Genomic DNA, 118,125 nt, shown 5'->3' with positions numbered 1-118,125 from the left:
ATTTTACTTGGGTGTTTTGAGGAAAGTCTCTCCTAGATTTACACATACAATTTACTCTCCTGGAAAAAAAGAACAGATATTTAAAAAAAATCTGCCGGCGGCTGCTCTTGTATTACCGTCTATCAAGAAATATTGATTTGATTCTTATAAAGTAAATGCTTATAAGAAAAATAAATATGCTCATATTGTGCGCCGTTCCTTGTTTACTTTGGAACAACTAATTACCGAAAGGTGTATTACCGTCTATCAAGAAATATTGATTTGATTCTTATAAAGTAAATGCTTATAAGAAAAATAAATATGCTCATATTGTGCGCCGTTCCTTGTTTACTTTGGAACAACTAATTACCGAAAACTATATCACCGTCTATCAAGAGTTATTTATTTGATTCTTATAAAGTAAATGCTTATAAGAAAAATAAATATGCTCATATTGTGCGCCATACTTTGTTTACTTCGTAAGAACTAATTACCGAAAGGTATATCACCGTCTATCAAGAGTTATTGATTTGATTCTTATAAAGTATATGCTTATAAGAAAAATAAATATGCTCATATTGTGCGCCATACTTTGTTTACTTTGTAAGAACTAATTACCGAAAGGTATATCACCGTCTATCAAGAGTTATTGATTTGATTCTTATAAAGTATATGCTTATAAGAAAAATAAATATGCTCATATTGTGGCGCCATACTTTGTTTACTTTGTAAGAACTAATTACCGAAAGGTATATTACCGTCTATCAAGAGTTATTGATTTGATTCTTATAAAGTATATGCTTATAAGAAAATAAAGAAAAAATCAAAACTGTGGAGCTAAAGACAGAAAGATATATGACGTAATCCAAAGAAAACCCGCGAAAATCGTCCGTACGAGCGTGTAATTTGTAAGTTAAATTTAGTGAGTTCGTCCACCGTATCAAGCACTTTCGTTTTCTAATTTTTTTTCCGATGACACCGCCGCCGCCGCGAAAGGCTATTGTAATACTTTCGCTAAGCGAAATTAATAAAATTAAATACGCAATAATGGTAATAGCATATAACGTAATATGAAAATATGTATAACATTTACCGCTGTATAATTTACCGCCATATTTTTGCGGAACACTTATTTGGCCGGAAAGCCGATTACGGCGCAAAAACAATTCGCAAAAAATCGAGATTCCAGTCCAATATATTGCGTGAAGCTATGAATGCCTCCTCAGTCGCTGCGCTCCTTGCGGGGGCAAAAATAGCAAAAAATTCGCGAAAACACAAAATTTAAACTCGCGAAACTTTATATCCGATTGAAGGACTTTCGACTCTATTTATTGTGTAAACATTATCTCTCCCCTCTACTCTGTGGTTGCATTTAATAAAGAGCTCGGTTTACAACAGAAGCATATTGCGAAACCCACATGACCCCAAACCGATAAAAGTGAATGTCCTTACATCTCGACAAGAAAGTTTTGGCACTTGGTATAAAAAAAGCAAGAATGTTTATTTGTAATTCAAATTTCTTTTTTAGTTCATCAGCAACAATTGTATTATAAAGTTTTGGCAAATAAATTGGTTGTTATAAAGCAGCCATTGTATTTTTATATAAAGATAATGAAGAAAGAATCATACCGCACCATAAAATATGTTTACCTCTCCTTATGATACACATCAAAAAAATAAAACACTAATTAATAAAAATTTCCTTTCATTCTAACTAATCAGTATAATATAACCTAAGCGAGTTCTTGAAGAGAAATAGACTGTCAGTTCATTATATCCGCAAGTCGAGATATTTTGATATTATTCCGAAAGCTTCAAGATTCCCAGACGGAAATGGTCATACAGTTGACGCTCTCTAATTCGACGTTCTACAATTCGATAAATCCAATCCCCCTTGAAGATCGAATTAGAGAGCGTATTTACATTTTAATTTCAAGATTCCAGAAGACTAGGACTAAAAATCAATCACCTTTCAAAGGGTCAAATCATGGACCACTAAAATCACACAAAGACACACTAATATAATGTGTAATAAAATCCAATAAAAAATGAAATCAGTATGAAAAAAATGTTAACTGTGATAAAATATACATTATGATATAATTATAACTAAGTAATATACAATCATTTCATGGTTATATCCCTTCCAAAAAATATTCGCATATAATATTCTTAAGTGTTTTGATTTGTTTTGCTTTGAAACTCAATATCAGTATATCAGTATAAAAGAAACTCAAAAAAAATTAACGGAAATTTATGATTCTTGTGCTACCTCTACAGGCATAGCCGGAGTGTCTTGAGAACTTTTTAGAACTGTCACATTGTCAGTTTTAGTTTGTCCTTCGACACATATTTTCTCCTCGACGCTTATCTCGTTTTTATTATCATCTTTCAAAACGCTAGGGTTAGACTTACAGTCTCCACACCCTTCTTCCTTCACGGGCGGTTTTTCGTCTGTGGTGTTATTTGATGTTTCTTCGACGCCATTAGTAAGGGGCATTTCATTTTGCTTTTGATGTTTGGTTTGTTGAACATGTTGTTTATTAGGGTTGTTTGCGGTGTTTGAAGCGTTGTTGTTGTTGCGCAAGATCTTGCGATGTTCTCTTGGTTGTCCTGTTCGCAACTGTTGTTGTTGTTGGTTGTTATGGTGATGGTTACCATGGTGCTTTTGTTGCTTTTGTGATGCAGCATTGTTGTTATGTTGTTGAGTAGCCTTACCAGGAGCATGCTTTTGATTGGCTTTTTGGTGGTCGTTTTTGTGCCCATTTTTGCTGTTGGTATTTTTAGTGTTTGACTGAGAAGCGGTTGCGTTAGTGGCTGCTCGTTTCTTGATGAGAACTTTGGGTTCGACAAGAGGTTCTCCTTCGCTCTTCGTTCTTCTGCGTTGTTGTTGTTGGAAATGTTCGGCTGTCACTTGGTCTTCTTCTTCGGGTCGATGGTTTCGCCAATTCAAATCTTCATTCGCTTAAGAGAAAAAGATATCACATTACCAAATATATATTCTTAAATGTAAAACCGCCATTTGACTATCACCATAATAACTTTACGACATGCGAAATAGAAAGAACCCTACACACCTGTCATTCTTTCAGATTCACTGTTCACGCGCGTTCGCCCGTGGCCATTGTTCGTGCTTTGACTCTTATTGCCGTGGAAAGAGCCTCGTCTACTCCCTTTGCCTCGATTACTAGTGGTAGTGTGATGAGTGTTAGTTGTGTTGGATGAGTTGTCATGGGAAAGGTCTTGTGTGTATTCGGCATCAGCTTCTGGGATAGTTTGCGGAATGTTTTCGCTTTTACCGTGTGGTGACGAACGACCCTATAAAGTGAATGAGAACGGTATGAATATTTTGAACAAGACAATTTATGACCCCATCAAGCACATGTGATAACCTGTATAAATTAATAATACTCTACAAGAATCACGAAACACAAAGACCCGAAGGGGCTAGAGTTGAAACTCTGAGAAGGGAAATGAAGCTTCTTATTTTAAATCCTGGATTCAATCCATCATTCCGATAGAAGCGCAAATGTCAAGGCAGTCCAAGAAAGGTTAAAGGTTAATCTCTATCTAGCCTTTGACTTTGAAATCGATGAATTCGCTACCTTTTCTTCTTTTTTCAAGACTTCAGTTTCACTGTGCGTTCTGACTCGAATGTTCCAAGAAGAATTCGATTTGTTAGAAGTGTTACTCGTGTAGACTGGAAGCTCTGCTAAATCTCCCGCATAACTGTCAATCGTTTGCGTTCGGTCGCGCACCATGTCACTTTGCGAACATAGACTGAGAGCGTGTTGACGTCGCATTTCTGCTGGCGGCGGAAAGAAAGGTCCAGTTGGAGGGTTGACACCATAAGTTCGAAGTTCGGAATCGATGTTTTCTTTTTGATCGCGTAATCTTTCGACGTCTTTGAGATGAGCGAGATGGTATTCCAGCATCATTTGAGCGTTGGAGATGTTCTCTTGTGTTCCGATGAACAAGAAGGGAACGTCTTTCTGAAATATCGAAAAGATGCAAGTGATAGATATAGAAAAATGCATTTGACTCCTTTTAAAAGGTATTTCTACAAGGCAATAGTCTACGGGAAAGCCACAATGTTCGCGTGTAACAGCTTGTGCCTGTGAACTCTTTGTTTATAAGAAAAGAAGCAGTAAGTTTTACAAACAGTTATAAACGAACCTGTTTTTCTTCTTCGGATTTGTTCTGTTCCGGTTCGGGATCAATCTTCACTCGAACAACGCCCGATTTATCGACGATGTCTTGCACGATACGACCGTTTTTACCGATCACCTTGCCAACATACACCCGTGGAACGTGAACTTGTTTCTCACCGAAATCTAACAACTTCTTCGCCTCCGCTACGCATTCACGATTCTGGAAAGCAAAAAAAAAGGTGCAAGGAGATATGAATATTTCTATTAAAGAATACAGCAGGTAAGTATCAAGACCGTGACAGTAAATAAATCTTAAATTAAATAATTTCAACCTTCATCATGCTTTTGAAAATCGAAAAAAAAGTAAGTACCTCTCCGAGGATATTGAAAGTACAAAGTGCTTCGTCCACCTCTACAGACAAAATACCAGGAATTCGTCGCGCGGCTTGAATGTTGGCTCCTTGTGCACCGATAGCTAGACCCACCAAGTCCTCGGGTAAGGTGAGTTGTTCATAGACAGGAGATTGTAAGGATTGCTTCTTCGCTGAACCCAGTTGTTTTTCAGCTTCTTCGTTACGTGAAATTAAGAGAAGCTTCGTTCGTAGACTCCGGAAATGCATCTCGCTCAAGATGGCAGCTTTCTTGATTGATTCCTCGCGAAGAGACAAGACGACAAGCACGTTCAAATCTGCATGATAAAACACTGACGACGCTTTGGTTTGATCACAAAACGCTTGATGCACGTCTGTTCCGCATCTAAAGAGAAAAAATCAGTTTCCCCGATGAGAATCCATGGTCACTACGATGGTTACTGCATAACGATGTTTCAGCTGTATATCGAAGATTGTAATTAAGATTGCAAATTTAAAAAATGATGGTAAATGATAGGGCCATTCCATTTTATATCCATACAGGGGGGGGGGGGCTGGACGAACATTTCCAGAGGGTAACATGAGAAATTTCCAGGGGGTATATTTTCATTTTTCCAAGGGGGTAAAAAGTTATTCTTAAATTTCCAGGGGGTAAAAGATTGATTTTAGTTCGTCCACCCTCACTTCAAGGTATAAAAATAGGAAATTTTTGCAAATTTTGTCATTTTCCAGGGGGTATCCACACATTTTCAATAATTTTTCTTTACTTGAAAAGGTTCGGTCCCCTCTGTATGGTTTTTTAATGGAACAGCCCATTGAACTGGGCTTCACTTTAACCATTCTCAGCTATTTTGACGCACGTTTTAGCTTTCGTGGAAACGGAACTGTTACCAAGGCCTGATTTGAGCATTGAAATTTTCAGCATTAAAGTAACAAATTAACAAATTATAATTCAGATATTTTCAGGTGTTCCATAGGACAAAAAAAACCATATCTTATGCCAAGAATTGTCTTACATTTCTTTTAAATCTTGAGGAACGTCAATCATACATTTGAAGTACATGGAGCGTGTCACTGGATAGCTAGAAAGATTAGGAGAGAAAATTCAAAGTTCATGAAGCATCTGAGTAAACTAGAAATTTTTTCAAAGAAGGATGTGCAGCATTATCCAGCATTTCAAAATCATTGATAATTCTGGATATTCAGAACGTAATCTTTTACAGAAACACAAGAAAAACACCCCGGCGTTTGCCACCAGTTTCATTGTTTAAATTTAAAACTATCGGCAAACGACCGGTGTTTTTGGTTGTTTCAGTATAAAAAATTACGTCATGAATATCAAGAATAAGTTTAAAAAGAAAAACTAAAGGATGAATATGAAGAAATTTGACAATTTGAAATTTGGTTTAAAGCTCTTACCAGTATCCTATTGGCCTAATTTGTTCCAAAGGGCGTATCTCTTTATATGCTTCATCAAGTCCTTTGAACTGGACCACAAAAAAGCCTCCTCTCCGTTGAAAGATCTTCCCCAGCCACCATCCCATGGGTTCCCCTGTGTCTTCCTGTGAGAAGATCTCCACTTCCTCTCCTTCATAATATTGGTAGGCTTCTTTCAGCGGATTTCCGGATGGCTTCCGAACATCTGTTAGTGGTACGCGTATCCATTTATCTGGGCTGAAAGAACCAAAATATTTCTGGATTTCTTTATACTGGTTGAGAATTTTTCAATTTTATCAAAGCTTCCAAAAAAAAAAAGCAACAGAAAGATTGGAGGTTACCTATGTTCAAAGGCGATAGTTGCTTCTTCACTGTGGATATTTTTTATCTCAGCCTAGAAAAAGAAAAAGAAAATCTAAAATAATTTTAATGATAGTGTCAATAGAGCCGTAGCAGAAAATTGTTGAGTTAGAGTAAAAGTATGATAGCTCTAAATTCAACCGAGTCTTTTCTTATTTAAATGGTAAAAAGTTTGGATTTATAACATTTTCTAGTTTTCTCACAAACTAACTTCAAACTTGTAGAACATGTTCAAAAATCTGAGGCAATGCATTGGACATCTCAAAATTCACTAAAATCAAATTTTTGCTATAAAATTGACATTTCTCAACATTGGGATCTGAAATTTTCAGAAAAGACCCGCTGCAATATTTAAAATGATATGGCTTTGTCAAAATGTCAAAATTTGCATTCAGTACAGAGAAATGATAAAAAATAACATTGTTACTAATTTTATCTCATGTGTGTAGTAATAAGTTAGTTCATCGCTAATAACTCACTTAAATTGGTTAGAATGACCTATTTAGGTAGTCCCAATGTCTTCAGGCCAGTGCGTAACATAGGTAGAATTCAAGATATTGATAAAAATGTAACATTGCATAAATAATCTGAAATAATGACAATTTCCTTCAACCTTTTCATTGTAACAGTGATTTGCCAATGTTTGTAAGTTATTATGATGTATGTTTTGAATTAAAAGAGTTATAGTGAATTTGAATTTAGTTCAATTACACAAAAAATGATAAAATTGTAACAACCCGTCAGTTTTCTTCCGAAGATTTTTCTATTTCTGCCATATCTAATTTCTTTTTATCAAACCATTTAGCTTGGTCAATTTTTTAGCTGTTTATGTATCATAGGAAAAGGATTCAAAAAAATCATAAGCAAAGGTTTCAATTTTTCACTGGGATCTGTTCTTTCCCTTCGTCCATTCTTTGTGGCTTATCCAACTGAAAAGGAATCGTCTCTTTGTCTTTGTCAGCTATGTTTGAATAGTAGGCTATTGTTTGAACCGGTACAAAAACAAGCCAAAAAAGATGGTGACCAAATCACAGGGTCAGTGACCAGCTATTTTATGTCTGCCTCTGCGTTGTTACTAAAAGTGTTATTGAGGTGGTAACGATGTGGTAACGATGTGGTAACGAATGTTATGGTGGAGTTGATGGTTCTGGTGAATGTGATGGTGGAGTTGATGGTTCTGGTGAATGTGATGGCAAAGTTGGTTGTAGTGTACATACACTTTTTTCTAAAACACCCGGTATATAAAGTTTTAATTTTATTTTATTTTCTCATTATATCATCTTTTGGGACTACAAAACAAGTTTTTGCCAAGCTGGTAAAGTTGGAGAAAAGTCTCCATTCCATGGAGCCTTGAAAGGGGTAAGGTCATTTTTGCCTAGAGACGCTTGGAAAGTCAATTTTAGAAGTTCCTTATCATAGTGGCCACCCATATTTTGTCTGCCAACTAAAAACATTTCTATGGGGTCACTGGCAAGGAAAAATATCTCAAATTGGACCCCTGGTTTCTACTCTCCTTTTCTAAATTTTTCAACTTTAATTGCAAGAATTAATTTTTAGCAGTTTTGCCCTATTTTGGATACATTTCTTTCATTTTCCTAGGGATTTTTCTGATTAAAGGGATAACCAGATAAAAAGTAAACTTGGCTAAAGATTCAACCCACCCTTGGTCTATAGTAAGACAACCAAATATTTTTAAGAATAGACATCCGAGATATGAAGATTTAAAATTATCCCTGTTTAAAAATGTGCAAATTTCTAATTAGCATGTTCTAATTTTTGCGGTTTTGTAAATACTTTGAAAAAGCGAAAAATTTAAGATAGGACATGAAAAGTAACATAAAAACCAGAATATGATTCTTCTTTAATGGGAATATCAAAGCTATAAAGTGCACTCACAAACAGCAATTTATTAGATCTAACAAAATTAATAACCGCACTGTCATCATTTGACAATCTAACAAAAGATTTTCTGTCAAGAACCTTGTAAACATTTTCAACAACTTCCTTCAAAATGAACTCTTGCAGCTAAAGCTCTACCATTTTGCTCGGTTTGAAAATTGAGCAGAGTTGAAAAAAGCCATCCCTGCAGTCCACTATGGAACTTCCTCACAAGTGAAAACTTTTTAATCTGTCAATCATTTTCGCAGGTGAAGAGTACACAAAGCGATTCTAAGCTTTTCAATATGATGGATAGTATTCAATTAACATTAATCCATTATTTCTATTTCTGGAACTTTTGCCAAAAAAAGAGGAAAAATGCAATTAAGTTGTATTTTTTACTGCTTTATTCACATACTTGCTTCTTCACATAATTTGAAAGATCTTCTATGTGGCATTTTTTTGCAAACTTTAAAAACTGATTTTGGTCCTGCTTGTCAGTTGGGTGTTTAGAATAAAAACGGCAATTTTTTCAACGATAACACGCTGAATAAGCAGAAAAGTAAAAAAAGTTTATTTATAAATGAAAATTGCAGTTTTCGGCTCGACAATTTTTGCTATCTTTGGAAAGCAAAGTTGATTGAGAATGCGACAGCCTATTAAATAACAAATTACTCCACATGCATTACTTTCCCTCAGCCAATAAAAACGTGATAAATTATCTTGTCTCTCAGGGCTCGAAATAATGGTCGACATTGGACATTGTTCGACCCAAATAGCCTCATTGCCGACCGAATAATGATAATTTTCAAGCTAAAGCAACCCTGATCGGATATTTTGTCCGACCCACTTGAAATCATTATTTCGAGCCTTGGTCTCTCAGTAACTGTTGTGGAGTAACTAGTTATCAGCGGTTGAAATAAGGTTTTTCCTTCTGATCGGTTAAATTTGAGTGCATCAGTCATGTTAAAAGTGTCAAATACATATTAAAATTTTATATTTTTTTATGGCTTTAAAAGATTGAAAACCCGTATTTTCATGTGAATTAGTATATATAAATCACTCAACTTAAAAGTGGAAAACATAAGACAAACTGGCATCAGTAATGTTAAGTTTTAAGTTCAGATAAAAAACAGGGTGTCTACGGATTTTTTTTTCAGGATTTTCAAGGTTTTTTTGGTCATTTTTAAGTGGTTTTTCAAAGTTATTTGGCAAAAATGTTGGTACTTTTCAAGGTTTTTTTATAATCAGTTGGCACGGCTCTCAAATAAAATTTAGATACTAGTAGACATCGTTAAAAACAAATATTCGAAAACAAATAGATATCAGAAATAACTTATACATGTTTTAACTGAACCAGTTTGCTATTGGTCAAGCCCAGAGGAAGGGCACTAGACTTAAAAACGACAGTATGTGCAGCCTGAAATAAGGTCTTTAAAGTCAAACACATACAGTGCAGAAAAAATTTAGCTAAATTTTAGAAAATTTTTTTTTGTATTTTCTTGAGAATTGTTAATAATCATTTCAAGACAAATTATGGTCAAATTTCCAAATTTTACACCTTTTGAGTGCACTTTTTCTCGTCTTTGTTCATTTTGACCCTTACAATGCACCCTGGGAAGCTTGGAAAAAGAACCCTTAAGGGTGAGTGTCCCCCCCCTGGGTTGTAGAGCAATTAGTGCCATAGAAAGTGCTATTTCTCTTTTGTTTGTTGCGCTGCAAACCTCATGTATCCTAAATTTGATACATTTTGATAGACATCACATCAGTTTCTAGAGGGGTCAAGACCACCCCTCCTTAGGCAGGAAGGGGGGGTCTAAGGGACTAAGGTAGGAAGACCACTCCCTCAATTGATATTCTCCCTTAGGAAATACATTTTTCTACCTTAATCCAAAAGGGGCCTAAGTCCTGTAACCTTAATTCAAAAGGGGCCTTAGTCCATTTTGGTCATTTTGAGAAAATTGCGATTTTAAAGTTTTTCCTTTATTCTGAAACTATTTTTGATTGTAAACATGGCTCCGACTAGGGTTCTAGGTCCCCCCGCTAAATTTAGGTCCCCCCTAAGAACAAGGTCCCCCCAGCCTGATAAAACTTTAGGTCCCAGTATATTAGGGGAAAAATTTTTGCTAGATAATTTTTTTTCAATGTGAGTTTTTACCATTTAGTCAATGAAAACACAAGTAAATAAACAGTAAAGTAAACTAGTAGTAACTTAACATTATACAACTTATGCACCCTTGAGTTCTTAAAATTGCCCTCTGAAATAGTGGCAAGAGGCAGTTTCCAAGATTAATTTTCCCTGACTTTTGGTAAAAAATCCACCCTTTTCCCCTGACAATTATCATGATTATTTGGAGGACCCACCATGGTTGGGTCCGACAAGAAAAATTTTGAAAAGAGGAGATTCCTAGATTGGCTAAAAATCATCAAATTCAAGGCATTCTGGAAACAAATTCCCTGACTTTTCCAGGTTTTGCCTGACTTTTTCTAAAAGCAGTCCTTTTTCCAGGTTTTCCAGGTTTTCCCTGACCGCTGGGAACCCTGCAAGGATTTCCAAAGCTCTATTTACATGGGTGTGCACTTCTAAGGATCAGATCACACTTCGCATGAAGACATAAAGGTTTTTTAGAGAAATTAAAAACAGTAAAGAAAAATACTTAGGAAGTGTTATTTAGCCCCCAGAGTTACATAAAATTATGCAGGTCCCCCCCAAGATAGAGCTCCCCCCGCCTGTCAGGAAAAACAAACAGCTCCCACCTCTTATATGGCAAATTTGAGGTGTAGCTCCCCCCGCTCAGGCGGGGGGGGGGGGGGTGCGAGCCATGGTAAAGCTTTGAAGTAAATGGTTTATGAAAGCCATAGCTTGAACTTGTTTTTTCAATAAAAAGGCATTCTTTTGGAAAGTTGATATTTTTATACGTACCAGGTGCAACTTAGTAAATCTTGCAGATTGGACTTAAGCCTTTTTTGAATCAAACATGAATTTTGAAAAATGTATGAGGGTTAATTTCTGCCTTTAAAATTTCAAAACCTGCACATATGACACTCCAAAATAAAGCCACTTACACCTAGATTCAAGACAAAGAGAAAAGACTCAGTAAGATAAAGCAAAACTCAATTAAACTTTTTAGGATGCATGGACTTAGGCCCATTTGCAATTCAATTGGACTTAAGCCTCTTTAAAACTTAACAAACTTATTTTGGTGGACTTAGGCCCTATATTGTAAAAAGATGATGACTTAGGCCCTTCTATTGTAAAAAGTTGATGGACTTAGGCCTCTTTTGAAATAAACATCACTTTTATTAGAGCTTCAGTATAAAGTTATGAGCCTTTTTAACTTTAAAAACTACTTGTTATGTACATCAAAAGAGAGCAAATGAGCCAGAGATTGAGAAAAATCAAAGATCTCAAATTTCATAAAATGGACTTAGGATGCTAATCAAAAATTAACCCCTGTTTTGTGACATTTTTGATGTCATCCACTATTTTGCTCATAGAATGAGACCATCATGTGGCTTACATGTCAAAATACATCCATGGTTAAGCTGAATAATTCATCTACCTGTTGCAAAAAGAACGAAATTTTGTGGCTTACTCAACTTAAATATATTAAAGCATGAAGTGTGAGTAAAATGTGTGGCTGACAAAAAAAGCCACAAAAAAGTACATTTAACAACGCAAAAGTATGTACATTTAACACTTTTTGGAAAATTCAGCCTTTCTTCTTTCAAGTCTAGAAGGTCCCATTCAGAGATCGCTTTTCAACATCGTGTGGCTTACACTTAAAAAAAAACTAGAATTTTTGAACTGTAGCCACAATTTTGACTCAAATAACAATTTTCTTTTTAATCATATCTCCACGTTGAGGTCTATCACCCTGTGAAATCTCTATGGCTGACTCAAAAAATATGAAGAGTTATTCCAAAAAGTTGATTTTGAGCATTTTTTACAATGTCACACTATTTTTGATTAGCATCTTAGACCCTTTTGAACTGGGGGGTACCTGGACTTGGGCCCCTTTTGAATTATTAAGGTAGCGATTCGGAGATTCAGACCCCCCTTAGGAAATTTTAAAGAAGTTTTAATCTGATCCCCCTTAATGCAATGACTTTGACCCAACATTGTAAAGGCAACTTTATAGCGCCGCAGGCAAATTTTTTCAAAAAGAGGTACCTTTAGGTAGGAAGACTCCTAAGAAAATTGATAGTTTTCAAGGTTTTCAAGGTTGGGTGGTTCATTTTCAAAGTTTTCAAGGTCCCGTAGACACCCTGAAAAAGAACTGTCAACTGCTCTAACTTGGGACGGCAATTTGGCCACAATTTCACCGAACCGAAAAAACTTTCCCTTGATATAATTTTGCATTTTTCAAACACCTCTGACATCTTTGCCCTCATAAGGAATAAGGACAGCACATTTCTGCTGACTCAACATTTCATCATTAAAAATTTGACGTTTTTGGCAATACTTTAGGCGTACAAACTTTCGCGAGCAGAAACTTTGGCGATTTTCGCGAATTTTGGCCCTTTTTGCGAAAGTAAATGTCTTTAAAAATTCTAGGACAGTAAAGACTTAACTCTTCATACAAAAATTACGGGAAATGCATGTTTGGACTTTGTACCCTATGCTGCACTCAAGCACTTAAGCGAAAGTCCCGCAAAGGCAGGACAAAAATCAGTTTTTTGAAGTTTGTAAAAAAACGCCACATAGAAGATCTTTCAAATTCAGTTAGCCTGGATATCCAGACCGTAAACTATTTCACCGTCTAGTTTTTTTAAATATTTTGTCTCTGGTTTACGATCTGGTCCAAGTAACTCGTCTGCAGGGATATCTGTCCCTGCATATGCGAGTGTCTCTAATTGGTCAGTACGCGCCCAGTCACTGAGCAGAATTTTCGCGAGGTTTTTGATATTTTTCGATGCGCACGCATAATTTATGGAAAAAGCTAACCTTGCAAAAAAAGATAAACAAATGAAAATGAAAACACAGGTTCATTTCTAAACAAAATGGCTGCTGGAAAAGAGCCTTTATAAATGTGGCTGATGTTTTGACATAGCTTAAAGTAGTTTTGAAAGTTTTTTGAGTTTGTAAAAGAGGTTTTACAGTAAGTTAATTATGTGTGTCTGCCTGGGTTTACAAAGTTTTGATAGTCTGTCAACAAGGGTTCACTCACAGGCTGTATCAAACAAACTGTACCCAACTTTTTTAGTTGCACCAGACTCTATATTTTAGAAACTTTGTATGTTGAGGTAAGACGTTTTTTTCTGAAATTTGAGTCTGGATACCCAGACTAAAATTCAGTATGTGAATAGAGCAGTAAAAAATACAACTTTTCAATTTTTCCTTTTTTTTGCAAAAGTTCAAGGAATGAAAATAAAGGGATAATGATAATTGAATACTATCCATTGATGATCTGCGGCACTATCGTAAAGCTAGAATCACTTCGCGTACTCTTCGCTTGAGAAAATGATTGACAGATTGAAGTTTTTCACCCGCACAGTAGCTGGAGGAGCGTTCTCGGCTCAATCCTTGGACCGCTCAAAATGGTAGACTGAGCTGTGATAGATTATTTCGGTGGAAGTTGTTGGAATGTTTACAAGGCTCTTGACAGAAAATCGTTTGTTTTATTGTCAATGATGACAGTGCGGTTCTTAATTTTGTTAGATCTGACAAATTGATGTTTGTAAGTGCACTTTATAGTTTTGATTCCCATTGAAGAATCATATTCTGGTTTTCATGTTATTAGATGCTGTTTAGGAGCTTTAGTTTAGAGCTAGCCTGTAGGAAGGGCCATTCGCGAAAGTTTATGCTCGCGAAAAATATTTTTCCATTAAATTCACGAAAGTAAATGTCGTGAATTTCGCGATTTTTCGTCCTCGCAAAAGTTTCAGCTCGCAAAAGTTTGTACGCCTAAAGTAGTTGCTGAAAAGAGCAATATTTTTTTTCATCTTATCCAGACCCCCGCGCTCGATAGGATTGATCATTGGAACGGCTCGATGACGGATCGATATGTGATCGATGGATTACTTATCGATCCGGATAAGAGATCGATAGAGGATCGATACTCAAGATTTTTTTAAGCTTATGATTAGTTATCGATCTATCATCGATCTATCATCGATCTTTCATCGATCTTTTATTGATCTATCATCGATCTTTTATCGATCTTATCGACCCTATCGACTCTTTCTAAAAGTCGAGCTCTAATATTAATCGATCTTTCTCGCTATCGATTATCTATCGACACCTATTGATTACCTATCGACACCTATCGATTACCTATCGACACCTCTATCGATCCAATCAAAATATCGACCGTTTTTTTATATTGATTAATCGATCCATATCGATCTAATGGCGTCAAACCGGATTTACTTATCGGTACTTATCTGGCACCTGATGTAGAAATTTTCTTTCGACACGCTAAAAAAGCTCTGGGAAAAGGTCGGGGAAACTTTCAACATCTGCTGGAAGGTTTAGATTACGGAATTTCGCCTGAGCCCTAGCTCCGAACTTAAAAAAGCGGAGGGGGCCGGCTTAAAATGGCCGATATGGTACTCTCGGGTACCTAATATAATAAGCATCCCGAACCCGCTAATTAATTGATTTACGGGTTCGATGTATGATCGATACATGATCGATACATGATAGATGCATAATCGATTTATAATCGATGCATAATCGATTTATAATCGATGCATAATCGATTTATAATCGATGCATAATCGATAAACGATCGATGACGAATCGTTTAACGATCGATGACGAATCGATTAACAATCGATGACGAATCGATTAACGATCGATGACGAATCGATGACGAATCGATGACGAATCGATGACGAATCGATGACGAATCGATTAAGGTATGTGTTCACCTTCCTTGACACATTCTCTTTAATTGATCATATCTTTAGAACAACAAATTTTTATACATCAAAAGTATATATTTTCTGAAAGCCAATAATATTCTCTTTCTAATGGTAAAAGTTTCAGCTGAATTTAAAAAACTGGGCAGGATATAATTAAAATCTTAAGAATTTTAACCTTACCTACTTCAAAGAAGTCAAAGTCACCCATAGCTTTTGAAATTTGAAAAAATAATTTCGATACTATGTTCCCAATAGATTGAACCAAAAAAATGTCTTAGGATTTTTTTTTGGATCGACTTTAACTCGAGAAAACTTAAAAATTGTTAAAATTTGGAAAAAAATCATTCATCTCTCGATTTTTTTCCACTTAACCTGAAATTGTGAAGCTTTAACTCGATTAGAAAAAAAATCCTAAGACATTTTTTTAGTTCAATTCCTTGCCGAAAATATAAAAAAAAAATTAAGTTCGTAGCTAAATGCTATGGGTGACTTTAACCTCGTTAAAAGTAGTATGGTATGGTAAAATTTCATTTTTTTCTACATCAATTTGAAATTTTTGACGAGATAATTACTGTTTAATTAAGTAATCAGAGAAATGTGTCAAAAATGTTACTATTCAATAGATGTGAGAATAAACATCAGCTGAATTCTCTCTTTTGTCTTTGTTGTTTCCGAAAGAGACAATTATTTGAGTAAATAATCCATCATAAGACGAACTCTGCTTTAAAATTTAAATGGTTATAACTCTGGATCAAAAAAAGATTTTAAGATCGCGATTTTACCAAAATGAAATCCAGTAACTTTTCTTCCACTTTGACTGAAGAAAAATTTTTTGACAAAAAATCGGAAAAAAGGTGTACACATACCTTAACGATCGATGATGAATCGATATACTCGATTGAAATACTAGCTCGATAATGGATCAACGAAGGATCGATACTCAAGACTTTTTAATGGCTGAATCTTTCATCGATCTCCTATCCGGATCGATAAGTAATCCATCGATCACATATCGATCCGTCATCGAGCTGTTCCGATGATCGATCCTATCGAGCGCGGGGGTCTGGTCTTATATATAAACACCCAACGGTTTATGGGTGCCTACAGCACTACAGCATTGGGTACAAAGTACAAATATGCGTTTTTTGTAAATTTTATATGAAGAGTTAGGGCTATACTTTCAGGCTACAGCAATACATCAAAAGGAAGCTACCTCCTCAGCAATTGTTTTGCAAAATGGTTGCAATCTGAAGAGATTTTGCTAACAACATAAAATCTTTAAACAGGTTTTTGGGTCAGATTTTTTGAAACCTGTAGGTTGAGTAAGAAACAATAAACAAAATGTTTGTTTTGGAAGGGATAAGAATACATTGTAAATTGCTTACTGGCATAAAAGATCCATTTTGTTGATTCCGAACTTCAACTTTTATCTCGTCCATGTTTACTTCTTGCACGCTTGTTTGTAGTGAAATTTTTATTCCAGTTGCAAATCATGCCTAAATAAAACTGGAAGAAGATTTTAGAAGGGAAAAACTTCACGCTTTCGGGCCAACTTGGATACTCTAAGTTGAACACGTGATAAAAATATTATGTTCCCGATTTGTTTATTTTCCGACTTTAATTTTTCGAACCGGGTGATGAATCAACCGGACACTTCCATCAATACAAAACAAATGACGAAACTTAGAGGGAAGGAAGTCACCGAAGTCATTAAATTTAAGTTTTTTTCCAATGCATTTTGATTGGCTTTGTAAACATAGGTCAATACAAATAACCTAGTACAACAATGTCGCATTTTATTCGCTCCTCGCCAGCCAATCCGCACTTTTGCATTGGGCCCTTTCCGTTAAAAAGGTTTTTTTTTAACGACAATCAATTCTTGGAATTTTGAAATAACAAAAGAAGAGGGGCAAAACAGAGAATTTGAAAATTGATCAAGATGGACAGTATATGATCAAAATGTTAACTCTCCTTACTGGACAAAAATAAACATTTGATTTTCGCGGGCATGTCTGAAAAAGATTGAATCTGCCTTTTTTGTGAGCATCTGTCTGAGCAAAGAAATAGTCTGAGTGTTGTAAGGAAGGAACAAGTTTTGTACAAGCATTTTAATCTGAAAGATTCAAGCTCGGATTTAAGATGAATGTATCATTAACAAAACTCAAGATAAATCATAAAGACAAAACCGAGCTGCAAGATAAAATCACCACAAATGTTAAGGATGATAAAAAGGAACATTTTAAGAAGACTGTTTATGAATATCTTTCCACAAGGTTTAAAGATTTGAAAGAGGAAGTCAGTGTAGAAGAAGAAACGGAAGAAGCCGGAAATGAAGAAATCGAATTTCGTGAAGAGGGAAATATTAACGATGATGAGATTAAATTTGAGGAAGGAGACACACGACAGCCTAAAAAATCAAACTTGCAAGTCGCATCTGGCAGAGTATTAGAGTTTGATACACTGGAGAATGTTCGAAGTATGGGAACAGGGGATGAAAATGTTTATTACTGTTTCAACGTGAAAGTTATGTCAACAACTCCTTCCGTCGGTGAAACTAAAGATAAGACTTTTGGAGAAATGGCTTTCGTCTTTTGGCGATCTGCTGACGATGACGTCATCATTTATGTTTTCTTGCAGAATCGAAAGTCGTACACGTGGACAGTGTTGACAGGACATAGAGATTGTGAATTCCCAATGAAGTTTGCCAGAACTTTTCTTGACCCAAACTCTATTGACAACATTTCTATGAACAGTTTAGTTGGAGCAGAAACAGGCAAGCAGAGATTTTCATTCAACAAAAACAATCCTTTCCAACCCTCTTTCGTCATGGACAGATTCGCCGTTGTCGAAGGATTCAAGGCCAGCCTTGGTAGTAATGAAAACTGCCAGGAACTTACCAACAAACTACAAAAAGCAACCAAAGATTTGAAAACAACGAAAGCTATCATTCAAACCGGTCAAGTTAAGTTTGCATTAGATCTAGAGGGTAGGAGTTTGGATCCAGGAAGATATATAGACTTTCTAGCATTCATCCATGGAACCATGAAACAAGAAGCCGGAAGAATTGCCAACGATCTTCAATGGAGGTTCCTGGATTTCATTGAAAAAGCTCCTCTGAATGATTGCAAGAAGGCGAACAAACTTTTTCATAAGCAACTTCAAAGCTTCTTCCAAAAGAGCGCTCAACCAGAAAATATCGATTTGACAGGAATCCTTTCCACGCCTCGCCAAGATACATACGAGTCAGTAAAAATTTATTTGCATTATGATAATCAAAATATCGAATGGGCGGAGGGCGGAGATTTACGGGGCGATGAAGTCACTTTAGAGAAAATTCGTGAAGCTCTCTCACAAGCTGATCTCAAGTCGACCGACCCCGATAAGGTTGTTTTGAAGTTTAACGCTGGAAGTTGGATGGAGGAAAAACTGATCAACATGATCAACGGAGTCAGCATTTTCGAGGGACTGGATGACGGTGAAAATAAACAACGTAAATTGATTCGATGTGGAGGTCTCTCTTTTCTAATCCATATCGATAAATATTATCAAGAGCTGTACCTTTTCATCAATGCCGTCCGAAAGACGCTCGTTCAAAAAGAATCGCTACCGGAAATTCTGCCATGGAGTTTACCGCAGCACGAGAATAGCTTCACTATGAAGCAATTGTACGAGTTTTGCACCACGATCAAAGGAAGCGATGAAGACCTTAAAGAACTTCAAGATATTTTACGTAAAGATGTTCAACTTTTTGTGAATGGTCAGAACAATCTACTAAGAACACTTGAAGACAAGAATCATGCCGTCTGGTTGATTAGTTTAAATCAGTCGCCCATCATCGGATCAAAAATATGCGAAGAAATCGCTAAAGCTATTAAGATAACTGAAAAGAAAGCCAAATCGGAGATTGAAAAGATTTTCAGTGAACCAACAGTCAATGCAAAGGATCAAGATCTCGTCAAAGTTTTGAACGAAAAAGAGAAGAACATCGAATTGGTCAAAGGAGAGACCGATCGATTTCGCGTGAAACTTCAACACCTTACCAAAGATAGCTGGGAAGCTATCAGTAGAAGTTACCCACGAATTTGTCCAGTGCGTTTGATCCAATTCTTAAGAACATTTGGTGATTTGAAAGGTGAGGGCGATTACAATGAACTTTATCATCTGTCAAATTGTCATTGTCAGAAGAGTGACTGGAAATATGTTGTCGGTGATCGCATTTTGGCGGATGCGAATCACAACATTGAGTTGTTTGACGTGATGGCGATCAAAGAGAACGAGGCGTTTCTTCTGCACGTTAAGAAGAATTTTGATGCATCAGCTGTCCGCGCTTTAGCCAGTCAAGTTAGAGTCAGTCTTGAATGTTTTTGGAATGCTTCTTTCGATAACTCCACCAGTCAGAACATGTTAGAGAAATTCTACGACGTCGCGCGGCCGGATAAAAAAGACGAGGAGTTATCTATCCACAGACGTCTGACCAAATGGGAGATGGGAGAAATTGGATCAACGAAGAAGGAGTTCCTTAAGAAAACCATCCACCAGAAGATGAACATTGAAATCTGTCTTGTTCCATGCATGGAGAAAATCGGGAACCATTTCCACGAGATTGCGGAATGTGACTTGAACCGAACCTTCAAACCAAAAGATTTTGCACAGAAAGGGCAACGAAATAATCCTTTTTCCGCTTTGAAGAATATCAACATTCTTCATCCGAACGGTAAAATCTCCCCATCGTTTTTTAACTTCAACAAGAATCAATTCACAAATGCACTCTTAAACGAAATCCGCAACAAGGCACAATGTAAAGACACCTTTGACGAAATCGGAAAGCTTTTGACCAAATCGCCTAAGAATCCGCTCTTCGACCCTGCATCTTTCGTTTCCAAAGCTGAATTCGTCAGTCTCTACAACTATCACTTCAAATGCCATGTTTCTCCAGGTTTCAAACCGCTCAAACTCGGTGTCATCCCGATCAACGAAGTTTGTCAGATCCTCAACCCGAACGTCCCCGATCACACCGACAAGGAGAATGTGACACCCGCAACCACCGCCAAACCTAAAGAACGCAAAAGCGACGAGAATCAAAACCAAGCCACACCACGGAAAAAATCACCCCTCCTTGTCAATTCAACTCCACAGAGAACACCAAAATCCTCAAACGGGAAAAAACTGAAGCAAACGACGATTAATTTTACATCTAAAACGCCAAAAAACAATACTCCGAATTAAATCTGATTACAGATTTTTTAACTTGAATGATAGAGCGTCAAAATATCGTTTGAAAGATGTCAATAAACATTTTTATATTCTAAACTTTTTTTGTAATTTTAATTTCTAATTTTTAAAGGATTCCTCCTCCTACTCAACGCCTTAACTAGAAATTTGTGCACGTGTTAAAAAATTATGAGGCTACAGTAATGGTCATCACAAATATGTGGTGCTCCTAGATTTAATGAATTCGAAAATATTTTAAACATCCATACATTCGACAGATTTAGAAATGTAAACAAAGTAAAGTTCGTACTTTATTTTCATTGTTTTAATAGTGGAAGGTTTTCAATTGTATCGCCAATGGACTATATACATTATGGTGGTTGAGGTATTGCTGATAGTATTTAAAATCATTGTGGAGATAGAAAATTTTATATATTCAATGGTATAACTGAATATGTCACGATCATATGATTAAAATTTCTTTGACCTTTATTTATTCCCATTTTCACCTTGTCCAGGAAAATCCTTCCGCATTCAAGCAAAAATTCAATTTTTACACCTCAACGATTTAAGCACCAACGACGACTTCTATCTCAATGGGGGTTTACCGTATATCCACAGCAAAGTTTAATATTTACACTTAAAATTCCATGAAGGACAATGAGAAACATACCCTTAATTATTTCCTAAAAATTACCCAAAAAAGATTTTACTTCAAAAATAGGAAAATTGACTTTGAGCATGAACATCCCTGTCTCAATGACCCGGTGGCGCTTTAAAAGTTTTATTTTTGCATAGGTAAGTGTTTCCGTTTCATATCAGACACATTTCATAGGACCTTTCTGACCAATATTGCTCCACATCCGTATCAATCCAATGTGAAAAAGCTTTTTAATTAAAATTGATAAATAAGCAAACGATATCACTCATATTAAAAAACAAAACTTTTAAAACCCATCGGGATGACTATTAAAATAGTAAATTTTCACCGGCGAATCTGATTTAAGGGTCTCAAAATATCACTGAGGTGAACATTTTGGACCTCGATTTTCACCAAGGCATGAACAGAAAGATTTTTCAATCCAAAATAATGGTGAGCGCCGCAGGTTAAAATCTTTGATAACTTTGGTACGGATAAAAAATCTAAGGTGGATTAACTCATTATCCTGCTTGAGCTCAAAATTAGGTCATCTTTTTCGCCGGATCTGAACAGGTCCCTGATACAGGGGTGTGCATGAGGTAGACAATTGATTAGTGGTCCACTAAACTTCTTCTGTAGAGCAATCAACTATCTCTTGTTCGAATCTCTATAAAACATCAGTCCCCGGGGGGGGGGTACTAGGGTTGCTAAAAAGGAGAAAACAAAGGCAAATTTTGGGAATTTTACGATCCTTCGCGGGACTTATTTGACCAATTTTGACCCAATTTCGATCTTTCAGGGGGTAAAAAGTTGAAATTTTCCTATTTTTCCGACCCTTACTGGGACTGAAAGTTGATTTTCTGATTTTTCCGACCCTTAGCGGGACTTTGAAAGTCCAAAAAAGGTACCCTTAAGGGCGGCACATACCGTACCCTCCATTTGCCTAAGTACCCCCCCCGGGCATCAGTCCCTTCACCTGCAAAGTGGTATAAGTAAAGCAAGATAGTTCCAAGTAATATTGAGTCTTTCTCTAATTCGAAGGACATTCTCTTTCCTTTTGAGAATCGACTGCAATGGAATTAGTCAAATGCAGTTAAATAGAAAACCAAAGTATTGAAAATGAAACTTGACTGCCAAGAATTGACCCTGGTCTTTTCACCAAGAATATATTTTTATTAAAGACTTATCCAGAGATTTTGACTTTTCGCAAAATTTGCTTAAAAATCGCGCAATTTTCTTGCGGTAAAAGTGAGATAATTGTTAATAGAAGTAGAAGTTGATCTACCTTTGAAAAAAGGAAATAATTGTCCATAAATAAACTTGCTATTAATATAATCAAATTAGAAGTTTACTTCCGCCATCTTGGTCAGTAAACAGCTCACATAGTAAGAACACGTGATCAAAATACAACATTGTTTGTAACAAAACATCAACTTAATGAGAGAATGAAATACTATTTAATAATGCTAATCACATCCGGCAAACGGACGACATTTTTTGCATCTATTGATGACAGTCGGAAGTCGTTATCTAAGCTTCTTCAATACAACACCAAATGCTTCATGAAAATTCTAAATAACAGAATCGATGAACTCTGAGGTAAACAGAGAGAAATGTGACTTCTTCATTTAGGGTTTAGAAAGAACATCAGTCAAGAAAGCACTTTTACCAAAGATGAACATTTTCCAATTTTTGACAATCGCATCAATTCTTATAGGAGGTAAGATCGAGTTCTCAACTCTCCTGTTGAATTTCAACTCGAGGAATTTTTCGAAGCTTTGGATGAACTTTCGATGAAAATAGCGTTGTGATGATTCATCAAGCTTCTCGAATGACCTCTTTTGACCTTTGTGTGGTCGATGATGTCAATTAATGATTTTTAAGATTCATTTTTCAATTTGTGTTTTCGTGTTGTCAAGGTCGTTTGTTTCAGTTTAACAGCGTGACAAAATATACTCACGAGCGTGTATTGTGTAGGAGGATTGTTTTTTGCTATGATGCTAAGATATTATGATATTGCATACAATAGCAAAGTAATGCACGACTTTTTACCAAGAACAGGCAAGATGGAAAAGTTTAGATCAGGTCAACTTTCTCTTACAGAAGAAAATGTTAAGGCACAGATCAAAATATTTTCACTTAAAATGGACATACTATAACTTTGTCCGAGACAGAAATCCATCAGAGGGGAAACTTAGAATACTAAAATAAGATATTTCACTTACATTGACTTTGTTTTCATTTCCATAGCAACACTTTGCATCAGTCCGTCATGGCAGCGTATCTCGCAAGACGACGGTAAAATGTTGAGTGTCTCATGGGACTTCAACGCAAACGAAACCCTCCTCAACGCTCGTATTAAACACAATGACGGACGTATAGTGGCCGGAATGAACAAAACCCAGGTTTTGACCTTCGATCCTGATTTTACCATGGTATACGGGACTTCAATCAGTATGTTTATCAAGCCATTCAACCTCTCTCTACATTTCGGTTCTTACAACCTAAACATCAAGACAACGAACGGTGTCAAAGACTTTGCTTACAATGCAGCGTTTGAGTTGGCCAAGAAAACTATCAAAGACGTTGAAGAAGGTACACTTCGTCACCAGTTCCCTAGATAGCAAACTTTTTCTTGTTCCCAGTCCTTTTAAATGGCCGATACCTTAGTTCTAATTGGGAAAGCCCAAATCGAGTAATTATTATGACAATGGAGTGAGTAAACCCCAAAAAAAAACAGGCTGGCGGGGGGGGGGGGGCTGCCGCCCGACTTTCGACCCTCAGACCCTTACCTAAAAAGGAGAAAACAAAGGAAAATTTCGTGAATTTTACGACCCTTACCGGGACAAATTTGACCAATTTTGACCAAATTTCGATCTTTCTTGGGGTAAAAAGTTGAAACTTTCCTATTTTTCCTACCCAAAGTGGGACTGAATTTTGATTTTCTGATTTTTGAGGGCGGCACATACCGTACCCTCCATTTGCCTAAGCCCCCCCCCGGGCTCAGAAGTAACCAATATTTTGTACAGTATGCAAGATTACAGTTACCTACTTTTTAACTCTACAGTGATGTTTCGTTTGAAAAGGGCTGTTATGGGTACACAATCTTGTATATTTCTATTCATACAGTGTTGATCGAGGAGATCGAAAGTGGCGAAGGAGGGCTGGAGACGAACGTCATTCTGATCATCGTTGCAGCCAGTGTGTTCCTTTGTGTGGTTGTCATGGTGATTCTTATTTGCTACAAGAAACACTGTAAGTACATCTTCTTAAAACGAACATATCTCCTTCACAAAAAGGTGCAAGATGAGAATACATGAAGTGGATTTAATTTGGCGATTAACCAAAATGAGATTTTTATAAATGATTTTTTAAATATAATCCTAGTCTAAAATAAATTCACTAAACCCTTTTCGGCCTAGGGGGGGGGGCTCTTTCTGTTCGGGGGTCAAACTATTGCTAGCTCCTGAAATAATAGAGCTTTTGCCGTGAAATTTTCTGTAAATTCCTAACTTTTATTTAGCTTCAAAATGAAAAAAAAATTGACACCTAAATATTTTCACACCTTGAGCATGATGACATTTCTGACAGCAAGGTGTCAAAAAAATTGACACTTTTCCAATACAAATTTATTTTCATTGTCAAATATATTGTTTAAACCGTAATTTATTGAATATTTAGGATAAAATAAGCATTTTACACTCAGGCAACTTTTTGCTAAAGCTTTTGTTAGAATACAATAGCTATTTATAAGAACAAAGGAAATTTTCGGTTTTTGCTCACTTTGGGCATGATGAGTGACGTCATCAAAAAATTTTTTTTTTGTCAAAAGTTACCTTACGTCACAAGGATCTTGTGTGCCAAACTTCATCCAAAAAGACCCACTAGATCAAACGTTAAGGGGTGGTACAGGAAAGCCCCCCCCCCTAGTTCTGAACCGCCCCTAAAAGCCTAGGTTGAATAGGGTTAAGGTAGTCTCTTTCACATACCCCTTTTTCGTTTTTTTTGTTAAAAGATGAAAAAACCTAGAAGGAACCACCATTGATCGAACTTCTTCTTTCTCTAAGAGTGAAACATCATGAGTAATCTTACGCCCAAAGAAACCAGACGCAATCCACGCCCTTTGTCATGCGTACAAAAATTCAGCGTATTATCCAAACCTAAAATCATCTTGAATATTTTTCCCTTTTAGACATGAAGGAAGCAAGCATGGAAAATCCTAAAAAGGTTGCTCCTGGAATTTGATCATAACAAAGTTCACAATGTTCAGACCATATCGATATAAACAATCCAAGTAAGACAAAACGCAGGACGGTGATGTTACCAAAGCAATTATAAAAACAACCTTTCGAACCCACTTTGCTTAAAGAAGATGAGACTTTTCGAGTTATTTTATATATACAAAGTAAAAGACTAATAAAAACCAAGAAATATTATGACAATAATTCCCTAATCGTGAAATCAATTTGTTTTTTTCTCCGTTTTTCGAAGTTCAATATTATCTCTGTTCTGAGCAATTGGAACAAATTCTGGTTTCAAGAGTTGTACAGAAGATTTAGGCTTCATGACTACACCGTTCGGCGTTTTATACAAGTCTATGTGTTGTTGACGACCATTCGAAAGTGTTTTTAAAGTCCCTGACACACTCTCCTTGGGAATCTGATCTTTCACGTGGAGGTCAAAGTCCACTTGAAAACCGTTGGCAGTTTTCTGGAGGTGTGTCGGTGGAAGCGCTCTGTTGCTGGAGATATCGTTCGGAGATTCTTTGATCAGATTCTTCAACAAGTCACTTGTTGAAACAGGTGATTTCCCTGTCAGTCCAACGTGAGTGAAATTCGATAACAAATTATTACAATCATATTTTATACTAAATCCGCGTTTCGACAGTAAATTATTGAGAATATGGCGCTTCATCATTTTATTACACATTGTTTTGTTGATATTGTTGTTAGTTGCAACATCTTGACGTGTAGATGTAGTCTTAGCGGTTAAAGCTTTCTGAAGCAGAGACATAATTTGTTGTGGGTTAGATTGATCGGTTTCGGACGGTGTTTTCAACAAATTGACGTTTGATGGATGCGAATTATCAACTGCATCAGGAGTGCTATCGACAGCATCTTTGTGTTCCATCAGTTTTTGCACCAGGGCGGAGGGTGATATAGAAATACTTTGTTTTGAATCATCGCCTCCCTTCTTCGCTTTTGCAAGGTACCCTCCCTCGTTGATGATTTTACCATGTAGACATTTAGGATCATCGGAGGATCGAACACAAGTTTCGAGCAATTTTGTGAACTTGGAGCCATCTTCCCCGAAAGTTGTCATGTTGATTTTTTCGTCTCCCATTTTTTTCGTATCTGTCATTCCGAGAAGTTTCTTCAACCCGTTATTTATGTCTTCGTTTGTGAGATCTTGTGTTGGTTGTGTCGCTGTTGCTAAAGTGTTGTTGGCTTGTTGTTGTTGTTGAGCATCTGTTGCGTATGTGTTATTCTTTGGCAGGTTTAAGTAATCGAACGAAGGTTTATTCAGCTCTGGCGTTGTAGCAGCTGTTTCAGCACCTTTCGGCGTTTGTTGTTGTTGGTTTGATAGAACGCCTTTCAAGACTCCAAGGAGTTCATCTTTGGAGAGTTTCGATGCCTGATCCATAAGCTTAGTGTTTGGGTTTTGACTTTCTGGGTTGACTAAGGCATCACTGAGAAGGGTGGTTTTTGGTGGTTCTTTAGAGGGTGTTTCTGTTGAAGTGATTTCATTGGATGGTGTATCTGGTGGCTTAGTTGGTGTTTCTGGCAGTGGAGCTGGATTTACTAGGTTGAATCCATTGCTGGACACTGTATTGTGTGGAATGTCTGGCGTTGAAGTATTCTTGGTGTCAACGCTTGGTGAAAGATTTGAAATGTTATTTGGTAGAAGGTTAGCAGTGGTTTGAGAGATGTTGTTTGAAGTAGTAGGGTGTGTGTTGGTGAGGGTTGAGAGAAGAGGAGTTAAAGCTGATAGTGGAAGCATTGTTGTTTGTTTTTCATCGGATGGTATGTTGGTTGGTTTACTATCTGTGATTGCTTGGTTTGTGTTGGATTCTTTCATATTCGGTGCAGTGTTTACACCCGGTTTTTTGTCTTGTTCGAAGATACTGACGTTGTTTTGCAAGAGGCTTTGAATGGTGTTGACCAGAGCTGTCTTATCCACCATCGCTGTCGAAGAATTGGTGTGCTCGTTGGTTTGTGGAGACGTGTTTTCTAAAGAAGCACCCATAGGTGGTTTGGAAGGTTGCTTCTCTGGTGTGTTCGCTACAGTCAGCAGTTTGGGTAAATCGTTATGGTTTAATTGTTGGTGAGGAGCTTGTTGCGGTGAAGGTAGACGAAGGTCAGGGTTACCAGCAGCCATTTGACTATCTGAAGGGTTGGTTGCATTCTCGACTGATGGTTGAGAGGCTGTGGAGAGGTTGACAGCACCTCCATCATATTGTTGCTTGATTTCTGGGTAATTCTTCAGCAGGTCTTTGAGAGCACCAGGAGGAACGTTGAAGGATAATGTGGCTTTATCGTCATCAGCTTTAGTGATGGAGGAACGTTCGTGTCCACCTTCCAACTTCTCGTGCTCTCCAAGAAGGCTCTGAAGTAAAATAAGATCAACACAGTTTTCAACAGTTTTACATTCCAGGAAAATGTATACAACTATTCCATTCAACTACCTGTTTAGTTTGTTCCAGTAGACCTTACCAAACTTTCAGGGAAGAATTATTGCATTATCCTTTTCTTTTACTTTATCCTCATACAATGATCAAGGAAATAAAGGTGTCACTACTTACCCTTTTTGCAGTGGGCCAATGCAAAGGGTAGCCCACATTCTTCCGCTCTTTCTTCAACCAATTGTTGAGAGGGTCGAAGTACTTCAAAATGGCATCCGCTTTTAATGTCTGCTCTCCAGAAAACATTTTCAATAATTTAGGCCATGGTTGACTGCGTCCTGCTGATAACAATTTCCTATTGAAAAGAGTGAAAGCATAATGTTAGCCGCTCTTTCTCCAATAGAATATTTTTCAATTTTGGAGCTCTGAGCTCAAAGTTCACAGGCCATCAAAAGTAGCCCTGCTCATCAACGCGTAAGAATTTTTGGTGTGATAGCGTGAAAGGGAGCTTTTTCTTTTGGATTACGTGATTTGGAAATTTCTTCGTGATTGCGTGATCAAGTGTCAAAGCGTGATCGTGATTTGAAAGATTTTCGAGCCGTGATACGTGATTTGGACTTTTCAACGGAATGCGTGATTATCCAAATTTTTTTCTGATTTTCGTGATCGTGATTGACACCGTGATCAGACTTACCACTGGGGGCCTCATTGCCTGAAGTAAAAATGTATTTTTTCAGGAATTTCAATCCAGATTATTATTGATAATTCAGACCCTAAAAAATGCAAAAGATTTCCCACTCACTTGAATTCAGCTCCAGCAGTTGTTGAATTATAAATGGAGCATAGATAAAGTGGTCCCTTGTGTTTAGCCAGCTGACATAATTTGTTGTGGAGTTGAAATTGCAAGATGTAGCTGATGAAATATCTGTAAAGTAAAGTAAGAAAGAAAATTTCATTAGACATTCAAATCTGGCCGCTCCCTTTGAAAAGTATGTTTACTGGTCATCAGCTACACTAAAAACCTATCAAAGCTATTCAAAGTCTTTCGCCCAAGGGCTTTCGCCTTGTACTTGACCCATTTCATATCATGGATGACACTGTTTAATTGCTTGTGGTTTCCAGAGATGTGTTTGTTTGGAAATCCCCCCCCCCCAGATTTTTGAGACAGGGGCATACATATTTGAGTGTTTTGAAAGACACCTACTATGGCAAGGATAGCACTTTTCAAGGCATTTTATATCGAAAATGGGTCCTAAGTGTTTTATTTCGCCAATTTTTTTCCCCAAGGGCCTCAACGTGAGGCTCTGAGTATGTTAAACTTCGTAAAATTCCGCTTCCAACGATACCAAGAAAGTTTACGCGGAATTTATTTCGAGGTCAACTTTTATTTCTGCCAGACTATATAGCTTAAAAGTAAATAGCATGTCAAGTTTTGAATACGGGAGATTGGTCAGACCACAAAGAAGCACTCGCAATCAGACGGACATTTAAGAGTACAATACATTGAAACTGCTTAAAATGCAACCAAAGACAAGACTAGTCAATATCACCAAATTATTGGAATTGCATTCAAAAATAGCCCATTTCTTATCATTCCTGGAAAAATACCCCAGGAGGGGGGTAGTCAGTAAAATTAATAGAAGATGGGTGTGTGCGGTGGTTAAGGGTATGTTTTCAAGATAGCAGAATTGCACTTTAAGGGTGGACTTTTGATAAATGCACTGTAAGGGTGGAAATATCAGCAAATCCAGGAAAAATTGCAAATTTTTACCCGAAAATTACGATTTTTAGCTCTAAAAGAGTTTAAAATTTAAGAAAAATGCACTGTAAAGGTATGAATTTCACTGGTTCTTTGCTTCACTGTAAAGGTGCGATTCTAAAAGCCATTTCTTTTGCCGCACATACCGTCATTAGGTAAACCCACTGCCCCCGGAAAAATGATTCACATTAGGCATTTAGGAAGACAGAGTGAGGTTTACTACTGGACTCTTTCATTTAAAACTGGTCCATTCTTGAAATTGAGAGAAAAAAACTACTGGTCGACGGAAAGGGAGAAATGTTAAATAAATCATCATCATCATCATCATTATGACAGCACAAAGGAAAGACCATAATTATTTGGCGTCATTCCAAAAAATTATCGATTTCAAAAGCGAATATATTTCATTCGTGCAGGAAAGGTAGGTGTGCCATACTTGTAGTTTACGAAACATGAAGGGGACTTTGGAGTTGTCTAATGGGAGGAAGTATTATAAAGAAGTAAAGGGAAGAATGTATGGGGGCCATTCATTTGGCAGAATGTTTGACATTATGTAAAATATTGAAGGATTGGTGAACTGATACCATGGCATCAGCACCTCGATATTTCAATAGCCATGCACTGCAACGACTTTGTTTTTTCTACCCGATACTTTATTAGTAATCAGATGCTGAAAAAGTGACATTGAAAGACGTCAAAAAGTGGCGCATAACCAGATGTGACACACAGCTTCCCCACAGCTTGCAACGCAAAGGAAATGTTAGGTAAAGTCATTGAAAAATGAAAAACTAAACTCACGGTACATAAGGGACATTAGCACCAATGTGGTATTTACTTGCAGGATCAAACGCATGCGCAGAACGTGGAACGGGAGGTTCAACACCTTGATACTTCTTTCTCAAACTCCACCATGCTTCATTGTAAGTCTCTTCTGTAACAACTCCTTCGTAGATCTTCCATCTCCATTTGTCGACCACCAAGTTGTAAGGAATGGGTGCGATCCTTCGCAATGCTTGGTTCAACAAGAAACTAATCTCGTCGTCTGAAAAATGTAAAGGCTTTTTCATAAGAGCATCCAAAAATTTTGAAACCTTCGAATATTCTTAAAGTGTTGAATTTTAAGCATAAAAATGTTCTTAACATGTTCTTATTTTCACAATTTTGTGAGTAATTTTGTTCATTTTCCAAAGAAATCGGGTGTTTTAGAGTTAGCAAAGCCTTAACATGTTCTTAACTTGTTCTTAGTATTTTGGCCATCGAAGAACTATGTTCTTATAATTATAGTTTGTTCTCGTAAAAAACGTGTACGAAGAAAATTTGTCGATTGTTAGGGTTTTGATGATAAAAGAGTAAAAGTGAACGGTGTTAAAGTTCCCAAATCTAGTTTTTGCTCAAATAATTTTTAACACAGCGTAGGCCACCTACCGAATTCGTCTCATGAAACAAGAGCTGCGAAGACCGCTATTATAGAATTCTCACTGAGTAACTCCTATAAATAACGTTTCGAAAATATTTAGGCGTGTTACGCCCAAGCGTGGCGTGGCGATCTTTCTTCAAGTATGAATAATAAAGTATTTCGAAAGTAAAAGATTCATAAAAAGTTACCTTTGCTGATATCGGTTTCGTTTAACAGACCAACTTGGTTTAAATAAGAAGGTGTTTCCACTGACAACGAGATGGTGTCACCGATCGCTTCGTGGAAACCAGGGTTAGCTCCTGCGCGGAAAACTGTAGGTTGGTTTCTATATGCGAGGAAGTATTCGACATGACCCATCTCGTGGTGTATAGTGGTCAAATCTTTCTGGTTGACACGTGTGCACATTTTGATCCTGTGGTGAGAAAAGGTATTTGTTTTGAATAAAATATTTTTCATGATAGGGGAAAAAGAATTTACAGGACTTTTTTAATGAATAATAATCTAGCATGCTAGACGACTAATTCAGAAATAAGCAGAACAAGCAAAAAATAATGGAAGGGACAAATTTTAATGGAACTTTTACATACTGATATTATGCTATTGTCAGCGCGCGCTACATTTTAATGACGTAATCTTTTTTCCAAGCAAAAAGGATTGAAGCCAAAAAGTGCGATCGCAGCGCGCGCAAGTAGAGACCGGCCTTAACAGCTCTATTTAATTGATCTTACCTTACGTCACTATTGCTCACATCCCAAGCCGAAGCATGGCAAACCATTTCTTTATTATCAGGTTTGACCAACACTGAATTGTTCCAAAAGCTTTCTGGCATCGCATCCAACCCGATCGAGGTGAAGAAAGATTCAGCCAATCGAAACATCTTATTCACTGTGTAATTCTGTTGATGTAGTTGCTTAGTAACATCGAAAGTTCGTGAATTGTTACTTGGCTTAACGAGATCGAAAATATTCTCCCAGTTTTGTGCGAAAGTGTCTCCAAGGAGGCTAGCAGGAAGACAGCTTGTGCTATTGAGCTCGTAGACAGCTGACAGCTTATGGCGTACATACGCATGAAGCTCTCGATATAAAGGTTCGATCTGCTCCCAAACTTCGTCGAGATTTTCTTCAAGGTCCGACATTTCATAATCTGACCTCAAAAAACTTCCATAATCGATCCACGAATGTTCCCTGGCACCGATGTTCAAAAAATCAATCAAAGAAGTGAAATCTTGCTTCATGGGCGGACCCACCACCTCACGCCACTCTTTCCACGCCCAATCTAACAAAGTACGATTTCTGCTTTTGACAAAAATTTCTGACAAATCTCCATTGGTTAGCTTAACAACGGTACCGTTGGTTAGAGTTTGCTTGACAGTGGCTGCACCGTATAGCTTTGTCATATTCCCGACCAAAGTTGATATTTCAACACGAAGTGATTTCTCACTCGGACTCGCCGTCCGCGCGATGAGACCAACTTGACGTGATAAGTTAGCAGGGAGATCTAAACTTTTGATGGACCTTGCTTTGGTACTTGCGTTCAAATAAAAAGCAGAGGCTCGCTCACCGACTGCAACGACTTCTTTCAAATGTTCGTCAGTAAGATCTGTCTCATAATTCCAATTCGCTTCACCTGATTCCACTTGCAGCTTGTTGGCCTGTTGATCGAACTTTCGCAGAAACTCGTTTGCTTTGTTCATTGCTTTCTCGATATTGTTTTTGGTGATGACATTTCGAAGTTCAGAATCGATCTCCTGGAGGTGAAGCGTGGTTGGAGTTGAGGAATATCCTCGGAGCAAAACAATTATGACAAAAATTGCCAACAAAATACTACAAGAATGTTTGACCATCATTATTGACAAATTTCTAACCTCAACATTTTAAATATCTGGACTTTGGCTCATTCAATCAAGCCCATTGAAAGATAAATATCTTCAAAGTAGTATTTGTAATCAATTTTACATTCTAATGTTAGAAATCCAAGGCAAATCAAAGAGATACGAGACAACCAGGGTAAAAAATCATGCTCAATAACTCGAAGAATAATTCATTTTTTTTAATTTCATTGTTCGAAAACAAAACATTGTTTGAAAATAATCTAATTGTGTTTTCATGGCTACGAATTGAAAGACATTCGAATAATTTCGATAAGAGCTGTCAAATTTGAATATTTTAACCATGTACAGAGTCCACGATGCCAAGGAGGAACTGTCATGGATAATAGGATAGTCGATGGATATGCAATGGAAAAACTTTGATACACAAAAAAGGCTGCGAATAAATCTTCCATCAAAGTTACCAAAGATTCCAGCTAAATATAATTAACAGTTTAGCATTCAAAGATGAATCCTGGTAAGAACGACACAATGTCATCAAAATGGAAAGTCCTGGTGCTAGTTGTGGTTGGTAAGTAATGAGTAAGGGATGTTGACACACCCAACAACATTGTTCTACACACATAATTGAAACAACAAATCGTGAGAGATACATTGAGAACACATTTGTTTACGTTTGTTTTCGTTCGAATTGCTTACCGAAGATGAGCTACATTAGTATAAAAAGATTTCTTTCAATGAAAAAGAACATTTGAAAAATGAAAGTACTAAAATGTGAAAGTGGAGATGATTTGTCAATTGGTGGACGATCCTTTGTGATTGGAGAGAATGTGGCGAATGTTCATTTGGGTTGTTGTGATGGAAATCATCCAACATTCAGCAGGTAGAAACCTACATTCGAAACATAGATTCTTTTATTACCAACCGAATGGTATTGAGTACAGCGGAGTCTCTTCAGCTCGAATATCTCCTTAATTGAAACAAGTTTTATGTAATAGTTATCGGACAGTTGCGAGTACAATATGAGAAATATTTTACGAGTTCCGAGATTTTTCCGGAAAATATTTTACGAGCCTTTAGGCGAGGAAAATATACGGAAAATCCGGAACCAGTGAAATATTTCCATATTGTACGAGCAAATGTCTGATAACTGGTTTATCGGTGACCCAAAAAATGCACTTTTTGTGTTGAAGGACACTTTTGTAGCAAAGTGACGTTAGATTGCTTCTACCGCTACAATGCAACAACATCTTTTCATCAATTTATATTTTTACATGTAAAATACAAGATATATTGTACTCTTTTTAACCAATCAGATTGCAGATATTTTTTGGATCGCCGATAAAGTCCCTTAAGTTAACAATGTCTTATAAACCTTACCTTACCGTGACTCGAAATTTCATTGATTCGAACAAATTTGCGCTCCCCGTTTCTGTTTGAGTTATGTAGTTATTGGTGAAGGGTGAAAATGAAATAAATCTCCATTCTATTTTCTTAGGTTGGACGTTGCCATATTCGGTGGCAAGTTGCAGAACACAATGTGAAGGAACGAATGTTCATCAAAGATCGTGCATCCAGAAATGCATTCAATGTATACATTGCCAATCTGCCATTGGTAAGCAAAAGAAAATTTCCTCAAGAAGGTTTTATCTCTATTGCAAATTGGTTGCCAAAAACCGCTTCTCACAATCCTTTTTTCAGCCATGACTTCCTTTACTCTACTCCAGAGACGCTCTCATGTTTGTCAATCGGCAATGAATTTTTACGGGATACCAGATCTGAACAGGCAAGACTTCCCATTGGATAATAAAACAATTATAGAGCTGTTTACACTATGAAACTTCTCTATTCTTCTTACTTTTTCATACCATATTTTTCATACATTTTCAGTTCAACCCTACTTTGTGTATCCACAAATTCCACAATATCAAATGATCCAACAACAACAACACCAACAACAACAACAATTTTGCCAGGGTTGTCCGAACAGTATGTCAGCACAAACACAACCAAAGACAACACCACTTTCATCCAATCAAATTAATCTTCAACAACAAGCTCAACCTGCTTTCTTGATGAATGCGCAACAATTTCTTGACCAACCGAATGGTGCCACTCTTCCACAAGGCAGCGTTTTCCCGCCACACACAGTGCAAACGCCGCCCCTGATCATGCCAACAAAGTCGATGTCTCAATCATCATGTGTGAACAGTCCGCCCACGCCTTCCGCCATCAATTCGGATCTCGACATTGACACTTCAAAAATGATTACAGAGTTAGAAAAGAAACAACGCCAACGAAAAGAGAAATTGCGCGCGAAGAACAAATTGAGAGAACGGAAAAAGAAACTGATGGATGAAAAGAAAAGGAGAAAGAACAAACAGCAAAACAAGAACACCCCTAACAACAAATGGAAAAGTAGAATGAATAATTCCAAAAAGAAACTGAGTGAAAAATTAAAAATGAAAGGAAAGAAGCTTCCCAAGCAAGAGACATTGAGACAGCAAAAGGAAAAACAATTTGGAGATAGGAATATCGAGTGGAACGCAAAGCATAAGAAAACGAAGAAAGTTTGGAATCAGAGGATTGAGAAAACGAAGAAAAAGATTAAAAAGCACGAAAAATCGAAAAATAACAAAGTGGCAAAAACACCAAATTTATTTCCCCTGAAAAGACCTTCAACGACTGCTGGTTTATCAGCTTCTCAGATGTTGGGTAATTGTCCGTGTAACCCATACCTAACTGCTACTCAAACATTTGGGAGTTGTCCGTGTAGCTCATACCTAGCTCCTCAGATCCAAGGAGGTTGCCCGTGCAATATGTATATGGCAACACAGGTGCTGGCAAACTGTCCATGTAAATCTTATCCCAGTATTCAAACGCTGAGAACTTGTCCTTGTATTGTTGTATGTCCTTGTGGTGGATGAAATAAATTGTTGAGCAAATAGGAAGGGGTAGTTAATGAGAACGTATCTGAGGTTTTTGGACATGCATTGCTGTAGAGGAAATATTGATCGACTAGATAAATAAAAACAATAGCGGCATTGTTGGAAAATGGCATTCTGCTGACGCCTGGCAAACTTGCAAAGAAATTGATCTAAATAAAAGCATGGTTATTTTCTAAATCTCCAAATCATAGATAAACTATGGAAAGAGTTGACCATTGGAATGAAGTGTCAATTCAAAAGCGAAGGAAAATCAAGAATATAAGATTAGCAATTCAGGTTATGGATACTACGACTATGGTGTAAGCGGATGATTTAGAATCATATGAAAATTCTTGAAATAAATAATTTTGAGATGAAAATTTGTATATAATAATTACAGAATCAATTAAAAAATAAATTATTTTTTATGTTGTGGCTCACTCACTATTTTCCAACAGCCCAAGAAAATTAGATAAATGAGCACTTACCTTCTAGGATCATGGAAAAGACTTTCACAGTATCAGTCATCAACGATTTTGATGTATAATCTCATATTTTAAGTCTCTCTCCTTCTAAAATATCATTCTAAAGAAGCACTTTTAGTAGCAGCAACTACATTTTGACTTCGTTTCCCCAGACATCAATTATCGTTTGGAAAGCTCTCTCATTTGTCGATCGGTGCAATAATCAGCAAGACTTTTTGGTCCTTGATAAATTTCGCATTGGCTTCATCAAAGTCAACTTTTAGTGGGAAAGTAAAATCCAGTTTGTATTTCAGTGGCACTTCTAACATCACACAATTCTGAAAAAAAAAGGAAAAAATAAAGGTTGCCACCAAACAGCCGTGGGCAGTCAAAATAAATCATAATGGTCGAAAGATTAGAATATGAAGCTTGAATTCATTCTCAAACAGTCTGACTAATGATAGAATGGTCGCCCAAATCTAACGCATTACCAACGTTTTGCACAAGATTCCCATTCCAGCACAAAGATCACTAGATTAGTCAAAGGTCCTCAGAACTCCTTCAATAAATAAATACAATTATCACTTTTAGTTCCCATGAAAGTAAAGCTCACCTCGGTAATTTCCAGATCACATTCAGCAACAGTGTCAACTTTCGGTAACTCGATTCTCAATTCGATATTTCCACCATCTTTATTCACCATCATCTCAACCTTCGGTGCCGGTAATCTCGTCTTGTTGCCATGGTGACTTCCTAACGTCTTCGTTTTCAATTCTTTCATAGAATCTACAGACTCACCAGACGATGTTTTGATGGTTTCAACAGATGCCGGAGTTGGTTGTGACTTCTTTGACATTCCTGACTTCGTTTGGTTACCTGTCACTATTTTATTGTTCTCTTTTCCTTTGGATAGGTTACGGATTTGATCTAACGTCAGGTTATTTTCAGTACCATTCAGAGCATTGTTCAATTTATTTTTGACAGCACTAGGACAAATAAAGTCAAGCAAGCTGTCTCTATTTCCAATGTATTTTTCTTCACAAAATTCAAACTTTCGTGAAAATTGCAAAGAGTGTTTTGACTCGATGTGTCGAAAAACGAGTTCAACAAGAGCGCGTCTTTGTAGTTGGTTGGGCGAGGTATCACTTGGATACACCTCAGGATTCAGAGTGACGTCGATGATGTAAGCCCATTCTTTCTCGATGATCTCTTTTCGAATGTTTGAAGTTGTCATAGCAACAGGACTAGTCTCATTTTCAGGTTTCGGAAGCTGATGCCATTTAGTGAAATTAATGAAATATTTTCGTATTGGAATCACTTGAGGAACCTGTGAATGTGAAAGAAGCATCAAAACATACCTATCAATCCGAAATGCTTCAAAGGGATTGGGTCCAGTCTACCAGGAAAGAATGAAGCCAAAATGACGTGTCTATGAAATAAAAACATTGACTTCAGACATTTTGAAGACGTCACTCTTTCCCTTTAAACTCGAACCCAGTCCCCATCAGCTTTGAGAGTTGATAGGTTTATCCCTGGTCAATATTTGACAGGAATATGAACAGTGCGAATATCAGAGCTACCTTTTGTTGAGACCCCTTCGGTGAAATACAGTGGACTCAGGCTTATTCGAACTTCTTATTCAAATCTTTCAATAATTCGAACGTATTGTCAGTTTCCGTCAGTGAGAAACCCTCTTGAAAATACTCTCTATAATTCGAATCTCTTTGTTATTCGAACAAGTTTGAGTTCGAATGAGCGAGAGTCAACTGTATACTAATACAATTAGATTTCACCTAAGCTCAAAAATATTTTTTCGATTATTGGAAGTTCGCAATAAAGGATAAGATAATCCTGAGACAAACCTTTTCTGTTTGGACTACAAATGAAGGGACAGGGGGTCCCATATTTTCATTCTCTCCATCTTTTAACACCTTCTGAATGAATGTTTCGTATTCTTTTGGATCCTTCAATGACATTTCGTCCAAGAATCGCCAGATCTGTTCTGTTTGTTCCAAGACTTGCTCATCTTTCTGCTGTAATGACATCTTATTTTATTGTTTTTTGTTGAATTTTTTTGTACTTTCACTGAAATCATTAGGGAAGATTAATGTTATAGTAATGAAAACTCAATATAAGAAAATAACCTTAGGAGAACTACAAAACATATACTTGTGTGATTCACTGACCTTTATATATTCCTGGACCAAGCTATATCCACCATCTTTGAGCTACATCATCAAAAGTTTTTGAGCGAAAGTAGATCCAGCGCTCTCGATGCATTTACACCGCTATTGAGTAGTGTCGCCATTAGGATTAGGGTACCACTTTTCAAAACAACTCCGATCAAAGATTTAGGCAGGCCGGGATTGATAAACTTGGTCCAGGGTAAATAAAGGTCAGTGGAGTGATTTGATTTTTTGGGGATTTTTCTGGTCATCATAAAATCAGAAGAAAACGCACCTATCACTCGTCCATGCAAATGAATCAATGACAGAGGCACAAAGAGCCCAACAAATCCTACTTTTTTACAATCACATCATATCAGACTGGCAGTTATTATATCATTATTACAAAATATATCTTATTTACAAGAAAAATAAAGAAATTTCGATCACTAATTAAAAACCACCTGCACGAGCAAGGATGCTTCTAAAAAAGTAAACTCACAAGAATTTTTTACTTCAAAATCGGGCTTTATTAGTTTAGCTTGAGCGCTGAATTCAATATTTGAAAGTCAACAGGCTGATAAAAATTTCACAGAAATATAGAAGTATTAATAAAAAATAAATTACAAAATAAAAATTTGAAAGCTATTCCATCATTCTTATTCTAAAAATAAATTGAGATATATACATATAAGTTTTTTTAAGAAGAACTAAAACATGTTTGACAATGTTGGGGGTTGTGCTTCGATTCGTCGCGCTACTTCAGTTACATATTTATTAGGTACTCCAGCTTCCTCTAACTCCTTCAACTTTCGGCGCTTGATTTCGTCCAACTTTTGACGCCTTTCTTTAGCTTCTTGATCAAGTTTGATTCCTTCATGAAAGAAGGATTGTCGTGCATGAACGCGTTCTTTTTCTTTCTCTTTGATCTGCGTACGTACATCCTCCGCGTAAACTGCACGCCGTTGTTGGAAGTCATCTTCCACGACTTTCTCACGTTCGACTTGTTCGAATTGTGCGCTAGGGAGAGGTAAAGAAAAACAGGTTTAAAAAACAATCGCCAGTTTTCCGTGAAAAACGCATTGACAACATAACGTCATTGTTAAAAGAAAAACTGCAAATGCCATGTCAGCGGTATTGGTATCTTAGATATCTTATCAAAAAATCATCATAGAATGTACCCCCCCCCCTGAGCTTAGGGGGGGGCTAAACCATTTTTGCTTGATTGGGGGCTGTATTTTTCAAAAAATACTGGGGGCTAGCTTGCTAGGGGGGGGGCTGAGTGTTGTGTAATAGAACTGGGGGCAGAGCTGATAGGTTGAAGATATTTCAAATTATGTTAAAAATCTATGCTGTAGGGAAGGTTTTATCCCTCTTGAAAATTTTTTTTTGCCTGTGGCGCAATCAATTTAGTGGGGGGCTATTTTCCTTAGCCCCCCCCCCCTGAGAAATGCTGGAGGCTGGACCTCTCTGCACACTATGAAATCCAAAGCTCAGAAGTGAATACTTACTTTAAAACTCTTTCGAATTCAGCTCGGTCTCTCGCAGCTTGCACTGCAAAGAAATGTTCTTTATTTTGAATTTGTTCTTTGCGTGCTTCACGAAGGTGGCACTCCATCGAAGCCCTGAAAATCAACATAAATTCATGAGTTGAATTTAAAAGAATCTAACATTGAATCGAACTTTCTCAGAAACAATGAACTAAGAAGCGTTCTTGGTATCATCCAGAAGATATTAAAACTCATCCCTATCTAGAAAGTGGGTCATGCTACATACCTAGCTGTCAACATTGGTAAAAAATAGCCCATGTTTAATAACCAAGGATTATGATATAGAATGATCGATTATCTTCAAGAATCAGGGAAGTGATCCAAATATAATTTATCGTTGAATAAAAACACACTTGAATGTCTTCAAAAACGTGAATTGACGTCAAACAGACATATACGAGAAACGGTTGAAAGTACAAAAAAGGTCGGCCAATGAAAACCCAGTTCTCACGTGGAACAGACAACAAACTATTCAATGCCTGGGAACCCTGGAACGAGCAGATCAAGGGTATACATAGCAAAACTCTTCAACGCAAGACGTCTTACTTTTTGGTGGCCTCCTCTTTGACTTTCTTCCTCCATTCACGTTCGGCTTCTTCTTGGTTTCGTCGAGCGCGCAATGCATCCTGGGATTGGAATGAGAAAATAAAATGTCGTCATTACCGGAATGTCAAGATCATTTTAAGGCCATGTAATAATAAAACCTGATAGTTTCAAAAACAAATAAGACAGAAAGTATTGTAAGTATATTAGGGTTGAACCCAAGCGATTTGGAATAACCCGCAGTTTTGAGCCGCAAAATCGAGGCCGGTAAAAGTGCTGATTTACCGTCGTCCTCGGTCAGTCAGGATGTAGACAAATTAGAACCTTACCGTCTTCGTCTTCGGAAAAACACAAACAACTCGGTATTATTTTCAAAAGTTATTACCTTTTCAGCTTGTTTATCTTTGGCTCGTTCCTGTTGAGCTCGTAATCGAGCAATTTCTTTCTCCTTCTCCAATCTTGCTTGCTCTTTCTCCTTTTCGTACGCTTCTTCTCTGGCTTGTTTGTCTTTCAAATATTCCATCACTTTTTGATCTTCCATCTTCTCTCGCTCTTTCTGGAAATCCTTCATTTTTTGAATTTCCTAAAAAAGCAAAGAAACTTTTGTTTTAGGATATAAGTAGGTAATAAGTCTTGAGCTGACTATCAAATCAAACTATGCATGAAACCTCGAAATAATGACATCAACAGAGTGTAAAAAATTATCCCGCATCATTAAGATTCTCTAGCAATCTCATTGTTCAAAAGAAAGACATCACGCGCGTACATGTCTTCCTCACGTTCGATTGAGAAAAATAGAAGACATTGCATATTGACGAATGCGTTTTCGAATGTTTTGTTCGAGAACTGTATTCCATTCTACTATCAAAAGTTGGTATTAAATTTACTTTATTTGAAAACTTCAGGAAGCACTTTGGGATGGAAACAATCAAACTTACATCGTTAGCTCTAGCGACATCTTTGAGGATGGTCTTTTGGTTGTCACGTTTTTTGATCAAAGCATCCATATCTTCATGTTTCAACTTTTCCAAATATTGAAGCATCGCCTGCGCAGTGAAAAGAATTTTAAAGTTATATCTTGTCACTAATCAAGATACGATAAAGAGACTTCTTTGTCTCTGTTCGCAAGCTTCTAAAGATACAATGGTATCATTTTGTAAGTGATTCTGGCCTTTCTCGTGTTTCGGTATTCCATTCTATTCTTAGTATGCTACGTTTGAGAAACAGCTTACTAAAAAGATCTCAAGGCAGCACACTTAGCATCAAACAGGTTTAGTATCACAAACCTTAGTTTCTTGGTCTTTCTTTTCTTGTTCCAACAATCTTGATTGTTCATTTTCTTCGATTTGTTGATGAAGCACTTGAGCACCTTTAAATCTTTCCATTCGTTTGGACGAATCACGGTCTTCGTACGCCGCAAGCACTCGAAGGCGGTCGCTCTCCATCATCTGGTCCAAACTGAAGTAAAAGTGAAAAAAGTTGATAAGTGTTTGAAAGGCAAAACTACAAAGAAGTTACCTCCTTCAAAAGGACAGGTACTAAAACTGATTATACAGCTGTGCAACATTCACGAAGACAGTAGCTCTTGACCAGCGAAATGTTAGAGATAAAATCTGAAAGGTTTAAAGGGGTCTGTACTCAACATTGGCCTGCCCTTATTGTGATTGTTTAAGTGGACAAAAGAGAACTGAAAAATTGCAAACAAAATCTTTGTCTGTAAAGGCCTCCACTTGCGCGCGTTTCGATCGCACTTTTTCGAGCAAAGCTTCCACGCTATTGGTCAAAAGAAAAATGGAGCAACTCCATTGGCGCCATCTCACGTAACGGTTGAAAAAAGTTGAAATGTCTTCAACTTTTCTTTCGAGCGCCCGCTAGATTTTTATGACGTAATCTTTTTTCCAAGCAAAAAGGATTGAAACCAAAAGGTGCGATCGCAGCGCGCGCAAGTAGAGACCGGCCTTAAAAGAAGTCATTATAGTATTGACGTAAAAGATGTCGTTGCAGTATTAAATGAAGAATGAAGAATCTTCCATACCGTTTATCTTCTTCCAGTATTTCTTTTTTAATTTCCATTTTCTCGATCAGTTGGTTATCCCTGATAGCATGACATTTTGCATTGAGGATGAGTTCGTTCAACTTCTTTATTTCATCTTCTTGTTCTTCCATTTGTTCGTGAGCTTTCTGAAGAAGGTATTGACTCTTCTCCTTTGCTTCTTGCTCAAGGTCTGACAACTTCTCATTCTTCAATCGTTTCTGTTCCATGTTTTGCATGAAATGTTTTCGATCTTCCGATTCATCTTGCAATTTCTTCTTCTCACTTTTCATATACTCCATCACTTCTTCACGCTCCTTCTTCGTCAAAACACGAGCTGAATTCTGGTCAAGTTAAAGATGGAAAAACTACAATGTTACCCATAATACATATTTGACACAAAGGAAATTTCCAAGCAAAATTGTAAAAACCGCAAGTAGTTTTTAAGTGCCATAACTTAGGGTTGGAAAGTATAGTTTTAACTCTGAGTTTAAACATGAGACGTAAGACAAAAGAAGCTTAGAATGAGAATGTAGCCTGGAAGCCATTATTCCCGTCCCATTAATCAAAATGCTGAAAGATTGATTGCTATCACATTTTATGAACCGAAGAACGTATTTTCAAGGAAATCAACAAAAACTTACTCTGATTCTGAAAAAATGATTGGATTGAAGAACCAAAGATTGACCTGATGGATCTTCACGTGGAACTCTGAAAGAAAGCAATGAAAAACATCAATTGTATTCACACTGTCACGAAAATATGTTGGGAAGAAAAATTTTTAGAAAATTAAATTGAATCAAATCAAATCAGATCAAAACTTATGCCTGAAAATTTACATAATTAATTTTCTATAAATAAGGGGAAGAGGTGCAGGCCAGGAGTCCATCCAATAGACATGTCCATCAATATCTAATATATAAGTTCTAAGGGCATGAATTAAAATCTTAACTTACCGTAATTTTCTGATCATATCTTTGGTAATAACTTGGATAACTTCTTGTTTTTTTGGTGCACCTAAAAATATGTGAAAAAGACAATGTAGGTTAGACAGTTTTTGTCATTGCTTCATGACAGACATCTCCAAACGCTCCAATTCCTTGTTCAGTTATTTCCCTCGTCACTTAAACAAAAAAAAATTCAGCCAGAATTTCCTGGTTAATTGCAAATCTTCATGGTACAGATAAGCAATTAGCAAACAAAGCGTTTACACTTACAGTTGATTCAAGGGAGTTCTCAAGGATGGCTCAACAATTGTGAGCAAAATAAAGGCTACACAATAGAATACAATATCATGGTATCATGTCACCCTGTGGCCTAGTAACCTTAAACATAGCTTCAGCCCCCCTTACTTTTTTTGGGGGGGGGGCTAAGAAATATTTTGGCCTTTAAAGAGGCTGGGGGCTAAAGTTACCAAAATATTTGGGGGGACCTAGATTGTTGGGGGGCCTAGATGATCTGACTGAGACTCAAAAGATCTCTTATCTTACTATTAAATCAAATATAAAAAGGAAAAGATTTGTAAACATAAAATATTAATACAAGTAAAATTTAGTTTTCATTTATCAGTACTGTACTCGCATATATTTTATATTGACTTCTCTCTACGGGGGCGGGAGAACAGTGTTAGGGGACCTAGCACAAGGCAATTTTTTGGGGGGAGCTAAATTGTTGGGGGACCTTACTCTGTTGGGGGGAGCTAGAAACCTGGCTGAAGCTATGTTAAAATTGTCAGCCAAGGAGTTTTACAAGCAATATGCTTTCTTTTTTGGGTCTAGTTAGTAATAAATAATAATCATTACTGGTTGTGCGTGTTTTAGTTTTGGCAGCCGGTTCATTGTTGTTTCTTTCATTTGGTGCAGAAGTGGAACGTGTTCCAAATAATGACTCATCCTAAAACAAAAAGAAAAGCAAAAATTATCATTAAGCTCCGATCTTTATTTTAATCATCAAAACTGATGAGTAAGCGCAAGTGAAATAACCTTCAACACAGATAAAACACTTTTTCACAGGAGAACAGGGTAGTGTCCAAATTAACCGCATACCACTTGTGAAGTGTGGGAAGTTACACGATATCTTCTTGATTTGATTCGTGATCCATTACTTCGTGTAGAGGCTTGGGAGCCAGCAGAGATCACTGACATTGACGACTAAAATCAGAAAAAGGTAAAAGTTGGGTTTCACAGTTGCTTGCCCATCATAGATTTCTATAATTGAAAAACCTTGTACGACCCAAAATGTTTTAAAATAGAAAGAAAGAATCAACCTTTGGTTTTCCATTTTTGAAATATCACTGATCCTGTGGATTGACCTCCACAATACATAAAATCTGTATAAGGCCAAATTCATTTGAATGGAAAACTTATTTTGATGTAAATGGTAAATATTGAGGTTTAAATTAGCGATAGTGAGTCCTGTTCTGTCAAAATAATTCGGATGGTGATGGATGTATGAAGTTCAACACAGATCAAGGGGGTCCAATACTTAATTTTGAGTAACAACTACTAACAACTTTGACCAACAATTTTTGAGTAATGACTACCTAACAAAAAGAATAACAACTACTTATGTCACCCATTCACTTGCCAGAGGACAGATCAGGTGGCTGGGCAAAAATAATTTTTTTGAAAATATTCAAAAACTAATACATTATTATATACCATTACAGTAGAAAGATCAAGAAATTCGGATGAAAATTTAGGTACAAAGCATGCCTTGAAAATGTTTCTATCGAATGTTATATGAAGGTTGAAAGTTTTTTAAAATGACATCATCTTGGGCAAGCGCCTTCACTTAAAGGTATGTGCTGCCCTCAAGAGTGCCTTTTAAAAACCTGGTAGTCCCTGGTAGTAACTGTAAGGGTTCGAAAATCAGAAAATTAAATCTTACTCCCATTAAGCATTGAAAACATAGGAAAATTTCACAAATTTTGCCCCTAAAAACATTGAAATTCGGTTAAATTAGTCCCAAAGCTTTGTAAAATTCATCCTCTTTTTTAGTTATGCTAAGGATCTGAGAGTCAAAAGCTGGGCTGTACCCCTGTCATCCTGTAAACTTTGTTACCCCCGGTTAGGCCACAATAAAAGATATGAGCTTGTTTTTATGTACATAATATTAATCCATTTTTTTTAAGTTTAACCATTAATCTAAATAATAAAAAATTATGATCATCAATGCCAAAAAAACTTCTTTAGTGTAAAAATAATCTGTGATGCTTTTACACTTCCCCCAAAGTGCATCGGTTGTTTGAAAGCAAAAATTAACATGCATTATATGAAAACATACTTAAATACTGGGTGCTTCAAAAAATAGGGTACAAAGTCTGTACAAGTTTGAAGTGAGGTTGTGAGAAAGAAAGGTTATAAATCCAAACTTTTTGCCATCAGAAAAAGGAAAGGTTTTTTTTTAAGCTATCACACTTTAAACTCGCTTTACATGTTTAAAAGCTTTGAAGAAAATCGGAAAAGATTCTCTTTCGAAAAAGGATCATTTTTGAGAAAAAAGGAGGATCTAATCCTCTGATATATATAGGAGTTTTAGTATAGACTGATGATGGGAAATCAAAAAAACAACTTTGGTAAGGATCTTCAACTTTTAAAATAGCAAAAAATCTAAGAAAAAGGAAACGGAATCTTATGCAAAACAAGGCATCGTCTTATTGTGTCATCGACTTTTTGGTTGAGAATAGACCGATTCAGCAAAATCCTGCTAGGGTGTATCTTCAACCAAATCTCAAGCAAGCTACCTGTTCCTAGCTGAAATAAGTTCACTCATGAAATAAAAACTATGTGCAGGAAAATATTTAAAGACTTTGAGCAACATTTCTTACAAAAATAGCCGATTGTAGGCAAAAATGACGTCACACGGTACGGAATCATACGGGGCGCCCTTGTGGACAATATTCGAAGCTCGAATTATATATGCTAAACTCCATTTCCGTGGTCATTTTTTACATATATATATTCTAAACTCTCAAATGTTTATTCTAAGTTTGAACTAAACATGCCCAACTTTTTAATATTTATCTAACTTATATTTTGGTAGATATCTTTGTTTGAATGGGTAATTGTTTTACAAAAATATATATTACTGTACATAATGCATTGCGCGAAAAAAATTCCTCGATTTTCCCGATTTATTATAAAAATTTCTCCTCCTCAACATCCACCTCTGCTTCCAATAGGTTTTCATTGATGAAGTTCAATACATTGAAGTAATCTTCACACTTGGATAGAGAATTTTCAAGCAAATCAATATTATCATCTGGTCCAAGGTTTATGATTTCTTGAGTAAAAGGGGAAATCGGGAAAACTCAGCGCAATGCATTATGTAATGAATATTTTGAAACTGAACAAAGATGAACAAATCATGGCATTATCACATTTGAGAGTTTATAGGTATTAGAGTGTAAGGTTTTGGAGCACATAGTTCACAGCCATGTAATAAACCACTTGGAAAGTGAGAAAGTTCTCATTGAATCACAGCATGGCTTTAGAAAGCGCAGATCCTGTGAGACACAACTTCTGCAAACTGTACATAAAATTGCAAAAAGTATGAATGATAAAGAACAGCTTTTTAAGTGTTTTTATTACCTTTTATCGCATGTAATTTTGTAGACTTTTGTATAAATAAGACACTCTGTAAGCTTTTTATTTGCTAGGCTGACGATGATTCAATAAAGTAATCTGCGTCTCTATTCTAAGCCTTATTCTCTTAGTCATAAATGTTAATCCTCTGATTTTGAGAACAAAGTTTTTACTAATACCAAGTTGTATTGAAAGATATTTCCTTGGGCTAATAATTTCGGGAAAACTCCTGCAATACGTAAAGTCGAAGAAAAGTTAAACCAACCAGCCGAACCACCAGCTAATGATGATACCATTGACCCAGAGAAAACTAAGAAACTTTATTTACCGTACCAAGGGAAGAAAGGAGAAACCTTGGTAAGATCCTTGAACAAAACATTAAAATCGGTAATAGTAAATGATCAAATCAAAACTCAAATAATATTTAAAAGTCAAAGGTTATCTTCAATGTTCAACGTCAAAGATAAAACAAAGAAATAACACGAAAACAACGTAGTCTACAAGATCAACTGTCCCGACGAAAATTGTACAGAAACCTACATCGGCGAAACAGAGAGAAGGGTGTTTGAACGTGTTCTAGATCACAGTGGAAGAGATAAAAACTCCACTGTTTTCAAACATTCTATGCTGTCCGGTCATAAACAAATCACAATAGACGATGTTGAGTTAATTGCAAAAGGATTTAAAAGAAATGACACAAGAGAAATTACTGAATCATTTCTCATTATAGAACAAAAACCTACATTAAATATTCAAAATCTATTTAAAACAATACAACTGTTCACGACGTAGTCTTTTTATTATACCAGTCATTTACATCTTCGGTCCCATTTTATGCCATTATTACGATTTTACAACTCATACATAATAGTCTCTAGGTATTTATTTTTAACTGTTTTTAGCTTTTCGTTTTGTCTTTTTCAAAACTGTTTTTATTGTAATTTTATTAGCCAATTATAGATTTGTTCTTCAAATGTTTTTTAAATTTTTTTCTTGTTGATAGATTTTTACACTCTGAAGATGACCTCTTGTTGTGTAGGTCGAATATACAGTTTTTAAATAAAAAACATGACGCTTCTGGTTATTCTTTTTACCAAGTTGTATATTTTTTATAAATATATATTTTTATTTTATACCTTTTCATATAATCTATACTTATTATAGTATGTCTATAGCAATTCATAGTTCAATCTCGAGAAATCACATTCAGCTTCAATATACTACTAGACTTCTCAAATCTGCTTAAAATCTAGCTCATTTTGATCTTAGTCTTTTGATTTTAGACTTTTAATTATTGAATAAAGCATATTTTTTATTATTTTTTATTAAATTTATTATTATTTTTTTATTGAATTGTACACTATAGTTGTTTTATAATCTGTAAATTACTTAATATTTTTTCATTTATTTATTTTTTGTTCCATTAGCGAAAATAACTTGTAAAAAGTTCATGCTAATAAAGAAATAGAAATAGAAATAGAAATCAGAGAAATAAGTTTTCACCAACGTCTAAACTTTTGACTATATCTAAAGAATTAGTAAACCTTTTTAAGATCTGTAAAAAGCTCTCTACTCCCAAATAGTTCTAGAATAAACCCTGAAAATCCCAATATAATTGATGAAATATTAAATCTTTAAAGAAAGATTGAAAATGAAAATTCACAAAGAAAAAACAAGCCTAAAGCAAAGAAATTGCCTTTATGGCTCATTTTTCCATGAAAAATAGAAAAACTTTTGGATATTTGAGTTCCCCAAACATTGTAGAATCGTTTAGTACACATGGCAAAAGAAAAAGAAATAATTAAAACCTTAAAATCAACTGAATTCTTTCAATAATCATATACATAAAAAAACGTCCTTTTGCCATTTTGTTTTTTAAAAATGTGAAGTCGGAACTTCTTGTCACATGAAAAATAAATTTTCAACATCCAATGAAAATGCGCGATTCGTATCACGCGGTAGAAGAAAGTCACGTGACAGCAATTTTTGTAGAATGGCAGTTCCGTTATATTTATAGGACAAGAATACAAAGATATAACCAGGGGGTTATATTATTAGCTGGGGTTTCGTGAGGCTAAGCTTTTAGGGCAATGTTTTTGGTTTTTCTGAAGCACATAAGATAGAGGAAGACCTATTGAAAAGGGGAAATTAGGGGAACAATTCTATCAAAAGTTATTGGCAAAGAAAGTTTTTCGGTTGTGCTTCATTTAAAAAAAACGAAGATGAAAAGTTACCATCAATCCCGCGAGTAAAAGAAAGTTTTCCGACTAGTCTACAAAAAAAGGGTTGCGGCGCGAATAGAATATCTCGCAAATTAATATATGCATAAACCTGACGGAATCCTTTCTTTTTTATGCTTAGGTGACGTCACCATCGATCCTGTCTTGACAATGGAGAACCAAATTTGGCAATGCATAATTATTATGAGCGGCCGAGAAAGTTTGTGTGACGCAAAAATTGCGCGATAAACGAAGCCTTAGAAAAACGCCCACTGAAAATTGAAACTAGGAATTTATTGAATATTTCACTAATGAAGTGAAAACAAACTTTTTGTTTTTTGTAATTATTATAAATTCATAATTTTTTTAAAAATACTATTTTTTGAAAGTCAAAGGACAATTAAAGTGAATTTAAGCTGAGTAGGTAGATATTGGGCGGACGGGCGTTTTTCACGTTCCGAGATCGTAATTAGACCAGAGTAAAAGACGGGGGCGTCTTAGTATGTAATATTATTATTATTTTCTTTTTTCGCGAATGAATGCAAAATGAATTTACGATTTTTGAATTAAAGGAAATATAATGTAATATATTATATTTGATTGTCAATGCCAAAAGATATTTCTTTACTTTACGATTAATCTGCTGTGTTGCCTCTCCATTTACCCTGGATTGTTTTAGTAGGCACTTCGGTCACGTGAATAAAAACACGCGTTTATGTTGAACCCGACTGTGGACTATGACCGAAATTGCAATTACATAAATTATTGTGAAAGTGAACGCTTACGACGAAATTTGGGAAATCAAAAAGACAACCTTTGTGAGAATGTTGAGTTTTGTTGTTTATAGGGGGGGGGGTACCCAGTGCACGAACGGCAAACTTATTTTTCTCTTTTCTGACTTACTTTTGGTTTTTACATAAATCCTTTTTGACCATCTCGTAAACAAGCTTGAAGTCCTTCTTTCAGTTTGTTTTCACTTTATTTGAAGGCTTCTTCTTGGAATAATAAGTCGTTAAAGCGAGCGCTATTTGGATCCAGTCCGCGAACGAGGAACCAGTGCGCGAACGATCTTTTGAAAGAAAAAATTAGAGCTCCGCTCGCAGGTAATACTTTAACTCTCTCCCGAGATGATACAGGGGTATTTGAACTTTTCAAAACCACGCGCTTTTTCACCAAAATAGCGTCTTTTTTATAAGAACTTTAGCGTTTTACTAACCTGTTTATTTTTGTAAATATTTTCTTGTCGTCCATTTTTTGTTTTCTTTTTCAAGTTTTGCTCATTGAAAAGCGCGGCAATGTTGTGTCTTCTTTTTTATGAGATCGCCAGCGCTTTCGAATGTTTTGACGTTGCAATGTCTTCATTTTGAATATGGTGTTCGGATCGTTCGCGGACTGGAACCTTTTTTATATCAACTACTGGTGATATGTTTCTATTGATTTTGAATTAATGAGCTAACATGTTTCAATGAAATTTTGTGTGATGGAAGATAACAGGTTTTTAAAAGAGGAAAGTCATTTTCAGAACTTTTCTTGCGCAAATTTTCGTATAAAAAACATTTTCTCTCGCGATCAGCCATATTTACAAAAAATCCCGAATTTTGTGATTTTTTTACTTGGCCTCGTTCAAAATCGGTTTGGTGTTGTTCTAGTGCTCCGTTTATTTTAAATTTTGGAGAGATTGCAAGGAATAGTTTGAGGATTCTGGCTGCACAAAGGAAGTTCTATAGAAGTTTGTTTTTGGTTGTTTTTTTCAAGTTTAAAGACTGTGGTTCGTGCACTGGGGCCGTTCGTGCACTGGTGATATGACTCTATGGCAGTTTGAGAACAATTGTCAGGTTTGTGAACAGAAAAAACTCAGAAAAATGTTTAAAAAACAAAAAGAAACTTGGAAATGTCAACTTTAATGAACTTGAACTACCGGACTTGCCAATCTACATCAGTGAAAATCTCAACGACCACTTTAGAGAACTTTCTTGGATGTGTCGTTCGTTAAAAAGAGAAAACCTTATCTTTTCCTACAAGTTTCAAAATGAATCCTTGGTTGTCACAGCCAAGGAAAACAGCAATGCCAAAATCAAAGTTTCGCATAAGGACCATCTACTAAAATATTACAACAATTTCTTCAACCCAGATAATAACATTGAAACTACTGAGTAGCTTATTTCATATTTTTTGCATGTCTTCGGGTCTTCGAACAATTTTCTTACTTCTCCGCCATATTAGTTTACAATTTTTTTCATAACAAATCAGTTGCTAAGCACTTTTGTCCAATACGATTTTTCAAGATAATGTGCTAGCTATGGTCTGTACACTAGTGTTGTTTTTCTCATTCAAAGACAGTGGTGCTTTTTCAAATTCCGTGGTTTTTTGCTTTCCTGTCAGAGGTTTGTTCTTTTTTCTTCTTTAAAAATCTAGATTATTTTATTTTACACCTATTTGTGTCAGTTTTGTTTGTATAAGTTTCTTCCATCCCTTTTATTCTCTGCCTGACCTGTGCTGTGTGTCCCGAGTGTGTCTGTTTTTTAGAATCTATGCCTGAAATATTCCCTTGCTCAGTTTGTACTAAGAATGTCAGTGAAAAATGTAACTCAATCCAATGTGATATTTGTGACCATTGGATCCACCAAAGAAATGCTCTGGTCTCACGTTAAAACAATTTGAAGTCCTTTCCCTTTCTGGGACCTGGTTTTGTCCGAATTGCATCAATTACTCCCTTCCTTTTCCTGTTGAATTAAACATTAATAATTCTAATGGTGATGCTCCTGGTGACATGAGTGATAAACTTCGATCCTTAATATCTGATCTCAACAAGGTCGTCACTAGCCTTAGTGACGAAATTGATGATGAGCTTGAATTTTCAGTTTCAAGCTCATAGCTGTAGTTATGTTGACTGCGATGAATTCAAATCGCTTGCAGCCAACACTCATCTAAATTCTCTGCCTTTCACCTGAACATTGCTTCACTTTCAAAACATTTTGACGACCTTGAAGATTGCTTGCCCTCCTCAATTCTAAATTTTTAGGTGTCATAGGGATTTCAGAAACCAAAAGCCTTGTTGACACCGAAACAGAAAGTCCTCTCGAAAAAAAAGAGGACTTTGCTATACCAGGTTACGAAAAGTTTTTTACACCAACTGAATCTTCTAAAGGTGGAGTAGCCTTATATATTTCACACTCTTTCTCTTACAAACCTAGGACAGACCTAGACCAAGTTTGCTATTCTTCATGTAGTCTTGAATCATGCTTTGCTGAAATTATCCTACCAAACAGTACCAATATCATTGTTGGTACTATATATCGCCATCCAAAAATGGTTGGCTTCAATCAAGATTTTCTAAAACCTCTGCTTAGTAAAATTTCTTCTGAGAAAAAGCAACTCCTCCTTCTTGGAGACTTCAATCTTAATCTTTTAAAATGCGAGGATGATCAGAAATAATGTCCTTCATGGATATCCTCGATTCTAATCTTATACTTCCACAGATCCTTTTACCAACAAGAATAACTGAGGACTCAAGGACTCTCATTGATAATATTATTTCTAGCCCATCTGATAATGGAACTGTATCTGGCAACATATGCTTTTCCATATCAGATCATCTCCCCCAGTTTTGTCTCTTTCCATCATTTGAAGGTAAGTTTCCCGGTGAAGATAATACTTTTTTTCAGCAAGACTGGTCTCGTTTTCAACCGAGAAGAATTTATTCTGGATTTTCTTGAAGTTGATTGGGACACCCTTTTTTGAGATTTGGTCATAAATCCAGACTCCTGTTTCAATATTTTTAATGACAGAATGAAAGTACTTGTAGAGAGACATCTACCCACAGTCAAAACTTACCAAACGTCAAGTTAGATCAAAAACAAAACCATGGATAACGCCAGGAATTTTGAAGTCAATAAAAAAACGTGACCACTACCAAACAAAACCGCTAAGGCTAAAACTAAGGAGTCCAAAGATCGACTCTATGAATTATATCGTAGGTATCGAAATATGATAGTCACTTTGACTAGACGTAGTAAAAAAAACCACTACATCAGATATTTTGATTTCCATTCTAAAAACTCTAGAAAAGTCTGGTCTGGTGTTCGCGATATAATCTCAACAAGGGCTAACTCAGAATCACCCATTTCAATCATCACAGGTGACTCTTTGACATCAGATCCTGAGAAAGTAGCCAATTCCTTCAATGATTTCTTCACTACTATAGCTTGATTCTATTCGTGAAAAAAATGCCGCCTTCTTACAATCACTTCAGCAGTTTCATGAAAGATCCAAATCTGCATTCCATCCTCTTAGCACCAACCACTAATCAAGAAATTGCAAAGGTGATTGGCTCTTTCTCATTAAATAAAGCAAGTGGTCCTCATAGTATTCCTATAAAAATCCTTAAACTTTAAGACTTGATATTTCTGTGCCAATATCGGCGCTGATAAACTACTCCTTTCTCAGTGGTATTTTTCCTACTCTCAAAATATCCAAAGTTGTGCCTGTCTTCAAACACAAAGGTTCTCCCCTTGAAGTCTCCTAATTATCGGCCAATTTCACTCTTATCTAACATTGAAAAAATTTTTGAGAAAGTGATGTACTCACGTCTTTCTGATTTTCTTGAAAACCATAATCAAATCTACTCTCGACAATTTGGTTTTCGTAAGGCTCACTCTACTGAGCATACACTCATTAATATTGTCGAACGTATCCGAAACTATCTTGACAATGTGGGTTTGCCGTGGTGTATTTGTCGATCTACAAAAGGCTTTCGACACAGTTGATCACGAAATCTTACTTGAAAAACTTGATCACTACGGAGTCAGAGGCATTGTTAATGACTGGTTCCGATCTTACCTCACTAACCGCTCCAGTGTTTCTCTTTCAGGCTCAAATTCCCTTTTAAAATCTATTAATCATGGAGTTCCTCAGGGTTCAGTCTTGGGTCCTCTGCTGTTCTTGTTGTATATAAACGATCTTCACCGCTGTATAAGAACCTCTGAAACATATCATTTTTGCTGATGATACTCATTTACTAAATTTTTCAAAAACTGTATGGAGTCTTTGTGGGAGGGTTAATGCTGATCTCAGAGTTTTAGTCAGCTGGCTAAAATGCCAACAAAATTTCTTTGAATGCTAGCAAAACTGAGTTGTTATTTTTCGTTCCCCTTGGAGGACAGATGGACTGTATTCCAAGAATTAAGCTTTGTGGGAAAATTCTATCACCAAGTAAGAGTGTGAAGTATTTGGTGTTCACCTTGACAATCATCTAAACTGGAAGGTTCATACTTCTTTCGTTGCTGCTACATTGAGAAGGGCAAATGGCAAGGGGCAATATCCAAACTTCGTCACTATGTTCCAATTTCACATCCTCTAAAACATTTATCATGCAATTTTTGCTTCTCATGTTCGCTATGCTAGTCAATCTTGGGGACTGTGTGACAATACTGTCACACATAGAATTCTTACTCTTCAAAAACACTGCACTAAGACTATGACCTTTAGTGAACCAAGAACTTCTGCCACTCCTCGTTTGCTGAACTTAAATTACTCAAAATCTTTGATCAGGTGAAAGTAATGAATATCTTATTTATTCAAAAATACCTCCAGGGTAATCTTCCATCTGATGTCCTATCAACACTTAATTGATTGAAATTGATCCAAAACTGGCACCAGGGCAAAGCTATTAAACTACTAAACTTTTCAACGGTCAAAACCACAAATTTTGGACTTAACTCTTCTCTCGTCTTTCTCAAAAAAATGAATGAGTTACTAATAAATCATCCTGACACTGATTTTCACAACTTGATACTGCTGAACTAAATCTTTAGCTACAAATTTATTTAACAAAATACAAAATGGAAACGAATAATCTTTGTGTTGTGTGTGTTGTGTGTGTGTGTGGTGTGAATGGTGTGTGCATGAGTTAGGTGTTTTCCAGGGTGGGGGGGTGTCGTGTACAGGACGAAATTTATAGATAAAATACTCAAAGAATTTCATAAAATAAAATTAAAATATTTCTATATTCATTATTTTGTGTCACTATAATATTTATGCAATGTTTATTATTGTTCTTTAGTTCTTATAATTTTCAGTTTCTTCGAGTCCCATTGTATTAGAAATCTATTTTTTTTTTAAGGGTTATCCTCTGTTGCAGCGAAATATATTCAATTCAATTAATTCATTTTGTATGAATGATTATTTTTACAACTCACACTTTTTAATTACAATGACATCTTGAATTACAGCTATCTTGTTAGATGTTTTGTTTCGAGAGTTCTAGCAATAGTTTATCGTTCAACTTGGAGAGGGAATGTTTGTAAACATAGAATTTTTTTTTCATAACAGTTATTTGGGGCGTCGGAATTAGGCAGTCCCAGTGGTGTCGGATTTAGGACCTCTCACGGTACTCCAGCATAAAAACAATGATACAGCCATGCATAATTACTGTATCATGCATATTTTAAGAATTATGCATGGCTGTATCATTGTTTTTATGCTGGAGTAGATAATTATTCAACATGCATGGCTGCCTCTTTAAAAAAAGGTCTATTTGTTTGATGCGATTGACACACTGTCTGGACACAAAACTTTTACTATCACTGAATTTAACAAGATTATGACAGATAAAAAAAATTCAAAGGATAAAGACTTACCATTCCAACAGTCAGGGAGAGAGAGAGTCGTTTATGACCTTTTTCAAAATGATCAATTGGTCAAAATTTGAAATTTTTGAGTCAATTTTACACTTTTCCAGCCATGATTTGTTTGTTATTCTTGCGTGGTCAGGCGTTGAATAGTGCTTTACATACTATTTGTCGAAGAATTGCTTTGTAAGTTTGACCACGGTGCTGCCGAAGCGTCTATAGCAACTGTATTTCGTGAGAGTCAAATTGGATCCATGTGAAAAGGAACAAAATAATCGCTAGACTAGAATCTTAGCAAAGAAAGATTTCTTCTTGGCTAGAATAAAATCAATGCGCATGCGCGCTAGAGCAACAAAAACAAGTCGCCTCGCAGTTTGTAATCGAAAAATCAAGAAAAATTAAAAAACCAGCATACACAACTGCTCAAAATACATTACAAAGGGCTTACAACAATTTATTTCTTAACCGTAGAACCAATCTAAATATACTATAAAATGGCTGCAGAAAACCAAGATGACTCACTTTACCCCATAGCTGTTTTGATTGATGAACTTCGCAATGAAGACTTGCAGGTTATTTTTATATTTTTTTGTTTTTTTCTCTTTTTATTCTGATAATTTCTCATCAGGAAATTGAGTTGCAACAGTCAATACTCTGCCAACTTGCGCACACTGATGTCCGTCGTCCAGTGTTTGGCCGTAGTGTCAAAAAGAATTTATCCAGGCGGTGTCAACCAGACCCTATCGAACTGATTTTCGTATTCGAACCATTCTTCAGACCGTTTTCAAATTTACACTGTAATTATAATTTAGTATTCTCTTTTGAATTTCAATGGCTGTGTGTTTGAAAGTTTCATTTGTCAAGTTTGAAAATCCCTGCCCAGTTGGCGACCGGTCTAGTTGGCGACCGAACGTCGTTGAACCCAGAAAAGTCATATAAAAACGAACCTGTGGAGAATTTCTTTTGGTAGTTATCTGCCTTGATCTATTTCCCGTACTGTGTAAAAAAAGTTCCAGAAAAGAACAAGTAGAATCCGAAAGATTCAACTTTGCACGGAAGCACACGAAAACCGGACTTTTCGAAAAAAAAGCTTTGTAAGAAAAAACGCTTCAACTGCCACTCCAAAAAATACTTGTCCAAAACGATGAGTATGTTAGAAAGCATTTCTATAAAAATCAGCTCAATACAGTTTCCTTCGTCTGTAATATTGATAAAAAAGTTGATGCCAATTCGAAATTAGAGGTCCAGTCTGCGACCGACAAAATCGAAAGTAAGAAAAAGAAGACTCTACATTGCGATCAAAACATTCCAGACGCAGAGAGAAAAAAAGAAGACTTTACATTGCGATCAAAACATTCAAGGGGCATGCCCGCGGTCTTCAACTTGACAGCTCCAATACGAAGTTTCTAGCTCCGGATTGAAACAACAAAGGAAACCGGTATATTGAATCTCTGGGTAGACATAGAAAATTCCCGCGTTTTTATCAAATGAAGACTCTCCATAGACCGCCACTTTCAAAACAAAACAAAAACAAACTTTAGAAAAAAATGGCGACTTGAAGAAAAATTCTGAAAAAACATGCGGAAGGGAAATGTAAGTGAGCTATTTTAAAACAAAAGAAGAGTGCAAATAAATTTAATACCCAAAAGGTTAGGAGTTTTTTTATCACCCTGATCAATTAATATGACCTTACCTGCAAGTAGAGCACTGATTTTCTCTTTTTAGCGATCGGTCGCAGACAGGTACGTCGGTCGGGAACCGGGCACTAGTACCGCTCGCTCGGTACTAGTGAGTTTACTCAAAAGTTTTTTATTCTAAGAAGATCGCCTCAAATAAAAAATCAAAACAAACACGAAGAACATGTTAAAAGTTGTCTAACCGTTGGTTAAAAAGGATTTTCAAAAAAGTAAAAAGTAAGTGAAAAGTAAGTGCCAACTGGGCAGGGTATATACTCTATATCATCATGAAAAATGACAAAGTCCAAAATGTGATCAGGCCAAAAAAAAAAGTAGTTTTGTTTCCGGAAATGCGGGTGACGAAAAAAAATCTCACCCGGGCGGCCAGAAAATATTTTTTTTTTACAATTTTCCTAGAAAAACTCTAATTGTCGTGTACGAAAAAATAATCCAGGTTCGATGTCTCTTTACTTGAAAAAACGAAATTTTAAGAAGAAGCTGTACTCTAAGGTAATTCTATTCACAACAACACAAAACAGGAAAGTAGAAAACATTTGTGACAGAAGATTTTCTTTTTCAAAACACAAGTGACATACGTAAATCTTTGAATACAATCGTTAAATGGATCGTAAAATCGTAAAATGGAAAATAAACTCTTTATGTATCTTTTTTATTGCGACGAGCTCGCTGTTTTTTCTATTTGCGGCCGGGTGAGATATATTTTTTCCAAAAAAAGTTCACCCGGCCTATTTCCGGAAACAAGACTACTTTTTTTTTTGGCCTCATTTTTACAGCATAAAATCATGAGAAATGCACCAATCTTACTCAGATTTACACACAAGTAGTATACTGAATTCAAATATACTAATAGTTTGCTCTCAAAAAGTTTCCATCAATCTCGAAAAAACAGAGTTTTTTGGTTTTGTGCATCTAGAAGAGAAGTTAGCCATAGTTATATGCATTAAACACTCGATCAGCTGACGATTCATGGCCCAAATTTCTCCAAAGTCTTTCCACATTGTTAGAGAGCCAGTATGCATCAAACTTCTCATAAATCATGTCCAAAACAACATGAATAATGATGAAAATGATAAATTTTTCACTGAGCTTTGCCAGTATTGTATTTGCTACCGTGAGATCAGATAACTTGCGTCAGTGGAGGCTAACATGCATAGCCCTCAAATGAATGACCTGGCTGGTCATTAAAATACAATTACGCAGCTCCGCTCGCAGCTCTACTCTACCATTTTTGTTTTGATTTAACTTTGTATTTTAATGACCAGCCAGGTCATTTATTTGAGGGCTATGCATGTTAGCTCCACTGATGCAAGTTACCCGATCTCACGGTACACAGTCAGCTAGTCCACTTTCGGCAGCCATCTTTTTCTAAATACTTTCGGCCAATCAAATCACAGTATTATCGGAATCAGATAATCCGTTTTTATTAAATCGGAATAGATCATCGGATTAGATAAACAAACAAAAAATGACATGGCTCCGCTGCACTAAAGCTCTGGGGGCTAATTACAATAATTAAGAAATTGTAAAAATATTTTTTTGTTTGGTTTAATGTTCTGTTTTTAAATATTCTACCGTTTTATTTTTATCTGCGTCCGAGAGGGGGTGGTACACACACCAGAAAAAGAAGACATTCCATTGTTGCGAAGTACTTTTTGCAGGGACCTAAACCTTTAGATTTCAACTGGGACCTGAACACACAAGTGACATACGTAAATCTTTGAATACAATCGTTAAATGGATCGTAAAAATCGTAAAATGGAAAAAATAAACTCTTTATGTATCTTTTTTATTGCGACGAGCTCGCTGTTTTTTTCTATTTGCGGCCGGGTGAGATATATTTTTTTCCAAAAAAAGTTCACCCGGCCTATTTCCGGAAACAAGACTACTTTTTTTTTTGGCCTCATTTTTTTACAGCATAAAATCATGAGAAATGCACCAATCTTACTCAGATTTACACACACAAGTAGTATACTGAATTCAAATATACTAATAGTTTGCTCTCAAAAAGTTTCCATCAATCTCGAAAAAACAGAGTTTTTTGGTTTTGTGCATCTAGAAGAGAAGTTAGCCATAGTTATATGCATTAAACACTCGATCAGCTGACGATTCATGGCCCAAATTTCTCCAAAGTCTTTCCACATTGTTAGAGAGCCAGTATGCATCAAACTTCTCATAAATCATGTCCAAAACAACATGAATAATGATGAAAATGATAAATTTTTCACTGAGCTTTGCCAGTATTGTATTTGCTACCGTGAGATCAGATAACTTGCGTCAGTGGAGGCTAACATGCATAGCCCTCAAATGAATGACCTGGCTGGTCATTAAAATACAATTACGCAGCTCCGCTCGCAGCTCGACTCTCTACCATTTTTGTTTTGATTTAACTTTGTATTTTAATGACCAGCCAGGTCATTTATTTGAGGGCTATGCATGTTAGCTCCACTGATGCAAGTTACCCGATCTCACGGTACACAGTCAGCTAGTCCACTTTCGGCAGCCATCTTTTTCTAAATACTTTCGGCCAATCAAATCACAGTATTATCGGAATCAGATAATCCGTTTTTATTAAATCGGAATAGATCATCGGATTAGATAAACAAACAAAAAATGACATGGCTCCGCTGCACTAAAGCTCTGGGGGCTAATTACAATAATTAAGAAATTGTAAAAATATTTTTTTGTTTGGTTTTAATGTTCTGTTTTTAAATATTCTACCGTTTTATTTTTATCTGCGTCCGAGAGGGGGTGGTACACACACCAGAAAAAGAAGACATTCCATTGTTGCGAAGTACTTTTTGCAGGGACCTAAACCTTTAGATTTCAACTGGGACCTGAACCTTACTGAAAAGGGAGGGGACCTAAAACTTAGGGGGGACCTAAATTTGTTGGGGGGACCTAGAACCCCATTCGAAGCAATGAAATGTCTTGACCGTTGTTGTTGTGTGTGTGTGTGTGTGTATTGGCTGTGTCATTCGTCACGCACCCCGAGGAGTGTTCTCCTCGCCAGGGTGATTGACTGCTCTGGTCGTTTCGTCAGCAAGCCGAGTCCTTCTTCAGCTTCCTCACCAAAAATTTCCAGACGTGCGACTCGTGTTGCTGGACATTCCAGGAACCAGTGCTCCAGGTCGTGTTGAGCATGGTCGCATCGAGGGCATTTAGGGTCTACTTCTTCATGAATTTGATGGTCGTATGCGGCGAATGCTAGGTGCTTGCCACACCTAATTCTGGCCAGGTCAACCTGGTCACGTCTTGTCTTCACCGATTTTTCCTTTGTGTTGGAGTATTTAGAATATACTTCTTTCAGCCGTGGGCGTTCAGGGTCACCGTCTTTGATTGTTGTTTTGACAACTGCGTGAGCAATTCATACTGGTAGGACGATGCGCACCTTCGATTTTGGTTGCTTCTTTTGCTGCTTTGTCAGCTGCCTCGTTGCCGGGGATGTTGCAGTGGCCCGGTAACCATTGGATGATCGTCTCAGCCTTCGATTGGCTAAGTTTATGGCGGATGTGGTCCACTTCCCGGTTGCGTTGGGCTAGTGCTTGACACAGGGACTGGCTATCAGTGCCAATCACAATGACGTCCTCTTCTTTGGCATTCTCAGCGATCCATTCTGCAGCTCTCTCCATGGCGCTGACTTCGGCGTTGTTGTTGTTGTCGGAAGAGAGAATTAAAGGCTCCTAGGCCGGAGCAACAACTAAAGCTAAAAGGGGCTGCAATAAGAAATAGTTAATACAGAGCCAAAAGTAGCGAGATATGACTGGAGTTGAAAGACCACCACAAGGATATAGTAATAGTGTATAGTAAATGAGAGGCTAAGGTGATAATATAGACCTGAAAGACTTGCGATTTGATAAAACATAAAAATATACATTAAAATTTTTAGATAATACTGTATATAAATAATTATGATTACTTAAAATTAAATATTGTAATTCAGTATTTTAAATATAAGCTAAAAAATAGTGAATAAAAAGATTTGGCTTTGATTACACGACCTGAGCTTAAAATAGAAAATAGAATTAGTGAGAGTTTGTGAGATTAGAGGATGATGCGTTGATTAAGACTTACTAGAGACCAAGGAGGCACAGCAGGAATAGAGCTTATAAAATCAGGAGGAGTTATGAACTTAAGTGAGGCTGGACTTAAAAAATTGTTGGTTTGCCGTCACCCCTCCGACCCTACCTTAAAACCTGCCGACCTGAAAAATTGTATTGCCATTTTAAAGAAGACATTTTTTTTCTTCAAAAACTTTAAACAATCAAATCAAAACTCGTATCTTGTCTGTCTCAAGCATAAGAATTGTGAACTTCCTGCTAGCGCTCTTCTGCTTTCCATTCAAAATTACCTAAATGTAAACAAACTGTTTTAACCCTTCCATGTACGAAAATTTCATGAATCGTCAAAATAAAATAAATTTCCGACCGACCGACCCACCTCCAAAATCTAGGGTCAGGTGACGGCAAACTAACAATTTTTTAAGTCCAGCCTCACTTAAGTTCATAACTCCTCCTGATTTTATTAGTTCAGTCTGAAGGCAAAGTGTAATCAATTTTATCATCAATTTTATAAAATTGTGGAAATAAGATTGTATAATTCTAGACAGTAAGAAAAAGCTGTATCTCTTTTAACCTCATAAAAAAATGAGACATGAGATCTGAAAGATATCGAATCAAAGATATAAAATCAAAATAAAATAAGGATGATAGCTTTGAGTCATGGAGTCATGGAGTCATTTAAAGGCCTAATCTTCATAAAATTTGGTGTGTGTTGTAAAATAATGAATAATGACAACTCGCCCGCATTGAATTCGGAAAATGGATCTTAAGGTAAACTTAAATTCCAATTCCATCAGCCTTAGAGATAGGAATGATAGGAAGGTCAAAATCACTGATAGACAAAAGGTATTTTCCTCTCTGATTGCTAAGGCAAAGAAAATACCTTAAGGGAACTTTTTTTGGTGAGAACTAATTTTGACAAACAGTTTATTCAAAAGATTTTTTTAATTTTGGCGAGAACTGATTTTGGAAAAACTCTTTTTCCGGTCGAAAGTGCGGGAAATATGCCAGAAATTGTTGATTTTCCAGATTTTCCTTGGTCTTAATTGTGTTATTATTTGTTTTGTTTTCATATAAAATTTTGTTGATAGCAATTGCCAATATTTTCTAAAATTGCAGACATAGCCAATTATCGTGCTGGAAAAACGGGTTTTCTTCAATTTCTCCAGTCTTATTATTCAATATTCCATTCATGAATTTTTGCTATATCTGTTCCCTCATTTTTCAGGATCTTTTCTATATCTATATGTTCTCTCATTTGGCTAACTTTCATTATCAGGTAGGTCCAATAAGCATCCAGCTTGTCTGCCATCTTGGAATAGTTACATATGAAAAAAGGACATGTTGTCTGAGTTCACCTGATGAACCAGAAAACACCTAAAATACAAAAGGCCTTGAAAATAGACCACTGAGGGTTTTTCAGAACTGTTCAGAATTATAATTTCTCATGGATGGCTATCACTTGTGATAATTTGAAGAACATCTGAGAGGTCATTGTGTCTAGCCTCTGTATGCCTTTATCATCCACACTCAGGGGAATTATTAAAAACAATATAAAACTTGTAAAGCAGTCATAATCAAGCTGAAAAATTTATTTTGATTTGATAAGCAAAGTTTAGTCTGTAGATCAGGGGGGAGTCAGGCAAATTAGACAACGGTATGCTGCAGTTAAGCTTACTGTATGTTTTTCAAGATAGCAGAAATGCACTGTAAGAGAGAGAGAGAGAGAGAGACTAAACCAACCCAAAAATAAGGGCATAGGCCACATGCCTAAAGCATGAGGATCACAGCGCATAAAATAAATTTCAAAAACTAATAAAACACTATGCTATTCGGAAAATAAAATAGTATTGTCTTAGTAAAAAGAAATACACTAGTCAAGTAATTATCATCAAGGATCAATTTTCACAGAGTGAATCAAATTTCTCCATTCTAATTTATTCAAAGCCAAATCATGCCAAACATTAGTATCAATGCCAGATTTTTTCAAACATTTAAATAGAGATCGACCATATGTGTATCTCGGAGCACCACGAGGACGTTTAGAACGGACCCAGCACGACAACATTTTCCGTGGAAGGCGATTCCAAGGCATGCGCATTACATGCCCAGCCCATCTGAGCTGTTGACGACAAATGTAGGTGTCTATCGATTCCATAGAAAGTTTATCGAGAAGATCAGATGTACGTTTACGATCGAGTAAAGTAAAACGACAAATACTTCTTACACACCGATGGTGAAATGCTCTCAATTTATAAAGAAGCTTTTCCGTCAAGCTCCAACACTCAACACCATACAATAAGATGGTTAGAATAAATGCTTGATAAACTTTTGCTTTGACACTAAGCTTTATCTTAGTGCGGGAAAATAATGAACTTTTCATCATACCGAATGCATTACACGCTTTCTGTATTCTACGATCAACATCAAGATCATCTGAGGAATCGGAACTTATGACGCTACCAAGATAAATAAACTCTCGCTCAACAGGAATAAATCTGTCACCAAAAACTATATTCGATAGGTCAGCTTGATCAAAGGTTGCAGGATCGTCATACATACATGGTGGTTTCGAGCAGAAAAGAACAACAGATTTCGAATCAGGTGGCCCCGAATGGATCTCCATTCCAAAACAGTCGAAATGGGTCATACAGAGCAGTATACCAACACTAGCGTCTTCTCTTGAGTCGAAAACGAGGGCTGTGTCGTCGGCATACTCAGAGTCCTGAAATTCATACTCCTCGCCGTATGCACGGTAGCTCCGACCGGTCATTTTGGCATCCTGTTTTGATCTAAAAATGCACAATGGTAGGCTGGTGGTTGCTCTCCAGGTGATCATTACAGCTGCAAGAAAAAACGTGAACAGTATGGGGCCGAGAATATCCCCTTGCTTCACGCCAATGGTACATGACATTACATGCGTGACTTCGTCTACGGTGAATTTAACGGTGAAGTTTTCATGTAAGGATTTAAGAAGACTGGTTAATTTAGGTGGAACTCCAAATTTCTCTAAGATAAGCCATAGTAACTGCCTGGGTACGCGATCGAAAGCCTTGACTAGGTCAAGAAAAAATACCCAGGATTCTTTTCCGTGTTCTCGTCGTTTGCGAAGGGCTGTTTTAACTGTAAAAATGGCATCAATGCAGCCTCGATCAGGTCTAAACCCACATTGCGGTTCTTGGTCAAGATTTTTCTTCGATTGGTAATAGCGAGGAAGAGAATGTGAATGTAAAATGATGCAATTATCTTGTAAGCAGTCTCAAGTAACATGATCCCACGATAATTCCTTTGGTAAACCAAGATCGCCTTTCTTTGGTAGAATCGTCAAACGTCCTACATTCCAGTCATTAGGTATATTTTCAGTTTGCCAAATTGAAAGTATGATGTTGGTAAGAGCTTGACTTGTTTCTGGATGATCAATCAAACATTTCCATATTTGTGCTTGTATACCAGAGTCTCCTGGAGAAGTGTTCTTTAATTTTTGTATAGCTTTTCTGATTTCATCCTCAGTTGGATCATGATCGCATCCTTGAACGATGTCGTGATGAGGGATGGGGTCGAGAACGGATACATTAAAGTTTTCTTCTCTATTGTAGAGATTGTTGAAATGTTCATAAAAGACAGTTGCATTTTCTTGAGGAGTGGAACATAAGGCACCATTTGGTTTTTTCATTTGTCGAGAAACTGAATGTTTTGGTTTTGAGAGTCCGTGATTAAGAGCTTTGAGGGACTCCCAAGCTGTTTTCGTACCATGATGACGGTTGAGTCTTGAACAGTGATTTAAAATCCAATCGTTTTTCGATTTGGTTATTAGAGCTTTCAGTTTCTTTCTTGCTGAACGGAGACGGTTCAAAGAGGAACGTGTAGTAGAGCGTTGGAAGTAACTTTTCATAGCTTGGTTTCGTGATTGAATTAAAGGTAATAAATTAGCTGAGTTTGCTTGAAACCATCCTGGTTGATTTTTAGTTTTATTTGGAAGGGATTGCTGGCATATCGTTCTGATTGATTAAGAAAGTGTTTTGTACGAATCATTTGAGTCAGAATCGTTGAATTTTCGAGCAACATTTTCGCAGAAATTATTACGTTTCGTCACATCTGAAAGAGCAGAGATATCGAGGTTTGTCATTTTACTACGCAGATCAGTCTTCTTTTTCAGTCGTTTCATAATTTTAAGTTTAATAAATATAGCTCGGTGTGTCACTATCTAGAAGGCATGCAGTGACTCCAGCATCTCGAACTCGATGTGTCATTTGTTGATTCACAATAAAATGATCAATTTGGTGTGGTTTTTTGCTACGTGGATGAATCCAAGTACGTACTCGTTCTTTTTGAAGCAACTTGTCATTGCTGAGAGATTGTTAATAGAGAGATAAGATCGATAGCGTCTGCCTGAGTTATTGATATGAGAAATTCCGAAATTACCGACAGGGTCCTCGTTTTTCTGATGAAGTACCCATACTGGAGTTCGTGTCTGATCCGATCAAGAGAATGTCATTGTGATGTTTCTTTGCGATGCATGAGCTGAGCTGATCGAAATATAAATCCCATTCGTCCTCAGGTGCCTTTCCGACGGGGGCATATGTTGAAATCAAAAATACTCCAATATCTCTGTTTTCATGATCTCTCAAAACGAGGCGCACTGCCATTACTCTAGCACCAAAATTAGTATACATCTCATAACCTCCTGCCTTCCAGGCAGCTTCTCCGTCAGAGTTCAAAACAATTGCTACGCCTTGTGATCCTCTATTCCCCTGTTGGACATTTTTATCGAGACCAACAGAAATAATTTTAAAAGAGTCGTTCTCTAACAGTTCGATTCCGTTCCGCCATGTTTCTTGTATGCACATTGCAATGGCATTTCGTCTTTTTTTCATAATGTTTAACAAGATTTCAATTCGAGTGTCATTTTTCATACCTCGTACATTTTGCGATAATACTTTGACCGTCCTGATCTTATGTCTTTTCTTTCCTTTTGCCATTACTGTTTTCCAAACTTGCGAGGCCTGGAAGACCAGCGGAGAAAAAAGTCCAGTTCTGCTTGAGTGGTAACCAGTGTGATTCGCGTTACTCAATGCCAAATGAATAGGACATCTCCTTCTGCTTTACGAGTTGTTCATCATCATCATGTTGTTGTTCTTTTGGGTGTGGTGGCTAACGGACCTAGTGATGCCGATTCAGGTGGCCACCACACCCTATTTTTAGGTTTAAGTCTGAAAGAACAACTTTTACTCAAATTTGGAGTTATGGTGTTTCTTTTTATTTTGAAATGCACTGTAAAGGTTTCAGCAAATCCAGGAAAAATTGCAAACTTTACTCAGAAATTCTGATTCTTTTGCTCAAAAAGAGGTGAAAATTTGAGAGCAATGGGTGAGAATTTCACCAATTTTTTGCTGCACTGAAAGGGTGCAACTCAAAAAGCCGATTTTTTTTGTTGCACATCGTCAGTTGTTAAATCCACCGCCTTTTGGGTCTGTAGAACATTGGAGCTCCTTTTTCTTTAAATCAATTTTGAATATTTATAAAAGCTCTTTAAAAATCTTTTTGTTCCTTTAAATAAGGACAAAGTTTTTTTCCTCTAAGGAAATAGTGAAAGGCTAACAAAACTGGTTTAATATGTTGTCACATTTTTTTCAGCTTTTGACTGTTGTTTATATTACATTATTATAACATATTGGAAACTCTTGTATTATAATAAAAACTTTAATTTATAACATAAAATCGATAACTATTTCAAAACGATTTTAAGCAGTTTTAAGAACATGCTTTGACAAAAAGTAAACATCACACTTTCGTCTGATAGGTTTACGAGGTGGTCTTAGTGAATTTTACCTTTGGAATCACTGTCAAATGGTGGCGACGATGCGGATTTTTTTTCCGTCAACGAACGAAGACCTAAGCTATCGGCCAAATACCTTTAAAACTTTAATGCGTGGTTTTCCAGCGGCCGAAGACCTACGCTAACAGCCGAAGACCTACAAATTTAATGTGCGATCAGTTTTCAGCGGCCGAAGACCTACAAAAACGGCCGAAGACCTGCAAAACTTAGAAATTTGAGAATCTAAATCTGAGCCAGCGGACGAATACCTTTCTTTGCCGCGCATGAAAGTTTTTCGCACCAAACTGCCATATTTCGTGAAATAAATTATTTTCGTGATAAGTCACATAAAAACATAATGGTACTCGGTAGCACATTTCCTACGAAATTCACCTAGAAACTCAGCATATGCTTGTGATGGAGTCATACTAGATTCAAATAGCTTTTTGATATAATTTTGCGTTTCCTCTGAAATCGATTTAAAGCTTAAAGCATGAAGAGAATTCACGGGGTGATTGTGTTTATGCTCTATATATCTATGGTGCATCTAAATGGAGTTAGTTGTTCATTAGAATCACAACAATGTCGTACTTTGATTCAATTTCCTCAAAAATATCAGCAATCAAATCCCTCTTCATCCATGTTTACAAGTGTACCATTATGTTTTCATGTGACTTATCACGAAAAGAATTTATTCGTTCGTTGACGGAAAAAACATCCGCGGCGACGATGTGGCCCCTTTTTTCTAATGAATCACATAGTAGAGATCATGTATTGTAGTAACTGCTTGACCCCCTCCTTCTGTATTGAAAATGCAAAAAAAATCATATATAAGAAATTTGAGAAAAGAGGAGGTTGGCAAAAATGTTGGGAAGCTGTTGGGAATCTGTAAAACTCAAAATAAAGTTTGCTTGTTTCATTAGCTACTATTTATGCTCTTATATTTATTTTTGTGAATGTGTTTATGTTTCAACTAAAGTGATCATTTATTGTTGAAGCTATTTAGAATGGAAAGGGAGAACAAGGTAAGCCTAACCTAATTGGCAGCTGCCAAGGGGGTTATATTGAACCATCAACTATGAACGATTTCATATCATACATTTTGAGCTTTTTCTTAGAGTCAGTTCGCTTAACTCCTTTTAGTTTCTCCAATTTACAATTTTGATGATGTCACTCATCATGCCCAAAGTGAGCAAAAACAGAAATTTTCCTTTGTTCTTTCAAAATTGTATTCTAACAAAAGCTTTAGGAAAAAGTTTCCTGTTGCTTATTTCATCCTAAATATTCATAAATTATGGTTTGAGCAATATATATTTAACATACCAGAAATGGCATCCAAATTTCAATCCTGGGTCATTGTCTTTAAAATTTCCAATGCAAAAGTCAATGTTCAAAATCAAATGCTCAAAATCCAATGCTCAAAATCCAATGCTCAAAATCCAACATTCGTAAAACCAAAATTGTAGCAATTTTTGAGTGTTATTGTCCAAAATGAGGGATTAAAATCACCGTTCTACATCAAATAACTCCCGTTCAGTACAGACATTGGTCATACTCTCTTAAAAGTCTTCTATATAGTTTTTTGAGAGCTTTCAGATTATATAATCGGTTTTGACCTAAAGTGAATTTGAAATTTCTGAAAAAAATTAGATCTTTTAAAAAAGGGTTGTAATCCAGGTTTTCACTAAGTGGGTCCAGGAATAAGGGCTCCTTTTTGGACCTACCTAAGGTAGTCCTTTAAATTAACCCTTGTCCGTTCGTCCGTTCGTTCGTCTGTTGCCAGCTTTTCTCGGGATTGGCTCATTAGTTTTTTCTAATTTTTTGCACAATGATGCAAAATGGCAATGCCCAAAATGTGACGGAGCCCGATTTTCGAAAAAAAAATTTTTCCGGCCGAAAATGGCGGAAATATGCCGGAAAAACTGGTTTTTCGGCATTTTCTCGAGATTTCATCATTTGTTTTTTCTGATTTTTTGCTCAAAGATGCGTATTAACAATGCTCAAAACATGGCCTAGTCCGATTTTTGAGAAAAAATTTTTTCCGGCGGAAAATGCCTGAAATATGCCGGAAATCGCGGTTTTTCTAGATTTTCATTGGACTTTTCCATATAATTTGTTGCTTTTTCATTCAGAAAGATTATTAATAGCAATACCCACCATCAAGCATGTTTCAATATTCATTAAAATTGATTTTTGAAGCCGGAACTTTCTAAAAATTGCCGGAACAGCCGATTTTCGCCGGAAAAACGGTATTTCTTGAATTTCTTGAGCTGTACTTTATATTTTTTCATGAAATTTTGCACACTGATGCAAAATGTCAATACCTAAATTGTGACGGATCCTGATTTTCGAAAAAATTCATTTCCGGCTGAAAATGCCGGAAATATGCCGGAAAGACTGGTTTTTTGGCATTTTCTCGAGATTTTATCATTAGTTTTTTCTGATTTTTTGCTCAAAGATGCGTATTAAGAATGCTCAAAACATGGCTTAGTCCGATTTTTAAGAAAAATTTTTTTCCGGCGGAAAATGCCTGAAATATGCCGGAAATCGCGGTTTTTCTAGATTTTCATTGGACTTTTCCATATAATTTGTTGTTTTTTCATTCAGAAAGATTATTAATATAATAGCAATACCCACCATCAAGCATGTTTCAATATTCATTAAAATTGATTTTTGAAGCCGGAACTTTCTAAAAATCGCCGGAACAGCCGATTTTCGCCGGAAAGACAGTATTTCTTGAATTTCTCGAGCTGTACTTTATATATTTTTATGAAATTTTGCACACTGATGCAATATGACAATACCTAAAATGTGACGGAGCCCGATTTTCGAAAAACATTTTTTTCCGGCCGAAAATGCCGGAAATATGCCGGAAATATGCCGGAAAAAGCGTTTTTTTTGACTTTTTCTCGAATTTTCATTTTTAGTTTTTTCTGATTTTTTGCAGAAAAAAAAATTTTCCGGTTGCCGGAAATCGCCGTTTTTGCAGATTTTCATTGGATTTTTTCCTTGTATTTCTATGTTTTTCACACATAAACATTATTGATAACATTGCTCACCATCAAGCATGATTCAATTGTCAATAAAACTGATTTTTGCGACAAGAACTTCCTATTTATTTTTTCCCTAGCATTTTATTGTGTTGTGTATTTTCGCTAAATGCTATATTTTCTGACTGATTTTTTTCATTTTTCTTTTCGCATTGCTATCAATGCTAACTAACTTTCATCATCAGGTAGGTCCATTCAGCCGATTCAGCATGTTGCTTGTTTTTCTTAGCAGCCCTCCTTATATCAATTCATATGGTATTAAGGCATGTCTGGTCCAAATTTGGAGCTTTGTTCTAAATTTGCATGATTTTTATGAAATTTGTTCCCAGTCGGGCCTACTAAGGCCTACTAAAATTTTGAAGTGTCAACTTTTCCATTGATTTAAAGCCTTGAAAGCTTTGGTAAAATAAGCTTTAAAACGTTGTAAATCTTTTACCATGACATTTTGTCATACTTAACACCTTTTGAAAATGGTTGATCTTGATAATTGGAGACTATTTTCAAAATTTTAGTTCAGCCTGTCTGGTGGTATTTTACAGACTAGAATGTAAGATTGGCTAATTTAGCCAACGGGTCTGTAAAATACACTATACCGGAAGGTGGTGGCAAAAGTTTTCCAATGCTCCCTGAAAAAATTTGTTTCAAGCGGAGAATTGACTTCACATTTAGCTTGACAAAAGCATTTTAAAAGAATGATGACGTCATCAGGTGAGGTGGTATGACGTCATTAATGATGCTGAAATCTTCACCAAATATAACCATTCATATTCTGTACACTCTGGTTCGACCCCTAGCAGTGTCATACCAAAGAGCTCAAAATGGTACTTGATCCCCATTGCTTGAAAAGGCTTTTGAAAAAACATATTACCCCCCCCCCCACACACACGTTTTTGAATGCCACTAAAAGCGAAAAACTTCAATTTCTTGAACATTGAATTTCTTGTCAAGCGATGAAAAAGACATCACCCCCTGGTAAGCTAATCAAGCAGTGTTGTGATTAATAATTCATTGTTTCTGTTATAGTTACGTCTCAACTCGATAAAGAAACTATCCACAATTGCATTGGCACTTGGAGTGACACGAACAAGAACAGAATTAGTTCCATTCCTCACAGACACTATATATGATGAAGATGAAGTCTTGTTAGCCCTTGCTGAGCAACTGGCTACATTCACGCCACTCATTGGAGGACCAGAATACGTCAATATCTTGATCCCACCATTAGAAAGTCTTGCAACAGTTGAGGAAACAGTCGTTCGTGATAAAGCTGTCGAATCTCTTCGACAAATCGCTGCTGATCACTCCAATGCTGACTTAGAAAATTATTTTGTTCCACTTGTAAAACGACTTGCACAAGGTTTGCTTTCTTTTCATTTGTAATAGCCTGAAATGAAAATAAAAGGCATTCTTATTTGTATCAATTTCCTCAAATCCCTCTTAGGCGAGGCCAATTTAATTTGTTGTTTTACAGGCCAAGCTACCCAAAAAAGAGGGTCGGTTGGTCGGCGAAAAAATAAAAATAAAAGTAGAATTTCACCTATAAAATCTCCTAAAAAGACAAAAAAAACTACATCTTGACAAATATGCAAAAAAGAAGAAAAAAGACACAAAAAGCTCGAATTCATAGATAAAATGAAAAATTGAACATAAAACCTTGGAAAAACTACCAAAATTTTGATAATTTGGCAGACTGTAAAGCAATAAAAATAAAAATACAATACAAAAAATTATTTTGTTTTTATTTCGAGTTTTGAAATTTCAGGGTCGGTCGGGCCCGTAAAACACCTAATCAAATTGGTCTCGCCTTACAATGTCTTGATCAATTAACATTTTTGTCCTCTCACTGTTCATTTACTCCAAGGAAATATTAAGTTCATTTGACAAACTTGTGACTAATGGCTAATACATTTTATTAGGTGACTGGTTCACGACGAAGACTTCAGCATGCGGTCTCTTTGCAAGTTGTTATGCACGAGTAAATAACACAATCAAGGCAGATTTAAGAAGGTAAAGTATTTAAACCTTCTTCATCCTAATCACGAATCTTTGCTGGAAAATTTCTTTTTTGGCAAAAACTCCAGTCAAAAAGAAATTTATGTTAGAAATTTTGATCACTAATTTTGTTTATTACTTGACCATCTATGTTTATGAAATAAGAATGTATAATGAGAATTTTATATTCGTTTTATTTTTTATTGTCAGTGCCTTCAAAACGTTATGTTGTGATGAGACTCCGATGGTCAGAAGAGCTGCCACTGGAAAACTTGGGGTATGTAAGGAATCTAGAACCAGGGTTCAAACAGACCTGAAAAGAGGTTTTCCCTAAAGAATGTCAGGGGGACCAAAATATGTCTAAAATGTGTTTTACGATAATTTGGGAAAAGTCGGGAGAAAGCTGGAAAAATGCTGCTCCAATTTAGTAGGATTATGTCTGAATTATATTAAAAATTACAGGGAAGACTCAGTTGTCTTTTACAACAAATAAGTTTGGAAAATTTGTTCTATTGACACTAAAGTTGAGGATTACCTTTTGTATTAAAGATAGATACGAGCTTGCTTTGCTTTATTTTTTCAACAGGAATTCGCAAAAACAGTAGAAATCGATAACCTAAAAGCAGATATCATCCCATCGTTTCAAAGTCTGGCGGTTGACGACCACGATTCTGTCCGTCTACTGGCAGTTGAAGCGTGTGTCAGTATAGCTGGTATTCTTCCCGACAGTGATAAAGAAGCCCTTATAATGCCCACACTCCGAAACGTTGCTCAAGATAAGTCATGGAGGGTTCGATACATGGTGGCCGATAAAATTGTTGATTTACAAAAAGCATTGGGACCAGAATTGAGTAAAGTAGACTTAGTACCAGCGTATTTCCAACTCCTCAAAGATGTTGAATCAGAAGTAAAGACAGCTGCTGCCCACAAAGTCAAAGGTGAATATATGTTCACTGGTTTACATAAAGATTAAGAAACGGTGTATTTCTTCTCAATACTTAAAGTTTGTTGCTTACGCATTCATCAGTTGATTAGAAATAACTATCAAAACAAAATTCTACGTTTATTTAAAAAAATTGACGTCAATCATTAGAATCGAAGTTTTCGAGTTCACTGGTTTAAATATTTCAGAGAATAATTGGATTGCAAAACATGGAAGTCATTAGAGTGTTATATCGGGAATCAAAAATGAGTAGGGTACTAATCGCACTCTTGAAGACAAAAAGGTCAAATTTCTGTGAATATATTTACTCATATCGAAACTATTCTTTTTCTAGAAATTTAATTTTTTAAATTTCAGGGGCCAAAAATAGGACTTTTCTTAGGAGGACTGAAATCTCTCCAGTTACCCTGATATGTCAACTACTCTTGAAGTAGACAACTTTAACTGTATTGATGAGTTGTATATGTAATTTATATTTCATTCAGTCATTCGCTCATTCATTTTTTACTCTTCAGAATTCTGCGAAGGACTCCCTGACGATATCAAAGAACAAGCAATTATGTCGAATATTCTTCCATGTGTAAAGGTAAGACTTAAGTACTCTCACATTCCAATTTGACAAAGAATGGTACATCATTTTCTGAATTATCCTTATTGCTAAGGGTCGTTTTATGCCGACTTATTGACTCGTTCAACGTGTAATGTTTCAGTCGTCGTACTGTTTTGTGTTCAGATTTTTACAGTCAATATATTTTTTTCTTTTTCTTTCAGGATTTGGTTATTGACCCAAACATGCACGTCAAATCAGCCTTAGCTGGTGTTATCATGGGATTGGCTCCTATGCTGGGTAAAGATAAGTAAGTCTTTGTGTCTATTATGTCGATCTCAATTATACTGTCTTTAGTTTTCACCCAAAATGGAAGAAAAGTCTTGAAAGCTAGGCTCCAGCAGCAATCTAGTGATGCATTCTGTTTACTTAAGACCGATCTCCACTTGTGCGCGCTGCGATTGCATCTTTTGGCTTCAATCCTTTTTGCTTGGAAAAAAGATTACGTCATAAAAATGTAGCGCGCGCTCGAAAAAAAAGTGGAACACATTTCAACTTTTTTCAACCGTTACCTTAAAGGCCAGTCTCCACTAGCGCACGCTTCGATCAAATGAAAAAAGAAGCAATTCCATTGGCGCGATCTGACGTAACGGTTGAAAAAAGTTGAAATGTGTTTAACTTTTTGGACCTACCCCGGTGGGGTGGAGGTCCTATAAATTAACCCATGTTCGTTCGTTCGTTAGTTAGTGTGTTAGTTACCAGCTTTTCTCGAGATTGGCTCATTAGTTTTTTCTGATTTTTGGCACAAAGGTGCATGACCATAAACCCTCGAATGTGACGGAGCCCGATTTTCTAAAAAAATTTTTTTTAGGCAAATTTGGGCCAAAAAACGGCTTAAAAACGGGTTTTTTGGACTTTGTGAAAAATTGGATCATTAATTTTTTCTGATTTTTAGCATGAAAGTAGGGTACAATCATAATTAAAGGATGGCTCAAGCAGATTTTTGCAAAAAAATTTTTTTGGCTCAAAAATCGTATTTTTATCTATAAGAACCACTTTTAATAAGAATACATCAATGTTCTTAGCCCATATTATTATTATTATTTTTATTAATTTTTTTACGATGAAAAATGTCACGGTGGAGGCTAATGATTTGAGTTTTCTGTAAACACTTATTATTTTTTTGGCTGAAAAACGAATCTTTATCTATAAGAATCACTATTTATGAGTATATATCAATGTTATTAGCCAAATTGTTTTTTTATTATTATTTTTTCTAACAGAAGAAAATGTCACGGTAGAGTTCGACGGTTTGAGTTTTCTGGAAACCTTATTTATTAAGCTGTGCATTTTTCTGATAGTGGTTTTTATAAAGAAAAGCGCTTAATAGCTTTTTTATTTCTTTTTCAAAAATCTTTTTCAATAGTGTTGATAGTTTCTCTCAATAGATATGCTTTCATTTTCTTTATTTTTTTGTATTTTGACCAGTTATGTCTTATGTGTTTCATTGTTTCAATGTTCACTGATTAGTTTGATAACCAGGTAGGTCCATAAAAGTATCGCTTGTTTTTTTCAAGCGCGCACTACATTTTTATGACGTAATCTTTTTTCCAAGTAAAAAAGATTACAGCTTAAAAGTGCGATCGCAGCGCGCGCAAGTGGAGATCGGCCTTTACGCCTCAATTAAAGTGCAGTGAGTCTTGCTAGGGAAGTCTCTTGCTCACCTTTCGTTTCACAACAATCGAAGGTTCGCCATTCAAGTAATTTTGCTTTCTTTTTCCATATCTTTAGTACAATCGAACATTTGTTACCATTATTTCTAACCATGCTTAAAGACGAGGTAAGGTTTCTTGTTATGTGTACGACTAGTTTATTGTTTAAATCTGCGTTGCTACATTTAAGTGTGTAGTTCCAAATTTAAATCTGTTCCAAAAGCTTCTTAAACCTTTAAAATGAGCCGTTTCCAGTTTTTTCTGCCATTTTGGCTTTATCAAACCCCAACTAATATTAACTTGGTTCCTGTCTAGGATAATAGCGAGTTTATGTATTCGAGATAAAGTGAGGGGGTGGTATAAAGCAAAGTTGATATGTCTCTAAAATCACCGTCCACTTTGCTCGACGACGGTAAAAACACCAAAATACCGTCGTCTGTTTAGGTGATATAGAGCCGTACATCAACTATCGACTTTGTTTTGTGTCGATCTCACTTACCGTCGCCTTCGATATCCTCCGATATGTAAACTCGGTAATGTCTTTAATTGCTGGGGTTACTGAATGAAGGAATAGCCAGGCATAGTCAAGTTTTTAAGCAGACAGTCCAATTTCAACATCAACTGTGCATTTTTCTTCAGTTCCCAGATGTCAGACTGAATATCATTTCCAATATTGATAGTGTAAATAAAGGTGAGATTCGTCTATTTGTCATCATGTGTTATTATTGTTTGGTCTTTCATGTATGAGCCTCAAAGAATTGTTCTCTTGACTCCTAGATTAACTTAGGTGTCTCGTTTCCCCTGGCCCATCCTTGAGTCTTTAAAGTGATAACCAGATGGCTTGGGATTTTTGGCATTACGAAACCATCTGTGTTCATTAGTAAACCCTATGTTGTTCTTTTTCTTGCTAAAAGTCGAATGATTTTCTGCTTCGGAAAAAGGTTTGGTAAAGAGATACAACCTAGAACTCTCAAACTTTCTGATTTTGAGGTCAACCAATCATCGAATGTTTTCAAGAAGCACTGGACAGAGTTGACTATACAGCCCACATACATGTGTTTTTTTATAAGCATAACGCTTATAAGCATATGAACGCTCAGATTTGCAGAATTCCTAAGCATAGCATAAGCATATATGTCAGCCTTCAATATTTTTCAAGTGGTCATTTTTTATCTGTTTGAATAGGTTTGGTAGAGGTCAAGTAGAAAAAGACATTCCACGGGCTAGCTGCATATTCCATTGCTCCCAAAATCTGAACAAATTTTTACAAAATTTCTGACATTTCACTAAAAATTTGGCTCGGGTGAATCATAAGCATGATTCATAAGCATATAATAAGCATAAGCTATGCCTGGATGCTTTGAGAACTTAAGCATACACGAGCCTGACCAAGGGGCATACTCTTGCTTATAAAAAAAAACAAAGGAAAATATCTAGGTAACTACTTGGAAGTCTCTTTTTGCTGATGAGATTATTTACAACCACAAAATGTGACCACTTTCATCTTATTTCAGTAATTGGCATCCATCAATTATCACAATCTTTGTTACCTGCCATTATGGAATTGGCCGAAGATCCAAAATGGCGCGTCCGACTCGCTATCATCGAATATATGCCTCTCCTTGCCGGACAACTGGTGGGTCTTCTTTTCTGCTTCTTTTCTGCTTGATTTTCCCCCAATTTACAATGAACGCTAGGACAACAATCAGAACTGGATCATACTTGATTTGCCGAATTAGATTCCAAAGCAATTATGAGCCAATCTTAAACCTAACCTGACCATCTAACAAGAATCTTGATATGCCCTTTATTCTTTAGGGTGTCCAATTTTTCGATGAGAAGTTGAATCAATTGTGTATGAGCTGGTTGGTTGATCACGGTAAGTCCTTTCCAAAGTCAATTCCTCTGTCTATTTGTGAACCTCAAAACGATTAAAGGCTCTTCTTGACGCTTTCCATTTCCCTTTCATATTTAATGCTTTGTAATCTCTTCAACCAGACCGTTCTTGATATGATTGTAGCTGGATGGATGGTTTATTAATAGAGATTTGCATATGGTACGTTAGTATTCGGGGAATTTTTATAATGCAATTATTAATTCTCACTGAACGACTGAATCGCTGAAAAAACTTAACCTCTTATAATCGTTTTTCAAATCTCTTCACTCAATCCTATCTACATGTTTTTGTTATCGTATAGTTTATGCAATCCGTGAAGCAGCTGCAATCAACTTGAAAAAACTGATCGAGAAATTCGGTTTGGAATGGGCTCAAGTAAGAATCGTAATATCATTTTTAATTTTTTTATAACTGGCGACCTCTTGTCATTTAGTATGAGAAGCAACCAAGTTAAGATTTGTCCTATGACTCAAGCTTGCCTGAACAAGTATTACAAAAGTAACAAAAGACGATGACGCTGTTTTGAAGTGCAAGTTAAAAGGTCATTAAGAGAGGATATTATGAAGATTACATTTCCTCAAAACAAAAGTCAAATTAATGAATTCTTAAGCAATATCATTAAGGAGTTAATGACTTTTATCGTTAATTGCTTCTGTTTGTTGTACTTCTCGTTACTTCCCTTACTCCTTCACAACATTCTGTGTTTTCGTCATACGTCAAATTGCTTTCTCTACCTGTTTCCGCTCGCTCGTCCAACCACTTAGACAATGTTTGGACAAGACTATTGCATATGCCAAAACATATTGCTTATTTTATAAGCATTCAAATTGAAATTGAGATCAATAGCAAACAAAGCAATAAATAACTTTCCCTTTCACCTAAAATAACCTTCCTTCTGACACCCCTCTCATAAAAATGTAATGTCAGAATTGATGGAAAATTCCTTCCCTCTCGTTTCAGAACACAGTCATTCCTAAAGTACTTGCCATGGCAAAAGACACTAACTACCTTCACCGCATGACCACCCTCTTCACCATCAACACCATGTTAGATGTGGCGGGACCTGAAATCACCGCCCAATTCATCCTCCCAACCGTTGTCGGTCTCGCCAAAGATAATGTCGCTAACGTCCGCTTCAATGTGGCCAAAACTCTACAAAAGATCGCCACTATACTCGACCCAAAGTACGAATCTACTGCTACTTTGACATTTTCTTAAACGAGGTTTTGTAAATGTAAACCTTGTGTGCTGAAAATTTAGGCCTTCATATTTAAAGTGCTAGAGCATGGTATAATTTTTTTTGCTTTAATCAAGTCATCGAATGTTTGTTAATTCCACTGCATTATTTCTTTTAGTTCGATCCAGGGGACAATCAAACCATGCTTAAACCAATTGAATACTGATATTGATGTCGACGTCAAATATTTCGCCGGTGAAGCTTTATTAGGTAAGACAGGCCCATAGTATTGTGTTTGTTTGAACCAACTTGGTTTAAAGCTTATTTGGGAGATTTCGCTCTATACTGTGTTTGTCTGCACTTCTTTTGGAAAAATTAACGTCAACGATTTTGAGCCATGACAGTCACGAGCTTTGCGAATAAAATTGGTCTACACGTTTTATTCTTGTAAGAATATCAAAAATTTTTGAAGCATTTGGATGTTCTTAACTTTTTGAGTTTTAAGTCTAAAAATATTCTCAACATGTTCTTATTTTCACTATTTTTTGAGAATTTTTGTCCATTTTCCTAAGAAATCAGGTGTTTTAGGGTCCGCAAAGCCTTAAAATGTTCTTAACTTGTTCTTAACATTTTGGCCATCGAAGCCTTATGTTCTTATATAGTTTGTTCTTATAATAAACGTGTATTATACGTTTTTTTGTCAGCATCCGTTCTGCTCGCAATAGAAACTATTTGAAGATTTTTTGTGACAATTTTTCACTTCTTTGAATCATTTTGAATCATTTTGCTTCAGTGTGTGAAAGTGAAACTAGCTAAAAGTTGCAGAATTTTGTTTTGGATTTTCCTGTTGCTACCTGACCCCTCTCTCCTCTCAGTGAAGAGGCTTTTTTAATTATAAGATATTTTGTTTTCTTTTGTAGTTTGTTGATTCACAAGAATGGTGCTTCAATTCAATCCAGTGCAAATATTTGCAAGGCTCTATTCACATCTCGACGAAAGATAATAATTTATGAACTGAATACACGAACGAAACCAGACGCCTCTTTTCTTTTCGAGGAAATGTTTTATTCAATTCAAATTCAAATGGAATGAAAGATGTTTTAAAAATTCACGAATCAAAAAATATGGCTTAGCTTAGCTTGTTGGTGAATCGTTTTTCATATCGTAAAAAATAAAAAACTTTCATCTTTTTTATGTTGCTCTGCTCCAAACTTACAGACAGGCAGACAGACAAAATTATTTGTAAATTATAGAAAATTCTCTTCAACGATTATGAACTTATTGTAAATGGCGTTTTTGTTGTTTTTTTCGGATCGGAAAAGGAAAATTAACTAATTCTTCTTTCTACTACTAATTTTTCTTTTAAAAATATAACTTCATGTGATCAAAATGACATATTCTACATAAATGTAAAATAGGATGTTTTCAGCTCCAAGAGATTGTGGTGAGAATAATCGAGTACACACTTCACGAAATGATCTCTTTTGTTGTTTATGTCCCTTAAAGTTGCCATTGGTTACGATGATGCATTATCAATTTGGTTTGTCGAGTTTCAAATTCATCCTTGTTTACTTTTCAAAATTCTAGAGTTTGTATCAAATTTCTTTAGATAGCAATCAGTGGGTAATAATTTGCTGAAAGTTGTATTATATGTGTTCCCCCGAAAACTGTTTGATTTCAAACCAATTTTCTTTTTTTTAAGAGCATATCGTCAAAAATGTTTTACGACCTTTCAATTGAACTGATTACATCACAGATCAACAGATTTAATCTGCTTTGTATTATAGACATTATAAGCACACGAAACGTTTTGACATCAGAAAACTGTTTGTATTGCCAAATGTCTTAATGTGTCACGTCTCAAATTTCGTAGGACATTTTTGTCTTTCATTGCTTTGAAGTGAAATATCAGTTCTTATTTCGTGTTGAAGAGTTTTGTTATGAGAGTCAAATAATGGCGGGGGAGTTGAAAGTTCGATGTTTGGAAATAGTTATTTTTGTATTTGCCTTAATTTTCCTTGTTTTCAAACCAACGTTATATTATCAAAGTGGTTTAGTTTTATTGGAGTGTTGGCTTGGGAAATTAGTATCTGGGATGTTTCACCTATCGAGATTAAAGAGTCATCTTCGCTAATACGATTGAAATATTCGTATTGTAATATTGTTGAAATTTCGTTTCAAACTTTTTCAGCAGTGTTCATCTTTTCTTAGAAAGTCTCTGCCAGAAAAGTTAATGAACTTTCACTTTCTCTGTCTAATGAGAAACGAACGAATAGTTTGATGAACAACAAAGGGTGAACAGTGTAATGCGTTGTGACGTTTCGACGATTGTATTATTCTCGTTTTTTTATTAATCACATTTAACGACTTCCATCAAATCAACTTTTTGTGTGTTTGTTCTGTTTTGTTATTTGTGGATGAGATAGATCATGAAGGAGAGGATCAAAGTTTATAATGGAAATTATATGTTTATGTTTGTGCAAAATAACAGAAAGTTTCGAATTAAAGTCACTTAAAGGCCCGGGGGGTGGTACTTGGGCAAAAAGAGGTACGGGGGTGTGCTTCTTGTCAAGGTAATTTCACCTCCACGAGTCCCAGGCGCGGGAGGGGCACTCGATTTTGAAAACAACCGTACGTTCGGCCAAAAATCAGGTCTCTAAAATCGGACCCTTACAGTGCAGGAAAAATTTGACTGAAAATCGACCCTGATGGTGAAATTTTTCGACCGTCAGTCAGCAAGGGTAGTAACTCGAGATCATAACCAGACGGTGTCAATCGAACAACTTTGAACAAAAAATCGCAATCGAACCAATTAGCCTCCGTCTCGGAAGAGGACTGGGCCCGAATTTGCGGACGTTTTCACAGTTTCACTTTCGTTTTCGGCTATACGACAGCGTTTTCAAGCAGAAAACAGAGGAAATCTGTGAAATTATGGCAGGGAATGCTTACCTATTTTTCCAGTGTTTCTCATGATTGGAGCAAGATTATTGTTCTAGAAAGTTCATAAAGGCCTAATAGTTTCAGATTAGTATAATTTCATCAGAAGAAACATTTACACCAAAGCTCCTTATTGATATGTGAAAGCTACCAAAAATAGCAATGTCCTCCATCAGAACAACTTTAACATAAGGGACAAGGACAGTCAAGAAGTCTACTTTGTTAAAAATTTGCACAAAATACTTAGAGAAAATGGTACTATGGAAGCCCATTCTATACTCCTAAATGATAGTTGGAAGATCAGCAGTCGAGAGGGTTGATTAAAAAAGAACTCCAAGCACACAATAAAGTATACATGTATATTTGTCCAGAAAGAACTGGCATGTTGTTTGCTTTGTTTTGGTGTTTAAAAATATGTACTTATCAGTCCTAAAAAAATATAAATTCGAATATAATGAGGGCAATGAGTCTGGTTAAATGTTACTATATTTACAAGAAAGGATTACTGAAAAATACTACTGTATGTAATGTACTACTGATGAACTAAACTCAAAAAATAAAACTTTACCATAAATTTACATTACGACAATTTAAAAATCTATCTTTAATAGCAACAAAGAAAAAAACATGGCTCAAAGTTTTAAAAACAGAGCTAGTCAGAGCTTCAATTCAGTAGGTATAATAGAGCTTTCAAAATGTGAAAACAGACATTGCATTGGTTACTACAAAACATACTATCCACGTCTATCCACACGGTTTTTTCGATTCATGAAAAAAATAAAGTATTTATCAAAAAAAGGTTCTCTTTTTTTTTGGTAATCAATTCCAACAAACAACAATCAATATAACAGTTTTTTGAAAACCATCCCACAGTGTAAACATTATCAACCAACTAAACCCACACCGCCAAAATTGTAAAAATAAGTCAATATAATTTCTATCAACAATTTCTCGTAAAATGTTTTTTTTCCAACATTCTGATACCAATCATGGCTGGAGGCATCATTTGTAGAGTGATTGTGTGGCATTTCATTGCCATACCAAACATCAACCAAACAAAACTGCCGCTAAGCCAAATCTGTCGATTAAAAATTTCCATGAAAATTATAATTGAAACTTATCTTGTAAAATGCTTTTTTCAACATTCTGGAGGTGTTCAAAGTTAGAGGTATCATATGTAGAGCCAAGAGATACATGAAAAGTCATTTCCTATCCCATTTACCATGAGATATATGAGTCAACAAATCAAACAAAAACCAAAAAATCATGTCTCTTCACTTTCATGTCACATCGTGTTTATATGGGGTATCAGAAAGTCAATCCACAAGAAGAGCCATCTTCCTTTATTATGGAGTGTTCCAAAACTATTGGTAGGTTGTTTGGAAGTAAAGAAACCCACACAGTTTGTTTTATTTTGAAGATTTAACTTGAAAACAAACTGCATCTTTCCAGCAGAAACTCGTGTTCCAACCTGCTACATAACATTGGTCAGTCGGGTCTGCTACTAACATGTAATAGTTTTATTATAGCTGAGATTGAGAATCCCTAGGCCGTACTTGTAACATGTATTACGTGTATTATTATGTCAGTCGACTTGAATCATGATACATTACTCACATTTCACTGGATGCATTTTCGCTGTGACATTATCCGCAAAATTTTCTGACCGCGTTCTGAGACGGAGGCTAATCGAATGCCAGGCTCCCAGAGGGCTAAAATATCATTAACGGCCCGGGTGTAGGGCAATAACGTCATTTGCGGCCCGCTCGGAATTGGATTGAAGTCGTTGCATTGAAGCGAAGAGACTAAACTAACGTCAGAAAAAAACACTTTTTGGTCATTTGCAGCCCGCTCGCAAGGTGCTAAAGATTTGTTGAAGACATTGCATTGAAGCGAAAAAAATTGGTTGACGCTAGAAAAAATCGTTGTTTGAATGTCCGATATGGATAATAATGTTATATTGACGATCAATCTTAAGATCATACCGAGATCATGAAGACCGTAATGACCACCGGCCTTTTATTTAACAAACAAATTGTAGGACATGCGTTACATACTCTTAGGTGCCAAATAAACGGCCCCCCCCCCCGCTTGTTAATTTTTCGAAAATTTTCCAACCCCCCCGGACCTTATTAGGACCCCCCCGTTTGTTAATTTTAAAGAATATTTTCAGTTGGCTAAAAGAAGTCCCCTTATTTTGCTCCAAAAAGCCTGATTTTAGCCTATATTTACCTTATTTTGGGGTTTTCATAAGTACAATTTCCAACCCCCTCGGCAATTGAGTCCCCCCCGTTTATTGAAATTTCAAAAATTTTCCAACACCCCCGTTTATTCGAACCCCCCCGTTTATTTGGCACCTAAGAGTACTGTAAATGTCTTTTAATGCCAATTGAAGTCAGTATTTACTTCTACTTACTGTCTGTTCTGTTTGGCGATTTTGGAAGGCCTTTTTACAGCCTCCTGAGAATCGACGTAAGTCAAAATCGGGTAGTGGCGGTAAGGGGCCAGCGTAAAAAAGACCGGCGTTAACTAGGGCCAGCATATTACCGTCGACTTTTTGGCACGAAATAAAACGAAACAGAGACAAGAGAAGACTCTTTATTTTTGCTGCGGTTTCTAGTTTCTATCTTTCAACCTAAAGCGTAAAGTTCAACTCTTTCAACTTTTGCCTTCATTTGGTGTTCTACTTGATATGTTATTATTTATACAGATCACGAAACACATGCTATTGATTGTCTCAACTGTTTGAAATTTGGTTCTCTACCATGTGTTTCTTTCCAGTCTTTCCGTCTTTTTATATATTTGTTTGAAATTTTGCATATTTGACACTGTATATTTCTACGACCCTGCTTATGCCCCGGACAGTCCGGGGTTTTTTTGATGCGTGCCCGGGGTCCGTATTATTTGTTTTTGAGAGACTACCCCGGACGCCCCAGACAGCCCGCGCGGTCGCTTTTTATAGAATCGCTGACCGCGCGGGCTTTTTTCTAATTCATTGAAATATACGTCCGGGGTAAATTTATGGCGCAAAAATTGGAGCCCCGGACGTAGGTCCGGGGAAAAAGTTATTTTTTTTCAGACCCCAGACATTTGCCCCGGAGTGTCCGGGGCATAGGCAGGGTCGTATATTTCTAGTATTTCATAAGCAAAAAGGTTTGGTGTTTTAAAAATTGATCCTGTATGACCACGTTCTGGTAGTTCTTCATTCACAGATTTCAACAAGAACAATAAAAACTTTGTAAAAAAATCTGTAAAAAGGTGAATTTCAAAATAAAAGACATAAATTCATAAAAGGGGGATGAGTATATACACACCGCCATTGTTTTGTATAAGCTTCCGCACTAAGATTCCTTTTCCACTTTTCTAGCGGAAAAAGACCGCTAGTTAAGTTAAAAAAATAAGCTTCGGAAAGTTTAAGCAGTTTCATGAGTAAACAAACACAAAATTTTTATTGAGGGTTTAGGGGGGGGGGGAGGCAACAAAAGTTGGACCCCTGAAATGGACCCCCAAATGGACCCCAAAATGGAACCCTTTGAAAAACGATTTTCAAAGTGTAGAACGTTGTGGTTTAGTGTTCTAATCGTATGATAAATATAATTAAATTGAAAATGTAATACGTTCGAAGCTTTACTTTTGAGCCCAGTAGGCATTAGTCCTTGCTGTGTTCTGCACCTGCGTGTTGATTTTTTGTTGCCAACACCTTCTTTTGAAGAATGATGCGATTTCATTGGTTTGGCTTGACGTCATTTGAAAGTGCTAAAGAATTATGGGAACATATCTTAAAGTCCTATCTAAGCTCGCGGTCCCGGAAATACAAAATAGCTCATGAAAGCAAACCGGAATGTTTTAATATTCTATTTGTATACTGTCAAACAAACTTTAATGTCGTTTTTTTTTCCAATGTTCAATGCCGTGCAAGGACCTCATTTTCTCCGGTCGGTAGAGATTCACCATGGTGAATTTGAGCGCCAGAGAACGCCGTGGGGCCCGGCAATTGTCATTACAGGAAGGTCTTGCGCTGTACCAATTCTTAAAAAAAGTCTTATATAAGTCCAGACGGACTTAAGGCAAAATCTAATCGGGCTATGTGTCTTCAATTTTGGTGCTACGTCTTAGATATTTTGCAGGCTTGTTCTCTATTCGGTAGAGATGCCTCACTGACACTGAAAGTTTGACCAGCTAAGAACACCGTACGGCCCGGCAATCATCCTTACGGGAAAGTCCTGCAGCGCACCTTTCACGGCCCATAGCCCGGGGACTGGTGACGGTGGAGCAATGAAATTTTGCATGCTTTCCCCCTCTGATGTGCTTGACGTCTCCAGAAAGTTTCAAGTCGTGAGACCCACCCCATTTTATGGTCCCGTAGCGCCCTTCCGTCAACTTTTCAGGACTTTGGACCTATTTTTTCGGAATCTACACCCAAAAAACGTGAAATACCAAAACCTGGATGAAAATTTTAAAAAGTGACCCTGACCCGATTCAAACTAGGGATCCCTCGAGCGGGAACCCAACGCCTTATACCACTGGGCCAACTGAAGATAAATGGCTTACAGCCTGAAACAGGCCTAATTTCATTTTTCAAAGGGTTCCATTTTGGGGTCTATTTGGGGATCCATTTGATAGTCCATTTTGGGGGTCCATTTGGGTGGTCCAACTTTTGTCGTCGCCCTTTAGAGGGGGGGTTAGTTCTAAAATATTCTCGATGGAAAAGGGGGGATGCAAAATATTTTATGGCAGCTGAAGAGATAACTCAGGAGGTCAAATTTCATGACTTCATATTTTGAAGATTTGAAATTCTTTTACATTGCTCATATTTTGTATTTATTGTTAATTTCTGTATTCATGAAATATCACCGTGATAGCCTCACCATTTTGTTTCCTATAGGTCTTAACATTGTGTAAAAATTGATTTAGTGGTCTAAGAGAGAATATGCCAGCATAGTCTAGCCCAGTCTAGCCTTTTTGAAAAGAGCTGAAAATATGTGCTTATATAGCAAACAAAACCATGGTTGTGCCTCCTTAATCTCTGATAATGTATTAACGGTTAAGCTATGCTTCAAGAGTGCTCTACAAGGTGAAGGACCATGATTTTCTTTCTGAAAATTGTACTGTAATCTCTGATAGCATTTAATACCATTATAAAAACCCAATTCTCTCAAAATATTACTCCTGTTATTAGGATATTGTATATGCAAAGAAAAGTTTTGCTTTTAAAATTCCATATGATTCAGACATTGAAAGCCTCATTTTTAGGCATGGAAATCATTCCGAAAAAGAGCCATGTTTGAGGCATATCAGGAGTCCAAAATCAAAATTTTCTCCTGTCGGTGCAAACCATGGTTCTACTCCTTAAAAATCTCTGATAACATTATTACCTTTAAAAAACACAACTCCAAATATTACTCCTGTGATATTAAGATACTGCATATGCAAAGAAAAACTATACTTTTAAATTCCATATGATTCAGACATTTAAAGCCTCATTTCTTCTGTCAGCACAAACCATTGTTGCACATCCTTCATCACTAAATTCTTTGCCCCTGCATGTTTGAAATCAAGCCACTTGCTGCCTTCTAATATAATAATGAAGTCTTCCCCACATGAGTGCACAACATTTTGGTATTGAGGCTTATAGGATCACTCACAATCTGGAAATTTACTGTAGTTAAACCTGATTTATATGTGGCGAGTCACCCTTATCCAAAAGTAAGTATAATCCTCACCTTAATGATCAGTCAGTTAGAATGTAGGGGAAAAAAATTTAGCTTGAAAAAATTTCCAGGTTAGGGGAAGGGGTGCGAATTTTTTTTAAATTTTTTGAAATATCCTCCACTCCCTCCCCCCCCAGTAGATACTTTCTGAGCACTCCCTCAGTTTTTTCAGGAAACTGGCTCATCTTGCTCAATAATGCTCCATAAAGTACCACCTTTTTTGTAGTTTAGTACCCTTGGTACTAAAAGAATTGTAGATTTTTTTGGGTACACGCCACTAAACATCATGATGTTGAGATTTTAGGACTGACCCCCCTGATTGATTTTATTAAGTTGAAAGAAAAATCGTCAAATCTGTTATACTCTAGTGAGTGTTTTGGTATACAATGGAATCATCAAAGGCTTTTATATTTTTCTGGAACTCTGGAAACACACCGTCATGTATGGGACATTTTCACAAATGGAAGATTCGATGAGCCCCAAAGATTTTATGTTTGTGGTTTTCATGTTTAACCTTGGCAGTTTTAAAGTTTTTTCATACTTCAGACGGGTAGTTCAACTCCTCTTACAGCTAAAAAGATTGATGTTTTTAAGCAACTTAAAAAAGTAAAACGTCACGTATATGGAACATAAACCTTTGACCACAGAGATTTTGCCTCAGCCTAACCTCTGAGTTGAAGTAGGTTCAAACTTTATTTTATCTGGAGTTAGCCTAACACTAGACTTGATTGAGTCAAAAGGCTAGATACCCATACTCACTGAAATCAATCCAAAAATCCGAAAATCAACAAAAATGTCCCATACATTACATCCTGTAGCCATAACAGTAAATGCTATGGGATTTAGGTTTTGCACCCACTTAGGCAGCCTTACAAGGAGTATTTTAAAGCTTTTTTGATTCGTTTTGACAAATTTGAACAGTTTCTAGAGGGTCAAAACCATGGTTTGTCACCACTTTTTTGCAAATATACCAGATATTGAACATGAAAAGGGATAGGAGCTAAATATCCCTACCCCATAAACCTGGGATAGCTAAGAATGGTACTTTTTTATTGGGCCAAATTTTTAATGCCCAACTAAAATGGTTTTACATGAGTTTAACAACTTTTCCTGTCGAATATTGACCAATGACACTTATTTTCAGCCCCTGTTGCAGGTTTAAAAATTTCAGTCTTTTTTCAAATGGTCATAAAATTTTTTGGGTTGGAGGGTGTTCAGTAAGGTTGTTCAACCAACCGCAAACCAACAATGACGTTTTGTATGTCATATGGTAGACTGTTGAAGAGTTTTGAGCATTGTTCAGCTAAGCTCTCCCAAATAAATTTGCAAAAGCTTTACTGTAGATTGCTCGGAGCTGACATTTTCGCCCACGATGTCGTTTCTTTTGAAGACGTGTTGACTATGTATCAACTCACCTGTACAGAACCAGCAGTCTCTCACCGCATTCTTCCTTGAAATTGGAGGAATACCTAACTTTGTAGAAGTACAATATATTCCCAATCACTTATAATGCAAAGAATTTTTCAATTTATTTAGATAAAGTATTGGAAAATCCAATTTATTTATATACAGAAGATGAAACTCTACAAAAAGATAACGTTCTTATTATTATTGCTGACCTTCATTGGTAAGATGTTTCATTCATTCATTCTTTTTTATTTGTTTATGATTATTTTGTATCTCTCGTGTAATCTATTGGAGTTCTATGTTTTTCTGATCTTGCATAGTGTCCTCATCCCTCCTCCCCTATGTCTTGTAAAGTCTATTCTATAGATATTGGCAGTTTATAAATTTTGAAACATCACTTTTAAGGGAAGAAAGATTCAATGAAAGAATACCTTATCAGAATACCATTTTTAAAGAAAATAGAGACTTTTTTTAAATTTCGTTTTTACTTCTCTGTAACTTTCTTGCTGATTTCAAAAAAATCTTAAAAAATTTAATCCATCTTGCGATCCAGTTTCTGGTTCAGAATTTTCATAGAAACATAATTTCTCCTTTTGAGATAAATTAATTAAAAATTAATTCTTTACTTATTTTATTGCTAAAATTTATTTTCAGAAACAATCATAAGGTAACAAACTTCAGCTTTTATAACTCGATAGTCAATATTTGATCAAGTAAAATAGTCTCATTTGGTCACAAAGAACAAAAATTAAAATTGGTTATCATTTTAAGATATATACAACTCCTTGCCTAAAAATATATTTTCGGCAAGCAATTTTTAGCAAATCAAATTTTAGCAATTTATCCAAAAGGTTAGTTTCTTTTCATGAATTTGGTGAACATTGATATTCATTGATTAGAAGTTCTTTCTGTTTTCCAGAATGTGCAGTTGTTACAAGAGATGGAGATGACACACAAATCTTTGAACTAAACACAACAGCAACTTTAAGATGGAATTTGAATGGTGTGGTAGATAAGACACTTGCAACTACGTATAATGTGCACTATAATGATGGTGAAAAAACTTTATTGCTAACATCTGACACATCAAATACATTCACCAGGCCCCTGACTGTTATAAATGACGCTTTCAATGGTCGAGTATCAGGCGCCATAACTCTAAACAACGGAACTGGAGTTTTATCAGTTGAATTACAAAATGTTGAATATGAAGACAGCGGAAATTTCACTTTGAAGTTTTATTCAGCCGTCATTGGCTTACAAACTATAGAAAATGTTGACCTCACTCTTGATGTTCAAGGTTTGTGATTTCTTTCGATAATTTGATTACGTGGAGTTGGACCTCTTTTTCGTGAATTAAGAATCTAAATTTTTCGTTTGATGAAATTTTGTAAATCGGCCTCTTTGTCACCCATTTTCTTCAATTTTCCTGTGAGTTTTTTTGGCCGAATTTCTCATATTTAATTTCCGTGAAAGTGGCAAAAACTCGCGAAAGTTAGTCCACACAAAATTTGCTCTACTCGCCTTTTTCACTTTGAAGTTTTATTCAGCCGGATTAGAAGGCTTACTTATTATAGAAAATGTTGACCTCACTCTTGATGTTCAAGGTTTGTCATTTCTTTGATCTATGTATTCTGTTATAATTCTTGCTTTTGAATAGAAAGGTTACATGTAAAGATAGAGAATAAAATAATGTACTCAAGGATGGCGACCTTGCAATTATATGGCAACTATAGCGCCCTATCATGAAAAATCAAAAATAAAAGGAAGTGAGGTCTCATTTCTGGCAGTGCTTCATTATGGTACAGGGTAATTTTTTGCAAATACCTGATATACTAGATACACGCTTTTTTATTTATAAGAATATAAAATTATAAGATGAAATTTGCCAAAAAATTAAGAATTTGCTAAGAATGTCACCATCGTAGAATTTGGCGAACGGAATTTAAGAATGCTATTTTCGAGCATCTTAAACCTAAGAATGCAGCTTTTTAAATGCATTTTTAACTTTAAATGCTCAATACTTTCACGAAAATGCCATTTCATGCTTCAGGTGTGTATTACTTAAATTAATGTTAAATTTATGTTGAATTTCGTTCCTAACTTAATTATTTTTGGATGATTTTCCCAAAAAACCACAACATTCTTATTGAAAAAGCGTGTATTTAATACGAAGTCTCTCAAAATGCTCAAAACTTAAAACAATGTTGTTCAATAACGTGGTTTTGACGTATGATTTCTCTTTCGTTTCATTTTCTTGTTCAAAGTTGTGTAAACGTTTTTTATAAGCAACCAGTTTGCTAAAGCTCTAGGGCTAAAATTTGCCAATTTTGTTCACTAGTAAAATTTTACTCTCGTAAAGTAAAAGCTTTAAGAAAAATCTAACCATGGCAAACGACTATGGTAAACAATAGCCCTTGACCCAAAAAGTATAAATATGGTATAATATCCTGTCAAGTGAAAACCAATTTTCTCCGTCTATGTGAGAGTATATAAAATTCAACGTTGACAAGCATGAAAAACACATCATCTTTCTATGATATGGTATGGTATAATATCAGGGGTGGTCGAAGCAACTTTTTAGGAAATGAGCTAGATTGCTAAGCTAAGCTAAAGTCTTATCCCAAAATTGGAGTTGCTTATAAAAAGAGTAAAATTTTTGAATAAGTGGCCCTTCGTAAATTTAAAGGGATAATCAGATGGTTTGAGATATTTGGCATGTGGGATCCTTCTATTGTTCTGAGCAAAATCTCATTATACTTTTACCTTTAACTATTTTCAAAAGTCGATATATTTAAGTTACAAGTGTTTGGCTTTTAGGATGAAAACAATAGAATTTTAACGTAAGAACCGTGTAAGAACCCATTTTCAAAAATTTTAAACTTTTGGTAAATTGTTACACAAAAATACTTTGAAGGTTTCTGTAATTTAAATATATCAAACCATCTGATTATCCCTTTACAAAATCACCCAAAAGGTAAACTGAAGCCACCTCTTCCTTTTTTTCCTAAATCTGAAACTTCAAAATGCCGAAATTTACTGTTCTAGCCTTTTGACGTTCTAAGAGTCGATGCTAAACGATTTTAAAGTAATGGGATTTGGGTGTTCTTCCAAACAGCTCCGTGCGTACTGACATTTCGCTCAATTTGCTGTGTAGGATCTCTTTCGTAAGTCTCGCTGATGAAAAGTTGACTGGCATTGCGACAATACAATATCCATGTTTTGAAATAAAACCTATTGATGGTGTACAGTATAACCATGCAATTTACAATGAAATTACAAAGTCGATAATTTCAAAATCCAAGATGCTACATAGATGACTGTGATTCTAGCAGTTTTTTGTGGTCAAGGCCATACATAAAGACAGGTTTTTTTTTTTTTTTTTTTTTTTTTTTTTTTTTTTTTTTTTATATATATGATTTGAGAAGCTACATTACACTTACGAACATATACTACTTACAAAAACAAACACAGAAAAAATAACACAAATATTAAAAAATATTAGAGCTGTGTAAGAAGATCATTAAACTAAAATAAGGCACCACTAAACCTTTCAGAGTCGAGAATAAATTCAATGACAAGATTAATTATTATGTTATTTATGTTGAAAGGTAATTCTGGATCACCGTACAACAAAAGGTTGAAGAGTTTAGGAGGGCTTAGTGGATAAATATTTATGTCTTGGTTCAGAAGTTTGTTGAACAAAAGATGTCTTGCCTGAGAGTAAATAGAGCAGTGCAAAAGAAAGTGTTGAGAGTTTTCGATGGAATTTGTTCTGCACGCACAAAATGGATCTAAGGTGTCACGAAAACCGTGTCTAAATTTATGTTCGTTGAGGTGACTAAATCCTACTCGAAGACGATTGAGAAGGATCACACCCTGGTTGTCACGAGCTCCAAAAACAGGAGAAGATTTGGGCCTTAGAAACTCAAGGATTGCTTTTTTGAAGGTAGATACTGAAGGCATATCTCTTATACGACCAGCCAGAATATTCCACTGTGTTATGCAGTATGGATAAAAAGAATTCCGGAAACGCTCAGTTCGAATATTAAGTTGATAAATAGGATTTCTTGTTCTTAGATTACCCGGTGCCGCAAGTCTTGCTGGTAAGTAGTTACGTAAATAAGAGGGGGCTAAATTGTTTACAATTTTGTAGAAGAAGATCATTCTTCTACTAAATCGACGATCAGCAAGACTCTCGAGACCAAGTTCAGAATAGAGTTTTTCTTGAGACGTTCCACGAAAGCAGCCAGTTATAGCAAGGCAGGCATTATATTGGATGGATTCAAGCTTACGAACAAAAGTCGAATTTCCAGGATGGTCGTATATAATATCCCCATAGTCTAAATGTGGTCTAATGTAAGATTTGTATAAAGTAAGCAGAGATTTTCTTGGTACATGTTTGCGAAGTCTGTTAATGAGGCCAATACCTTTGTTGGCCTTTTTTATTTTTTCGTCTAAATGGTGACTGAATAGACAGGTTTAGGCGTGATTAATTAGTGGCGATTGGAATTGTTATTCCACTCAATTATTTATTGTCCCAAGAGAGCTAAAATGCCAAAAGTTAGCCAATCATCATAAAAAATTCAATCAACAATATTATTGAAGTCATGTAATTTTATTTTCTTCATATCGGTAAAGGGTGGATGGGTTGGACAGAAAAGTCAACCTCTCCAAGAAAGAAAACGTAGCAAAAAAGATTTTTAAGATACATTGAATGCTAATTGAATAAGAAATTTTAATAAGAATAAGCCATAACAAATAGAAAGCCCTCTGTTTTCATCGGGAATCACCAGGATCATGTGTTGTTAAACCACCATCCCTGGTCGTGTTCAGACCAAGGTTTAAAGCAATTAGGTCTACATGTTTCTTTTATATTCCTTTTGTATTTAACGGCACGCTTCTCATTAGTTAAACCAAAGTTTAAAAAGGAATCACCCTCTGGTTTAAAAAAAAAGTTTTTACGATTTCGTTTCAGTTTTCTGAATAGACGAAATCAGAATTTGCGAGTGAAAAGCATGCTCCTTTTGTAAATGAAGAAAAAAGAACGTGACATTTATGACTTAGAGACGCTCGGAGCATCTCTAGCAGTAATGGCTTCAACGAACACGAATTAGTGTTTTGCAGAGGGATTCCCTGAAATCTTTTTTGTTTCAAAGTATCTCAAGAGGAAAGATGACATGATTTCAAGTTAGGAAAGGAGATTCCTCGAGATCGCCAATCGATGCTGACAAAAGAAAAGTGATTATAATTGAATTTCCATATCAACAAAGTACTACTCAAACCTTAAACTTTAACTTTCAGGTCTGAACACGACCTCTATGTTTCGCACGCTCGTTATGGTAACAACAATAACAACAACACTGAAGCGAACATCTAGCATTTGATTGGATGTTCAAACGCCATAAAATTTTAGTTAATTTTTACTTTTTTTTGAAAAACCTGTATCTACTTTATATGAAAACGACAGAAACAATACAAAACTTTTACTAAAAGTAATTTCCAATAAAATTTATCAGATCAGTGCTGATTTTGATTGCTCTCACAGCTTTTTCAATGAAGAGCAAAGTTAACTTTTTAAACCGAATCGGCGGCATTTTTCAAACCCACAAACATTATTATTATTCACAAGAATATATACACTTATCATTTTCGTCTTGTGACGCGGATCTTCGCAAAAGATGCGGGAGGACGTGTCCCCAATCGCATTTTCCTCAACAATGTGAGAATATTAAAGTGTCTTAACTTCGATTCTGATTTCTACATTAGTCATGAATATTTTTGTTACAATATAGATAAAAGTTTAACTCTGTCAGGAAGTTAACATGAAAGTATCTTTGTGCAGAGATACCCTATTCGGCTGAAACTCATTAAGAATTTTCCAAACTTCCAGGTGGACCTTCAAAGTGTGGGGACAAAGATCTTCCAAAGAATTTCACGTGCAGCAAAGGAGATGAAATAAGTGGTAGTGTTACATTATGTGGTAAACCTCGACCAAATCTTTCTTGGATGATTGGTGATCAATCAATTAATGGTACCATCGATTCAACGAAGGCTGATCAACATCAATATACTTATTCATTTAAACACAATGCGACGTCAGAGATGTGTGGAAAAAGCGTTTCTTATCAAGCGACCGGATTTCAGAATAATGAAGTTAGTGGGAGTGCATTGATTATAAAGGATAAATGTAAGTTTTGTTTGTTTTTTTAAATTTCATTTATACCTCAAATGAAATTATATTTGTCGGAAAGTTAAGTCGGTGATTTGATGATGTTACATTTGACAAATAATATACTAGTAAAAGAACAGTCAGAAACTTCCTGAAAACTACATATTCGATCTTGACGATAATGACCTCTTTTTGTGAAGGCTGTTGATAAACATAAAGCTTCTGATTGGTTGTTTTGATCGGTCACCTGTTTCTTGGTAATCATTATACTATTAGTTACACGGTCTTCTCGAGGTGGGATACGGGATAAACAGGGTCAGTGAAAACCGTATTGGTGGCGAGGCTTGTCGAGTCCCAATACGGTTTTTACTGATCCCTGTAGTATATCCCGTATCCCACCTCGAGACGACCGTGCAACGGATTTATCCCGTGGAAGTCCCTTTGCAAAATTTTCTCTCCAACCAGTTACTTACAATAAAGAGCAAACTGTAAAAGCGGGATTATGTGAAATAAACAGAAATAAACAATTTATAGCATCGCAATTGAAAGTCTTGCTCAATCCATATCAACCAAAGAAAAGTAAAAATCAAAATAACTTAAATTAAAGATTTTCTGCATCATTTTGACACAAACATTCTCAATCACTGTTTTCCCCTTGTTTTATTTTTCTTTCAAAACAAAACATTCGAATCTTGATCAAAACATTCGAAAGCGCATTCGTCAATATGCAATGTCTTCTTCTTTTTCTCAAATGAATGTGAGGAAGGCAGATACGGTTTATATCCCACCTCCACGTGATGTCTTTCGACCAATGGAATCGCGAGAATCTTACTGATGCGGGATAAAAAAACAATATTACGCTAAAATTACGTATAAATTGGGTTTTACGTTATTCTGTTACTGAAGGCTAATTTGTCAAACAATGAAAAGTGACCAATAAAAGATTTCTTCCAAAGTAATTTCGTACTTTACTGACCAGTCTGTAAAATTCAATGGAATACTGAAGCTTTTATCTTTATTTGTGATTCAGTCCTCAAGGTAGTAAACAAGTGTGCGCATTCGAGCGAATGAACTTTGAGCGTGGAATTTCCACACCGCCTTAGATTTTTGCTAGATATTTAGTAAGCCCGACTTGTGACGAATTTCATAAGAATTTGTGAAAAATTGGAACAAACCGCCAAATTTGAACCAATAAAGCCTAATACCCTATGGATTGATATTAAAAGAGTTGTAAAGAAAAAAGAATAATGTTAACGGCTACATTTCTGTACTGAACGGGAGCTATTTGATTTTGGAAGTGGTGATTTCTCCTTTATTTATGTCATAAGTTGACCCGGGGGTTGACCCTTTTAAAGTCTCTCTAAGGGTCGGAAAAATTATAAAGTTTCAAATTAGTCTCTCTAAGGGGCGGAAAATTCACGATTTTTAGGAAATCTGGAAGAAAATGAAAGAAAATTATAAAAAAAAGTCTCTAAGGGTCACTTTTCAGCAAAGATCAGTCTCTCTAAGGGTCGGTTTTCGGAAGTGCCGTCCGCACATACCCCTCATCCGCCAACCCTAGTACCCCCCCCCCCCAGGAAATTGACATATATTATCGTTCACACGACTAATAGTTCAGTAGTAGTATTGTAATAGGGTATTAAAGTCTGTTCACGATAAGTGTCCACTCTTTTTTCTTTTACATATAACTTTTGAAGGAATTCTTCAATCTTTATAAATTTGGTATTGTTGGAGAGATATTTGTGAGTGGAACAATTTGAAATAAAAAAGTTTTTAAGAAGATTCTAAAAACGAAGATGAAAACGAAGAAGAAAAAAATGAAGATCTTGTAGAAAAGTGCTATAACTTTCATTTTCACTGGAGAGATTTTTTGATCTTAGGAGGTCATCACTGTGAAAAAATTTCACTAAAATATTTATTCAATATAAAGTTATGATACAAAGTTGATAAGTGATTGACCCCAAAAAAACAGCAGAAAACAGCAAAAAAACAGCGTTTTTAGACGTCAATAACTTTGTTTGATATCTTTTGACTGAATGATTATTTTTGAGAAATCTTTTCATAGTGATGACGTTCGATGATCAAGGATTCACTTCAGTGAAAATGATAGTTTTAGCAATTTTCTACAAGATCTTCATTTTTAGAATTTTTTTAAAGATTTTTTTATTTCAAATTGTTCCATGCACTAATATCTTTCCAATGATACCAAATTTATAATAGACTTTAGTTATGTTTGGTCAAAATTTGGTGCTTCGTTCCAAAATTTGCACGATAATTATACCAATCGGGCCAATTAATCAGACTGGTCTGTAAAAAGTGCCAAAGCGACAAATCTTTGCACGCAGGTTATTTTTTTTGACAAGTCAGCCTTCTTGGTGGAGTTTTTAGTCAAGTTGTTCGAGCCAATTTTCTAATACGTGATTTTACTTATTTACATTCCGGTCTTACAACAACCAAACAGTTTGCCTAGCTGTAAAATGTATTTATTCTGCGGGAAACTTGAAAAGATCGATAGCTTTCAGAGCAATCGATCAATCTACTAAATCACTTTACTTTTTTCAATACGTATTTTAGCTTATTAGTAATTAATAGGAAATATCTTATAGTGTTATTGGTATTTTAAGATATTTTTTTCTCAACTAGTCAATATTTCGAATGTAATATTCACTCAAGACGACCCATGTCCAATTTTGACATGGAATGCTGATGACCATGGATTATGTGAAGTGGATTTGTTTCTGTCTTTTCCACAAAACGATAACACAACAAAGAATGCCAAAGTTCCAGTCGCGCAGAAATCCTTTCAAAACTGCAATATTACGACTAATGCAACTAACGTTAGCTACAAAACAATTGTGTACTTATTAATCGATGGAAAAAGGATTCAGACAAGCTCCAGTAATATAACTTTGGTAAATGTTGGACTTATGACAACAACAACAACAACGACAACAACAACGACGACAACAACGACCACTACGACAACAACACCGACCACTAGTAAGTCTATGTTAATTGCCATCGAGATTTTACATTCTTCTGTGACACGGAATGTGATATAATCTTCAACCAATGAGATGTTTTATTTTGAGGGTAAAACAAACAATAAAGTGGTTTGATTGTACAAGCAAGGCTTGGGTCTCGAAACCCGCTAAAAGGTGCTGAGAGGATCTCACAACATGAAAAGTAAAATGTCAATCAAGATTTTTGTAATGATTTTTTCCGTTACGTTTCTGTACTGTTTTTACAAAGCACCCTTCTTTCCTCTCTTGCGTCCTCAGCTACCACTACGAGCACCACGCCAATCACCTCTGCTATCTCTACCACTACTACCTCTACCACTACTACCTCTAATTATACAAAGCCGCCCAACCAAAATCATAAAAGTGGAGGTACTAAAAACACTTTTTCTTTAAATTGCACGACCTTCAAAAGCACGCATTCTGGAAGTCAATTACGAAAATTATGTTTCCTTAGAATTATCTGAATATAGCATATTACGAAAAATATATATATATAGCTGAATTATATTATTTGATATCTTTATCTTAGAGAACGACCCAAACACGATGCTGATCGTGGGTGTGGTTGTCGGGGTGGCTGTATTGATCATCTTGGTCATTGTACTCGTGTGTTGTCTCAAGAAAATGAAAAGTGAGATTTTTTTTGTTAGCTTTTTGTTTTGATTTTCTCAATTTTTTTATAGTAGGGGGGAATTTGTTCGTTTTTTGAGATCGCTCGACTTTTTTAGTTAAAGCACTTGTTATACATTTTTGGAAAGCTAAGGGGTAGGTGAATCAAAATAACTTGGGTGCCAATACCTAGAGACATTAACCCTTAAAAACAGTGTTTTCAGCCAGAAACAGTTGTTTTGTCCAATTTTTGCGCTTTTGGAAGCTCATTATCTCGAGTTAGGTACTGAAATCACCTATACTCGCAATATATCACTAATCTTAATTTTTTGAGAGCTTTCCGAATATATACAACAGTTCTGTATTTTCATTAATTTTTGACCCTATAATTTTTGCCTGAGACTGTCATATTTGTCCGAAAATCACACCAAAGTGTCCGAAAAAAAATTGGCACCGAAGTTATTTTGATTCCCCTACCCCTTAGCTTTCCAATGTATAAAAATGTATAACAAGTGCTTTGACTAAAAAAATCAAGCGATTTTACAAATTTCCCCCTACTATTAGTAGAATATGGAAACAAGTGTTCAAATGTAACCATTTTTTTTTATTTCGATTCCAGGAGAAGACAAAGCATCTAATGTGCCAATGAAAGGTAAATTTTTAGTGAATTTATTTTCCTCCTTTTGGAGGCACACAAGTTTTTAAAAATTTAGATATGTTAATTTTCTATTCTGTTTTTGTTTTGACCGACGTTTTTCTTTCTTACATTCAGAACTGAGAGGAAGTGACAGCCTTGATGGTAAAGATGTCGAGGTATGATTAATTTGAATCGTTTTTGTTAAAAAATTATTCGACTTTTTCTAACATATCTGAATCAACATCAATGTTTTTTAATCAGATACCTAATTTTGACATTCGATCAACTTTTTTAGGGAATGTATGCAAAAGTTGACAAATCTGCCAAACGAGACAAGTATGGACTTTTTCTATTTGCTTCACTCTGTTTAAGTAGGGTAACGATGGATGTTAATGAGCAAACCTATTTAGCAGTAAAATCGCGCTATTTTTGTTGATTACGAATGTATTTAAAAACAAAATTAGAGCGCAAGCGGTGCATATTTGAGCAAATACTATATTCAGATCTTAAAACCATTTATTTTCTTTATTATTTAGGCCATCACCCGATGATCTGGTAAGAACTTTTCATTTCTTTTTTTTAGCTCTATTAAATAATACTGTTGCTGATTGACTTTTTGGACCTACCTCCGGGTACCCCGGTGGAGGTTCTATAAATTAACCCATGTCCGTCCGTTCGTCCGTCCGTCCGTCTGTCTGTTACCAGCTTTTCTCAAGATTGGCTCATTAGTTTTTTCTGATTTTTTGCACAATGATGCAAAATGGCAATGCCCAGAACGTGACGGAGCCCGATTTTTGAGAAAAAATTTATTTGGGCAAATTTGGGCCAAAAACTACCTAAAAATAGGGTTTTTTGGACTTTGTGCAAAATCCTGTCATTACTTTTTTCTGATTTTTTGTACAAAGATGGAGGGCAAGATTCTCTAAAGAATGGCTGAAGTGGTTTTTCCCGGAAAATTTTTATTCGCCTTAAAAACGGATTTTTTTTGGGGGGGGATTCCCTTTAACCAAATAAGAAAATATAGCTTTTCTCAATGTTGACTCATTATTTTTTTCTGATTTTTTGCACCATGATGCAAAATGGCAATGCCTAAAATGTGTTGGAGCCCGATTTTCGAAAAAAAATATATTTGGGCAAATTTGGGCCAAAAACTGCCTAAAAATAGAGTTTTTTTGGACTCTGTGTAAAATCCTGTCATTACTTTTTTCTGATTTTTTGTACAAAGATGGAGGGCAAGATTCTCTGAAGAATGGCTGAAGTGGTTTTTCCTGGAAAATTCTTATTCGCCTTAAAAGATGGATTTTCGTATTTTGTGGAAATTCCCTTTAACCTAATAAGAAAATATAGCTTTTCTCAATGTTGACTCAATGGCAATGCCCAAAATGTGACGGAGCCTGATCTCTAAGGAATTTTTTTTTGGGCAAATTTGGGCCAAAAACAACTTAAAAGGTTTTTTGGGCCTGAATGGTTTAAGTGATTTTCGTATTTGGGGAAATTCCTTTTTACCATTTTACATTATTCAACACACAAGCTTTATTTTTCCATTCTGAATTTTTGTACAATTATTGTCACTTTTTTCTTATTTTCATCTGATGTTAATCATTAGGTAGGTCCATTCAGCATGTTGCTTGTTATTTATTAATATTATTTAAATAAGCTTGTCGATTAAATATCCTATTTTCCACAGGACAAAATGTATGCGAAAGTGAACAAAAACAACACACCAAACAAGTAAGTCCGAACCAATTGCTTTCTTTTTTTTCTGGTTCATCTAATTGAAAGTATAATAATTTGTTCATGGTTTTGTAATAATAAATATAATCAAATTTTAAGTTTTCCATTTTTTCTTAATTTTTCAGCCAAGCTCCGAAAAACAATGTAAGTTTTGATTTTTAATCAACTTAGTTTTTCCCATTATACTTTCTATGAAACTGCGTTGCAAAATCTGGAAAATTATATTTCCAAACTGACGGGATTTACAACTGTCCTCCGACACAGCTGATAATATGAATCGTTTTAACCCTTTAGCGACTGCGACCGTTATTTATCCGTGGCTTTTTCAACTGACTCTTCTTAATATTGAAATACCTCGGTTTTTCACAAGCCGTGCCAAAAAGACTGAAGACGAATTATCTCCTCATCAGTCGTTAAAGGGTCAACCCTTTTACCTAGGTACATCTTTTCGATGGAACTTTTGTTATTTTATTTTAGGACTATGATGAGTTGGCAGCCTACCAAGACACTGCTTCAAATGGGTAATTCAATGATTTGTGATTGTATCTGTGTGTTTTATCTTCCATTGGGAAAATCGAACCATTTGGTCCTTTTGATATTTTTATATGACTTTCTGTAGAAATCTAACGAATGAATTCATTTTTTCAATTTTCAGGGCAACCGCGAAATCTCCTGAAGAATTATCGGTATACATTTTCCCTTTTTGTATTCGTTTATTGATTTGAAGCACAAAAAGTAATAGGATCGACAGCCAACAGTTGATTTTTATTTCGATTAAAGACTTCTTTATTACTTTATTACTTTATGACTTCTTGAATATGAAAGAATATTTCAAGAGCATGAAATTTTGGTTTCTAAACGTTTTTTTTAATAAGAAACAAACGACTAATTTTAGTAGATCGTCACTATTTGTGTTCTGAATGATTTTTAATGGTCATGCTCACATAGATATCATTTATATATGTGTTAAATGCATAACCAGGTAGGTTCATAAAAGTATCACTTGTTTCTCAACAAATATTTGATTCCCTTTCAGTCAATGTATGCTCTTTTTCTCAACAAATATTTGATTCCCTTTCAGTCAATGTATGCTCAAGTTCAAAAGAACACAAAACCAGAACCCTCCATCTATTCAGAGTTGGGCCCTGGAGGTCGAGTTGGGCCTAAGCCTGTGGTCGCTCCTTCAAATTATGCAGAGGCTAAAGACGTTTACAATGACTATGATAAAATAGTGAATGAGAATGGAGGAGGGGCTAGTTCAAGTAAACAGAATGATGAGTCAGCATACGCCGCCATACCTGCGAGGGAGGACGCCAATACATATGACATTTAAATCCCAGAAGAAAACGAAGAGCATATTTCTCTATATCTTGGTTCTTGACAAAGATAAAAACGAAAATTTCAGACAACTACTCCCATGATTTTGACCATCAGTTGGATGTCAACTAGGAAAAGGATATTAGCAATAACGTGGTTTTTCAAATTTAACGCGTACCTGAAATTCTAAGTAATTACTTTTCTCCTGATTGTTGCATGTAGTTAAACCTTGGACATGAAAAGTTAGACTGGGAGCAAGATTTTCCTAGAAAATGATGGTATTATCCTTGTCAAAATGAATGGAACGTAGATATTAACCTTTTAGGTAAACAGCCATCTCGTCTCGTGTATTCCAGGCTTTATTTACATTTCTGATGAGCGCCAGGGAATCTAGCCAATAATACAGGGAGCGCAGTTGGTACGCAGAAGCTTGGTCAAAGTCAATAAAGATCTCCAATTTAGCACTGTCAATTTATTTTCACAATCATTCTCTAACCTTTCACGGCAAGTGTCGAAAATAATTTCTTGAAACCACGAGCTTGAAATTTTAACTGGAGCTAACTAAAGCTATTGGTTTCAGCCAAAGAATATCTTAATTTATAAACTGTTATTTTATTTTTTACTAAATTGGGAAGATAATCTTAAATTTATTTTTTTACCGCCAATCTTTCTAAATCATTTTATTTTTTGTACATAAAAACCATTGATTAGTTTTTCGTATTTTTGTATATTTTCGTAAACGCCAGACAATACTTTTTTAAGAAACATATTTCATAAACGTTCAAAATAACCTAATTTGTAAAGCAAAGAAATCATCAAATCAAATGCATGTGAGATTGATTTCCTCACTTGTGGTCCTGCACATAATCACACGGATGTCAAAAGATTACATGCCATGTTTTTTCACTTGCAGAATATAGTATGTATACAATTTGTCTCAATAAACACACCATTTCACTTTATATAATAATTTTCCGTTTTTTTTGGGACACACTGTATTACATGTCATCTCTAAAACCACAAACAGAATGATTTCTTTTTCTTCATAACAAAAATATTTCACCTCAATTCAGCAGGAGATTGTCTTTTCACATCCGTGTGATTTTGTGCAGGATCACAAATTGTGAAAATCACTTTTTACATGCATGTAGTCCCATGTGATTCCATAGTTTTTTCCTGTTAATGATGGCTGGTTTTGCTTCCACTCGTTCTGATCTTTTTTTCATCACCTTCTACCAATGTCCAGCCTCTTTTTGGTTTTATTCATCTGAGGTAAGTCATTTTTATTTGATATCATTTACTTGACATTAAATAACCAAGCTACACTTCAATCAATCTAACCATTCTTTTCCTTTCTGTTTTAGAGCTGGCTCCTGTTCCTGACTTAATTTTTCTTAGTTTTTTAGACTTAATCTTGTGAGTGGTCGTGCATAGAATGAAACACAAACAAAAGCTTTACTAATTCTGGTACGTCAATTCACTTTCTCGCATGCACTTGTTTTTATTTATTTTATGCACAATCACACTATTATATTTTTTGCATGATTTTTGTATTATTTTTTCTCGTGAAATGCATTTTTTTATTGTTTATTTTATTGATTACACTTTTATAAATTTATGCCAAAGAATTTCAAAACTTGTACTCTTCTCATATAATTTTAGTCCCTAAGTGTAACAATGCAGAGGAATTAGATGCAATAAGAATTTAAGTACATATACATCAAACGTTCACAGAGATTGAATTAATCTTATTTTGTTGTTATCCATGATACTTTTTCATTTCAGCGGAAGGCGGTGGAGATGGAGGATCTGAAGGTTTATCAGGAGGAGCGATTGCAGGGATAATCATCGGTATCCTCGTTCTGGTGGTACTCGTAGCTCTGGTGGTCTTATATCGCCTTGGAAAGATCGGTGGAGGTAGTGGTAGGTTGTGCTCTGTTCTTTATTGTTTGGTAGCTAAACAAACCAGAAACGATTCTTCGTTCGTGTTTAAAAGTATTTCAAATTAAGAATCCTGTGCTTCATTCCAGGTCATGTCTTTGGACTTCGGTGTTCCGTATTGAATAGTGCTCCCAGTGAAAGCCAAATTTCTAAACTACCTCCCCATTATTTTATAGTCAAGTCGAAGTCTCACTGCTTGAAGCATGCAATTTTCATCCAACCAATACACCTTTGCCTTCAATGTGCTTCCCTTTTTCATTTCAGTTGCAGCGACTTCAGAAAAATCTCCCAATGAACAAACAGCGATGAAAAATGAAAATCAAAAAGTTTGAGACTTCGTACCCTAGAAATTTTGTGATTTGTTTCGATTGGAATGGAAGTGATGAATTGCTAACGTTAAAATTTTCACGAATTTATGGATTTCTATTGCATGAATATGATAAATGAAATTGACAATTGATTCGTGAAATTCTTAAGCTTATCCTGGACATTTGATCTCATATATGGTGAACTCATGGAAACTTACATTGATTTAATTCAGAACGTCATTACGGAATGAACATTCATTTTTAAATGCATCAAACCAGAAAGGAGATTGTTAAAATCTCCACTGTAAAGGACTCGCTCCCTACCAGAAACTCCCAATCTCGGAGTTTTATAAATACATAATAGTGTTGTGTTTTATGCTGAGTTATTGTAATATAGTAAATTTTTTGATTTTATCTAGACCATCTTTGAAGATGTTTTTAAATTGAGCATTAGCTAGAGAAAGTGAGAGTGTATTAAACAAGATGCACGCTTTTTTTTATAAGAATAGTATACTTTGGATGAGGGTCAAATATTCTTAAGAAATTGCCAAAATTGAGGGTGAAATATTCTTAACGTATTCTTACTTTTTTAGACTTGACTTTTTTACAAACATGAGAAATGATCAATTTGAGACTCCTCAAAGCTTAAATTTATCTCTAACAAAGGAAGTAGTTTTTCCTGTTAACCAAATACAAAATGACTGCATTCTTGTCAAATTCTGTGAAATTCACCCTAGAGGGTATTTTTAGGGTATTTTTACGATTTGGTCAATTTTCACCCTGATATTCTTATAGAACATATTCTTATGAAAAAAAGCGTGTATTCTTTTTGGACTAGAAGACCTATTTCGAGAACTTCGATTGTCAAAGATCACATTTGTCCACAAATTTAACTTTAAAAAAAAGAATGTTTTCTGATACGCCGGTAGTGTATTTGCGGCTGCCTATCCTAAAGCTATTATTAAGATTTGTTCAATTTTTAAAGCAAATTTCCACATATGGCCTTAAACATTATGAATCTAACACTTAATCTACAATCATGGTCGTAATATTTGAGAAAAAAGGGAAATTCCTACGAAATCTTATCTTATAACCACAAACGATTTGGAAGCGCTCTAAATTCAGTTGGAAGGGTAGAGTTTTAACTCCGAGTTTTAACGCTAGACTTGAGACCCCTCCCGAATTGAAATACTCGAATAAATTTATCAATTAACCCAAAAGTGACTTTCTCGCCCGAACTTCGAAATTTCAAAAAACGAGGAAATAAGCTAAATTCTCAATATATTTCGACCATGGATGTAGAAGTGACTAAAATATTATATCAAAATTTGATTTTTTTTACACTTACCTTAGATGTATGTCATCTGTTATTTTCTAAATTTCTTTATGTTAAAATAAATCTATCTTAAGTCATTCGCGTTCTCGAAAATTAAATTCGTTTTTTCTTATTGCCACTCTGAGGACTTGTTGGTCGAAAAATCGAATTATATTTCACAGGTCTATTGACCTCTACGAAATAATTTTACTTTACGATAAGATAGGAATATTCTAAAAATGTAAATTGCCGATTTCCCCTCTAGCAATGCTAAATGCTTTGAAAAAATGCCTAATTTTCTGAGGTATGTATCATGCTAGATTTGGGCTGGGTTTGGATCCTAACCCAAGAAAACCGTAAAAAATATTTTAGGATAATTTTCCCTAAAAAGTTCAAAATGTCAACACCATTCTTATAATAGCGTACTCGGGACAGAAAGGGACTTATGGGACAGAAAATATGTCACACGTCACAACGCTGTTAACATAGAGATCGACGGTTCGAATTCAAAGTATCAGCAAAATCAACAAACCTTCAAGCACTTCACTTCAAGCATTCAATTCTCATGTTACATCTTCTTGTTGTTTTATGCCTTCAAATTTACTTTAAAGAAAATTAAATTATAGGAAATTTTAAGGCTTATACATAATTGATCTTAAGAGCGTGGATGACCCAGCCGGGTCACTGATGAATCCGATTGTTGTTCAGGTTTGATTTCGGGCCCAAAATAAGAATTTAAAATGATATTTTGAAATGGGCCCTGGTTGCGCCAGTGTCTAAAGCAATGACTTAAGTTTAAATATTATTCTAAGGCTCGTGTTACATAGTTGTTGATTTTATATTACATTTCAAATTTACTTAGGATGTGCAAAAAGGAAAGATGAGCGAGACAGAAAATAAATTTTGAGAATAGAAGCATGCTAATGATTGTATATGGTTTAAATTCGTAACTGGTTGGAAAGACGGTTTTGATTGAACTTTGCCAATGAAAATAAAGATGAAAGATAAAGGAGGAGAGAATTAGGACTTAATTCTTGGCTAAAAATTTGTCTCAGATTTTTTCGTGCTTTGAACCTCTCTGATATAAAGAAGTGTGGACATATTTTCGGAACAAAACTCAACAACACAAGACAACATTTATACAACATTGGTTTAACGTATTTTTTCAAGAAAATGGGTTATTTAACACTACTTTTTGGTCTTTTGCTATTCTTGTATCTTTCAGGTAAATTAATTAAATTCGAGTTATAAATCTTCACTCCTCGGATACAATGTGAAAATGCTCTTGCCGAGCCTTTATCAAAAATCGAAAGTTCTACCTATTGGAATTTTATCGAAAGTTTGACTTTAAGAGGCTCCTCAGGCCTCAAGTTTGCTTTGGATGCCTTCAATCGCATTAATTGTATACAAGACAACGCATTTCATGTAGAATCCAAAATTGCAATACAAAATAGCAGGCAAAACTTTTTGTATGAAAACTTATTGCCCTTTAAAGTACTGCCAGTATTTGCACCCATCCACTACAGGTATACTCGTTATTGGCGGCGGACGTGTTTATGGTCAAAATGTTCTTTCTTCCTAAAGCTTTATCTTTACTTTTTGGTTTCAGAATGTGCAGTTGTTACAAGAGATGGAGATGACACACAAATCTTTGAACTAAACACAACAGCAACTTTGAAATGGAACTTGAATGGTGTGATAGATGACTCACTTGCAACTACGTATAATGTGCACTTTAATGATGGTGAAAAAACTTTATTGCAAACATCTGACACTTCAAATACATTCACTGGAACCATGTTTCTAGCAAATGACCCTTTCAATGGTCGAGTATCAGGCACCGTAACTCTAAACAACGGAAATGGAGTTGTATCAGTTGAATTACAAAATGTTGAATATGAAGACAGCGGAAATTTCACTTTTGAGTTTTTTTCAGCCGTCATTGGCTTACAAACTATAGAAAATGTTGACGTCACTCTTGATGTTCAAGGTTTGTGATTTCTTTCGATAATTTGATTACCTGGAGTTGGATCTCTTTTTCGTGAATTGAGAATCTAAATTTTTCGTTTGATGATATTTTGTAAATCGACCTCCTTTTCACCTATTTTCTTCATTTTTCCAGTGAGTTTTTTTGACCGAATTTCTAATTTTAATTTCCGTGAAAGTGGCAAAAACTTGCAAAAGTTAGTCCGCACAAAATTTGCTCTACTCGCCTTTTGCTTAGCCTTAAAAATTACAGTAACCGTTTCCCAATTTGCTCCTTTTGAAGAAGAAAATATCGTTGATATTTCTTTTTCATTCTTAGGTGGACCTTCAAAGTGTGGAGATCAAGACCTTCCAAAGAATTTCACATGCAGCAAAGGAGATGAAATAAGTGGTAGTATTACATTATGTGGTAAACCTCGTCCAAATCTTTCTTGGATGATTGGTGATCAATCAATTAATGGTACCATCGATTGCACAAAGTCTGGTCAAAATCAATATACATATTCATTCAAGCACAGTGTAACGTTAGAGATGTGTGGAAAAAGCGTTTCTTATCGAGCAACTGGATTCAAAGATAATGAAGTTACTAGTGAGGCATTGATTCTAATGGGCAAATGTATGTATGTGTTGAATCATGTTTCTATGACATTTTTTGCTTCATCCCAAGTGTTTTTCTAAACTTATGACTGAAACTGAAAATTTTAATAAAATAAGCAACCAAGAAACCAACCAAAAAGATTGCTAATTAATATTATTATCCATATAGCGGTCATTAAGTAGGCCATTAAAGATTCGAACGGCGGGCGGTATTGAAAGGTTCTATGACTCAATAGTCATACCCGCGCTGAGAAAACTAAGGCGTCGTGCTTCAGAGGGCTGAAATATCATTAACCGCCCTGGTTATAGGGCGATAACGTCATTTGCGGCCCGCTCGGAACTTTATTGAAGTCGTTGCATTGAAGCGGTGAGACTAAACCGACGTCAGAAAAAAACACTTTTTGGTCATTTGCGGCCCGCTCGCAAGGGTACTCAAAACTTGTTGAAGTCATTGCATTGAAGCGAAAAGACTTGGCTGACGCTAGAAATTAATTCTGCCCTTGCAGTTTGATTATTAGCCCTCTAGTGCCATTTGCGCCCTCCGCTTCGCGTCGGGCCCAAATGACACTCTCGGGCTAATAATCAAACTGTGCAGGCAGAAAATAACAACAACGACCTCAAACTGAACGCTATTGTTATATCAGCGACGTTATAAGTTGATTTCTATTCTTTTCATTCCAATTAGATGATATAACAGCACCAGTTTTCATTCGAGCCCATCCATGTCCAGTTTTGACATGGGATGCAGAAGACCATGGATTATGCGAAGTAGATTTGCTTCTTTCTTTTCCACAAAATGATAACAACTTTAGAAATCTCACCACAAATGCGAGTGCTGGAAGCTTTAGAGATTGCTGTTTTACCGCGTACGCAACAAGTGTCGAATATAAAACAATGGTTTATCTAAAGACGAAGGATGGAAATAAATTTGAAATAAGTGACATCAGTAGATCGTTGACAACTGTTGGACTTACGGAAACCACAACAACCACCACTACAACCACTACCACGACAACAAGTATCAATTTCTTTTTCTTATTTCATTATCTTCAAATTTTCTATGTTTGCAATAAATTACATGGCACTACTTAGGAGCACTACGGGATATTTTGAAATCTTTCATCGATGACCTTTACTCTTTCAGCCACGACAGCTCAACCCTCCACCGACTCATCACCTGTTCAACTTGATAAAGAAGGTGAGTTAAAATTAAATTTTTATTTAGTAGGAGACCCAGGGTGTGCATTCGATTTTTAAACGACGGCATGTGCGGCCAAAAAAATCGCTTGAATATTTATTAACTAGGCAAGAATTTTCCAAAATAGTCAGGAAGGCATTCGAGGCACTTGGTTTACTTTAAGTTTCTAACGCTTTGACATTATGCTGGTTCTAATACTTTTAAACCAAGAGTCTTTATTTTACTTTTGTCTTATGAATACGTGAACTGTCAAGAGATTTGTATTTTGTATTTGTATTGTATTGTATTTGTATTGAGCAAAATTACGTCTTACGAAGGGGCTTGTTAACCCTATTCAACCTAGGCTTTTAGGGACGGTTCAGATCTAGGGGGGGGGGGGTTTCCTGTACCACCCCTTTACTTTTGATCTAGTGGGTCTTTTTAGATGAAATTTAGCACACAAGTTCCTTGTGACGTAAGGTAACTTTTGACAAAAATATTTTTTGATGACGTCACTCATCATGCCCAAAGTGAGCAAAAACCGAAAATTTCCTTTGTTCTTATAAATAGCTATTGTATTCTAACAAAGGCCTTAGAAAAAAGTTGCCTAAGTTTAAAATGCTTATTTTATCCTAAATATTCAATAAAATACGGTTTCAACGATAGATTTGACATTGACAATAAATTTGTATTGGAAAAGTGTCAATTTTTGTGACACCTTACTGTCAGAAATGTCATCATGCTCAAGGTGTGAAAATATTTAGGTGTCAAATTTTTTTTTATTTTGAAACTAAATAAAAGTTAGGAATTTACAGAAAATTTCACGGCAAAAGCTCTATTATTTCAGGAGCCATTACCAATAGTTTGACCTCCGAACAGAAAGAGCCCCCCCCCTAGGCCGAATAGGGTTAAAAGTGAAATTAAATTGACAATGGAAACTGTCACCGAACCATAGAAAAGTTTGTTCTCACGAAATATAGATTGAACAAACAGAAATCCAGCTCTACTCATTTCAGCTGCGGATACTATGCCCTTACAATGCATTTCGAGGATCTTGAAAAACCTACTCTTAAGACCATATGGGTGCCCAGGGGGGTGTATGAGACCAAGCCTGAAGTCCCGTGACATCTTTTACAGGACTAAACCAACCTGATTCCATTCGACAGTACATTAAAGTTCAAAACTTTGAGTAGGAAGACCCGAGTTAGACCTGTGAAAACCTTTATCATCAGAAATACGACAGTGAAGTGGTTTCTAAGTTGAAAACGTTAATGGGTGTCCTCTGTAAATTTGACGTTGAATAGCTTTCTTCTAAAACATCAAAAAACTTCCTCAGGTCTTATCTATTACAGCAAAGGTTTATTTACTTACTCGGTTTGGGGAATGGTGTATTTTTGGTGAAATCCAGAGACTTGTAAAAATTGCTCACTTTTTTCATAGAAAATCTGCAGACAATATCAATTCTTGGAGCTTATTTCGGTGGAATTGGAACAGTTCTTTTGATTGAGTTCATCATCTTCATGGTGTACCGTTATTCAAAACAAAGAAACAAAGATGCGAACCAAGGTAAATGATTGATTTGACTTCAAATTGTTCCCAGTAGAAAGATAGCTTGACTTTTTACCCACATTGAAAATCATTGCTTCTTGAAGAGTAGATGAAAGTTTGCCGCCTGGATAAAGCTGTAATAAATAAAAGTGGAAATTATTAGAATTCTTCCGATTCGCATTTACATTTTTGTGATTGCTATTTCATTTTGTCTTCACTTGCTAAAAAAATTCCCGAGATATTATTTCTTCCAAATTAACATATGATCTCGGTAACTGGATGGTTACCGTGAAAAGCACAGGCAAAAATCATTTATTGACCTGTGTATGGTGGCCGAGGAAGGCAGTAACGAATTTTTCAAAATGTCAGCGAAAATATCAATGCTATCAGAAAAATAAAAAATAAATTGAAAAAAAAAATAAAAAAAAATAAGAAAAATAAAAAAAAATAAAAAAAAATAGAAAAATAAAAAAATAAAAAAAAAAAAAAAAAAAAAAAGAAAAAAATAAAAGAAAAAAAAAATAAATAAAAAAAAAATAAAAAAAAATGAAAAAAAAAGAACAAAAAAAATGAAGAAATGTTAAAAAATAAAAAAAAATAAAAAAAATAAAAAAAATAAAAACAGATAAAAAAATAAAAAATAAATAAATAAATAAATAAAAAAAAAAAAAAAAAATAAGAAAAAAAAAATCGTTTTTCGATGTAGCCGAGCGAGGCAGTAGCTATACAAAGACCTTAAGCATGGCCGACAAGGGCAATAATTGTAACTGCGTAACTGTGTAACCTTGTAGCCTTGTAACCGTGTAACCTTGTAACCATGTAACTGTGTAACCTTGTAACTGTGTAACTTTGTAACTGTGTAGCCTTGTAACTGTGTAACCTTGTAACTGTGTAACCAGGTAACCCTGTAACCCTGTAACTGCGTAACCTTGTAACTGTGTATCTGTGTATCTGTGTAACTCTGTAACCATGTAACTGTGTATCTGTGTAACCCTGTAACCCTGTAACCTTGTAACCTTGCAACTGTGTAACCATGTAACCTTGTAACTGTGTAACCTTGTAACTGTGTAACCTTGTAACTGTGTAACCTTGTATAAGTGTAACCTTGTAACTTTGTAACTGTGTAACCTTGTAACTGTGTAACCTTGTAACCTTGTAACTGTGTAACCTTGTATAAGTGTAACTGTGTAACCTTGTAACTTTGTAACCTTGTAACTGTTAAACTTGTAAACGTGTATCTGTGTAACCCTGTAACCATGTAACCTTGTAACCTTGTAACTGTGTTACCTCATAACAAGTTAACCCTGTAACTGTGTCAACTTGTAACTGTGTAACCTTGTAACTTTGTGCCAAAATGCAGTATTTTTACTTAAAATTCGTCAACAACTACAATCAGGGACAAAATACTTGGCACAAAAGGGAAATTCACCGGGGTGTTTTGAAACCACAATCGATTTGTAAGTGCTCTAAAGTAGGTTCGAAGGGTAGAGTTTTAACTCTGAGTTTTAACGCTAGACTTAAGTTTAAAAATGGTCCAGTAGGGCTTGAAATATAGCCTAGAAACCAATAAATCCCTCCCAGATCGAAATAATCGATGAAATCAAGTTGAGGGCCTGAAATTGACATTCTCGCTCGAACTTCAATTTTCGAAAAATGGTAAATTAGCCAAAAGTGCAAATATATTATGGCACGGATTGTAGTCTATAAACCACTGAAATTGTGTCAAAAAAAGTTCAAAAATATTTTCCTGCTAAAAATACTATAAAAGAATAAGAAAGTATAACAAAATAAAGAAAAATCGGCTCAAAACGCTCTATTGCGCTCTCCTGTTGGTATTTTATATTGAAAAAACGAGATTTTTGGTGTTTCTAAAACAGGTGAAATTGAAAAAATACCCCACGGCGGAGTGCAAACTCCTGCCTCGTTTGCAATTTTGTCCAGGATAGTCTTTTTAAGACCCGGGTTTCCATAATCAGCATAAAATTTCCGTTCCAACGATGTATACAGTTACACTGTTACATAGTGACAGGGTTACACAGTTACAGGGTTACAAGGTTACACAGTTACAGGGTTACATAGTTACAGGGTTACACAGTTACAAGGTTACACAGTTACAAGGTTACACAGTTACAAGGTTACACAGTTACAGGGTTACATAGTTACAAGGTTACACAGTTACAAAACAGGGTTACATATAGTTACATGGTTACAAGATTACACAGTTATAGGGTTACATGGTTACACAGTTACAGGGTTACCATAGGCGCTTATAGACCACGTCGAAGAAATACAATGGATTTGCTTTTAATTGATTTACATTATCTTTTTACGAGGATTGCACTTCTTTGTATTTTCTCGACGTAGTAGCTCTATTGTCTTGGATCCGGTTACATGGTTACAGGGTTACAAGGTTACATGGTTACACAGTTACAGGATTACATGGTTACTCAGTTACAAGGTTACACGGTTACAAGGTTACAAGGTTACACAGTTACACAGTTACAAGGTTACACAGTTACAAGGTTACATGGTTGCAAGGTTACACAGTTACAAGGTTACATAGTTACAAGGTTAGATGGTTACAGGATTACACAGTTACAAGGTTACACAGTTACAAAGTTACAAGGTTACACAGTTACAAGGTTACACAGTTACAAGGTTACACGTTTACAAGGTTACACAGTTACAAGGTTACATAGTTACAAGGTTAGATGGTTACAGGATTACACAGTTACAAGGTTACACAGTTACAAAGTTACAAGGCTACACAGTTACAAGGTTACACAGTTACAAGGTTACACGTTTACAAGGTTACACAGTTACAAGGTTACATGGTTACAAGGTTAGATGGTTGCAAGGTTAGATGGTTACAGGATTACACAGTTACAAGGTTACACAGTTACAAAGTTACAAGGCTACACAGTTACAAGGTTACACAGTTACAAGGTTACACGTTTACAAGGTTACACAGTTACAAGGTTACATGGTTACACAGTTACAAGGTTGCAAGGTTAGACGGTTACAAAGTTACACAGTTACAAGGTTACACAGTTACATGGTTACAAGGTTACACGGTTACAAGGCTACAAGGTTACGCAGTTACAGGGTTACACAGTTACGCAGTTACAATTATTGCCCTTGACGGCCATGTTTAAGGTCTTTGTATAGCTACTGCCTCGCTCGGCTTGATAGAAAAAAAAGTTCCCTTGTCGGCCATGTTCAAGGTGTTTGTATAGCTATTGCCTCGCTCGGCTACATTGAAAAACGATTTTTTTTCTTTTTTATTTTTTTTTTAATTTTTTTTTTATTTTTTTAATTTTTTTAATTTTTTTTTTTTTTTTTACATTTTTTCATTTTTTTTTTTCATTTTTTTTTTCTTAATTTTTTATTATTTTTTTTATTTTTTTTTTTATTTTTTTAATTTTTTTAATTTTTTTTCTATTTTTTTACAGTTCTTCATTTTTTTTTAATTTTTTTTTTATTTCTTTTAATTTTTTTTGAATTTTTTTTTTTTATTATTTTTATTTTTTTATTATTTTTTATTATTTTTTTATTTTTTTATATATATATTTTTTTTTAATTATTTTTTATTTTTCTTATTTTTTTTTATTTTTTTTTCAATTTATTTTTTATTTTTTTGATAGCATTGATATTTTCGCTGACATTTTGAAAAATTCGTTACTGCCTTCCTCGGCCACCATACCTGTGGCAACCAATCGAGATTCTATTCAGTGCGCAACCAACGCAGAGAAAAGTAACCATAGACGACCATCCAAGATCTTGGATGAAGTTCAAAGTTGATATTTTTATTCCCGTCGTTGAAAACACAGCTTAAAAATGTCATCATTGCTTTTCAAAAAGAGTCAGTGATAGAGAATCATAACATAAAAATCTGCCTATTATTTCGATTCCGTTAGAGTAATATTACCATAATTAATAGTTTAGTAATTACTGTTATACATTTGGGAATCATGTAGAAGATTTCTTTGAAATTCTGGGGAATTCGTAAATAGTAAAGTACATACTGATACAGTCTGCTAGACATTAATATGGTAATATTTGCTCTTCATTTTTGATTTTTTATACAGTGATTAGATTGACACATGCGCGATAAAATTTCTATTATTGGTCTTCAGAGGTTGATATATTCTTTGAAAACTCGGCCTTTGATACTCAAGGTACTGGATGGTTGGATAGTGAAAGAAAAGTGTTCAAGTTCAAGATTTTGTGATTTTGATAATTTTCTTTTTTTCTTTTTCAGATTTGAGCTTGACCACTGTGAAGTAAGTGGGTTGGGTCGTAATACACGTTTTTTTATAATCTGTTGCATTCTCAGGTTCTGTTGCTAAAATCCACGATGATGGTATTCTTAGCATATTCTTTTTTTTTTGGCCAATGATGGAGTACATTTTTATAGAAAAGCGTGTACCAAGCATAGGTCCTGGGTATATGCGAGGCCATACGGGTCCCTTTCTCACACCCTCGATAGGTCCTCAAAGGGGTACAAAAACATTAAATTGAGTCATTGTAAAGGTTCCAAAATTACGAACATTAGAAATGGACTTCCTCAAAGGATCTAAAATTTTTGCTGAAATTTTAAGGAAATAGTCACTCTAAGTGTGGTAAAACGTCAAAAAGGAAAAGAATTTCGAAATTCGGTGTCTCTAAGGGTCGATTTTCAAATTTTGGCTCAGGCATACCCGTCATCTCGCGAAGCAACTACCCGCCCCCTTTGAGGTATCCTGTTTAATTCCCTATACGATATCTCGATTTCGAAAATAACTTAGATTTTAAAAGTCCTTCTTTATTTATTTTAGTCCAAATCAAAATGCTGCAGATATCACTGTAAGTTAGTAGACGTTTTCATGAACTTATAGACTAGAAGCTCAACTCATTCATCTCTCTTCGCCTTCGCAATCTTCTCTTGAATCAACATTAAATATTTTCAATATCTCAAATCAATCATTAAAAGTTGTTCGCCTCTAAGGATTTAATACTTGTTTTTTTTTTTGTTCAGGACTATGAAGTTGCTGCTCCAGGTAAATTTTCTTTAAGTTACGTCATACTTTTTGTCATTTTCCAATCCTCAAAGTTAAGAGCAGACTTGAAATGCTAAAAAACGTTTCTTTTGATTTTGGCCATTGCCTCATACAACCCTTCCTTATAGTAACCCGGTGAGAATCTTTCAGCTACAATCGTGAGTTTTAACTTCTTTAGACTTAAGACTTAGGCCCTTAGGATCTCAGGATTTAAAAGCTCAAATTTGCTCGAATGAGGCTTGCAATATAGCCTAGAAGCCACCAAACCCCTCTAAAATCGAAATATTCAATGAAAGAAAGTGGAAGTGCTAGAATAGCAATTCTCGCCCGAACTTTAAATTCTGAAAAACGTTAAAGTACACTAAAATCTCAATATATTTCGAGGGAGATTGTAGAGGATAAAAGAGCAAGAAATTTGACAAAAAAATGACATTTCCATTGGAGAAGAAAGTTCAGTGACTTTTGCAACAATGAATAAATTTACGGTATTTTTTCCTTGAGGACGATTTTCCAGTCAGACTTTCAGTGGTCCAAAGTGTTTGAAATCACCCATTTGATTGTTTTCAGTAGGCTTCCAAACCAATGGAATCGATACAAGAACTCAAGCACCTTCAAATTACGAAGAATTACAAACTTTTTCAGATGATAGTACAACATACATGCCGTTACAAAAAACACTAGAAAAGTCGCATTATGAAGTGTGAGAAATCACAAATGCTGAAGAGAATGTTGTGTCAATAATCTCAACTCGAACTGGAAAATGAGATTGTTGTCAGCCTTTTTGATTTTACTGATGGAAGTGATCTTTTGTGAGCGTGAAAAGCGAGCTGAGAGATGTTCAGATTTTCAAAATTTTGCACCCGTAGAGCACTTTATCTCATCTTTGCCTATTTCGACCCTTAGAGTTCACTTTGAAAAGATTGCTAAATTTCTCAGTCTGATTATTATCATTTATGTTATTATTTTCTGATTTCCCTAAAGAAGAAAGTTTTTTTTTAACAAAAAAAGTTATTTAGTAGTGGTTATAGTCCTTTATTCCCACCTGGGAGGCTCGAGTTCGATACCAACCGTGTAACTAAGATTCGCTTTGGCAAGTGAATATACCTTCGCCCGGGTCAACCCTGTCATGCTAGGGGACAGACTGGCATTGTGACATGCCGTGGCACTCAGAGTAGATTTAGCCTCTCAGCATCTCTCCTAGTGTCGTTCAAGTGTCATAATATACGCTATGGCTTGGCTGCTGGCGTCTGTCAAGTCGCAGTATCGTTATGATTATCGCTATGATTCCTACTCTTTTGGCAGGACCCATTCCAAATGATATATCCATCTATATCTATTTGTTAACCAAATTTACAAAATCTAACAGCTTCGTTATGCATTTTTTGTGCTTTTTTGACAGTTTTGTTAAACATGTTACTCAAGAGTAAATTCCTCTATTTCGGCTGAGTCAGATTTCTAAGATTTACTTGGCGGGTTTCAAGTTAGAATGGCGTAAATTGAGACGGAGAGTAAAGACAGAATCTGAAAAATTGGTTTGGGTGGTTAGATTCCAACTCCCAATACATATACCATATATATTTGGCCAAAACTGACACTCGAGTTTACCAAACTTTGTGTGGGACCGCGAAAGACGGGGGTAAAATGGTTGGAATCGACCAAAATGTTGTTTTTAGGTTTTAGACCACCTATAACCATGGGATAAGTTTTAGAAGCATTCTTATCATTAAATAAATGTCCTGTAAAAGTTTGGTGGCCATAACTTTATTTTTTATGAAAATATGAGCAATTTTGTAAAATTTTGAATGGCAGACGACCTACCAACAGAAAATTGGATTTAGACAGGTGAGCGCGTCCTCAAACCCCTATGATGTTATACATTTTTGGAACTGGAAGAGATCAGCGCTGTTTGTTTTTTTTGTCTCATTGACCCAATCAAATCCTACAAAGAATTATTCAGTTTTTCTGGGAAAAAAGCCACTTTTGAGGGCTTTAGCTGTCCTCCCCGGCATTAAGACAAAGATACTATGAAATTTCAACCTTTTTTACATATTGTTTGTTAATAAAAATTAACATTTTCAACCGCGCTCTGCTGTCTTTTTTGGCTCAAAGTTTATTGGTATTCGAGAAATTTCTACAGAATG

General features: G+C 35.7%; 8 protein-coding genes and 1 pseudogene across 8 annotated transcripts; 4 read left to right on the top strand and 5 right to left on the bottom strand.

The window, feature by feature from the left end:
* Positions 1-1,478: 1,478 nt before the first annotated feature.
* Positions 1,479-16,541, bottom strand: LOC136801733 (RNA-binding protein FXR1-like). The gene is made up of 9 exons (XM_067058390.1): positions 16,432-16,541; positions 6,280-6,332; positions 5,921-6,175; positions 5,518-5,583; positions 4,502-4,886; positions 4,156-4,350; positions 3,585-3,971; positions 3,057-3,297; positions 1,479-2,943 (listed from the first exon to the last, which is right to left on the bottom strand). Exons 1-9 carry the CDS (start codon positions 16,483-16,485, stop codon positions 2,234-2,236), a joined length of 2,346 nt encoding a protein of 781 aa, XP_066914491.1. The 5' UTR covers positions 16,486-16,541; the 3' UTR covers positions 1,479-2,233.
* A 5,949-nt stretch (positions 16,542-22,490) lies between these two features.
* On the top strand, positions 22,491-25,202 carry LOC136801737 (uncharacterized). The gene is made up of 4 exons (XM_067058393.1): positions 22,491-22,617; positions 23,148-23,492; positions 24,027-24,152; positions 25,090-25,202. The coding sequence occupies exons 1-4, from the start codon at positions 22,572-22,574 to the stop codon at positions 25,140-25,142; spliced, it is 570 nt and encodes a 189-aa protein (XP_066914494.1). The 5' UTR covers positions 22,491-22,571; the 3' UTR covers positions 25,143-25,202.
* A 50-nt stretch (positions 25,203-25,252) lies between these two features.
* Positions 25,253-32,725, bottom strand: LOC136801732 (uncharacterized). Its single transcript, XM_067058389.1, has 6 exons — positions 31,424-32,725; positions 30,884-31,107; positions 30,077-30,320; positions 28,322-28,444; positions 27,700-27,874; positions 25,253-27,503 (listed from the first exon to the last, which is right to left on the bottom strand). Exons 1-6 carry the CDS (start codon positions 32,539-32,541, stop codon positions 25,359-25,361), a joined length of 4,029 nt encoding a protein of 1,342 aa, XP_066914490.1. The 5' UTR covers positions 32,542-32,725; the 3' UTR covers positions 25,253-25,358.
* Positions 32,726-32,853: 128 nt separating this feature from the next.
* On the top strand, positions 32,854-35,878 carry LOC136801734 (histone-lysine N-methyltransferase, H3 lysine-79 specific-like). The gene is made up of 3 exons (XM_067058391.1): positions 32,854-33,406; positions 34,022-34,138; positions 34,414-35,878. Exons 1-3 carry the CDS (start codon positions 33,352-33,354, stop codon positions 35,448-35,450), a joined length of 1,209 nt encoding a protein of 402 aa, XP_066914492.1. The 5' UTR covers positions 32,854-33,351; the 3' UTR covers positions 35,451-35,878.
* On the bottom strand, positions 35,772-38,003 carry LOC136801736 (PIH1 domain-containing protein 2-like). Its single transcript, XM_067058392.1, has 3 exons — positions 37,777-38,003; positions 36,528-37,241; positions 35,772-36,252 (listed from the first exon to the last, which is right to left on the bottom strand). Exons 1-3 carry the CDS (start codon positions 37,957-37,959, stop codon positions 36,115-36,117), a joined length of 1,035 nt encoding a protein of 344 aa, XP_066914493.1. The 5' UTR covers positions 37,960-38,003; the 3' UTR covers positions 35,772-36,114.
* Positions 38,004-38,377: 374 nt separating this feature from the next.
* LOC136801742 (cilia- and flagella-associated protein 45-like) lies at positions 38,378-55,739 on the bottom strand. The gene is made up of 12 exons (XM_067058400.1): positions 55,648-55,739; positions 44,250-44,354; positions 44,007-44,097; positions 43,161-43,221; positions 42,849-42,915; positions 42,208-42,548; positions 41,459-41,630; positions 41,111-41,218; positions 40,558-40,755; positions 40,176-40,255; positions 39,591-39,704; positions 38,378-39,099 (listed from the first exon to the last, which is right to left on the bottom strand). The coding sequence occupies exons 1-12, from the start codon at positions 55,648-55,650 to the stop codon at positions 38,790-38,792; spliced, it is 1,650 nt and encodes a 549-aa protein (XP_066914501.1). The 5' UTR covers positions 55,651-55,739; the 3' UTR covers positions 38,378-38,789.
* A 195-nt stretch (positions 55,740-55,934) lies between these two features.
* Positions 55,935-80,001, top strand: LOC136801741 (serine/threonine-protein phosphatase 2A 65 kDa regulatory subunit A alpha isoform-like). Its single transcript, XM_067058399.1, has 15 exons — positions 55,935-56,210; positions 71,282-71,615; positions 72,175-72,265; positions 72,461-72,527; positions 72,837-73,188; positions 73,709-73,779; positions 73,965-74,050; positions 75,532-75,580; positions 76,092-76,143; positions 76,967-77,088; positions 77,271-77,331; positions 77,651-77,724; positions 78,310-78,533; positions 78,705-78,796; positions 79,447-80,001. The coding sequence occupies exons 1-15, from the start codon at positions 56,133-56,135 to the stop codon at positions 79,452-79,454; spliced, it is 1,761 nt and encodes a 586-aa protein (XP_066914500.1). The 5' UTR covers positions 55,935-56,132; the 3' UTR covers positions 79,455-80,001.
* An 8,748-nt stretch (positions 80,002-88,749) lies between these two features.
* LOC136801778 (uncharacterized) lies at positions 88,750-101,486 on the top strand. The gene is made up of 14 exons (XM_067058444.1): positions 88,750-88,801; positions 89,501-89,881; positions 94,475-94,771; positions 97,397-97,753; positions 98,035-98,145; positions 98,306-98,407; positions 99,005-99,037; positions 99,158-99,198; positions 99,318-99,358; positions 99,559-99,577; positions 100,710-100,753; positions 100,882-100,900; positions 101,234-101,277; positions 101,412-101,486. The coding sequence occupies exons 1-14, from the start codon at positions 88,750-88,752 to the stop codon at positions 101,479-101,481; spliced, it is 1,611 nt and encodes a 536-aa protein (XP_066914545.1). The 3' UTR covers positions 101,482-101,486.
* An 11,785-nt stretch (positions 101,487-113,271) lies between these two features.
* Positions 113,272-113,971, bottom strand: LOC136801777 (uncharacterized; annotated as a pseudogene).
* Between the last annotated feature and the right edge of the window lie 4,154 nt (positions 113,972-118,125).

Source organism: Clytia hemisphaerica, unplaced genomic scaffold, assembly GCF_902728285.1.
Source record: "Clytia hemisphaerica strain Z4C2 unplaced genomic scaffold, Clytia hemisphaerica genome assembly, whole genome shotgun sequence".
In the NCBI taxonomy this organism is placed as follows: Eukaryota; Metazoa; Cnidaria; class Hydrozoa; order Leptothecata; family Clytiidae; genus Clytia; species Clytia hemisphaerica.
Note: the sequence above shows the minus strand (reverse complement) of the source record. Positions and strands in the feature narration are given on the sequence as shown.

Excerpts from the sequence above, each read along its gene's own strand:
- LOC136801733 (XM_067058390.1), bottom strand. The coding sequence starts at position 16,485 with ATGGACGAGATAAAAGTTGAAGTTCGGAATCAACAAAATGGATCTTTT. Across the intron at positions 6,333-16,431 it reads AAAATGGATCTTTTATGCCA|GCTGAGATAAAAAATATCCA; the intron begins GTAAGCAATTTA and ends TTCTTTTTCTAG. Across the intron at positions 3,972-4,155 it reads AATCCGAAGAAGAAAAACAG|AAAGACGTTCCCTTCTTGTT; the intron begins GTTCGTTTATAA and ends TCGATATTTCAG.
- LOC136801737 (XM_067058393.1), top strand. The coding sequence starts at position 22,572 with ATGAACATTTTCCAATTTTTGACAATCGCATCAATTCTTATAGGAG. Across the intron at positions 22,618-23,147 it reads CGCATCAATTCTTATAGGAG|CAACACTTTGCATCAGTCCG; the intron begins GTAAGATCGAGT and ends TCATTTCCATAG. Across the intron at positions 24,153-25,089 it reads TATTTGCTACAAGAAACACT|ACATGAAGGAAGCAAGCATG; the intron begins GTAAGTACATCT and ends TTTCCCTTTTAG.
- LOC136801736 (XM_067058392.1), bottom strand. The coding sequence starts at position 37,959 with ATGTCATTACAGCAGAAAGATGAGCAAGTCTTGGAACAAACAGAACAG. Across the intron at positions 37,242-37,776 it reads TTGTAGTCCAAACAGAAAAG|GTTCCTCAAGTGATTCCAAT; the intron begins GTTTGTCTCAGG and ends TCACATTCACAG. Across the intron at positions 36,253-36,527 it reads GTGATCTGGAAATTACCGAG|AATTGTGTGATGTTAGAAGT; the intron begins GTGAGCTTTACT and ends TTTTTTTTTCAG.
- LOC136801732 (XM_067058389.1), bottom strand. The coding sequence starts at position 32,541 with ATGATGGTCAAACATTCTTGTAGTATTTTGTTGGCAATTTTTGTCATA. Across the intron at positions 30,321-30,883 it reads CGAAACCGATATCAGCAAAG|ACGACGAGATTAGTTTCTTG; the intron begins GTAACTTTTTAT and ends TACATTTTTCAG. Across the intron at positions 27,875-28,321 it reads ACTGCTGGAGCTGAATTCAA|GAAATTGTTATCAGCAGGAC; the intron begins GTGAGTGGGAAA and ends TCTTTTCAATAG.
- LOC136801778 (XM_067058444.1), top strand. The coding sequence starts at position 88,750 with ATGAAACTCTACAAAAAGATAACGTTCTTATTATTATTGCTGACCTTC. Across the intron at positions 89,882-94,474 it reads CCTCACTCTTGATGTTCAAG|GTGGACCTTCAAAGTGTGGG; the intron begins GTTTGTGATTTC and ends CCAAACTTCCAG. Across the intron at positions 94,772-97,396 it reads ATTGATTATAAAGGATAAAT|TCAATATTTCGAATGTAATA; the intron begins GTAAGTTTTGTT and ends TTTCTCAACTAG.
- LOC136801734 (XM_067058391.1), top strand. The coding sequence starts at position 33,352 with ATGTGGCGAATGTTCATTTGGGTTGTTGTGATGGAAATCATCCAACAT. Across the intron at positions 33,407-34,021 it reads AATCATCCAACATTCAGCAG|GTTGGACGTTGCCATATTCG; the intron begins GTAGAAACCTAC and ends CTATTTTCTTAG. Across the intron at positions 34,139-34,413 it reads ACATTGCCAATCTGCCATTG|TTCAACCCTACTTTGTGTAT; the intron begins GTAAGCAAAAGA and ends ATACATTTTCAG.
- LOC136801742 (XM_067058400.1), bottom strand. Across the intron at positions 41,631-42,207 it reads ATACTGGAAGAAGATAAACG|TTTGGACCAGATGATGGAGA; the intron begins GTATGGAAGATT and ends CTTTTACTTCAG. Across the intron at positions 41,219-41,458 it reads AGAAAGACCAAGAAACTAAG|GCGATGCTTCAATATTTGGA; the intron begins GTTTGTGATACT and ends TTCACTGCGCAG.
- LOC136801741 (XM_067058399.1), top strand. The coding sequence starts at position 56,133 with ATGGCTGCAGAAAACCAAGATGACTCACTTTACCCCATAGCTGTTTTG. Across the intron at positions 75,581-76,091 it reads TAACCATGCTTAAAGACGAG|TTCCCAGATGTCAGACTGAA; the intron begins GTAAGGTTTCTT and ends ATTTTTCTTCAG. Across the intron at positions 76,144-76,966 it reads TATTGATAGTGTAAATAAAG|TAATTGGCATCCATCAATTA; the intron begins GTGAGATTCGTC and ends ATCTTATTTCAG.